Consider the following 144179-nt stretch of genomic DNA (forward strand, 5'->3'; position numbering starts at 1 on the left):
CAGTCAGATTTAGTTATAAGTTGGCACAGTGGATAGGCCTTGAAAAACTGAACACAGATCAATCGAGAAAACAGGAAGAAGTTGTGTGGAACTATGAAAAAATAAGCAAAATATACAAACTGAGTAGTCCATGGGCAAGATACGAAACATCCAGGATACTGAGACCTCAAGAGCGCCGTGGTCCCGTGGTTAGCGTGAGCACCTGCGGAACGAGAGGTCTTCGGTTCAAGTCTTCCCTGCAGTGAAAATTTTACTTTCTTTATTTTCGCAAAGTTATGAACTGTCCGTTCGTTCATTGACGTCTCTGTTCAGTGTAATAAGTTCAGTGTCTGTGTTTTGCGACCGCACCGCAAAACCGTGCGATTAGTAGACGAAAGGACGGCCTCTTCAATGGGAACCGAAAACATTTGATCGCAGTCATAGGTCAACCGATTCCTCCACAGGAAAACACGTCTGATATATTCTATACGACACAGGTGACGGCATGTGCGTCACATGACAGGAATATGTTGTCGAACCACCTAACTTGTACACTTGGCGAATGGGTTAAAAGATTCTTCTACCTTGCCAGATTTAGGTTTTCTTGTGGATGTGATAATCACCCCCCAAAAGAGTGACGAAAACATAAGAGTTTGTGACATAAACTGTAAATAAAAAGTTAAACTTATCACCCAAGAAAAGATTTGAACCAACGACCTCTCGTTCCTCATCTGCTCACGCTAACCACGGGACCACGGCGCTCTTGAGGTCTCAGTATCCTGGATGTTTCCTATCTTGCCCATGGACTACTCAGTTTGTATATTTTGCTTATTCTTTTCATAGTTACACACAACTTCCTGTTTTCTCGATTGATCTGTGTTCAGTTTTCAAGGCCTATCCACTGTGCCAACCTATAATTAAATCTGAGGGGGGTGCGATGGGGAGGTTCCCTTGTCAGTAACATCATCGCCCGTGAGTGCCGTGCTTCCGGGATCCAGTCCAGGCTTGGCAAACAGTATTAATAATCAAGAAAGCTGCAGCTCACTTAGAATTTTTATGAGATGAAAGGACGATTTTCTTGATGATTACAGAGATTGGGTGCTGGTCAGGGTAGAGGAGGATGTGAGCATCTGAAGGGAGCGGTTTTTTTTTAAATAGTTCATTTGAAAATATGTGCTTATACGCAGACTGCAAGTGGGCGCGCCCGAGTCGGAATGCCGGCTGGAGTGGCCGAGCGGTTCTAGGCGCTACAGTCTGGAACCGCGTGGCTGCTACGGTCACAGGTTCGAATCCTGCCTCGGGCATGGATGTGTGTGATGTCCTTAGGTTAGTTAGGTTTAAGTAGTTCAAAGTTCTAGGGGACTGATGACCACAGCAGTTAAGTCCCATAGTGTTCAGAGCCATTTGAACCGAGTCGGAATACGAGACCATTAGCCAGTCAAGGTGGTCATAGGAAGATGGGGTTTAAGTGTCTGAATGAAGTCCGTAAAGAAGAAGCCACTGCTAGCTGAAAGCTGGCGCCGGAGATAACGTCCCGCCTTACAAGACCGACGCTCGAGCAGCGGCCTTCAGCCAACAAGTGTCTTTTTCACCATATTGCTCATTGGCTGTTCGAAGCGGTGCGTAGGGACTCGTTTGTCGGCGCGTTTAGGCGTCGTCCTACGTAAGCGACAGAAGCGACCGACAGCGCGCGACAGCCACAGACGACGAAACCCCACCGCAGTTGCGGTTGTGGAAGTATCCTACGTGGGTGACGCTGCCTGTCCTCTGCTACAACTAGCGACGTTTGAATTCAAATGTGTTTGAATCTTGTCGCTGCAGCATTGGAGCGGACACGACGACTGCTATGAAATACTTATCAGCCGATTTTAAGAAAACTTTTTGGTGAAAATATTTGGTTCGTCTGCATGTTACAGCTTGATATCTTTGCTCGGTAAAAGTCTGAATGTATTTTCGTTATTCTTCATAGTCACTGTGCTACACAAAACTGAGTACATGGCTGCACAAAATGTTTAACATTTTGCAGAGGTAAAATCACATTGAGTAGACTTTTCGTATAGTTCATTTTAGGCCGTACATCAAAGCATATGAAATGTAACCAATATATCTAAATTGTATTTAAAGTTGAGAGCGGAATGATCTATGTTTTCATTCTTGAGATGTTGGTTGTTATATCCGCGGACGGGCCGCTCGCGGAGCGTCAGAATCCTTTACTGCGCTTCGGGAATCAAGTGGTCGTAAAAATCGTTGTATCTTACAAGCGGTTCACGATATCGAAATGACGGTTTTTTTTTTTTTTTTTTTTTTTTTTTTTTTTTTTTTTTAAATGACAGCATGCAGAAAAGACCATTTTATCGTATGATTAACACTCGATACGTTATTGTCAAGCCTGTGAGCAGAGCGAAAACAAGACTACATACAAATTACACCATAAGGATTTGTTCGCTCTTTCATAGCCAAAGAAAGAGAGGGGGAAACAGAGAAACGAGGAATCAAAGTGAGCAGAGGGAGATCTAGTTTTGCATGAAAATGTTTAGTTGCTTGAAAATAATCAGGATAATTAAGGGAAACTGAATTACTGAGTTGGGGAAAATTGAAATATTTCACGAAAAGCATCTGCCAAGCTATGTAAATGAAGTGTCAAAAAGTTAATCTGTTAAAGACCTAGTTATTTTGCACATAAGAAGATTCAGAACTGCGGTATTTAAATGTTCGAAAGGCTTCCTTCGAATCAAGTGCCAAAGTTAGAATTTTAGAGAACAGAAGACGTTAGAAGGCAAATAAGGTGTCAATAAGATCATGTTTTCTGAATAAAATTTGAAAATAAAAAATGAAAGATATCGGTCCAATATTTTGTGAAACGATTTGTGTAAAAGAAATAGATTGATCAGAGAAATAATCTACGTCCCTTTGAATGATTCTGGAAATCATGAACGGAAAACAAGGTGCCTCAGATGTTTCCCTAATATTTTCTATTTCATACTTTTAGACGATTCATTTCAGAAAACGTTTGACTTCCTTTTCAAAAATTTAGTATGCTTTACTTTCACAGGCTATTTAGATTAACTGAAAAGCTTGGTTTTATCGTTTGCTGCTGATGAATTGCGTTCACATCATCAAATATCAGTAAATTTTCATGGTTGTTCTTTGTATTTTATTAGGAATTTAATGTGTGTAATATTCTGTTACAATATTCTGCTATAAGCATGTATATACTTGAAGATCAAGTAATTTGGCAGACCTTGAAAATATACTTAGCGATGCAGTGTAAACAGTATACATAAAACTTAATATACAGAATTGTAGCTGAGTCAGTTACAATACAAGCAGATGGGACAGAAACCATGTCCTTTTACCACTCGTAGTTTCTAATCGAGAACGCTGTTACACCACGGCTATCTCGTCTCGGGTTCAGTGCTCATTTTTATGGTTGTCATTCTTCCGAATTTATCGGCTGTTAAACGTTCTTGATCATGTGGAAAACATTCGTCTTTAATGTATTGATGAGAAAGTCGAATACTCCCCTGTTCATTCACGTGTATTCGAAGAGTTTGTCTGGTGCTCTTCGCAGTTGATGGTATAAGTTATGAAATTCTCCACGAAGATTCCTCCCTTTGTAAATTTCATGGGCAGCATTCCTTTTCGCTTTATTTTCCTACGTAAAGCTAACTTGGTAGCCTTGTTCGCAAGCTGCAGTATTCTATAGTTTAGGGGCGCCGTTTTATAGGAACAGCTGATTGGCTCTAAGTTACCATCTTGTGGCGGGTGATGGTGGCTCTCAGGCAGGACAGCCGGACTTTTCGCCCGATGCTACTGCTTGTTGCTGGTGTGTCGCGTATCGAGACGCCTCCCGCTGTCGGTCGCTTCTGACGCTTACGTGGGACACTGACTTACGGGGAAAATAACCTCTGCTGAAGCGACGATCCCAGACGGCAAGTAGGCTACAGCGAGCTGCACTTGAACAACACAGATGAAAAATTAAGTGAGCATAAATTTAGAAATAACTACACTGGCTAGGCGAGCTGCACATGTACAGTCGGACTTCCATCCATTTTGGGCATTGTCCGTGATGCTGACCCTACATTATTCTACAGATCTACAGGCTTCCTGTGCAAATCTCACTTAAACACTTGGCAGAGGGTTCATAGAACCACTTTTAGACTACTTATCCACCATTCCAATGTCGAACATCACATGGGAAAAAGGAACAGTCAGATCTTTCCGTGCAAGCTCTGATATCGCTTCTTTCATTAAAGATAGTAATTTCTTCGTATGTAGACGAGACCCAACAAAATATTTTCGCTTTCGGAGGAAATGTTGGTCATTGAAATTTTGGGAGTAGATCTCACTGCATCGAAAAACGCTTTTGTTTTAACGACTGCTACTCCATCGCGAATTCCGTATCAGTGTACTCTACATCTACATCCATACGCCGCAAGCCACCTGACGGTGTGTGGCGGAGGGTAGTTTGAGTACCTCTATCGGTTCTCCCTTCTATTCCAGTCTCGTTTTGTTCGTGGAAAGAAAGATTGTCGCTATGCCTCTGTGTGGGGTCTAATCTCTCTGATTTTATCCTCAGGGTCTCTTCGCGAGATATACGTAGGAGGGAGCAATATACTGCTTGACTCCTTGGTGAAGGTATGTTCTTGAAACTTCAACAAAAACCCGTACCGAGCTACTGAGCGTCTCTCCTGCAGAGTCTTCCACTGGAGTTTATGTCATCTCCGTAACGCTTTCGCGATTACTAAATGATCCTGTAACGAAGCGCGCTGCTCTCCGTTGGATCATCTCTCTCTCTTCTATCAACCCTATCTGGTACGGCTCCGACACTGGTAAGAAATATTCAAGCAGTGGGCGAACAAGTGTACTGTAACCTACTTCCTTTGTTTTCGGATTGCATTTCCTTAGGATTCTTTCCAATGAATCTGTCTGGCATCTGCTTTACCGACGATCAACTTTATATGATCATTCCATTTTAAATCATTCCTAATGCCTACTCGCAGATAATTTATGGAATTAACTGCTTCCAATTGCTGACGTGATATATTGTAGCTAAATGATAAAGGATCCTTCTTTCTATGTATTCGCAGCACATTACACTTGTCTACATTGAGATTCAATTGCCATTCCCTGCACTATGCGTCAATTTGTTGTAGAGCCTCCTGCATTTCAGTACAATTTTCCATTGTTACAACGACTCGATATACTACAGCATCATCCGCAAAAAAAGTGTCAGTAAACTTCCCATGTTATCCACAAGGTCATTTATCTATATTGTGAATAGCAATGGTCCCACGAAAAGTGTCCTGCGGTACACCTGAAATCACTTTTACTTCGTAAGACTTCTCTCCATTGATAATGACATGATGCGTTCTGCTACCTAGGAACTCTTCAATCCAATCACACAATTTGTCTGATAGTCCATATGCTCTTACTTTGTTCATTAAACGACTGTGGGGAACTGTATCGAACTCCTTGCGGAAGTCAAGAAACACGTCATCTACCTGGGAACCCGTGTCTGTGGCCCTCTGAGTCTCGTGGACGAATAGCGCGAGCTGGGTTTCACACGATCGTCTTTTTCTAAACACATGCTGATTCCTACAGAGTAGATTTCTAGTCTCCAGAAAATTCCTTATACTCTTTCTTCTTTCACGATAATACAAAACGAGATGCTAAATTTTTTTGGTAACACCCTTTAATGCTATCTGGTAAGGAACCGATACCGCGCAGTAATACTCCCAGAGATTGTAGACAGGTGTAGTGTAGGTAATCTGTTTAGTATCTGCGCTGTAGTGTTCTGCCAATTAAACACACTCTTTGGTTCGCCTTACAAATAACTCTTCGAACGTGGTTGTTTCATTTTAAATTTTTCGTATTTACATCTCTAAAATTTAACGAATTTTATGACCGTATTCTAAATATTGTTTAGGGTCAATTGTCACTTTTCGCACCATACAGAAATAGTGTCTAAATCAATTTTCGATTTGTTTTGATGACTGTACTAAACAGTAAATGACATCATCTGCGAAAATTACTGTCACGGAACTTAATGGCGGCGATGATGAAGGAAACAGACTCATTTACCTCAGGACCAAGACCTGCAGCTCTGGGGGTGCGTTTAAACACATTAAGTTTGTATTATAATTTACTCGAGTCGATGGCGCGGTGCTCTGCCTTGATAGGGGATGGTGCTGGTTGCTGTACTGCGTTTATGCGTTGAAGATCGTAATTGGAATCTCTTTTATGTTCACTCGGAGTATCTTCTAAGAACTTCCAACTACGGTATAGGGGTTGTTAGTGCGCTATTTTCCGGTACGTACCGATGGCAGTTCTATCGCACCACCGGAACTGCAGCTCGTTCGGGCAGCTGAGAAATGTATTTTCGGCTTTTATCGGTCGTGAAAAGGAGACGCCGCCGGCGTGACTATTAAATGACGCGGCAGTTGTGCAGAGGATGCACCGAAGACGGCGAGGCGAGGCAGCGCGCAGGTGGGCGCACCGCTTTACAGGCACTTCGATACGCTTTATCGCTGCCGCCAACTGCTGACTGCCGTCCCAGCATTGTACAGGCTGCAGTCTGCCCGCCGTGTAGCTGATTAATGTGGCGCTCTGGAACAGAGCGATGTACCCGTGTCTGCCGTCTGGTATCTCTCTAGCGGCGCCCATCTAGCCACTCTGCTTCGAGGGCAGAGATCTATCGGACCAGTCTGACAAGTCACGCTCCTAGCCTCATAACTAGTGAAACTGCACGAGGTAGTACACTGAACAGGTACTGAACTATTTCAATTCACGAGATGTAGATGTACCAGAGAAGGAGCCTCGCGGTTTAGGGCGCTATGTCACGGATTGCGCGGCCCTTCCCGTAGTTCGTGTCCTCCCTCGCGCGCGCGCGCGCGCGCGCGCGCGCGCGTGTGTGTGTGTGTGTGTGTGTGTGTGTGTGTGTGTGTGTGTGTGTGTGTGTGTGTTGTTATTAGTATAAGTTAGTTTAGGTAATGTGTAAGTCTAGGGACCGATGACCGCAGCAATTTAGCCCCTTAGGAATTCACACACATTTCATTTCCAGAGAAACAATATGACCTTGGACTTACGAGTCGAGCTAGTACTGAGCGGTCGTTCGACTGTCCACAGCTAATGTGTAAGTCATGCGAGTGATATTACACGTACAGCGTGAGGACAGTAATATCGAAATCTCACAAATACAACCTACCGGGTGATCAAAAAGTCAGTATAAATTTGAAAACTTAATAAGCCACGGAATAATGTAGATAGAGAGGTAAAAATTGACACACATGCTTGGAATGACATGGGATTTTATTAGAATAAAAAAAAAGTATTGCTAGACGCGTGAAAGATCTCTTGCGCGCGTCGTTTGGTGGTGATCGTTTGCTCAGCCGCCACTTTCATCATGCTTGGCCTCCCAGGTCCCCAGACCTCAGTCCGTGCGATTATTGGCTTTGGGGTTACCGGAAGCCGCAAGTGTATCGTGATCCACCGACATCTCTAGAGATGCTGAAAGACAACATCCGACGCCAATGCTCCACCATAACTTCGGACATGCTTTACAGTGCTGTTCACAACATTATTCCTCGACTACAGCTGTTGTTGAGGAATGATGGTGGACATATTGAGCATTTCCTGTAAAGAACATCATCTTTGCTTTGTCTTACTTTGTTATGCTAATTATTGCTATTCTGATCAGATGAAGCGCCATCTGTCGGACATTTTTTGAACGTTTGTATTGTTTTGGTTCTAATAAAACTCCGTCATTCCAAGCAAGAGTGTCAATTTGTACCTCTCTATCTACATTATTCCGTGATTTATTCAGTTTTCAAATTTATACTGAATTTTTGATTTCCCGGTATTACAGAGTGGAGCAGAGGAAACTCATGTTCTTTTAACCCGCTAGTACTCAGCGACGAGTGGGAGTATTTACCTCGAGCAACAATTGGCAGGCAGAATGCAGTTTCAGTCGGTATGGAGCATTGGAGCGTAGACGATAGTGTGTTCATGCTCGAGGAAGTCTTTAGACACAATGATTCTGTGGTCACGATTCACCGTCTTTTTGTCGAAAGTTTAATGCCGGACGTCGAGATACTGTCCCTGACCGAAACACTGTACTGCGATGGGTTGCGGCGTTTAGAAGTACTGGAAATGTGATGAAAAAGAAACCATCCGGTCCTCACCGTTCAGTTCGAATTCTGGAAAAAGTAGACAATGTGAAAATGGCAGTTCTTGCTTGTCCAAAACGATCCGCTAGGTGACAAGTTGTATCGTCTAGTATGCGACATCGTTCGTTTCATCACGTCTTACACGACGATCTCAGATTTCACCCATTTGAAATAATGATTGTCCATCGGCTAAGGGTACGGATTTTGATCAACGCATAGAATTTTGTGGCATAATGGACGCTATTCTGAAGGAAGGTACAGGTGTCCCGGTATTCTTGAGTGACGAAGCCCCTTTTCATCTGGACGGTTCTGTTAATGTACAGAAGTGTCGGTAGTGGGCGTCGGAGCACCCACATGAAAAACCCCAAAACCCTCTCCACATCTCAAAAATAGGACTGTGGTGCTGTATCTCCAAGACGGGGTTGCGGCTTCATACCTTTTTGAATAGGGAGAAACTGCAGTTTCTATGACATCAACGCGCTACGTCGAAATTGTTAAACAACTTCGTTCGTCCAGAGCTTGAAAGGCATCGAGTGAACATGAAAGAAACATCTCTGTTGATCCATTCTGGATACGGGGCCGCGGCCGGTCAAATATTTACCAAGAAAAATCGCCAAATAGCCATACGTTTTGAGATGTTTATTTGGATAATTAGATTTGGCATTTCAGTAACGCCGTCTTCAGACCATTGTGCACTCCACGTCGATACTTGCATAACTTGAGCCACCATTGTCTGGATTCCGAGTATTGGTTTTTGGAGTTTTTCCTTCGAAGGCCTTACAACAACTTCTTCGAAGTAAATACTCCAGATACTAATGGCTCCGGTTATGCAAGCATAGATACTGCTCATTGTCTTTACATGGAGTACACAGAGGCCTGAAGATAGCATCACAGAAATTCCGAAATTGACTGTCTAAATAAAATAACTTCTCAAAACATACAGCTGTTTGGCGGTTTTATTTTATAAAGGACAGAAATGTGGTTCCAAGAGGATGTACCACAGCTCAAATGGCGAAAATATCCACGGAAGTGGTTCGACAAGTGCTCCCAGGACAGGTCATTTCACGATTGGCTCCCACGCTCATCCGATCTATCGATCCGTGACTTCATTTTGTGGGGTTGCTTGAAATCAAGACTGTACGTGAACAAGCTCCGCACAGTCGATAAGATTTCAAATAGTCAGGAAATAGAAGCTGTGCCGAATGAAATGTAGGAGAAAGCCGTGCGTAACTTTCAGAGAGGATCCAAATATGTTTTCGGCATAAGGAACGTCATCCCAACGGCATTATTTGCTGGATCTAATAAAGGTATGTAGATTTAAAACTGCAATGAAAGTACCAGTACTGAATGCAAGATTTCAGTTTCATGTTTCCGTTATTCAATGGTGAAAAACATGCGTTTCCTCTGCTCCACCCTGTATCATGCCTAATACCGTGTAAGAAAAACCGTTGGCATCCAAAACAGTTTCCAGTGGTCTCGAATGGATAAATGCAGATCCTGTAAGATTTTCAGGGGAGTCATATATCATTCTTCCTGCAAAATAGTAGCAAGTTTATCTACGATGGAAGTTTATAGCGATCGTGAATCCTTCTCTGCAAAGTAGACCACAAATGCTCAATGATGTGGAGATCTGGTGAACTTGGTGTCAGGGACAATTCGACAGTTTATCCTCGTGTTCATAAAACGAGTTATGGGTGACTGCGAGATGTGTAAACAAGGGCGTTGTTGTCTTGCAACACAGCATGACCACAGGGGAACAAACATTGTATCATAGGACAGACTAGATCAGCCAAAATGGTCACACAGCACACAGTCCTTGGCAGTAATACGTCCTTGCACGGTAGCCGTGGGGCCCATAGGAAACTGCACCACGTTGCCACAGGTTGGAATCAGTGCGAAACAAGACTCATCCAAACGGTTTATGGCTTCGGCACCATGTTTTCCTGTTACAGGCATTTCCATCACTTATGAGTGAATTTCAACTCGGCCTGCAATTGCCTGGTTCTGGAGCTCTCTTCATTTTGTTTTGGTGGTTGCTTGGGGCATGAGTGCGACATTCAGTTCTGCAATGGCTTTTGCAGCTGTCGTCCTCTTACTTTCGTGACACACTTTCGTCCTCGCTGTGATTTAGCGGATGATTTTTTCCCCACTCCATGTATGCAATGTATCAGGGTGACCAAATGTAGTGGGAAGACACCAAGTGTAGTGGATGGGTGTCAGGAGGTGCCGCATTAAAACTCGTCGAGAACTTTCCAAATGATTTGTTTGTTTCCACCACAGTGCCCCGTACACCTCAGTCCGCGTCACAGGGTCCCGCAATGCTGAGGCCGCTGCCCCCAGCGACCCAGTGCAACACGCTGCTGTGTGCGTCGGCCTTGTAGGCCCGTGTCGTCAGGGCTCCACCTGCAGCTGGCTCAGTGGTCTTCTTCCCTGTTGATTCAGCGTTGCTCTGCCAGGATCCGTAGGCTGGCCCCGCTGCTGCTACTTCCTTGCTGGCGTAGCTGAGAATGCGACGCTCAATTCGTAAGAAAATTAAGAAATTCACAGATGATCAGGAAGCTACTGAAATGAAATATTGTCTTCTTCAGACTTAGTTTATTACAATATAAAACATAAGAATACACAGAAGTAGAACACTTAGTCAAAAGAGGAAAGCAAAGACGAAACAAAATTCACGCTCACGGATGATGTTGACGACTGGTAAAGTTATTAAAGGGGAATGTGGTGGTCACATTAACATGATGCCTCCCTCAAAAATAAAAGCAACAATTTCTGTCTGACTAATGTATGGGAAATTGGCAGAGATCGTGAACTTCTAGCTGGACATTCAGTAATACATACGTTGGAAGAAATAAAAGTTCTGCAGATCAAATGGACTCTCTGTAGTGATCAGCACGCTCCTCAAAGAAAGCTCACTAATATGCACGAGTTGCACATGTGTTCATCGACATACTGCTCAACAAGTGATGTGGAGTCCGCTTGAAGCTGCACAACTGCGAAGCATCCCTGCACCTATTTGAATAGAGAATCACGGCTGCCGCTCACCGAAAAACCGGAACTATATTGTCCGGTGGACCTCCTATCGAAGGACACGAAAAATCCACCCTTCCTTCCCTACTCAACAACCTCACCCCACGTGGAGTATCGCCAAAAATTGTCTCCAATCGATAAGCAGCTCACGCCAATGGCTTAATTACAACACGACTCCATAACTCTCTTGTAGACACGACATAACGTATTCTCCCAATAGGAAAACTTGTCACCAAAAATTACGCACACCTTGACAACGTGTTCTGACGTCAACTGCGATCCTCCAATCGCAACGAGATATGATCGTGCGCCCCGCGTCATAAACGTTGCGGATACCTGGCTCCATGCTACCCTGGTGAAAAAAAAAAAAAAAAAAAACGCGCAATTTCTCCTCTGCGGCAGACAATGCTCTTCGCCAGAGAGCGTTAGTTCAGATAACTGCGAGAATGTCACCCGTAACATTATGCACTCGTAAATGGTACAGAGCCGCCCGAGCCGGATACTGCGTCCCGTAGCAGAATGCAAGGCGCCGGTGAGTGCCGTGCGGCGCTCCGTATCCCGGTCTCCAAGGGCTCTGAAAAGATCAAAGGTGAGGGATGCAGCCAGTCTCCACAATGCGAAGAGAGGCTTCCAACTCACTCAAGATTTATTGTTGCAACATTGGATATGCAGTACATGAAATGATTACGTTTACAGATTAGTAGCGCAATTGGTTCTGAGGTACCAAGCTGAAACACCCATACTAGTTCGTCGTGCAGCCTCAACGGGCCGCAATGCTGGCGCTCACTCGGGCATCCAGTCGATCGTACAGATGGCGAATACTGTCTTGGGATTCGTTATGCTACGCGTACTTGACCTGTTCATGTAGTTCTTTACGAGATGTTAGTTGACGAGTCGCATCAGTCTCTCCTCGTCCCATCATATCCCGTACGTGCTCGATTGGAGACAAGTCCGTAGATCGTGCTGGAAGTTGCAGAGCACGTTGAGTTTCACGGGCAGTGTGCTGGAGCAAGAACGGCAATAGGAAGGATCTAAGAGCATGCTGCACGTATGGAGCGCTGGTTAGTGTCCCCTCCAGAAATACCCAAGGTGAACGAGAGTTGTAGCTTATCTCACCCCAGACCATAAGGCTGCGGTAGGGCCAGTGTCTCTTGGACGAATGCTCTCTCTGAGACAGCGCTCACCAGGTCTACGTCGCACACGCAAACGACCATCACATCCGTGCAGGCAGAATCTGCTTTCATTGCTGAAGACCGTGGCGCGTCATTTCATGTGATCGTCTGGCGTCGATGATATAGCGTCAGTGGAAGACGACTTAGTCCCACTGATAATAACTGGTTCGCATTAGTTCGTCTGTGCTGTGGTAGCTGTACGATCTACCACTCCTGCCCTTACAGTTCGGCGATTCTGACGGGCGCTGTGCTGCGTGGACGTCCAGAACATCGTCTACGTGTGTGAGAATGTTCATGTGACCACTAATACCACAGTGGTTGCACAGTTGAAGCAGCACGTCCAACTTGAGAAGTATTCTCATCCTGCCACTCGGAATGCCACAAACTGACCCCTTTTCGAAGTCGTTCAGAAGCGCGTGGTATCCCTGCATGCTTCCTTCACACGGCTGTACCACACTGAGCCTTGTAGCTGTGAGCATTTCCTATTAAAGGGTTGACATAGATCGCACTATGGTAGCTAACCCACTACTCAATCTGCTGGCGAACGGCGTTACAATCATTGTAGTTTATCTACTACCCTCAGGTGGCATATGCCGTCAATGAATCAAATTCGACGTCTTCTTTTCCGGTGTACTATTTTATTCAGCTGCTTATCAATACGACCGGTAAAAAATTATGTCATTCCATGCTCTACATTAATTTAATTGCCCTGATGGGTCACTATATAACTCAAGTGGCTACAGTGGTTCTTTATTAATTATTTAATAAACAAAAATGAAAGATAGCGAGCCTGAAGGCTTAACTGTCATTCATACAAGCGCACTGTGAGCAACACAGATAACAATATGCAACTTGCACACTGTGTAAATGAACTAACGAATTTACACTGAACACCTGTTTTTCGCTGTATGTCAGTCTGTGGCAGTTCTTGCGTTTCATGATCTTCTTCCCCTGTCCATTTGTTTTCTGTCCCTGGCCCTGAGCCGCCCATATTTTCTTGCTCTGTTTTCGCAAGCTGCTCTGCCCGTGGCTTTTTTTCTTGTCTTGAGATTCTGCTTCAAACTAACTTCATTATGTACTGTATATGTCGCTGACAGCTATTCGAGCGCTAGGAATAGTAACTATAACATTCCATCAGAGACCATATTTGAGGTCTAGCTTTCTTTCGAATTACATTTCCAACTTATCCTATTTTGCTTCGTGTAGAAGGTTAAACATCGTATCTCTGGCTTTGTAACACGCAGCTGTAAGCAGTGCTCACGGTCGGCGACATCTAGCAGCCAAGCCCCTCTGCTCTTTCTGCTGCAGCTGTAAGCTCACTGTGCTAACGACGGTGGTACACAAGTTTTTATACAATGCGCTGATGCCAGTCATGGCCAAAAAATTTTATTTCCCTCTTCTATTAACGTCAAGGAGACAGATCTTCTTCCATAATGTGTATCAGTGCTTCTAGATAAAATATTACTAACTTTTCTTTTGCTCTTACTCATCAATATGCACGTTCTTTTCTAGGTCAATCTGATGATGATCGAAACCGGCAACTGAATGAAAAAAATATAGTTTCGATTTCTGTATTGTCAAACATCGGATCTCTGTCACGTTCAAGGTCAATGTAACTCATAAAATAGCGAAGAAGACTGAAAGAAATGTCGGGTGATATATCTATTATGCTAAACAAAGTTGTTTACTCAGATTTTAAAAGATCTAAGATGGAAGTGATGTAGATTAACAGAATAATAAAAGTATTTGGTGAATATTATAATTTAGTGACAATAGAAGTGAAGGAATTCTATTAAGGAGAAAGTAACATTGCACAAGATGAAGATTCAATAGCTAGTTGCAGGCAGCTTCCCACAGCAAATAACAACTGCCGTTAAAAAAATTCTTGGAGCTCTAATTCCGAAATAAGAAATTGTATGGAAGTGAAACGTGGGCAGCACTTCAACTGGAGCAGAATTTGTATGGTTTGTAATATGGTGTTATAGAAAAAATTAAAAAGAGAAATACATTATAGGCACGAACTGAAGAGCTGCTAGAATGAATTAGTAACTTGGTAATTCAAGATGATATGGCGTGGGGGTACGTTTAAGGGAAAAGGAGGACTTTAACATGTAACACAGACCCTTGGAGATGTTAGGTACAATATGTACAATCGATATGTAGACACAATGAGCCGTAAGATGTCTAGACCTTTACACTGTTTGATGACTCACAGAGCAGGCAAAGGATACACTTTCCTAATCAGACATGTAGTAAGTGATAGTTTACTAATATTCCGAAATGATGTTCGAAATGCCTTCCACGCACAGTAATGCGTGACATAAGCGTATTTCTTACGAAGCCTAAACAGAAATTTTTGACAAATAAGACAAGCAACTTCATCAACAAAACTCATAAGTTCAACAATCTGAAAAAAGGCCGCTCCGGCTACAGATTTGTGCATTATGTAATTCCACGACTGTTTTCGGCCTTAACATTGTCTATTTCCAGGTGGATCAGGGAATTACGGTGAGTGATAATCTGACATTAAAAACCGCCGAAATTGGTCGTCGACTTATGTAAAATTATATGTGAGCAACTGAAGCGACCTTTCAATAGTGGAATATACAACTGCCGAACAACAGAAGTCGCCGATAGAGGAACGAATAAATATCGTCTAGATGGTGCGCAACACGAACGTAACCTGATGTCTGATCCGTGTTTGGTCAAAACAAGAACTATAGCTACCAACGGGGCATTACACAACAGTTCTGCTAGCACTTGCTGCATGAGTACGACAAAATGTCCGCCAACGAGGCTAGCAGCTTGCAAATCATTCTTTGTGTAAGAGATTTATATCCTACATAACTGTTTTCTCTGACAATACTGAATGGTTGTAAAAGAGTGTTTGATATTTTGTTTAAATATTGAGATAACATGTATTTACTAGTTTGTAAGGAAACGTTTGTAATGCACAAATTACAAATATATATTATCTTGACGAAGACCTTCTTTAATATGCAGAGGAATTCGTTAGCGGCTGATATATTTGTAGACACAATATTATTAGCTAATTTTCAAGCTTCATGCAGGTATTGTACCTCTGAGCATGCAGAGACTCACATATGTAAAACTTTTGCTAGTACGTTTTATATTCTGTGTAAATGCGACTCAGATGACCGACATATATAGTAGCGTTAAAATAAATTTTATATACTGATACATTATATTGGTTATGAAATGTAGATTAAAATTGAAGAAATTACAGAAAGATAGGAAATTCATGAGATGGGAACTGGATCAGTTGAAAAAATGGAGTGAGCTTTAGGTAACGACTGAAAGAAACAAAATAAAGGAATACAAAAGCAAGCGTAAAGGCAGCTTTGAGAGATGAAATAATGAACGCAGCAATCAGATTGTCATAAAGACAGAATGGATTAGAATTTCTTGGATGACGCACGAGATATAGAAATTAATACGGATGTTTGAAAATTAGAAGTGCAAAATCGCACATCAGGAATGGCTAGAGGTTGTAGAACCTTGAATGACTTCGGGAAATATAGAGGCCACCTACAAACGAATTAAAGAGACAGAGGTTCCACCTATAGGAAAATTGTAGAAAAGAGAAGCTTGTGTATTGACATGAAGAGGTCCGATAGCACGTCAGTGCCAACAAGAAAGTAAAGAAAGGAAACCTGAAAGACAGTAAAAATATAGAGAAGGGTAACGCGACGTAATGAACTTCAGGATAATATTATAGAAAGGAAGTTAAAGCTGAAAATGATAAGATAATATTATAGAAAGGAAGTTAAAACCGAAGATGAGACGCGAGGTATGATACTGCAAGAAGAATTTGACATTGCCCTGGAAGATCTAAGTCGAAACAACGCCCCTGGGTTAGAGGACATTTCCTCAGAATTACTGAGAACCCTGGGGGGAACCAGCCACGACCGACTTAGAAATCAATAGAAATTTGATAATTCCAATTGCAAAGACGGCAGTTTAAAACTATCACTTTAAAAGTTACAGCCAGCAAAATACGGACACGAATTATTTACAAAATAAGGAAAAAGAATGGTAAAAACTGGTTGATCTTGGGAGAGATTAATTTGAGTTCCGAAGAAATGTAGAAATGGTGAGCAATACTGACCCTACGAATTGTCTTAGAAGATAAATTGATGAACGATAATCTTACATATATACCATTTCATAGGCTTTTGACAGTGTTGACGGACATACACTCTCTGAAATATGGAAGATATCAGGAATAACATATAGTGAGCGAAAATTTCCTTACATCATGCACGGAAACAAGACTACTATTAAGAGTTGAAGGGCATGCAACGGTAGCAGTAACTGAGAAGGAATCGAGACAGGTTATTCAATCTGTACATTAAGCGAGTGGCAAAGGAAACCAAAGAGAAATTTGGAAAGGGAATTAAGGGTGAGGGACGAGAAACGTTTCCTTAACAAAGAAAAAATAATAAAACTGAAACATTTTACGTCTGTAAGAGACGGTGAATGATATGGAAGAACAGTTAAACAGATGGATAATGCCTTGAAAAGAGATTGTAAGTTAAGTATCAACAAAAGTAAAACAAAGGTAATGGAATACAGTCTCCCTCTACAGTATTTACCCTCCACAGTTATATCCGTTACCAACTTCACGATTCCTTGATGCCTCAGGAAATGCCCGATCAACCCACCTCATCTTTCATTCAAGTTGTGCCATAAATGTCTTTTTCCCCATATGAGTCCACTCTTCAGTTTTCTGTAGCTTGACATTTCGGAAGTTTTTATTCTCTTCCTGTCTGACCTGTTTATCGTCCACGCCTCGCTTTCGTAAAAGGCAACGCTCCAGAAAAATAACTCTAGAAAAGACGTCCTATGATTTCAATTTATATTCGACGTTAACAGCTTTCTCTTTTTCTGAAACATCATTCTTGTTCCTTCCAGTCTGCATTTTGTATCCTCTACCTTAGCCATCCTCAGTGACTTTGAGGCCCATATAGCAAAAATCTTCTACTACTTTTAGTTGCTCATTTCCTTATCTAACTCCCTCAGTATCACCTGATTTAATTCAACTACATCCCATTACCATTATTTTAGTTTTTTGGTGTCCATCATATAACCGGTTTCCCAGAGATTATCCATTACGCTTAACTTCTGTTTCGTGTCCCTTGCTTTCTCCGATAGAATTACAAAATCATCAGCAAACGTCGATGCTTTTATTCCATCTCCACGAACTTTAATTACATTTCCAACTTTGTAATTGGTTTCGTATACAGCTTGCTCAGTATACTAATTAATTCCCTTCTAAACTACTGATTACCTTTCATGTCATTAGACACACGTAACTTATTCCATCAATCTTTTCATCTTTAGGTAATTACTACACGCAACAGCCTCTATAATTGGGTTTGTATATTTTAGTATTTGTCTACTCCTACTGTTTTCTTCATATAATGTAGATTACATTGTGAAATTAAATTTCCGGACGTCATAACAGATGTCCCACTAATCCGTAACTGTCCACCGCTTATTAAATGAATAAATGAGAAGACTGGTCAGCAAAAAATTGAAATATAGCCAGAAAATAAGTCAATGATTTAGACAGCAATGTATAGTTACCGGAAAATTTTCGAGTTGTCATGTGAAAATTATGGTATCGTATGAGATACCGATTACTGTGCGCCCAAGGACCCCTGTGGGCTACAGGGCAGCAATTTGCCTGACGATGTTTAGATACGCAGAGATGGGGAGTATTGGTTGCGGTAATTGACAATGGATTTACCGCTAGTGGATCCCAGCGGTCCCAGGCGGCCCAGTCTGGCAGATGGTGGTTGCACTAAGGGCGCGGGTTTCCTGACCGAATTGCAGGAGCCTAGAGATTGTAAAGGTGTCTACAGCAATGACTGGGGCATTTTTCTTGAACAAGATTTTGCTGCAGATATCCACTAATTTCTTATGAAATCAATTAAATGTTGGTTATCATGGTATGGTCGGTACGAGCTGTGTACATATTTCGGAGAACGTTATTTTGCGCAAGCAGGGGCGGAGTCAGTGTTGCTGACCTGTAAATAATTCAGCAGCGATTGGTGGTGAATATTGGTAGTGTATCGATTATGGAGAAGAACTGGCCATCCTTATTCAGAGTTACAGTGAAGTCACAGGAGAGAGGAAGGTAAACCGTTGTTTAGGAACTGGTGGTGACTTACATTTGGATTATAAGAACATGTGTTCCAGAAGACTTGTCATGCGATTGGCGCCAAACAATGGAGTGTAGGTTATACTGTTTGCTATATGCAGTTACAGAGTGGACACCTGGGTATCATCAAGAGATGGCTTGAATGAAAAGAATAATGTTTTACGAAGGAAAGCATGAATGGAAGCGACCAAGATTTAAGAGCGTTATTTATAAGCATTGTTTAAGCAAAAAGTCCGTAGATAAGCTCTTTTCAGCCAGGATGGGAGAGAGCGTGTTCAGGCATAGGTTGCTCTGAAGATGCAACAAAATGTCGATGATGATGAAGAAGAAAATGTAGAGCTTCTGGCGATATGTATGTTCATCAGTGGCAACACTTTCCGGAATTCGAGGGAATTCTCTTAGACTATAAACGTGCGAAACTAGTTTGAGAAGAAATATACTGCACTCTCTCTGTACCTAAAGTATTTATTTGAGGCAATACGTGAAAGCTGGAATTTGGTATGAAGTCTTATAAGAAACTTTGAAATAGTCTAAAGTAAGTGCAAAATTAATTTGTTGGACTCTTGTTAATCCTAACTGTATTGTTTACCAGCCTAGTACGTTGACTTTTATTATGTCTCTTCGACTCTAGAAACTGGTTACTGTTACCTACGGCACATTACTGGTTTTTCATTCTTTCTGAAAACAAAATGTACACTGGAGAAAAGCGTACTTACTTATAAGCACAAAATTAACTAGAGATTTGCACAGAGGTAGTTATGTTCCTGATGTAGATTAGTTCTTAATGCATGGAAAAACTGAACCGTCTTTTGGGTACAGCTGCTGTATGTTGTCCTGAACCAACTGAGTCAACACAAAGTAGAGAGATGGACTACAATATACTCGGAAATACGTCAACGATAAGAAGGCGATTATGAATTACCTGATCTTTTGTGCAAGTCGACCAACAGATTGGGGAATACTTTGATACACACATTTCTGTGGTTTTTTTTAAGATACAATTGTTATTCTGATTTCGCGTCCGTTCAGTTTTCCTAAATCACGACAGTGAGGTACAGACTCTTTCAGCAGTATGGCAAACCATTACTTTTCTCTACAGGGTGTCCCACGAAGAATGATTAATATCAGGGATATTACAGGAACGATCTTTCGAAGCAAAAACGTCCAGTAAACATTGGCTCTGAAATGCATACCTTAAGAGGTTGTATTGTAAGCTCTTTTCTTTTCATGTTTTGTGATGGGGTAGTACAGACCAAAAACACGAAACTGACTTCAGTAAGCACGGTAGTATGAGAACAGCGTAGCTGCCAAAGTTAAGAATTTGTGCTACCTCCGTAGCAAAATGATCCATGATGGACTGAGCAAGGAGGACGTAAAAACGTGATTAACACTGGCAAAAATGGCACTCCTGGCCAAGAGAAGTCTAACATTATCAAACATAGGCGTTAATTTGAGGAAGAAATACAATACTGGGCTCCAAAGCCCGGCGTTGTATGGTAGTGAAACATGGACTGTGGAAAGCCAGAACCGTTAAGATATGGTGCTACAGAAGGATGTTAAATACTGGAGGTAAGAAATGAGGAGGTTCTGCGAAGAATCGGCGAGGGAAGTTATATATGGCAAACACTGACAAGAAGACGGGACAGAATGATAGGACATCTGTCAAGACATTGGGGAATTACTTCCGTGGTACTAGAGGGAGCTGCTGAGGGTAAAACTATGGAAGAAGACAGAGATTGAGATAGATCCAGCAAATAATTGAGGACGTAGTGTGCAAGTACTGTTCTGAGATGAAAAGGTTGACACAGGAGAGGACTTAACAAAACATGCATTGGCTCTGAAGCGCCTACCTTGACAGCTATTAGCAACTATTCACCTTCGCTTTTGTGAAACACCTTTTCTACTGAACAAGTCTTAGCCGTTAAAGTATGTATTTTAGAGCCAATGTTTAGCAGACTTTTTTTGCTTCTAATTACTGTTCCAATCATACCCCAGAATACTGACATTTCTCGGGACATCCCGAATACGAGGGACTTAAAAAAGTAAGGTACACATTACCGTGACAGGACAATATATTTTTATTGATTTCTGCAGTATGCTTCAAAGATTCGCAGATACATGATAATATTTTTGAGCAAAGTCACCAAGTCTCTGTAAACAGGTATCGAAACTTTCTACCGATCCCTCAATTCTTCAACGCTAGAAACCCGCTCATTGGTCACGGAGTCATATAATAACAGCTGTGACAATGTCCTTGGCGTCGGAGAACCTGTTTCCCCTGAGATGTTCTTTCGGCTCGCGGGAAAGATGAAAATCGCATGCTGTAGTACGTAGACCTCCCGATAACACACCACCCACGCCTGTGCGGCCTTGGTCAAATAATTGGCGCCATTCCACTACGGCTGTGCGCTGCATTGCGTTTGATCTGTGTAGTGCTAGAATTTCACAGCGAACCTGTGTGCAATTTAGAATTTTTCAAGCAAGAGGTACTTTTCCAGTTGCCGCTCTTGATGCGCAATGATCTTAGCGACATATAGAACTTCCTTACCGAAGTCCCTACATATACTCTCACTCAACTAATTTGCTGCATTGTTCCTGGTGGTATGGATGATGTAGGAATGTGTATTCATGACGAACAAAGTGTGAGTTTGTAGGATGTGATACAAGGGCAGTGTCTTTTACTTGTAATAAAAACACATTTGGTTCTGCATTTGATCCAACTGATTTTAAATAAGTCGTCAAAAATGGCGGTCGAAGACTTCCGCTATAAGGAGACCCTTATACACACATTGTGTATCAACACACATATTGTGTATCAGCAGAACATGCGTGAGCCGTGCACGGCTCGTGTTTATCCCATTTATTGTTTGTCATCTTCTATTAAGGTACAGCCGGCTCGTTTTCTTATTCCATTTACTGGCGTCGCTAACTACCTTCCTTACTTGCCCGTGAGCGGCAGCAGCAGCGCGTATCGACAAGTGTACTCTCGTACTATCTCTGGAGCGACCGACAATATTTCCGGGTCGTCGTGTGTCTGGAGTGAGTTGGAGACGGACCAGCAGTGCAGTCGGGACGCAGCAGCAGTGAAGTCGGGGACGGAGCGCCGGTGAAGCGCGGACGGCCAGTGCTCGCCGACCGCTGGCGACACACATGAACTGTCCGACGGAGGGAGATTGGAGCGGGACGACCGTTGGTTGGTCATTCGCTTGGTCGTCTCATCGGCCGACGTATATATGGTCCTTCACCGATTCCGGGTCTGGGAGTGGGTCGATTGGCGTGGAGCAGCGAGGAAATCTCAGCGGCACATAGTTTGGTCGGGCTCGCTGGCGGCCTCTATGTGGTGTCGGAGGGTGTGGTGCTGTTCCCATTGCTACGAGGTTCGTGGCTCACCGATCCTGGACATGAAAGTTGCGTTTTGACTTAATCTACCAGCAAGTTACGACTGTTCACATTGTGTCGTTTGGAGTTGGTTGTCGGCTGTTGGGATATTCCCACGAGCAACAACGTGTGTTTTCAAGTTGGCATATTTTAGCCACCCTCCGATGGAGTTTAACTGTACTTGATTATTTGAATTGAAGTGCACCAGCGGAACCTTCTGCCTTGTGGCCATTAACGTTCCGGTTACTGCCCTGGACCGCGAGACCGCTACGGTCGCATGTTCGAATCCTGCCTCGGGCATGGATGTGTGTGATGTCCTTAGGTTAGTTAGGTTTAACTAGTTCTAAGTTTTAGGGGACTAATGACCTCAGATGTCAAGTCCCATAGTGCTCAGAGCCATTTAAACCATTTTTTACTGCCCTGGCCGTTGGCGTACGTTCAGGCAGTGTATTTTCCTCATCATGTTGTCGCTGTACAGCACGGTGTGTAGTTTGACAGCTCAATGTATAATTGGTTGTGGGCACCAATACCTTCTACGTTGTTTCACGGAACTCGTTGTTGTGTGCTGGTCGGGTGAAACGGAGATTAGCTTGTCGGTGGGTTCCTTGACTGTCTGTCGGTTGGGTTAACGTCGGATCGACAATGGTTGGGCCGACAGCCTGTCTCACCTAAGTGAGCGTTAGGGTTTGAATTCCAGGCCGACCCTCGGAACTTCTGAGCCCCCTTTGGTATACTGCCTTTTCTTGTTTCTTCTTGTTGTTTGCACTTGTATGGCGTCGAGCCTATTTTTAGATTAAGGTTGTTTTGCCCTTAAGGCGTCAGATGATTTGCGCCTTCAGCCTAATTTAAAAACTTTGGTATTCTTAAAATTAATCTTATTGAGTCTTAAGCATTGGGCCTTCAGCCGATTCTGAATTCAAGTTGTTTTGCTCGTAATGTGTCCGATTCTTCTGGCCTTCAGCCTAATTAAGGAACTGTTTCAAGGTAAGGCTTTGCATTTCAAATTTTCTGATTTTGGTTGAGCTTTAAGTTATTGGATTTCAGTCGTTTTAAAATTAAAGTGGTCTTGCCCTTAAGGCATGAGATTGTACGGCGCATTCAGCTGCTAATTAAGTTCCAAAACTACAGCTGTTTTTTTTTTTTTTAAATTCTTGTTGGCTCTTGTAATGTTTGATAAAATAAAAGGATGTATGTGCGAGTGTAACTGACAGCCTGCTTATTTTGGCCCTTTTCCACAACCTAAACTTCCTGTCTTGCGGGCTTAGTAGGGCGTCTCAATGTGATCAGTAGCAGAAAAAGTGTCATGATGATCTCTCCATTGGCAAAAGTTTCCAGATTAGTCACCAATTCGGATTTCCGGGATAGGACTGTTAATAAGGAGGTGACCATGGGAAAGAGACCGGATAACCAACGACGTGATAACATTCTACGAGTCGGAGCATGGAATGTGAGAAGTTTTATCGTAATAGGAGAGCTAGAAAATCTGAAAAGGGAAATGCAAAGGCTCAATCTAGATCTAGTGAGGTTCAGTGAAGGGAAATGGAAAGAAGATAAGGATTTTTGATCAGACGAATGTAGAGTAATATCAACGGCAACAGCAGATGGTCTAACAGATGTAGGATCCATTATGAACAGGGAAGTAGGACAGAGAGTGAATTGTTGTGAACAGTCGTTAATATGGTTGTTCCAACAATAGTTCAGCTATACATACCGATGTCACGAGCAGAAGATGATCTGGAGAAAGCATATGAGAATACTGAAAGAGTAGTCCACGTGGCAAAAGGCGTTTACAGTCTAATAATCATGGGCGGTCGGAATGCGGTAGTAGGGGAAGGAATAGAAAGAATAACGGGGGAATAGGTGCTTCGTAGTTGGAATGAACGAACAGAACTACTAAATCAGTTCTTCAATCGATTTCAGCTTGTAATAGGGAATATAGCAGATAGTCGCCTTGAAGAAGACCACTAGATAGGTGATCGAAATGTCATTCCATTATACAGCTGATGCATCTAGGTTTTGTAACTGTGAATACATTTCATGTATTTCATAACGACTGCAGTCACCGCAGTGTCTGTTCCTTCGGACATTCATGAATTTCCGAAAGAACATCGCATCACACTTCCGAAGATCACAGGCACTGGATTATCGTCTCGAACAAAATAACACATGACAGGACAACTGTTTAGACAGAATTGAAGAACTTCCATGGTACTAGAGGGAACTGTAGAGGGAAGACTAATATTTCAAGACATATGGTACAAGTACTGGTTTGAGATTAAGAGGTTGGTACAAAGAAAGAATTCGTGTCCGGCCGCATCAAACCATTGTGATAACTGTTGACTAAAGAAAACAGGTTCATCCATTCATCACTGGGGTGCCAGGTGCACTCAAGTGAATTGGGATGGAAATCAGAAACTGGACGTCCTTCCCGGACGTATTCTGTTTACCCATACAGAATGAATATGTGTGAAAGTATCACTTGAGCAACATACTGGAAGGCAATAATACGAACTTTTCATTTGGTGCTGCTCTGCTCTGATTTGATGTGCATCTAGACGCCTTTCACTGCAAAGCAAATTGCCAAAAAAAAAAAAAAAAAAAAAAAAAAAAGGAGGAGCTACTAAGCAGCCAGAGTTACTTTTTTTTTAAGTCATCAGTCTTCTGACTGGTTTGATGAGGCCCGCTATGAATTTCTCTCCTGTGACAACCTCTTCATCTCAGAGTAGCACTTGAAACCTACATCCTCAATTATCTGTTGGATGTATTGCAATCTCTGTCTTCCACTACAGTTTCGCCCTCTACAGCTGCCTCCAGTACCGTGGAAGTCGGTCCTTGCCCGCATCTCGTGGTCGTGCGGTAGCGTTCTCGCTTCCCACGCCCGGGTTCGATTCCCGGCGGGGTCAGGGATTTTCTCTGCCTCGTGATGGCTGGGTGTTGTGTGCTGTCCTTAGGTTAGTTAGGTTTAAGTAGTTCTAAGTTCTAGGGGACTGATGACCATAGATGTTAAGTCCCATAGTGCTCAGAGCCATTTGAACCATTTTTTTTTTGAAGTCTGTCCTTGACGTCTTAACAGATGTCCTATCATCCTGTCCCTTCTCCTTGGCAGTGTTTTCCACATATTTCGTGCCTCTGATTCTGCGCAGAACCTCCTCATATCTTACCTTATCAGTCCACCTAATTTTCAACATTCATCTGTAGCATCTCATCTCCAGTGTTTCGATTCTCTTCTGTTCCGGTTTTCTCAGTCTTCATGATCCACTACCATACAATGCTGTGCTCTAAAGGTATATTCTGAAAAAATTCTTCCTCAAATTAAGACCTATGTTCGATATTAGTAGACTTCTCTTGGCCAGGAAGGCCCTTTTTGCCACTGCTTGTCTGCTTTTGGTGACCTCCTTGCTCCGTCAGTCACTAGTTATTTTGCTGCTTAAGTAGCAGAATTCCTGAACTTCTGTACTTTGTGACCATCATTTCTGATGTTAAGCTTATCGCTCTTCTCATTTCTGCTATTTCCCATTACTTTCGTCTTCTTTCAGTTTACTCTCAGTCCATATTAGTACTCATTAGACTGTCAATTCCGTTCAGCAGAACGTGTGAATCATCTTCACTTTCACTCAGGATAGCAATGTCACCAGCGAATCGGATCATTGATACCCTTTCACCTTGATTTTTAATTCCACTCCTGAAACGTTCTTTTACCTATAGCAACAAATGCAGCCAATAGTAAGCAAAAAAATGATGAAATTTCACATGTAAAAAATTTTTTTTTGTTATGTTTTTGAACTTCCACTGCTATGAGTGTGAATCCCGAATCCTTCCTGGTCATGCTGACAAAGTTTTATGAATTTATTTGTAAAAGTACAGACAGTGGAAATTAAAATGTCCTGTGGTGCCTCTCCTGCTCCAAGTCGGCCCGTTTGACGTCCTACTCCCCCCTTAAGGACAAATAAGATGAGAGAAAGTAGAGCTGGTACGGAGAAATAGTGACAGTCGTTTCTCTTCTCGCACTATTACGAACTGGATGGAACAGGAAAGGTAACCTCCTTCATGCACCGTACCGTGGCTTGCGAAGAACGTATGTAGATGTAGATAGGATGAAAAGGCCATTCCACTACTTTTATTGTTTATTAAAACTCCAAATCTCTGCCACCATTTCATTTTGAATACTCGTGGAATGATTTTTTCAAGCTTCAGTTGACTGTATCTTTTAACGTAAACTGTTGTACTGCTTTATGTCGAAACAGTGCGATTTTGGGAGTTGATTAATCTGCTCCGAGAGTCAGCTATTAAGTTATTCACTAGTTCGCACAACATACAGCACAACGATCATAATTAGTATCGTAATAATGAAATGTACTCCTGCACTTTGCGAGCTATTCAGGCAATGAAGCGTTAAGCGTTAAATTCATGTAGCCAAATGCCAACGTAATTAGCTGATTGCAGCGTTTATTAGCGACCTGAGAGCTAAGCAATATAGGGAGTCTAATTGAGATCGTAAAAGCGAGAGTTAATGACTTTTTGTGCCAGTGAAGAATCAGAATTAATTTTGAGTGTTTATCTCATTGAGAGATCTAACCTCGAAAGAAGTGTCATTGGCACCTAGTGCAAGACACGTTTTGTCATATCAGATGGGTCATTCAGTAATTTACTACGTAACGTAACACCAAATCGCGGAACGTCGCACATTAATTGCGAATGTTGAAAAGGGCAATCGTAATGAACCTGATGCAAACAGTTGATTAAACGAGACTGGATTATTGACGACCTATTAAAATCCATGACTAGTGATAAAAATATACAAATTCTGCGTGAATGTATGGTGTGTTGATTAAAGGCACAAAGAATAGAAAAAGATTTGAACTCGACATTGCGATTTTATTTTAAAGCTAGCGGGTGTAGACTGTAACGTGCCGATTCGAAAAGACAGGAAGGAGTGAAGGCCTCTGTAAACTGGAATCGTATCAAACAGTATAAGCTTCCTTGAGTAAGAAGTTAAATATTCTACAGTGTTTGATGTTCAACAATAAAAGCGAACTTGTTACTGTGACAAATCACAGTGCATATCGTGTATATGCAGACAGTAACGATTTTTTATTTATTACGCTTGATGGTCTCCACACATCCAATGAGGTCTCTCATCTGCGAGTTATCTAAATGCAAGAACTCTCACACTTCTGTCAGAATTTAAAATTCTTATAACAGTAATTAACTAATGGACGACATAAAATGGTGACCTGACAGGGTAGCCGAGAGCGCTAACGCGCTGCTTCCTGGACTCGGGTAGGCGCGCAGGCACCGGATCGAATCGGCCCAGCGGATTAACGACGGGGGCCGGTGTGCCGGCCAGCCTGGATGTGGTTTTTAGACAGTTTTCCACATCTCACTAGCTGCATACTGGGCTGGTCCCCACATCCCGCCACATTTACACGACTCGCAGACATTTGGAACACATTCGCACTATTTCATGCTTTACACTAGACACAGACAGCTGGGGTACACTGCTTCTGTCCCGGGGGGGGGGGGGGAGGGGGGGCGTATGGGGTGGCGGCAGGAAGGGCACCGGCCTCCCATTTAAGCTGACCATGCCACATCCGACTGTAAAAATGCCGACCCTGCGAAAACTGCAGGACAAAGGCACAAGCAAAAGAAGAAGACGACATAAAAGGGTGAAAAATTTTGAAGGAAGCAGACTGTTGAAGAATGCCGGTGTTCTGTTACATTTAAAGTTGCTATGATCCTTTAGCTAATAGTATCAAAAGCACACCAGCTAAGAAAAATCTAGTAGTTCGAAAATACCTGAAAATAGCAGAGCGATCAGTTGCTGGACACTGAACAGAAATTGTGTGCTAAGATTTTGAATAACAGTATCCTAGATTTTAAGTGAAGAAAAAGTGTGCTTTGGAAATAGATTTATGACAGGTACAGTATTTAATACTCATACACATTGTGAACGTTTTTGATAATGTTAATGGCGAATGTATGTGGAGGAAAATTTTAAAAATACAACTTATCCTCTACATTATACAGACCCTCTGAGAACCTTGTACAAAGGTACAACTATCATTCTGGATTTAAATTATGAATTAACATAGCCTATACAAAAGCAAAGGCTCGGACAAGTGTCTGTTGTATCAATGACACTTTTAAGAAAATACCTGCATCATGCAATGTGAGAATGGAAAGTCTAGTTCGATGCAGATATTCCGATAGATAAAGGCACTGGTTTATCCTGTCTCTTACATGTACAGACGATGGCACACTTCCAGCGGGAACAGATGTTGCTCTACGGAAAGGAATCTGAAACATGGCTACTCAGGGAAAAGAACCCAAAAGATTAAAATCTATTGTTAATAATGAAACAGAACACTGTTCTATGAGGTACACTCCAGTGTGTTGTATAATTTTAAGTAATAAAGGGAGAAAAAGTCAAGGAAAACAGAGAAAAACGGGTATCCCAACACGCAAATGCCTCATGCTTGACGTGCACAAGAACTGGAAAAGAAGAAGTCATTAGAACTAATAGCTAAATGAAAATAAATGATGATTGGAAGATCTGAACACTGTAATAAGCTAGCCAGCGTGTCCTGTTCCTCGCACAGAACATTAGTAAATGAAAAAAAAACGAAAAAAAATAAGAAAAATGCTACAGTACACTCAAATCAGTTGAATAGTGTACTCCCAGAACGAATGTGTGCCTTTCTCGAAACACAAGTAAATAACAGAAGATGGTGGAATTCAAATTAATCTAAGGCAAGTCCATTCACTTAGAAGAAAGGATGTGTGACTTTTCGATGCATGTATTTGACTGTTGCAGCTCAGAGAGTCATTCCAAAAGTGATATACCTAAGTTGTTGTAGAATTTTGAAAATGGTTAAAGAAGATCGCCACAAGCCTAATTAGTATCGCTGAAGAACACTCTGCAATGGACTGCCAGTAGTCTGCATGTTGATGATGTTTGGAAATGGGAAATAGGGTGCAGTGTATTAACTTACTGTGTCCGCGGCTACAGCCGAACTCATACTTCCATTTCTCGACCAATAATAGACATTTATGACCAGTAGGCAGCAGTTATTTAGGAAAGCACCAGAGTAAAGAGTTAAGCTTTTGAAGTCTTCTGAGAATTGTTGCTGGTGGTCGTATTTGTGCTGAGGTATTTGGAGACATATCTCATTAAATTCTATGAACGAGAGACCTCAGTATGGAACATCAGATCTAATCTAGCATATAGTCTTGTGGGAAAATTAAAAAACGTACATTATAAATGCAATGCACATTAACATATCCCAGTGATTACGTGTTTTTTTATGATTTATAACAGCCTGTCGTTACTTTTCTAGTTGTTCACTTTGACCATGCGCCTTTCTCATAATAATTTTAGAGGTTCTATTCGTAGATTCACGTCTAATATAAGCAGTTAGTAACCAAAATTGATACCACATGAATGTATGACAAAAAAAAAAGAATAACCAGTTTGGATACTGACGTTGGAAAAATTTATATTGCCAGTATTTCCGCAGTAGATGAGAGGCAGTGGGTTCGTTGCTGGTCACCGGACTAAGCGCCGATGCCGTTTAAATTCCAAACTTCTCCGCAGTTACTTACGAGGGCGAGCCATGTTGCATCGTTGATGGTGCACCGTCCATAGAACGCAGACATTTAGTCCAACACCCCGTCGGTGCTATTCTACGTGGTGGTACTGAGTGTCACTGCCTTCTTTCTCTCTGTCATCACTACAACCACTGCACTACCCGTACAGGCATTCATCATTTTTACAGTCAAGTAGCCACTTAGCATCCACTAGGACGAACCTTCGTCAGACTAGCCATAGAAAATTACTACTAATAAAAACAATCACTGAATCTTCTTACCAGTTTGTTCCGTGAGTGAAAACTAAATAACGGGACAACATTTGCCTACACTAGCGTATAAAATGGTGAGAATTTCATTGTTATGTGGTTCAGAAACTGATACGTAAGGCATGCAAATTATTTCGGTTGTGGGTTGCCCGCAGATAAACTGCGTAAATATCCGTTTTGGAGAGCCATTTGAGGAGAATATCTTATTTATACCGCAGTATTCTGACCTAGTCGTAATCTGCATTTACTAAAAGACGGTGTGGGAGTCCACAATTAGTGTATGTCCTTGTGTGCTAACGATGTAAGAATTCTTCGCCATAATATTCGTACATATATCCATTTAGTGAAGGGAAATGAATCGTGCTTAACCTACAGATAGTCAGACCAGTTAATGAACTACTGGAAGTTCACTGTGACAAATCAGTTCTTTCACATCGCCACTCCTACCACAGAACTGTTTTCTGCATCAGTATTTATTCATGTCACATTGCTGGTCCCGCAGCTGAGTGGTTTTGTATAAAAGGGGAGTTTTGCTAACAATACACGTTCACAAAAAGTGAATGAATAACACAAATCCATCTCTGTAATTTGTTAACGTCGCATTGAAGGATATTTTACGAAAGAACCCCTCTGAGATTCTTCTAGATGTGATGAAACGTCATGCATAAACCAGCATTGTTAGAAAATATATATTTAAATGGCTTTATACTATATCCGGAAGAAAAGGTTTTTTTAAACATCTTAGTAACGTCATAAAGACTCTATACGCAAAAAAAATATACGAGTAATTATAAGTTCAGGTTCGGAAATGTCGAATGCAATTTTAATAAATGTAGGTGTTTATAAAATGTTAATTTACACGTTGACTATCTAGTCGTGAAGTGCAAAGATGAAATATAATTAAGTTTTAAAATAGAATCTAGCATGCCACAAAATACAGTGTTATATGTTAGAGTAGTAGAGAGATTGTGCCAAAACAGAATATAGTATAACGCAACTATATATACAAATAAGATAAACATAATGGCTTTTAAAGGGGAGAATCAAGTCAGATCGAAAATAATAATAAACGAGAAAATTTTAAAACAAATATCAGACTTCAATTATCTAGGATGCCGTATTAGTTTTAAGTATGACAAAGACATTGGGAAGAAGGTTAATAAATACAAGCTATGTACGGAACAACTGGCAGAGCTCTGGGAAGAAAAGCAAGAAAGAAAACACAAATGAAATTCTATAAAATTAAGTAGGTATGTTCTTTTATATTAAAAAAACTAGAAACCCGCCTCGATTGCGAAAAAAGTACCTAGTGTTAACCTAGGTTTCGGCGTAAATAACTACACCTTCTTCAGAACAATAAAACCCACAAGTGCCTAAGAAGACCTTTGTCAATGATTAAAAAAACACTATAGCTATACATTTATAAACGAAAAAAATGGGAACACAAACAGTACATATGTACAAAGTCTAAACCATTACTTAACTTAATGGTGTAACCTCCACCTCACACCGGCCTATGTTCGATGGGCCATGACCCGCCATAAACTGCAGAAAATTCTGATCCTACGTAAAATCAGGAAGTGGGTCTAAGGCTTCTATACAGTCACTCGCTGCCGGTCAGGTGTGGCAGTAAAAGACAGCAAAAGTAAAGCCGTAGCTTTAATTTTCTCATTTAAAAGCTCGTTTCACGCAGGATAATCGTACAAACATATTGTCGTTTGATCACCGCACAATTTCCCGTACGGAGGACGCGGTAATGTGCATCGCTGGTATAGAGAAACAGCTGAAAGACGATGAAGGACAATTGCTCTCCATGTAGAAAAATGTAAGTTAATGCAGTTGAGCGGGAAAAACAAACTCATAATGGCCGAAAACGGCATCAGCAGTCTGCTGCTTGACACAGTCACTTCCATTAAATATCTAGGTGTAACGTTGCAAAGCAATATGAAATGGAATGAGCATGTTAGGATTTGTAATAGGGAAGGTGAATGGTCGACGTTGGTTTGTTGGAAGAATTTTAGGAAAGTATGGTTCATCTGTAAAGGAGACCATTGTTGAATACCGTTAGTGTGTCTGGGATTAGCACTAGGTCGGATTAAAGGAAGACATCGAAACAATTTGGCGGCGAGCTGCTAGGTTTGTTACCGGTAGGTTCGAACAACACACAAGTATTACGGAGATGCTTCGGGAACTCATATGGGAATCACTACACGGAGTACTATTGAGAAAATTTAGAGTGTCATTTGAGTCTGACTACAGAGTAATTCTACTGCCGCCTACGTACATTTCGCGTAAGGAACATGAAGAGATCAGGGCTCTTACGGAGGCATACAGACACAGGTTTTCCTTCGCTGTACTTGCGAGTGAAACGGGCAAGGAAATGATTAGCAGTTGTACAGGGTACCCTCCGCCACGCACCATATGGTGGTTTGCGGAGTATGTCTTTAGGTGTAAACGCAAAAAAAAGGCTCTTTTATGAGTACAATAAGCACTGCACCATGCACGATCAAACGAGGGTAGGGCAATACAAAGAGTGATAAATAGCGCCTATAAATTTAAGATTACATACACAACTGGAGCACATACACTTGGGTCTCATTATAACGACAAATGTATCGACAATGAGAGAGTTTCTTTCAGTTCTATGCCCTACAACATACAACAACATAACTCCGTTTTATAACACCCCAAATATAGAGCCCCTCATGACATCGCTTTTGACAGCAAAAGATATAAAAGTTACTTATCCTGACATTGACGGTAGCTACTGGCATCAAAATATTAACACTATTGAAAGTTTGACCAACAGAAATACTAGGGAAATAACATCTATTCCACGGAAAGAACTAAATGAAAGATTATCAGATGATCAATTAATCTACGAAGCATGAAACTCTAAATAAAGAATTCAAAATATATGCTTTACGAAGGTTAAAACCCAGACAAGATAAAGTGATCAGAGATAACATTTATCCAAGAAAAGTATTGTAGCCGTATCGAGCTGTAAGTTCGCTGCGACTATAATGAAAAACTTCAATAGAGATATTAATTCGCTCTCTTGTAGACTTCGCGATAGAAGCACGCTTATTGGCCGATATTAGATTGTTTCAGACCGATCTGGAATTTTAAGGTTTTTCAAGTATAGTCTATACGTATTAGTCAAAGTTATGAAGCAAGTTGATAGAACATTTACCGTTTAGCCAGACAACGGAACAGATATTATACGCGAGGGTAAAGTAACTCGTGTGATACCTAATCAATTCTGGAACTTAGTCGTCGTGATCTGTGATTAACATTGAAGGACACAGCAGTGTACCAGACACCGAGATAAACTCTACAAATAGAGCTGAGTAGGAAATGTATACACAATTCACAGGTACGCCTTGTTGTCGGAAGCTGTAGTCAATGTCAGAACTGCTGTTGTAAATCGTAGCTTCAGTTCCCTGAATGACAGATCGGTGTGCTTTCCAGTGCAGTGGTTAGATAATTCAGAAGTTCAATAAACTCAGTTATAACTTTAATACTTTGTGTCGTCTACATCATTTAATTGAACTATATTGTGTAACTGTGAACAATTATTTTCTTGATAGAACGACGAAGCTAAAGGTGGCCGGCCGAAGTGGCAGAGCGGTTCTAGGCGCTACATTCTGGAACCGCGCGACCACTACGGTCGCAGGTTCGAATCCTGCCTCGGGCATGGGTGTGTGTGTGTGATGTCCTTAGGTTAGTTAGGTCTAGGGGTAGCGTCTTTGATTCATAATTAAAACGTCTTCGGTCTCGGGTTCGATGCCCGCCACTGCCTAAATTTTGATAAGTTATCAGCATTGGCGGCCGAAGACTTCCGGCATAAGAAGTCAGCCTCATTCTGCCAACGGCCTTGTCAAAGAGGGCGGAGGAGCGGATAGAGGTTCAGGGCACTCTCTTCTCCTAGGGGTGGGAAATTGCCCCTAAAGGCGGAAGAATCAGCAATGATCAACGACATGAGGATGCAGAAGGCAATGGAAACCACTGCATTAAAGACACGTAACGTATATCCACAGGACATGTGGCCTGTAATTGAAGTGTCATGATGATCTCTCCATTGGCAAAAGATTCCGGAATAGTCCCCCATTCGGATCTCCGGGAAGGGACTGCCAAGGGGGAGGTTACCATGAGAAAAAGATTGAATAATCAACGAAAGGATAACGGTCTACGAGTCGGGGCGTGGAATGTCAGAAGCTTGAAGGTGGTAGGGAAACTAGAAAATCTGAAAAGGGAAATGCAAAGGCTCAATCTAGATATAGTAGGAGTCAGTGAAGTGAAGTGAAGTGAAGTGAAGTGGAAGGAAGACAAGGATTTCTGGTCAGATGAGTATCGGGTAATATCAACAGCAGCAGAAAATGGTATAACAGGTGTAGGATTCGTTATGAATAGGAAGGTAGGGCAGAGGGTGTGTTAGTGTGAACAGTTCAGTGACCGGGTTGTTCTAATCAGAATCGACAGCAGACCAACACCGACAACGATAGTTCAGGTATACATGCCGACGTCGCAAGCTGCAGATGAACCGATAGAGAAAGTGTATGAGGATATTGAAAGGGTAATGCAGTATGTAAAGGGTGACGAAAATCTAATAGTCATGGGCGACTGGAATGCAGTTGTAGGGGAAGGAGTAGAAGAAAAGGTTACAGGAGAATATGAGATTGGGACAAGGAATGAAAGAGGAGAAAGACTAATTGAGTTCTGTAACAAGTTTCAACTAGTAATAGCGAATACCCTGTTCAAGAATCACAAGAGGAGGAGGTATACTTGGAAAAAGCCAGGATATACGGGAAGATTTCAATTAGATTACATCATGGTCAGACAGAGATTCCGAAATCAGATACTGGACTGTAAGGTGTACCCAGGAGCAGATATAGACTCAGATCACAATATAGTAGTGATGAAGAGTAGGCTGAAGTTCAAGACATTAGTCAGGAAGAATCAATACGCAAAGAAGTGGGATACGGAAGTACTAAGGAATGACGAGATACGTTTGAAGTTCTCTAACGCTATAGATACAGCAATAAGGAATAGCGCAGTAGGCAGTATAGTTGAAGAGGATTGGACATGTCTAAAACGGGCCATCACAGAAGTTGTGAAGGAAAACATAGGTACAAAGAACGTAGCTGCGAAGAAACCATGGGTAACAGAAGAAATACTTTAGTTGATTGATGAAAGGAGGAAGTACAAACATGTTCCGGGAAAATCAGGAATACAGAAATACAAGTCGCTGAGGAATGAAATAAATAGGAAGTGCAGGGAAGCTAAGACGAAATGGCAGCAGGAAAAATGTGAAGACATCGGAAAAGATATGATTGTCGGAAGGACAGACTCAGCATACAGGAAAGTCAAAACAACCTTTGGTGACATTAAAAGCAACGGTGGTAACATTAAGAGTGCAACGGGAATTCCACTGTTAAATGCAGAGGAGAGAGCAGATAGGTGGAAAGAATACATTGAAAGGCTCTATGAGGGTGAAGATTTGTCTGATGTGATAGAAGAAGAAACAGGAGTCGATTTAGAAGAGATAGGGGATCCAGTATTAGAATCGGAATTTAAAAGAGCTTTGGAGGACTTACGGTCAAATAAGGCAGAAGGGATAGATAACATTCCATCAGAATTTCTAAAATCATTGGGGGAAGTGTCAACAAAACGACTATTCACGTTGGTGTGTAGAATATATGAGTCTGGCGACATACCATCTGACTTTTGGAAAAGCATCATCCACACAATTCCGAAGACGGCAAGAGCTGACAAGTGCGAGAATTATCGCACAATCAGCTTAACAGCTCATGCATCGAAGCTGCTTACAAGAATAATATACAGAAGAATGGAAAAGAAAATTGAGAATGCGCTAGGTGACGATCAGTTTTGCTTTAGGAAAAGTAAAGGGACGAGAGAGGCAATTCTGACGTTACTGCTAATAATGGAAGCAAGGCTAAAGAAAAATCAAAACACTTTCATAGGATTTGTCGACCTGGAAAAAGCGTTCGACAATATAAAATGGTGCAAGCTGTTCGAGATTCTGCAAAAAGTAGGGGTAAGCTATAGGGAGAGACGGGTCATATACAATATGTACAACTAGCAAGAGGGAATAATAAGAGTGGACGATCAAGAACGAAGTGCTCGTATTAAGAAGGATGTAAGAAAAGGGTGTAGCCTTTCGCCCCTACTCTTCAATCTTACATCGAGGAAGCAATGATGGAAATAAAAGAAAGGTTCAGGAGTGGAATTAAAATACAAGGTGAAAGGATATCAATGATACGATTCGCTGATGACATTGCTATCCTGAGTGAAAGTGAAGAAGAATTAAATGATCTGCTGAACGGAATGAACAGTCTAATGAGTACACAGTATGGTTTGAGAGTAAATCGGAGAAAGACGAAGGTAATGAGAAGTAGTAGAAGTGAGAACAGCGAGAAACTTAACATCAGGATTGATGGTCACGAAGTCAATGAAGTTAAGGAATTCTGCTACCTAGGCAGTAAAATAACCAATGACGGACGGAGCAAGGAGGACATCAAAAGCAGACTCGCTATGGCAAAAAAGGCATTTCTGGCCAAGAGAAGTCTACTAATATCAAATACCGGCCTTAATTTGAGGAAGAAATTTCTGAGGATGTACGTCTGGAATACAGCGTTGTATGGTAGTGAAACGTGGACTGTGGGAAAACCGGAACAGAAGAGAATCGAAGCATTTGAGATGTGGTGCTATAGACGAATGTTGAAAATTAGGTGGACTGATAAGGTAAGGAATGAGAAGGTTCTATGCAGAATCGGAGAGGAAAGGAATATGTGGAAAACACTGATAAGGAGAAGGATCAGGATGATAGGACTTCTGGTCTCTGTAACAAGAAAACTGAGTCAAGGGATGAACAACGAGCTTCAATAGATGTCACGTGATGTCCTCTACGACCAAATACAACCTCCCTACAGTGGGCTCGGGTTCTACTCCCGGCCGGGTTGGAGATTTTTTTCCGCTCATGGACTGTCTGTTGTGTTGTCATCATCATTTCACCCTCATCACCGGCGCGCTAGTCCCCCAGTGTGGCGTTGACTGAAATAAGATTTGCTCTTGGCGGCCGAACGTCCCCGAATGGGGTCTCCCGGTCTCCATGTAATAGGATCATTTAATTTTTTTAAAATCTGTGACACTGTTTAAGAAATTTGGTGTTTACAAGACAGTATCATAAATCTCACAACTTAGAATAGTGATTTGTAAGTAATTTCGTAGTGTGGTGTACGAAATTAAGGAGACAATGTAAATTTCCGAAAACACTGCTGTAGAACATCTTAAGGTCAAATATATACGTTTAGGTAAGCTGCACAGGTCCAGTTCGGTGGCTGTGATCCCACCGTCCTCATTCACGCAATCTAGCTTTACTCAGAAACACCGTTTGAGGTCGGTGCTTTACCTTTTAGATGTGCTACAGTCACTAATCATACTTCGTAAATACATGGGTGATTTAGGGAATGAATTAGACCTGTTTATACTTAAACGCTTTCCGATATCTGGCAAAATGCAACACCAGTGTCTGATACCCCACTGACGCTATCTTTCGTCCACTTAACAGTTTTTATATGGTATTTTTTGTGAACTGGTGCAATCGATTTATGTTTTCACTTCATGTCGGTACAGTGTGGTTTCTTATATAACTGTTAAGTTCATCGATTAAAGTACTAGGATAACCAGCAGAGCTCTTGCTGCACTTGCCGCTAAAACCCATGTAAGCTGCAGCAGTACACCGCTTTGCACTCATGGATAATTTCTACTGAAGCACTTGTAACACAGTTTCGGCGCACTCATGCCGATCGCACAGGCAGGGGCATAATCTCCAGATTAAGTGAGCACTAAATAACACAAGAAATAAATTATTTAACTGTGATACAGAAAAATGATGCGTTGGAGACTAGTGATTAAAATATAGTAAAACCGTTAGCTGTCACGGGAGTAGTGAAGAAATGGTGCACCTTGGCACAGCCTTAATGATCAACAGGAATATTTCAAATTGAGTTACAGACTTCCAGCGAAAGTTTCGCATTTTTAACAATCAAATGGATGAACACAATATACACTATGTGATCAGAAGTATCCGGTCACCCCCAAAAACATACGATTTTCGTATTAGGTGCATTGTGCTGCCGCCTACTCCCAGGTACTCCATGTCAGCGACCTCAGTAGTCATTAGACATCCTGAGAGAGTAGAATGGGGCTCTCATCGGAACTTAAGGACTCGTGATCAGGTAGTCGGGTATCACTTGTGTCATACGTCTGTGTGCGAGATTCCGACACTCCTAAACGTCCCTAGCTCTATTGTTTCCGATGTGATAGTGAAGTGAAAACGTGAAGGGACACGTACAGCACAAAAGCTTATAAGCCGACCTCGTCTGTTGACTGACGGAGACCGCCGACAGTTGAAGAGGGGCGTATTGTGTAATAGGCAGACATCTTCCAGACCATCACACTGGAATTATAAACTGCATCAGGGTCCACTGCAAGTACTACGACAGTTAGGCGGGAGGTGAGAAAACTTGGATTTCATGGTCGAGCGGATGCTCAGAAGCCACATACCACGTCAGTAAATGACAAACGACGCCTCGCTTTGTGTAAAGAGCGTAAACATTGGACGATAGAATAGTCGAAAAACGTTGAGGGGTGTGACGAATCACGGTGCACAATGTGGCGATCCGATGGCAGGGTGTGGGTATGGCGAATGCCCGGTGAGCGCCATCTGCCAGCGTGTGTAGTGCCAACAGTAAAATTCGGAGGCGGTAGTGTTATGGTGTGGTCCTGTTTTCCATGGAGGGGGCTTGCACCCTTTGTTGTTTTGCGTGTCACTATCACAGCACAGACCTACATTGGTGTTTCAAGCACCTTGTTGCTTCCCATTGTTGAAGAGAAATTCGGGGATGGCAATTGCATCTTTCAACACGATCGAGCACCTGTTCATAATGCATGGCTCGTGACAGAGTGGTTACACGACAATAGCATCACTGTAATGGACTAGCCTGCACTGAATCTTGCCTGAATCCTACAGAACACCTTTGGGATGTTTTGGAACGCCGACGTAGTGCCAGGCCTCACAGACCGACATCGATACCTCTCCTCAGTACAGCACTCCGTGAAGAGTGAGCTGCCATTTCCCAAGATGCCTTCCAGCATCTGATTGAACGTTTGCCTGTGAGAGTGGAAGCTGTCATCAAGGCTAAGTGTGGGCCACCACCGTATTGAATTCCAGCATTTTTATAGAGGGCGCCACGAACTTAAAAGTCGTTTTCAGCCAGGTGTCCGGATACTTTTGATCACATAGTGTACACTCTGATCAGGTGACACAGAAGAACCACACAAAAAAAAATAGTAGTCCGCAGGTGGGACAGCAAAGACGATTCATAAGATAGTCGTGCAGTGGTGTAACAAGACAGACGATATAAAAGAATTGTAGCTAGGTATCCACTTCTTGCTCTATATGACCAGAAGCACCGTTATTTAATGCGGAACTGAGCACTAGATGTCACGACAGGCGGAATCGTCATTACAAAAAGAGGCGGGAATCATCGTGTTGTCAGTAGAAAGGATGGGGCCCCTCCACGCCCACATCAACGTGGTGACCAAACCAAAAGTTCTACTGTCACCTCCGTGTAACATGTTAGTTTTTGAATCAGGAGTTACAGGATGCGGGCTGTGATGTTATCCAAGCGTCTGGGTAAGATTACTCATTCACATGGTCCATCAGGAGATAGAAAGTGGACGAAAGCGATCGAAGGGTAGCGGTTGTAAGGGCAGAGGAAAAAAAGTGCCAGGGTAAGCGCCAAGGGAAAAAACATCTGCGACAATAGGACGGGAAGCAGTAGCGGCTTGCTAGCTGCGATAGTGCATGCAAGGTGTGGTTATGTTACTGCGAGGTATCGTGCATCGTTACCTTTGTCGTTGCGGAAGCTCGTTGTGGGCTTGCTGCAGTTGCTGCGTCCCTGTAACAGTTCAAGGTCGTCATACATTAATGGGCGATCGGTCATAGATCGTCTCGCAGTGTAGGGGGTGTGTGTGGCCGGTTTGCGTGGTGTGTGCAGTACGGTTTCCCTGCGATTGCCTGTTTTTCTACGGGTCGATCCTCTGGGCTTACCAGTAGTAGCTATGTTGCAGGGACTCGCCAGTACTGTCGTGTTAGCGTGCTATAGACCATAGAAGTTTAGTTCCTTGCCAATAGTGTCTTTGGTTTATTATGTTTCCATCTATGGTTGTGGTCGTAGTTACCCAGAGAAAGGATAAACGGGTTGCGCGGGTGTCGCTTGTTATTTTACAGTCGTGTGGAGAGTTTTTGGAATACCTGCAAGATGGTATCTAGCCAATATTCCAGGTGAAGGTCCGCGGTGCGTGTGTAGCGCGGAGCGTTGCTTATGATTCTGAGTACTTTGTTCTGTATGAACTGCAGACGGCACAGGCGTGTGGGCGCAGCGTATACCCAGACAGGGGCTGCGTACGTCATCATGGGTCGAATAAGTCTCATGTACATGGACCTACACACCCTCCTATTCAGTGTGCCACGCTTGTTAAGCATAGGGTAGAGTTGTTTGAGCCTCGCTTTTGCTTTGTTGGTCACGATTGAATGTGGTCCCCCCAGAGTAGTTTCCGGTCCAGCCAGACACCGAGGTATTAGACCTTCTCGCGGAAACATATTGGGCGTGCATGTAGTGTTACTGGGTTGCAGTGCTGATGTTTGCGCGGTAGTTTCGGTCTTCTAGTGAACAGAACGGCTTCGCAGTTGTCGACGTTTACTCTAACACACCATTTCACCAGCCAAGGCTCTGCCCCTCTGAGTGCAGTCTGTAGTGAGTTACTGTTCGACGAGTTCCAATCTTGCGCAAGGATGCCACTGTCATCCGCGTAGATTGCCACCGTCGTGTTGTGTGTAGCTGGGAGGTCGTTAATGTAGAGTTTAAACAGTAAAGGCCCTACGATGCTTCCTTGGGGTACTCCTGCCTGGATAACATGTCATGTCGATTGTTTGCCCTGTCCGTGAGATATGAGTGTATGAGACGTACGAGCCCGTCGGGGAACCCTGCGTCGCTGAGTTTGCGTATATGGCCATTGTGCGATAGACGATCGAAAGCCTTTTCGATGTCCAGGAACACCGCCCCAGTTGCTTTGTTTGTGTTGTATCCGTGTGTTATGTATTCAACGACGCGGAGGAGTAGTTGTGTTATCGAGTGGTGATTCCTGAAACTTGCTCCGGTCTCAAAAAAATAGTTCAAATGGCTCTGAGCAGTATGGGACTTAACATCTGAGGTCATCAGGCCCCTAGAACTTAGAACTACTTAATCCTAACTAACCTAAGGACATCACACACATGCATGCCCGAAGCAGGATTCGAACCTGTGACCGTAGCAGTCTCGCGGTTCCGGACTGAAGCGCCTAGAACCGCACGGCCACCGCGGCCGGCTGCTCCGGTCTCAGGGTGTAGTTTGTGATACAGTGCGTGGTGAGTCGTTTTAGTATTAACTTCTCAAAGATCTTGCTGAGCGCGCACAGCAGACTGATGGTTGGTAATTTTGTGGGAGGGAGTGGTCTTTCCCCGGGTTCCTGAACGTCAGGACCTTGGCCGTCTTCCAAAAGGTGGGGAAGTGTTGGTGTTTAAGTATGACATTCGTGATGTGTGTAAGGTAGTCTACTGCTTTGTCCGTGAACTCCTGGAGGACACGGTTTTGAATGTCATCGTGACAAGAGGCCTTCCTAGCGGTGGTATGCATGATTAACCATTTGACCTCAGCTGTGCTAAGATGTCGGATGATGTTGCGCGCTGGTTGGGCCAGGATGCGTGTGATCTCCTGGTCGGTTGCAAGTGTGAACGCTGGGTCTGAGGGATCAGAGTTTTACTGTTGGCACTACACACGCTAGCAGATGAGGTTCACTGGGCATTCGCCATACCCACACTCTGCCATCGGATCGCCACATTGTTCAGTCGCCCAATGTTTACACAAAGCGAGGCGTCGTTTGGCATTTACCGGCGTGATGTGTGGCTTACTAGCAGCCGCTCGACCATGAAATCCAAGTTTTCTCACCTCCCGCCTAACTGTGATAGTACTTGCAGTGGATCCTGATGCAGTTCGGAATTCCTGTGTTATGGTCTGGATAGGTGTCTGCCTGTTACACCCCCTTCAACTGTCGGAATGACCGAGGTGGCGCAGTGGCTAGCTCACTGGACTCGCGTCCGGTCATCATGATCAGGTTTTCCGTGATTTCCCTAAATCGCTTCGGGCAAATGCCGGGATGGTTACTTTGAAAGGACACGGCCGACTTCCTTCCCCGTCCTACCCTAATTCGATGTGACCGATGACCTCGCTGTCTGATCTCACCCGAACAACTCCCCCCTCAACTGTCGGCGGTCTCCGTCAGTCAACAGACGAGGTCGGCCTGTACGCTTTTGTGATGTACGTGCCTCTTCAGTTTTCCACTTCACTATCATATCGGAAACAGTGAACCTAGGTATGATTAGGAGTGCGTAAACCTCGCGTAGAGACGTATGACACAAATGACACCCTGTCACCTAACCACGTTCGAAGTTCGTGAGTTCCACGGAGCACCCCATTCTGCTCTCTCACGATGTCTAATGATTACCGAGGTCGCTGATTTGATGTACCTAGCAGTACGTGGCAGCACAATGCACCTAATATGAAAAACGTATTTTTGGGGGTGTCCGGATACTTTTTCATCACGTAGTGTATCTGAAGCGATTCACGGAAATCATGGAACATATAAAACAGGATGGCCGGACGAGGGTTTGAACCGTCGTCCTCACGAATGCGAGTCATGTGTGCTAACCACTGCGCCACCTTGCTCGGTAAAGCAGGCTTTCTGCAGCACGCACGTAACGGAACCTGGATGCTACAACGACATACAAAGCTGGATTCAAGAGCCAGATTAAGAAAATCAGAATAACAATGCATTAAAGGGAAATTCGGTAACATCTTAACAGCGGATACATTAACATCCACAAATGGTGTACATCCTATTTGTATAAAAAAAACTAGAGAATAGGCATAATCCCCGACGACTGGAAAACTGGAGGGCTACACCTCAACGAGGGACAAACAAGGGAATCGAAATTGTGGTAACAAAAGCAGAGGAATCTCGTTTCTATCAGACACGTACAATGTCCTGTCAATTGTCTTTTGTAGCGATTAAAGGTGCAAGTGAAACAGAAGCTTTATTTCCCTAAGCCAGATCTAGAATTCCGAAACAGTGAAGAGGGATAGACCTGTCATAAACAAAAACACGTAGCAGCAGGGGAAGAGGTATAAATGTGCGTGGAGGTAGTAATATGGAATACTATGGTTTCTCGCCTTGTAACTGCTGTACTTTCGTGAGCTGGTTGAAAACTACGTGTACCAATTGTAGACTGCTTTGGAATGCTTTCGTATTACAGTTGGCAACCATTCCGAGTGAGCGAAGCTGTTTTAACGAATTCACTAGGAGGAATAACTGTAGCAGGTTGGTGGTTTTCAGTTTCATTCTTGTCATAATACATAAATTAATAATATATTTTGTAAACGGTCGTTTAGCGTGTTCATTAAGTCGTAAAATGGTGTGTTTGTTGTCCAGTTCTCAATTTCAAGATAGCTCTGTCACTCAAATGGAATTCTAAAATTCCATATTTGTAACCTGGTATCTCATATTTGTTCTGTACTTTCACAACCTGCTTTACTTATAAGAATTACTTCAGAATTCACTTCACAAGTTCTAAAGCAGTAGGATGAATCTGCTATGCAAACAGCAGTTAAAAATGTCACAGAAAATAAAATGGGCCACTCCAGAAATTTAGATGTTATAAATTTAGCATGCGAAACCATGTCAACATCTTGTCTCCCCCTCCTCACGCATTCTATAAGATGCAACCGCTCGATAGAACTTTCATGGGTCCTTCGGGAGCCTGTTATTCCGAGCAGGTACGTCTATGGATGAGGGAAAATCTACGTCCAGTAAGTAACATGGAGACTGCCGAACTGAGTGGGAAGGCCTACCACAAGTGCCAAATAGAGAAGATAGCAGTCAGTGGGTTTAAGCTGACAGGAATATAACCGTTAAACCCTCATATTTGCACGGATACAGATTTCATGGACAGCAATGAAGGACTTACCCAATGATCCAGTCAATGAACCATCTGCAAGACCTGTGTTTTCCGAAAGTGGAGAGGCCAATGTTGAAGTCGAAGGAGGAACACCTGCCGCCACATCTGAAATTACACCTTGGAAAATCCCACCCGTTGAACAAAAAAGGTAAAGCCTGGGGACGAGAGAAGAAAAGTAGGTCCTTTAGCAGTCGTAACCTTTTCTCTGTACAAGAGATCTCTTGAATATCGACGGCAGCAAAAAGTTAAATGGAGACAAAGAAACAGAGGCCATCAAGAATCATCTGATTCAGAGGATGATGTTTTTAGTGTGAGATATGAATCGTTCACACTCAGTAGCGTTCTGGGCAATTGTCTGTTTCTCTCAGGTAAATTTTAGCAAGACGAGGCAGGGGAAGAGTAGGTAATGTGTCTACTGTGCGAAATATGGGCGCACACTGAATGTGCAGGTTACGATAAAGGACTACATGTATGTTATTTCTGCAAGTGAAATTACTTACACTAAGGAATTTAATAACTGAAAATGTTATATTTCGTGAGTTTTTCTATTGTGTTACAATGTTTCACAGCGTTTTCTTTGGCAGTGAATTATTAAACAAGCTTGAAATGAATGGGCTATTCCGTACTTGTATCCTATAATCGGAATTGTGTTAAGCCCAATTTAGAAATGTTCATAGTGTGGTATGTATTCGAAAATATAGGAAGTATTAAAATACGTCCTGAAGTATGTACTGCAGATGTTTTGTTTGCTTAATGTGAAAAACTGAGAAATATGTGAATCGAAAACAAAATGATATTCCGGATTTGTACCACTTCCTGTATTTGTGAATCTCAGGAGATAGTAGCAATGGTAAGTTCCTATGGGACCAAACTGCTGAGGTCATCAGTCCTTAGGCTTACATTCTACTTACTCTAACTGAAACTAACGTACGGTAAGGAAAACACACACACACACACACACACACACACACACACACACACACACACACACACACACACACACACACACACATGCCCGAGGGAGGACTAGAACCTCCTTCGGGGGGGGGGGGGGGTGAGCCGCGCGAACCGTGGTAAGGCAAAGAATTTTGTGAGATTATTAAAAACATAGAAAATGAAGTAATGAAACAAAAACAAAAAACACTGTTACTGCAACAAGTACTAAAAAAACGACTTCAAAAATCAAATTCATGTATGAGCTACATTCCGACTGCGGCGTGGGTAATGTAATTCAAGGTATTAGTAACCAAATTATAATAAGCTACAAAAATAATAATGTTGCTGTCAGTTGATCAGGATTCGTTGATGCCCCTGAGATGTTACCAGAGGAAGTAGTCATTACAAGTTCTCTTGGCCTACAGATACTACAATATTTGAAAATACAAGCTTCATGACAAGCAATTAGAGCTGTACTGTGTATACCGTCATCATTTCACGATTCTCGCTTATAGTGGTTTACTTGGCTGCGAGAAAGTTACACGCTTACTGTCAGCGTATCAAAGAGACCCGTGTGATGTCTAGTTCATTCAGAGCTATTCCAAGCTGATGTTGCACCCGTGGAAGAACTGCCGAAGCTGAACCCCTCGCCCGTGTAAAATTGCCATTCTGCAGTTTTTTCTACAACTATTTAGGAAATATTATAATTTTTCCAGTAGATTAAATAAAAACGAAGCATTACTGAAAAATGTTACATTAATTTATTGATGAAAAATGTTGCAAACGAAAAAGTGTTTCACTGAAGGAAAGAAATTCGAATGTTTATAATCCTTAAAAAATGTAAGGAAAACAAAATCAATGGCAACTACTGTACACAGGGTTTTAGTATGATATTTAATGACCAACGTATATATCCCGTTTGCATTTGTTTAAATGAGGTTTCAACTCAGGCGAACAGAATATAGCCACCTGTAGACACAAGGACTACGAACTCGCGTAAAGCTTATTAATCTGCCTCAGGAAGTTTATTCCTGAATTCTCTTTTTATTTACACAGTAGACTGTACCTACCGAAACTTGGTAGCAGAAAAAAGCTGGCAGAAGGCGCAATTAAATTACATCTGCCCTCGCCTTTTTTGTTTGCTTCCTCCATCGTCCCGTCGGAAGTCATCAGTCGGCAGAAACCGCCAAAAATCGGAGCCTTCGGTCAAACGGTGTATTTGCTTTAGCAACCGCTCGCAGTTCCGTGGACTTGCCGGCGCTTTTATATGGGTGCTGCAAGTACCGTGGCACTTCCGAACAACCAGTTTTGCATCGTGGTATTTCGTTTCACTCGCAGCAGCTTAGCTGGGCTGTTAGCTCCTGTATAACCGCAAGCTTGGAAATTAGGACATACTCGGAATAGATCAGTCAAATATTTGTGACAAATAAGAATATGAGTCATTTCTGTTCTTTTCATTCGCAGCAATCGAAACTTTGCTCTTACGTTCCTACCAAACTACATCCTCGGCAATTGTGACATGACTGGAACTGAATGTAACAAACAAGAATAGAAGTATACGAATGCGTATACTGATAAAATTCTCTCGAGCTTCCAGCCGCCTTAAGCGGTTTAAAATCCACGAGCTTTTGACCGAGTACCCCTCGGCGATTATCTAGTGGTGACTGCCTTTTGGTTGCCGCTTCCGTCCTTATGTAGATGCGCGCTGCCATATGTGACGTAACTGGTGCTCGCTCCAACGCCATGTAGGAAGAAGGTCTTTGTTGCACTTTTGCCACGCCCCCTTTAATCTTCCAATGGCCGGATCCCAAGCTGTGCTTAGCTGCAGGTCACCATTATTGAGTATACTGTTACAAATTTAAAAAAGAAATCGCTTCTTTCAGGAGGCTATCACAGAAATTATTAGTCAGTGCAATAACAGATGTCTAGTCAACACTGACAAGTAAATGTAGAACACAATGTTCATTTTAAAATCATTCCGTGACTCGTAATCATGTGAACTGTTGTGAACTACACTCCTGGAAATTGAAATAAGAACACCGTGAATTCATTGTCCCAGGAAGGGGAAACTTTATTGACACATTCCTGGGGTCAGATAAATCACATGATCACACTGACAGAACCACAGGCACATAGACACAGGCAACAGAGCATGCACAATGTCGGCACTAGTACAGTGTATATCCACCTTTCGCAGCAATGCAGGCTGCTATTCTGCCATGGAGACGATCGTAGAGATGCTGGATGTAGTCCTGTGGAACGGCTTGCCATGCCATTTCCACCTGGCGCCTCAGTTGGACCAGCGTTCGTGCTGGACGTGCAGACCGCGTGAGACGACGCTTCATCCAGTCCCAAACATGCTCAATGGGGGACAGATCCGGAGATCTTGCTGGCCAGGGTAGTTGACTTACACCTTCTAGAGCACGTTGGGTGGCACGGGATACATGCGGACGTGCATTGTGCTGTTGGAACAGCAAGTTCCCTTGCCGGTCTAGGAATGGTAGAACGATGGGTTCGATGACGGTTTGGATGTACCGTGCACTATTCAGTGTCCCCTCGACGATCACCAGTGGTGTACGGCCAGTGTAGGAGATCGCTCCCCACACCATGATGCCGGGTGTTGGCCCTGTGTGCCTCGGTCGTATGCAGTCCTGATTGTGGCGCTCACCTGCACGGCGCCAAACACGCATACGACCATCATTGGCACCAAGGCAGAAGCGACTCTCATCGCTGAAGACGACACGTCTCCATTCGTCCCTCCATTCACGCCTGTCGCGACACCACTGGAGGCGGGCTGCACGATGTTGGGGCGTGAGCGGAAGACGGCCTAACGGTGTGCGGGACCGTAGCCCAGCTTCATGGAGACGGTTGCGAATGGTCCTCGCCGATACCCCAGGAGCAACAGTGTCCCTAATTTGCTGGGAAGTGGCGGTGCGGTCCCCTACGGCACTGCGTAGGATCCTACGGTCTTGGCGTGCATCCGTGCGTCGCTGCGGTCCGGTCCCAGGTCGACGGGCACGTGCACCTTCCGCCGACCACTGGCGACAACATCGATGTACTGTGGAGACCTCACGCCCCACGTGTTGAGCAATTCGGCGGTACGTCCACCCGGCCTCCCGCATGCCCACTATACGCCCTCGCTCAAAGTCCGTCAGCTGCACATACGGTTCACGTCCACGCTGTCGCGGCATGCTACCAGTGTTAAAGACTGCGATGGAGCTCCGTATGCCACGGCAAACTGGCTGACACTGACGGCGGCGGTGCACAAATGCTGCGCAGCTAGCGCCATTCGATGGCCAACACCGCGGTTCCTGGTGTGTCCGCTGTGCCGTGCGTGTGATCATTGCTTGTAAAGCCCTCTCGCAGTGTCCGGAGCAAGTATGGTGGGTCTGACACACCGGTGTCAATGTGTTCTTTTTTCCATTTCCAGGAGTGTATTTAATAGAACATAAAATAAGCAGTACACAGTTAACTGTTCCATGGCATTATATAATGCCGATTCACCTGGTTAAGACACAGGAAATTGTTTGAAAATGAACATAGTATTCGAAACTAGTCCGCAGTATGTTCGACAGTAAATGAAATGATTGTATGGCATTGCCGGCCGGAAGGCCCCATCCAGTTCGGCCGCCGAGTGCGAGTCTTATTTCGGTCGACGCCACATTGGGGTGAGAGGTGGCATGAGCCCCGTCTCATATTTCTATCTTATGATTTTCCTCTCAAATTGCATGCGGTGAAAAGTCGCTATTCCTTCACACACGGACTTCCCACGCAGCGTCTCTCGTCACCCGGGTGGTCCGGTGACAGGCGGGCACCGCTGATCTTGAAAGGGTTAAGCCAACAGGTGTGAGCGAGTCGAGTGAATGCTTTCCAGACGCCGACATTGTCAAAAGGCACGCCCGCAGGGGCCTGAAGTAGCGGCTGGGCTAGAGGTTCCGTTACTTCGCAGAAACTTGACGAAAACACTTTTTGGCGGGCTACCAGCGAGGCGTGGGAATGACTTGTGTACCCAGGCAGTTGTGGCGGGAAAATTCCCGAGCTTTCTGCAAAATCGTAACTGTGATTGGCTTGCTCAGGGCATAGCTCCGTGACGTAGCAAAATCAGCGCAAAAATTGGCGCCAAGAATCTCCATTGGTGGAATGGTAGTGCTTCGGCAATAGAGTGGAATTTTCCGCCGGTTTTCGAGTTGCTGATTGGAACGTTTAACCACGGCCACTGTCGTGGGGGCGGGAATGTTCTGTGTTCGGCTTGTACGGGTGCTCTTGAAGAAGTCGGCTCTCGCCTTTCGGTCGGGGTAGGTTACAAGACTGAGCTCTCGCTGCTCTGGACAGCCTGCCTTCTGTTGGCTGTCTAACATACTTTTATTTAATTGTAACTGTTTGATGAAGTTGCTGAAGTTTCGACTTCAACGTAACTTCCCGAGTATAGTTGGCAATTGAGCGTTCTGCGTACAAGCGGCCTATGTTGTCTGTCTTGAGCAGTTTTGGCTAAAGTTGACTGTTAGAGTGTTACTTCGCTTGTTAAAATCAATCACCGTACCGTCAGTGATTGTGTGGCGAGCCTTCTTCGTCTCCCTCAGAGGCGCATTTGTATTGCTAGGAAGTCTTTAGTCTGGAACAACCAGACCAGGATAATTAGTTCCGGGCTATACTCGCGACATTATCATCACCACGACGGGACGTCGAAGCAACCAGCCATTGCCTCCGGTACGCCAGATCGTGTTCTTGCAGTTAAGAAGACAGTTTGGTAATGTATGTCCGCAGTACCGGTAGATAGGGATTTTCCTAGGTGATAATCAGAGCTAAGCAGAGCGCGCCTGTTCGTCTTTTTCTAACTTCGTTCTGTCTTGGGTGTTCATTGTCTGAATTCTCACTACTGTAGCAGCAATTAATGTTGGATTGACTGTGTGTTTCTCTTAAGATTTGAGTTGCAAGGAATTGGCTCCACATACCACTTCGTCATAAATGTCACAATCTAGTTTAGGGACAACTTCACCTTCACAGCATTTATTTGAGTATTCAATTTGAGCCAATTTGATGTATTGTAAAATGTTTCATGTGTTTTGTTTATGATTTTGATTTTAGTCATAATAAATCATGTTGTTATTTTGGACAGAACTTTCATTCTGTTAATCGGTAGAGCAACCCTTTCATTTCTCACTACGTTAATGAAACTTTCCTTTATTTAACTTACTTATCAAATTAAATTATTGCAGGTGCCAAACTCTTTTCTACTCCACTTGCAGGGTCGATTACAGTCAGTTCGCGTTTCTTTTTTAATCCATGTGCAACAGCAAAAGTCAGAGTTGGAATAGGGGGGGGGGGGCTTAGGGCATACTTTATGTATGAAGATTCTAGAAGAATTTAGTGTTAAATACACTGCTAGCCCCGGCACCTTGCTGGGGTACTCGCATGCCGGTGATGAGGATGAAATGATGTTGACAACACAACACTCAGTCCATGAGCGGAGAAAATCTCCAACCCGGCCGGGAAGCGAACCCGGGCCCTCTGCATGGCTGGAAAGCACGCAACCGCTCAGCTAAGCAGGTGGACTGTTAGACAGTAAATATGCTACCCTAGAAAATTCAACAAAAAGTGAATTTTAATTGCCGTCCCTCCACAAACGTCGTCTTGGAGGTTTACACGATACTCCAATAAAAATTCGGACTGACATAAGCTACATATTTTTTAAAATATTTATGGTATATAAATCTATATGTGCTATATAAAGAGAAAAGATTTTTAGAAAAATTTTACCCACTTACTTGAAATTTTTACACGATACTCTAACAAACATTGACAGACAAAGGCTACACATTTTAATATAAAAAGGATATACGTCTCATAAAACAGGGACACATTGTTAGTAAAACTCTCCGAAAGTTCTTGACCCATGTACTTCAAATTTGTAAACGATACTCTAATAAACAACTGGACAGACACGAGCTATATATTTTTAAATATGTGTGGTATATAACTACGTACATAATAATATGTAAAGACATTTTATTAGTAAAAATGGTGAAAAGTTCTTGACTGACTTCGAATTTTTACAAGGTAATCTAATAAACGTTCGTACGGACATAAGCTATACGTATTTTGCAAAGAACGTTGTACATTTTTTTCTGTTGAAAACAACTTCGTGAAAGAAAATGCTGTGCTACACTGTGCTGTGAAAATGTGCGGTTTTGTTTTCTTTCTCACAGATAGTTTAGTTACGGTAGCAGGGCATTTAAAGGATTTGACAAATTGATATTCCTTTATATATTCATTCTTCTGACATATATAATTTTAAACAAAAATTGTGCAGATAACTAGGTTTTTTTCTGTAGGTTTTAACAGAGAACAGGAAAGTTACGTTTGTGACTCACCGGGCTGTGATTAGAATACTACTACCACTACTGCTATTACTATCACCAGCTAATCTGGACCGCCAGAACCTTTGTAACCCTATCCATTTGCAGATTAAAACTATGTGAAATGAAGCTATTATCCTTACAGACCACCACCAGCAGGAGAGGTGTCTCGTGCCCCGTATACCTGTGATCCCAACTGATTTAGCCATTTATTTTCAGCAATTTCAATTACCAATCAAGATTTCACTTACATTAACAATAAATAAGGCTCAAGGACCCAGAAAGGGAGAAGAGGAGATGGGCAGAGAGGGAGTGGGGAGGAAATGGACATAGAGCAGAGGGGGAAGGAGAATATAGAACGAAAGAGAGGGGAGGAGGAAGTGAAGAGAGACGTTAGGGGGGGGAGACGGACAAAGAGAGGGGGGAGGAGCTGATTGACACAAAGAGGAAAGCGGAGAGGAAATGAACAAATAGAGCGGAGGGGGAGGACGACATAGACAGAGAGAGGGGAGGGCGAAAGACCATATCCCATTCCGTTACATAATTAGCAATTGTGACGGGTTCGCTAGTTCATTTTAATTTTAATTTTTATTTTTTTTATTTTTTTAGATGGAAAGGTTACGCAGCGGATTACGGATTTAGGAATCGAATTTGAATGTCAGTTGATTGTGAAAAGATGGTATTAAGTCTAAGGTAACAAGAGGAAACATCTTCCAGCACGTGTCGGAATCCTACAGCGGCAGGGTCCTGGCCTGTAGAGACGAGGGTTTATCGGTTTCCCTCTCCATGATATTACTGCTCACATTAGACGGGAACCCAAAACTGTCAATTGGATAAGGAATCTATTGATTCAGGCGGGCTATATTTAAAATGGTGCAGAATCTGCAATGTTCCACGTGGTTGGTGCCCCAATTTGTTTGTTTGGCTGTGGAGCAACGTTAACTCACGTGACATGTCTTGGTCTTGATTAAAGATATGGGCTTGTTTGGAGCAGGACAAGTACGTATCCATAAGGAGCTACAGATGACGTTTGCAGCAGCGCGGTGTGTCCACAACGACCGATGATGCAGCATCTCCACCAAAAAGGGAGACACCGACAGTGGTCTGCCACATGGCAACACTGGACACGTGAGTGCAACCACGACGTCCCTTGTAACGATTCTCGTTTCTGTAGACAGACTCAAGGTGGACTTACCCTTGGAAAATGAACATCTCTATAAAAATCAACATGGATTCCGCAAACAGAGATCCTGCAAAACTCATCTCGCTCTGTTCTTCCAGGAGATTCACAGCGCAGCGGACAACGACGCTCATGCTGATACCGTGTTCCTTGATTCCAGTAAGGCATTGGACGCCGTTCCGCATTGCCGCTTAATGAAAAAAAAAAGAAAAAAAACGAGCTTACGGAGTATCGGAGCAGACTTGCGATTGGATTCAAGACTTTCTTGCAGACAGAACTCAACACATCGCTATTAACGGAACTAAATCGACAGATGTAGAGGAAATATACGGAATACTATAGGGAAGTTTGATAGGACCGTTGTTGTTTACAGTATATATAAATGATATAGTAGAAAGCGTCAGATGCTCTTGATGATGAATGATGCAGTTGTCTATACCAAAGTAGCAACGCGAGAAGATACTACGAATTTGCAGAACGACCTGCAGAGAATTGATGATTGATACAGGCTTTGGCAGTTGACCATGATCGTAAATAAATGCAAATCCACTACTTTACAGCTATACTATTGATGACAAACAGCTGGAGATAGCCTCTGCCGTAAAATATCTAGGTGTAACTATCCAGAGCGACCTTAAGTGGAATGACCACATAAAACAGATACTGGAAAAAGCAGACACCAGACTCAGATTCATCGGAAGAATCTTAAGGAAATGTAACTCATCCATGAAACAAGTGACTTATAAGGTGCTTGTTCGCCCGTTTCTTGAGTACTGTGCATCTATCTGGGATCCCTATCAGGTAGGACTGATAAAGGAGATAGAGAACGTCCAACGAAGAGCGGCACGTTTCGTCACTGGATCTTTTAACTTGCGAGAGAACGTGGCGGAGATGCTAAACAAACTCCACTGGCGGACGTTACAAGAGAAGCGCTGTGCATCACGGAGAGAGATAATATTGAAATATCGGGACACCACTTTTCGGGAGGAGTCGGACAACGTATTACTTCCCCCCACATACATCTCATGTATTGACCACGAGGAGAAAGTTCAAGAAATTTGAGCCAATATAGAGGCATACCGACAGTCATTCTTCCCAAGCACTATTCGCTAGTGAACAGGGTTGGAGAGATCAGATACTGGTACCGAAAGTACCCTCCGCCACGCACCATTAGGTAACTTGCGGGGTATGATGTAATTGTAGATGTATGGATGATCCGAGCCGAACGAACGTTCCCAGACTACAGTCATCACCCTTAAAAGAGCTCAGCGCCTGGCTTGGTGGAATAGGGTGCCACGAGTAGTTCACATCGTCAGTTTATATGGAGAGCGGACGCGCGCGCGCGCGCGCGCGCGCGCGCGCGCGCGCGCGCGCGCGTGTGTGTGTGTGTGTGTTGGGGCTTAAGGGCGCTCAACGTAGAGGTCATCAGCGCCCTGACACACATTAAAGGGAACGAATGTGGGCAGACCTAATAAAAGTGAAGCACACACGCAAAGAAAGCAGAAAAGAAGGAAAATGCTACATAAGGAATTAAAACGTAAGGAAAGGGAAAACGTAGCAACAAGAATGCCACAGGAAATGGTCATTGGCTGGCCACTTACATAAAATATGGGCGAGCTTGTCACACAGTGAGCAAATTAAGATCCTCTCCCTAAAATCTTTGTAAAAACATTTGACATGGCACAGAACTTTAAAACTTTAACCATATTAGTCCGAGTGTTGCCTAAAAGAGATGGCAGGTCCGCTGGCAAGACATCCCTGGCGTATCGAGGCTGGCAAGTGTGATCTATCTTCGAATTTTCCGTGGCGTAATCTTTCAACAACATAACACAAGACTGCATGTTGCGCCTGCGAAGCTGACGTACCTGACACAGGGAGTGTCCGACATTTTCCCTGGCCAAATCTCTCAGAAACTGAGAACATGTGATCACGGGTGCTGATAGACTGGAAGACCACCAGTCACTACGACTGACGAGGTGTGGCAAAGAGCTGAAGAGGCACGGAGTGACGTAGCCGTGTCTCCCATCCAAGCTCAGCTGGACTAGATGCCCTGCCGCGTTAGAGTCGTTACTGCTGCCAGAGATCGCTGGCTTGAGTGCTAACTTTCGCGCCCCGCATGCTCCCAAATCATCTATGAATGTAATCAAGTATTCTTACTACCATACCGTGCGTGTACAATAAGTAATATTTCTTACTTCTTTCCTGACGTCGCAGGTTTAATGGCCAGCGAGCGAGTGGTCTCTTTGTACACTCGTTTAGCTCTGTGCCTGAGAAGTGGAAGAACGCCAAACCGTTCTTTTACCCTTGTAACAGCGCCCGCTGTTAAACGTATGGTTTTACAGGAGACGTCCATTCTACATAAACAAAGGCAGGCAATCATTAACATCAACGAATAGTTACACATCAAACACTTTAAAATTGAGGGAATAAATGGAATAGGAGATTAGGTAATGTAGTCAACACAATGAAGACTTTGATTTAAAAATGGAATACTTCATTGTCAGTCAAAGTCAATCAAATGAGATGAATGCCTTACAAAACGTAATTAAAAGCGTGTCTTTTCCGTCTCATGTTGCATAATAATAATAATCACGACTGCAGTTAACTTGCGCAAACTAGCGGACTATTTGGCAAAGTCACCAATACATTCAGCTAATCCAGTTCTAAGTCCAAGGCCTAAATCTCGCCGAAATAATACAATGAAATTTCGTCAGTTGTAGTCAACTGTACATTTTTTCTCTTCTGACTGGTTTGATGGGGGCCATGACAGATTTCTCTGCCCCGCCACCCTCATCAGTGCAGAGTAGCACTTGCACACTACGTTCTCAATTATGCGCCGAATGTATCCGAGTCTCTGTCTACCTTCACATTTCTTGCCCCTTTACAGTTCCCTCTAGCACCGAGGAGCTTAGTCCCTGATACGGAGAACCTCTTCATTCCTTGTCTTACCGGTCCACCCAATTTTCAACGTTCTTCTGTAGCACCACAACTTCCATACATATTCTGTACTTATGACTGTTCATTCCGTCCAACAGATCATGTAATTACAGCGAATCTTATCACTCACATCCCTTCATCTTGAATTTTAATCCCACTCGTGAACCTTTCCTTTATTTCAGTCATTGCTTTTTCAATGAATACATTGAATAGAAGGGATGAAATACAGCATCCCTGTCTTAAACCCTTTCTAATTCGAGCTCTTCGTTGTTCGTCCTCCATTTTTATTGTTGTCTCTTGGTTCTTGTCCATATTGTGTATTACCCGTCGTTCCCTGTAGCTTACTCCTATTGTCCTCAGAATTTCGAACTTCTTGCACCATTTCACATTATAATACGATTTTTCTTTAGTCTTGCTTCCATTCTCAAACGTAAGTCAGAAGAGCTCTACCGTTCATAGAAGTTCGCCACGGTACACAATCACTTGTAGCAAGCTAACGGCCTACAGTCGTGAGACAAACACATCACTCAAGAGCAATGTGACAACGAGTAAGTCCACGCGGCTGTTCAATTTCTGTCGCCTCAGTAGTCAGGCTATTATCCCACTGCTGTCTGCCGAGTCTCCAGACACGTCTTCGTTGGTCACCGGGGTGAGTTCGAAGCGGGACTCGTCACTGACGAGGACGACGGTTCAATCCCGTCTCCAGCCATCCTGATTTAGGTTTACCGTGATTTCCATAAATCGTTTCAGGCAAATGCTGGGATGGTTCCTTTGAAAGGGCACGGCCGATTTCCTTCCCGATCCTTCCCTAACCCGAGCTTGCGCTCCGTCTCTAATGACCTCGTTGTCGACGGGACGTTAAACACTAACCACCCACCCACCCACCCCACCCCCCTCGTCTCTGAACACAATTCTACTCCAGTCAGTGAGATTCCGTCGCCTGTCACACGGCTCTACAACCAGGTATGATGGTCTAGGGTGAGCCATATGGTTATCATCCACGACTCTATTACAGAACAGTGGTGCGTCAGTTATATTCTACGGCCCGTTTTGTTGCCCTTCATAGCACACGGTGGGAGTTCGTGCTGCTTGTTTTCATGCTTGTCAAATCCTATCTTGACCAGCAAGTCGCTAGATTTCTCCCCAATTGAGAACGTTTGAAGCATTATGGGAAGCCCCTCCGACCATTTCGGGATTTTGACGACTTAATATGGCAGTTGGAGAGAATTTCGCAGGATGTTGGTCAAGATGACATCCAACAACTCTCTCAATCAATGGCAAGCAAAATAGCTGCTTGCATGAAAGTCAATTTGATTCGGATAGTTCATTTATGGTCCGTTGTTTTTTTTTTTTTTTCAGCTTAGACTGCTTCTATCACGAATATTAAGCATTTATCAATAAAAGCTTTAAGATGAATAGAACGTCAAGATATATGACTATGCCATACCGAGAACGTACACAGATTCTATTCTTCCTTGTGATACTATTAGTTCACTGTTAAAACATTCCAGATTTAATTTGTGGTTCAAATGGCTCTGAGCACTATGGGACTTAACTTCTGAGGTCATCAGTCCCCTAGAACTTAAAACCACTTAAACCTAACTAATCTAAGGACATCACACACATCCATGCCCGAAGCAGGATTCGAACCTGCGGCCGTAGCAGAAGTGCGGTTCCGGACTGAAGCGCCTAGGACCGCTCGGCCACAGCGGCCGGCTTCAATTTGTGATTGATTTACATAACAAATTGATATAATCCACCAACATAATACATAATTTTGCAGGTAAGTTATTTGGAGATAATATTAACCGTATTTAGGAAAAGATTAAAGATACTGTTACAAACTCCCCTCCACCGAGCTCATGGATTGTAATACGTCGGAACGATAGAGGTACGGTTTGGGAGAGAGGGATGACTCAGGCCGAGGCGTGCAGAGAAACACAGGCAAATGTGTCATTGCCTTCATTACGTCGTAGATGCTGAACTCAGCGGTGGCGCCACGCAGCGTCCATGGGTCAGCGCCAACGCGAAATGCCGGAATCTGGGGCGTCGGTGTCCGGTTGTTCAGCCTTGCTCCTACTCGAGCCAAAGCTAAGTGGCCGCCGCTTGTGTTAACTGTGCTCGTGGCCCGGAACAGGGCTGACTGCTGCTTCAAGCGCGACTCGTGGACCCCCACGTAGAGCGCCGAAGGGAAACAGCCGACCGTCGTCGTTGTAGTGAGTCCTTAGCAGCTCCGGCCGTGCGCCCAGGGCAGCTCGTTCAGTGCCCGCAGACAGCTCTGTTCCCGGGAGGCCGTGAGTTCTCGCCCCGGCCCCGCCCCTGCGGACGGCAGCTCGCAGTCCGCCGGACGATGCCACCCAGAGAGCGGAGGCTAGCAGCCCTCTCGCTCCTTGCACCGGCGTACCTCCAAGTTGCGACGCGCCGCGTCATAGCAATGACGAGTCCGTGCAGCGGAGGTTGGAGGTAGCTTCAGCAGGCCGGTTGGCCGCCAATATCCATCACCAAAAGGTCGTCGTGGTTGGCCTGCAACTTATACAATCCTCATTCTCTTTGGTACTAGACGCGGACAAAATGGCGACATGACTGCTTCCTTTGACCCTCCGGGCTCGTCTTTTCCCTACGCCTGTGACGTAGTTCCTCTGTAGGGGCCAAGTGAGTGCTCTTCGTTAATTACAACGTCAGATTTTCTTAGCCCGCGTCGGCCCCTACAGACAAATCACTAGCCGCTGTTCTAACTGCAACGTATAGTTTCTTCACAGCACATCGGTGCCCTCTGCTGCCCTGACTACTTCACATTTCTATACAGTACCTGCTGGGCCGTGCCTTCTAGCCTGCAACAGGTGTCGTAAACTTGCCTCGCAGAATCGTTTGCAAAATATGAACATCGGCACGCCTGTCATCCGATATGCCAATCGGTCCCTTAGCTACTGCGGCAGGTCCCGGCGGAGGTTCGAGTCCTCCCTCGGACATGGGTGTGTGTGTTTGCCCTTAGGATAATTTAGGTTACGTAGTGTGTAAGTTCAGGGACTGATGACTTTAGCAGTTAAGTCCCATAAGATTTCGCACACATATGAACATATATGAACTACTGCCTTCCTGCCATAGCTGCGCGAAATTCACAAGAATTCCCCAAACCCACTCCTGTACTTATTCAAGGTGCAGCAGTATAACTGAAGACATGCTGACGCTATACAAGGAGTTTCTGTGGATGACATTGTTTTCTGATTTATTTGATCGAATCGTATACGTTTGAGGTAAATCAAGCTATTGTGTGTTTACTGTGTACATAGAATTCAGTTTGAAAAATCATTAAGGGGTTAGTTGCGTTGGGTTGCCAGTAATTTACTTTTAAATATTTGTTAAATAAATCATAGTTTATAAAAAGCTGTGTTATTCGTGAATTAACGGTCCTACAAGGAAGTTCGATATCAACTCGTGAACTCAATACACACAATCTCTGTGACTGCATTAGATTTAATGTTAGTATTTCTCATGTATTTCCCACTTTTACTCAGTAGCTGGAAATGTCATTTGGCCACAGGCATGAAGTCTCTCCTAGCTCTGAGGAGCTTCCTATCGACTAAGCCCTTTGTGCAGCGAGCTGGGCCACCTTGCTGCCGCGCGTCTTGCGCGTATTCCATCTGACATAATGCCAAGTTTGTAAACTCACAAGCATTGTAGTTTAGAATTGTACAGGTGCTGACAGATTGAATGCGGGAGTCCTTTATTTTCAATAAAAGGAAAGGGATTTTTTTCTTAAATGCGTGAGCTATGGATGGCAATGGATGTTCACAAAGCCGTGCACGGTCCCTGGGTTGGCGACACACCAGATTTTTCCAGCATGTGCCGCTATCCCACGGCTTGTTCACGTGCTCGACGAACAAACAACCTTTCTGCTGACGGGGTGACGCTTAGGGAAGCGTCGCCTGCCTAGGCAGAGCTCCTACGGCAGCCAATCAGAAAGGTGATCACGTGTGAGCGCCCACCGCGCCGAGCTGCGCGGACGAGGCGAGTGGATCGCCCTCTTTTACTGACAGGCCCCCGACGAGATCTGACGCATTGGCCGGTTGCCTCCGTGCACTTTTCGAGCCCCGGCTCATTCTGTTTGCGCCTTAGGGCCGCTAAACTCACATAATGTACCCCGACTAGGTCATCAGTAAATGTTTTCTCAATAAAGGGGAGGCAGTTTGCCGACCGGAGTTGAAAAATTAACATTTGTTCTTTTTTAGACCCCACTTCCACCTCAGCCACATCCTGACTTGCACAGAATCAAAGACGTTTCTACTATATGACTTTATTACTTCTTTCTGGCTGTAATGGTACATAAGTTAAAGAACAAAAATCCTGATTTGTAGGTAATGAAGCAAAGTAGGCGAATAATTCGTGTGGTCAATACAGCCTGCAGGCGACCTTCGTTAGAACGGTTACACCGGACTCGGGCTGCGAAAGCCCGACGCTTTAACGATCGGCTCCGAAGAGGCCAGGTGCGATGCTGACGCCTGCCGAAGTTGCTGCACACGGCGTTTGGCCGCAGTTTGGGCCGCCCCCCCCCCCCCCCCCCCTGCTGCCGACCGGCCGGCCGGCCGGCGTTTTTGTGTCGCTGGCTTCCTTTATAAATTACCCGGCGCGGCGTCATCGAGATAGCGGCCTCCCATCACGCTGAGCCCGTCTTTTATGGGGCCCGAAGTGGCTATCGCTGCGCGCCGCCGCGCCGGGCAGTAAAAGCCGCGCTGCACGCCGCGCCGCGCCGCTCCTGCCTCCACAATTGCCCCTGCACCTGCTCGCCTCCCTCTCCACGGTAGTCCGTACCAGCACTGGGTTAACTGCTGCCGTCCCGTGTGCCTCATAACTCTTTCCACAGTCACGAAAGGACTGTGCGTAATGCACGCTAATTGATACGAATACTTCATTCGTAGTTGTACCTATGTAAACAACTGCTAAATAGCATTTCACTGTCACTATTGCATTTACGTCTTGTTCATCTGAGGCGCTGAGAACCATAAGGGCCTAAAGCACACCGTCATGGATTTTGAAACAGAATGTATACATTCTGCTAACGTCTATCTATCTTACGGTGAATCAACTTTATACGTAATGTACCGCGTGATAAAAAAATTAGTATAAATTTGAAAACTGAATAAATCACGGAATAATGTAGATAGAGAGGTACAAATTGACAAACATGCTTGGAATGACATGGGGTTTTATTAGAACCAAAAAAATACAAAAGTTCAAAAAATGTCCGGCAGATGGCGCTTCATCTGATCAGAATAGTAATAATTAGCATAACAAAGTAAGACAAAGCAAAGATGATGTTCTATACAGGAAATGCTCAATATGTCCACCATCATTCCTCAACAATAGCTGGAGTCTAGGAATAACGTTGTGAACAGCACTGTAAAGCAATTCCGGAGTTATGGTGTCGCATTGGCGTCGGATGTCTTTCAGCATCCCTAGAGATGTCGGTCGATCACGATACACTTGCGACTTCAGGTAACCCCAAAGCCAGTAATCGTACGGACTGAGGTCTGGGAACCTGGGAGGCCAAGCATGACGAAAGTGGCGGCTGAGCACACGATCATCACCAAACGAAGCACTCAAGAGATCTTTCACGCGTCTAGCAATATGGGGTGGAGCGCCATCCTGCATAAACATTATACGTTCCAGCAGGTGTTTATCAGCCAGGCTGGGGATGATGCGATGCGTACCTCTCACCCGTCACGGTAGCAGCTACAAAACTAGAATCACGCATTTCCTCGAAGAAAAAAGGCCCGATAACGGTAGATGTGGTAAATCCAACCCATACCGTAACTTTCCCGTCGTGCAGTGGAGTTTCCACGACAGTTCTAGGACTTTCGGTAGCCCAAATTCTGCAGTTGTGGGCGTTGACAGACCCTCGGAGCATGAAATGAGCTTCGTCGGTCCACATCTTCCACAATCTTTTGAAACGCCCTTACCGCAAATGACCTCCGCTTCACTAAACCGCCAGGTAACAGTTCATGATGCCGATGGATTTGGTACGGATAGCATCGGAGAGTACGGCTAAGTGCCAACCAAACAGTAGTGTATGGAATGCCGGTGCGACGTGCGACTGCACGAGCGCTGCTGGCTTCCCCGTGCACAGACGAACCCGCTACAGTCTCCCTTTCTTCCTGAACTGTCTCAGCAGTATTACGCCTTGTGCTCGCTCGGCCACTACGTCGTCTACCGTCTAAACAACCCGTGGCTTCGAACTTCGAAATCATTCTCGCCACAGCTGCATTTGCCAACGAGCCTTTACCCGTTCGAATCCCCTTCCTATGGCGATAGGATCGTAACGCTGAACTAGCATTTTCTCCATTCTGATAATACAGCTTCACTAAAAGCACCTTTTCAGGTAACGTGAGCATGCTGCGACTGCTGGCGCATCTGATTCTCTCTCTCATTACTGCTCCTTTTATACGCGATTGTCATGCGCAGTCACTGACGTTTTGCTGTCCAGCGCCATCTGTCGGACATATTGTGAACTTTGTTTTTTGTTGTTGTAATAAAACCCCATGTCATTCCAATGCATGTGTGTCAATTTTTACCTCTCTATCTACATTATTCCGTGGTTTATTAAGTTTTCAAATTTATACTGACTTTTTGATCACCCGGTATTATTCACGAAAAGCTCTCTCACCGATTTCCCGGTTATTCATTTCCATAAGGGTCCAAACCACAAAGAACATTTTGTTGCTCTGTGCGGGTCAATTTTTGCAGTGTAGACGTAAAGAGACGAGCAGAGAACAATATACACTCCTGGAAATTGAAATAAGAACACCGTGAATTCATTGTCCCAGGAAGGGGAAACTTTATTGACACATTCCTGGGGTCAGATACATCACATGATCACACTGACAGAACCACAGGCACATAGACACAGGCAACAGAGCATGCACAATGTCGGCACTAGTACAGTGTATATCCACCTTTCGCAGCAATGCAGGCTGCTATTCTCCCATGGAGACGATCGTAGAGATGCTGGATGTAGTCCTGTGGAACGGCTTGCCATGCCATTTCCACCTGGCACCTCAGTTGGACCAGCGTTCGTGCTGGACGTGCAGACCGCGTGAGACGACGCTTCATCCAGTCCCAAACATGCTCAATGGGGGACAGATCCGGAGATCTTGCTGGCCAGGGTAGTTGACTTACACCTTCTAGAGCACGTTGGGTGGCACGGGATACATGCGGACGTGCATTGTGCTGTTGGAACAGCAAGTTCCCTTGCCGGTCTAGGAATGGTAGAACGATGGGTTCGATGACGGTTTGGATGTACCGTGCACTATTCAGTGTCCCCTCGACGATCACCAGTGGTGTACGGCCAGTGTAGGAGATCGCTCCCCACACCATGATGCCGGGTGTTGGCCCTGTGTGCCTCGGTCGTATGCAGTCCTGATTGTGGCGCTCACCTGCACGGCGCCAAACACGCATACGACCATCATTGGCACCAAGGCAGAAGCGACTCTCATCGCTGAAGACGACACGTCTCCATTCGTCCCTCCATTCACGCCTGTCGCGACACCACTGGAGGCGGGCTGCACGATGTTGGGGCGTGAGCGGAAGACGGCCTAACGGTGTGCGGGACCGTAGCCCAGCTTCATGGAGACGGTTGCGAATGGTCCTCGCCGATACCCCAGGAGCAACAGTGTCCCTAATTTGCTGGGAAGTGGCGGTGCGGTCCCCTACGGCACTGCGTAGGATCCTACGGTCTTGGCGTGCATCCGTGCGTCGCTGCGGTCCGGTCCCAGGTCGACGGGCACGTGCACCTTCCGCCGACCACTGGCGACAACATCGATGTACTGTGGAGACCTCACGCCCCACGTGTTGAGCAATTCGGCGGTACGTCCACCCGGCCTCCCGCATGCCCACTATACGCCCTCGCTCAAAGTCCGTCAACTGCACATACGGTTCACGTCCACGCTGTCGCGGCATGCTACCAGTGTTAAAGACTGCGATGGAGCTCCGTATGCCACGGCAAACTGGCTGACACTGACGGCGGCGGTGCACAAATGCTGCGCAGCTAGCGCCATTCGACGGCCAACACCGCGGTTCCTGGTGTGTCCGCTGTGCCGTGCGTGTGATCATTGCTTGTACAGCCCTCTAGCAGTGTCCGGAGCAAGTATGGTGGGTCTGACACACCGGTGTCAATGTGTTCTTTTTTCCATTTCCAGGAGTGTAGCTTTGAATGTTGTTTAATTTTTAAACAGAAGAGAATTACATACGGCAAAACCAAGCGATACGCTTCTTAGGTGATCGGACGAAAAATATAACATGCTCTCGATCTTCGCTAACACAGTACGGTAATTAAAAACAAGAGTGATGAACATTCCTGATTTTAACAAGGGAACTTTTCTGCATGGACCATGTGCGGCTAAAAACGCGCCGCTGGGATTTCACCATGTGTTTAAATATTGAAGCCATTGAAGTTATTACAGTCAATCGTCTGGTAATCTCTGAACTCCTTCCATAGCGGACTGGGGAATACATTTCAGTACTGCTACGTTGATAACGAGGCAACCAGCAACAGAATCCCAAGCCACCAAAAAGAAGTCCTTATTTCCTCCTCCTCTTTTATGAGTTGCTGTTCTGCATTTCGCCATCGTTCCGCAGTGACGTGTCACAAAGCTTCGTGCATTAGTTCCAGTACGTTTGGCATCTTAAATGACCAGTTATTTCTCGCGACAAATTCCTTAACTTGGCTCCAGATCTATTCAACTAGATTCAGATTGCAGTGTTAATGTGACAGGTGTACAAATGAAGCATTTGGGTACAGTGTGCTCGACGCCCTGAAAATTACTGTTTCCATGTTGCTACTTTGCTTATCACTCTGGCTCTTATGAGACAAATCAGTGGGAATATCCAAACAAAGAGTAACTGATTTTTCATTTTTCTCCAAAAAATCTAATTCTGTAATGTTTTCTTAACGTCAACAATCTTTTACAAAATATCAATAACTGAGAACATGCATTTGCAATGAAAACCAGAATTTTGCGTCCGATACGTAATTAGAAACTAGATGAGGTGCGTTTTTCTTGGAAAATGATGGTGAAGTATATGAATTTCATATCTGAAAGATTTAGGTGTTCAAACTGAACAAAAAAATTGTAGATCACAACGGGTTTCGAACCGCTCCCACCAGCACACTGGATTATTTATCTGTGACTCTATACAGTTACACACCGCATATAATAGAAACATTAGTTATTATTTGTCAAAAAACGTCAAAGCTGATTTTTCTCTGTAAGCTTGTGTTAGTTTGTTTCGGGGAGGGGACCAAACAGCGAGGTCATCGCTCCCATCGATTTAGGGAACGAACCATCTCGGCATTGGCCCGAAGCGAATGAGGGAAATCACGGAAAATCTAAATCAGGATTTGACGCAGGTTTGAACCGTCGCCCTCAGGAATGCGAGTCCAGTGTGATAACCACTGCACCACTTCCATCGGTTGTAAACCTTGTGAAAAGCATTAGGAACAACTTCTTTCTAGCCATTGACGGTGTTCCACTCGCGTGTTTCACAACGATGCAGGAAGCAATGTAATCCATTTTCACGGTACGTACAAATAGCCACCAAGTCAGAGCACAAGTGACGTTTACGGAGACTGTGACTGTACACAAGTTTTGAAATAAAAGTTACGTAGCTAAAGTATGATTAAGAAAAACGTTGCTGGCTGTTAATACATCGGAATGTCTTAAAGTTTCCTTTACAGACAAATAGTAATAAGACATATAATACGTAAGTTGGACCTACTTCCAAGAGTGGAACAACACCAGTGTACGAGAGCTTCGGCTGCTGACAAATTATTGCCTTTGTGTTTGTTTACGTCAGGTTTATTCTTATGATGAACAAGGTATAGTCGCCGTGCGGCTGTTGATTGCGCAACATAGAAGTAGAGGCACGCACGTGATGAGTAAGATGCACGCAATCTACAGTCGTGCCTATTCTTGCATATGGTGCAAGCACAGTCCCACGGCGACTTGGCGCAAGGCGCAAAGGGGTAACCGCGCCTTAACACAGTCTGACATAACAGTCCCGACACTGTGTTAGCCACATAGTAGAACCGCTCAAAGCGGTCGGCAAGCGACACTTCCGAATACGATGTCGGATGAGTGCATATGCTAACTTTCACATTATTTTGTGGCATTGTTTTTACAAGATGTAGTGCCACAAATTCCACCACATTTGTCATTCTTCCATTCCCTAGGCATCCTGGGAGGTACTAAACGGTGCATTATAGGACAATTTATATACGAGTTCCTTGTAACGTACAGATACTTACTGAATAATGTTTTTCTTTAATAACGAAAAACTGCTAGTAAAGACGAGAAGACCTGTCCTTTTCCAGAAAGACGTCGTGTATCTACCCAACAAAGTGGAATTTTGTCCGCTACATTCACAGCTCTGTCAGCAAAGGTAAGAAATCTGTGTGGAATATAATACATACCAAATAAACCATCATACCTGTAACTCAAAGTAAAACCACATGGACATGATAAATCGTCAAAAGCGATAAGACAGTTTCCCAACACATGAAAACCAATTCCACAGTTGTTGCTAAATCTGGGTCACAACAGCAAGAATCTTCAACATACGAGTATTCCGTTTTGAAGCAAAAATAATTACATTTATAAAAATATTAGCGAATTAGGAAGTCCAGTGAAGTGTTATCATTATACTGTACAAGAAAATTATGAGTGTAAAGGATAGTGCCTATGATAATAGCAACAGATAACATTAAGTACATCCTTCTCATGCACGAAATATGAGTTTATATTCTCTTGCTTTCAGCAGAGTAAGCTGCAAATATACATATATTCGAAAGTATTTCTTTAGAAATAAATTGTAGCTTTTGCATATATTTCACGGTAATTTATGTATGTTGGTAATATACTAACGCACGGAACGCAAAAATATAACAACTGTTTCGTTAATGAAGTAGAAAATAATTGGAAACAAACATTATGATTACGACGCATTTGACTATCTGCTTTCTCACCTCTGTTCATTTTTGGAACACAACCTACGACCAGCTTAGAGAGAGAGAAGTGATGACACTTTCCGCAGGAGCTGACCATCATTTTGTAGGACGATGCTCAAGCACGTACAGTGCAAGCTGCATCACACACGTCCATGCCCGAGGCAGGATTCGAACCTGCGACCGGAGCGGTCGCTCGGTCCCAGACTGTAGCGCCTAGAACGGCACGGCCACTCCGGCCGGCTATACACAATTCTGGTGACTAATTTGAAGGTCAGTAAAACTTTGAAACAAGTATCTATTTCGTAGGAGATGAAAATAAATAGTTGCCACTATTAAAGTTCCAACTCTCGTACAAATGTGTGTATTTGAAGATGAAGTAATTCTTCATGCATACATGTTTCTAAATGCTCTGACCACATCATGAGGCATAACATGAACATCCTCCTATAGAGGTAGAGAATCAAAATAATAATAATAATAATAATAATATAATAATAATAATAATAATAATTACAGCAAGCATATTATTAAAGATCCCAATACCACAACAGATAAATGCAGACTTTGTAAACAACAAATAGAAACAGTAGATCACATCACAAGCGGATGTACAATACTAGCAAATACAGAATACCCCAGAAGACATGACAATGTCGCAAAAATAATACATCAACAGCTTGCCTTTCAACATAAACTTTTAAAACAACAAGTTCCTACATACAAGTATGCACCACAAAATGTACTGGAGAATGATGAATACAAATTATACTGGAACAGAACCATTATAACAGATAAAACAACGCCACATAACAAACCTGACATCATACTCACCAATAAAAAGAAGAAATTAACACAACTAATCGAAATATCCATACCCAATACAACAAATATACAAAAGAAAACAGGAGAAAAAATTGAAAAATACATCCAACTGGCTGAGGAAGTGAGGGACATGTGGCATCAGGATAAAGTTGACATCATACCAATTATACTATCAACTACAGGAGTCATACCACACAATATCCACCAGTACATCAATGCAATACAGCTACATCCAAACATATATATACAACTACAGAAATCCGTAATTATTGATACATGTTCAATTACCCGAAAGTTCCTAAATGCAATATAACACATACCGTACAGTTAATAGGAAGTGACGCTTGATCAAGGTCCGCGTCACTTTCCGTTCTCAACCAGACTTAACGTCTGAGAAAGTAAAGAAATAATAATAATAATAATTAGAAGATACAAAAAGTGAAAATAGAAGGAAACAAAACCAAACATTCAACACAAACCAAAAGAAATTTTACCAGACAATAGATAACACACGCATTAAAATAGACAATCCACCAAACATAACAGACATGGAACACTTCTGGAGCAACATGTGGTCAAACCCGGTACAACATAACAGGCATGCACGGTGGATACAAGCAGAAACAGACACATACAAGATGATACCACAAATGCCTGAAGTGATAATTTTGCAACATGAAGTCACCCAAGCAATTAATTCTACTCACAATTGGAAAGCCCCTGGAAAAGATAAAATAGCAAATTTCTGGCTAAAGAAGTTCACCTCAACACATTCACATCTAACTAAATTATTTAACAGTTACATTGCAGACCCATACACATTCCCTGATACACTTACACATGGAATAACTTATCTGAAACCCAAAGATCAAGCAGACACAGCAAACCCAGCAAAATATCGCCCCATAACATGCCTACCAACAATATACAAAATATTAACTTCAGTCATTACACAGAAATTAATGACACATACAACACAGAACAAAATTATAAATGAAGAACAAAAAGGCTGCTGCAAAGGAGCATGAGGATGTAAAGAGCAACTGATAATAGATGCAGAGGTGACATATCAAGCTAAAACTAAACAAAGGTCACTACACTATGCATACGTTGATTACCAAAAAGCCTTTGATAGTGTACCCCACTCATGGTTACTACAAATATTGGAAATATACAAAGTAGATCCTAAATTGATACAGTTCCTAAACATAGTAATGAAAAATTGGAAAACCACACTTAATATCCAAACAAATTCAAATAATATCACATCACAGCCAATACAGATTAAGCGTGGAATATACCAAGGAGACTCATTAAGTCCTTTCTGGTTCTGCATTACTCTGAACCCACTATCCAACATGCTAAATAATACAAATTATGGATACAATATTACTAGAACATACCCACACAAAATCACACATTTGCTCTACATGGATGATCTAAACCTACTGGGAGCAACAAATCAACAACTCAACCAATTACTAAAGATAACAGAAGCATTCAGCAGTGATACAAATATGGCTTTTGGAACAGACAAGTGTAAGAAAAATAGCATAGTCAAGGGAAAACACACTAAACAAGAAGATTACATACTTGATAACCACAGCGACTGCATAGAAGCGATGGAAAAAACAGATGCCTATAAATATCTAGGATACAGACAAAAAATAGGAATAGATAATACAAATATTAAAGAAGAACTAAAAGAAAAATATAGACAAAGACTAACAAAAATACTGAAAACAGAATTGACAGCAAGAAACAAGACAAAAGCTATAAATACTTATGCTATACCAATATTGACCTACTCATTTGGAGTAGTGAAATGGAGTAACACAGACCTAGAAGCACTCAGTACTCTTACACGATCACAATGCCCCAAACAGAATACATCCAAGGAAACAAGGAAAACGAGCCTGATTTCTAGAAACTAACGATGTTCAAAATGGTTCAAATGGCTCTGAGCACTATGGGACTTAACATCTCAGGTCTGCAGTCCCCTAGAACTTAAAACTTGAAACTTCCCCTTTAAACAATTTTACATGACTGTGCTTAAACTGACACACAATATTTTTTAGCGCAACGCAATCTGACTTTCAACACACAATATTTTGTTAGCGCAACGCAATCTGACTTTCAAAATTCTCTACAAGAGAATGGCCCTGACTAACATTAAACTATCTCTTTCACAAATCACTTACCTCACAAAAATCTTCGCTGCTCAAGCTACTGCAATACAGCGAGCGCCACTACTGCCAGCTAAATAAAAGATTCGAACTATGGAAGGCACTAACTACTCATAGGGATAGTTAGCAAATAAAAGATATTAATAGAGAACCAACAATGTATTTACCTTGATATCATGACAAATTACAAAACTCCGCCATCTCTCTCCCCACATCCACCACTGCTGGCGGCTCACCTCCAACTGCCCAGCGCTACGCGCTGTTCACAGCCAGCTGCCTAACACTACAATGGTTGAGTATTACAACAATGCAAAGCAGCCACAGACTGCACACGGCACAGCCGGTGATTTTCATACTGAGGTGGCGTTACCAATAAAAAAACCTAAACAGCCTACTTACATAGCCCCCATGCTCCCCACAAAAAATTTTACAAATTTTGTTGGGCGGTGGGCAACACATATTTGTCAAAAATTTTTCATAATCGTAATTACAATAACAAAGAAATCAAATGCACACACTTATTGATACAATGTTGGTCAAAATCTAAAATTTTTTCTCACAGTCCATAAAGACAGTCTTGATCATTCATCACATTGCAGTGTTTTTCTCAAAGTCTGAGCAGTAAAAGACAATGCACACAGACGTAGTGGATTTCCATGCAGTCTTGAAGAAGTAGTGTTGTCCTTCCAACGGAAAGACAGTGCTGACTCTTGACATGCTGACAGGTAATGGGCCACAACAGAGCAAACCCACAACAGAGTCAGTCGAAGTTTTGAAGAGTATTGGTGTGTAGGTCATCACAGAGCAGACCCACTGTAGTCCTGGTAGAGATTACGGTATTGGTGGGCCACCAGAGGTGCAGACCCACTGTAGTCCTTGTAGAGATGGCTAGCAGCCATCTGTTATGACTGTGCAGGTACACAATCACCATTGAAGAGTCTTGCGGATAATATAGCAAGTCCATAACCACCACTTGTGCACTCACAAAGTTTTTGGAATTGTCCTTAGAACCAGCAATGCTGTTATCCAGTCCCTTGCTGAATTATTAACACACGTGCAAACACTAACAGTCCCTACTTGTCACATATTGTCCATATATTATGACCAACAAAAACGTGTGCAGTGAAATGTAACTTACAAGTTACTTAATTTGATGACCTGGTGTCAATTACAATGTTATAACATAAGAATACAATTACAAAGATACAAAATACATCATTAAAGAAAATAACAATACAGATAACATTTGTAGTACAGGCTTTACAAAAGAATCAAAATAACATATACAACAGTGTTACAGGAATTATGACATAAGTAGATACATAAAAGTTCTGAATAGCTTTCGAAACATCAACTTCACACATGAGCATTAAAACAGAACATAATAAATAATATCTAAGCATATTTACAAGTTAAATAACATATTATTAATATCAATTCTATTTGAGGATAGATTCCTCATCATAGTGAATGCAGCTTAGTATTAGAAAAATTCCACAACTTAAGTCTTATCAGATAAACACATAAATACAGGAAAAACATAAATACACAAGGGAACACAAACACATAGTGGGGTAACACAATGGAAAGGACAGGGTTCGTTATCAGTGTAACTTTTGGTACTGCAGTATTGTGCGAACAAAACCTTTTTTGTTCTTGGAGATCTCCCTGTGTTCATCATTATTCCCAAAAAGTCCTATCTGTACCTCTTTTCTGTATTCCAACCATAAGTCTTTCAAAATAAATATGGCTCATTGTACAATACTCATTTTGGCCCTATCTGTTTCTTGCGGCTTCTCAATGCATTTCTTCCAATTCATCATAGTTAGTTTCTTATATAGTCTACCCCCTCTTAAGCTAACTTAAATCTACTGAGCTCAGATATATATACCAAGGGACGAGGCAATGCAGCATCACATAAAACAATAAACATCAATGACAAATATTTCAAACTGGCAAAGCAAGCTACAGTAAATCTAAATTACCAAGCAATTCAACATTACAACTAATATGAGGCAATGCGCAGCAAACAATAAAATAATCATTAGTAAAACTGGCTTAACAGCGTAATACAAAATCAAATTCAGTAACATTATGCCTGGCAAACAGCAGAAGCAAAAGCAATAAATTATATCTAAACATGACAACGCTCAAGCAGAAAAATATTACAGTAAAGACAACAATGCAGATAAGGGAAATGTATAATCACATCTTAATGTCTATGTAATTAAAGTGGTGCACCACAACAACTTATTGTAAAAAAAATATTACCATGTACTTGAAAAGAAAATTATGTGTGCAGTAACTGTTACTAGTCCCTTCTTATTGTTCTTTCCATTCCAAGAGCTCCTTTTTCGAAGAATGTGGGTCATAAAGTAATTATTTAATAGATCTTGACAGAAAGTGTTCACATTAGCAAATGAATTTTTTTTTTTTTTTTTATGAAACCAATGCTGCAACACAGCTGGAAACTAGATATCAAATGAAATAAGCAACTATGTACAAAGTAAAGCATAAAATAATCATTCAGTAGTCATGTGACATTTCATAAGTTAGAAATTCTCTCAACTCTCGTAGAAAGACGCTTGTCGTAATCAGGTGTGCAGATGTAAAAATATTTCTCGTCATTTCATTAGGCATTTCTGTCGCCATATGGCATTTCTCTCAACTAGCACGACAATAGCCGTGAAATGTTGCGATGCTTTCTACAAAGGAACATCAAGCGAGGATAATGCCCCCCCCTTTTTTTTTTTTTTTTTTTTTTTTTTTTTTTTTTTTTTTTTTTTTTTCCTCCACCTAATGGCTGTTTCTCCAGGTGGCTGGCACAGGTGGCCGTTCACAACGAATTACGTCTCGGTCACTTACCTCTCATCCCGGAATATTTACGACAGCAGTTTTCGCTACAGTGACTCATATAAAAATATTTCACAGGTCAAGAATTTGGATTACAAATCTGTAGAAACAAAATCCTATAAATATAACAGCGTCCAAAAAAAATTTTCGTCGGCATTGTGATACATTCACGCATTTACACACATTTCATAATTCTAAAATACGATTCTTGGTTTCCAACATCCTTTTCCACAAAGCAGAGTCCCTAAATCACTATTCATTACTCCTTACCTTATTACACATATATATATCGTCGACACATAATCAAATTCCTCATATAGCATCAGCTTCTTGACCATAAACATACCTCAGCAGCATAATACACATCGTCGTCGTAATAATAACATCATAAAACCTCAGTCAAATCTCAAAAACGTCGTAGCTTCCTCCAATAATTTCAAAACCTAGAAAAATTCTCTGCTCATTTCAATAGTGTCATCTACCTCAAACGTACCTTAAAAATCATGATCTCATACCAAATACATCATTCAAAGCTCTCATAGTATCACAATGGTTCCGAAAAAATATGAACAGTTTACAAAGTACAGACAAAATGCAATTTCATAAGTGTGAAGTTATTCAACTGTGTAATTACGTAAACATCTGTCACTGACGTAGTAAAAAGAATGTTTGTTTCTCTGTCAAATAATCAGATAGATGTGTGATTTATGTGTTAGAGAAATACGGTACCGATGTGTAAAGTTGTATAAGCAAATACCATATTAGCTAGGGCTCCTTGTGCTTGCCAAACACATGGTACACAAAGTAAGCGTGTACCCCCCTGAGGATAAATGTAATTATACCCTCAGGTGTTACAGATTACAGCAATGGAATGAAATGTATCACGGAAAACTTTCTTTGCAATATAAAAATCTTTAAAAATAAATGTTTTAAGTACAAAATTAATCAGTCAAATACGTGTCCTGTAGCGCTAAACTGTGCGTCATGTTGTAAGATAGTCTCTGTGGAAGTCTCGTAGTTATCGTCTTCCGAAAGCTAAGTTCTGCAGAAGTCAATGTACTTACCTCATGATAAACAAAAGTGAAATACTTTGCGTATAGATATCTCAGTTATTACGCTTATTGCCGTGATGAGGAAAGTACTGTACTGTAACGTATTGTTGTGCTACGAAAAAGGCTGTCTCATTGTTGCTATACCACAAAAGTTACTACTAAAACATGTTTTAATTTCTTGAATAATGCCGAAAAACTGTGCAGATATAAAACAGATACACCGCAAAAGCAACATTGTAAATTGTCACTCATTAGTAACGTCGTGATAAAATCCTGTAGCTGTCACATAAACTAACCACTGTGTCATCTAGTATCTCTCAGAAAGCACTTTAAATCCAGAATGTATTTTCAAATAAACCAAAATGTTGCATTAAAATCTCAAGTTAAAAAAGCACATTATCTCTCAATAAAAGGTGTTACATGTGAAATGTGGTGTAAACCTTTGCTCTTCCTAGTACGCAGAGTTTCAACTTTAACGCAATTATCAAGTGGTATACGTCGGTAAAGAATACTGGAATTTTTCTCAAGGTTAGCGTCTGTGTTATTTTTCTCGGAGCCAGAGGGCGCACGTGGCTGCCTGTGGTGCGAGTCATTGTCTGCTATCTCTTTGTTGCCGCGCGTCGTTATTGCGGTTAGGAGACCTAACTTCTACAAATTCACTTTGACGAGAAGGCCCTGCCCTGTTTGAAGCTCGCCAGTTCCGATGGAATTCAGGTCTGTCGTTACGATCACATCGTCTGTCGTCATGTCGGTAGTTCCTGTAGTTTCTTGTTTGTCGGTCATGTGGTGGAGAATTTCTCCCTGAATCGTAACTGCGCGCTGAACTGTTGCGTCTGAAAGTATTCTGTCTCCCTTGATAATAATAGTTCTGGTTACCATATTGTCTGTTTCTCTGATTGTCTCTGTAATAGTCATTACCGCGGAGAGGTGATCTTTCCCTGTAATTATTACTACTCTGCCAACGGTTGTTATACGGGTGGTGTCTGTTTCGGTCTCGATTTACGTTGAAAGAATAGCCTTGTCGTGTCCAGTTATTACTTCTTTCATCGCGGAATTGCGACGGATGTGACCTGTAATTGTTGTGTTCCTGGTTTCGCGTTCCGCTATTGTGAGTGTCAATTTCTAATTCTTGTAAGAGTCCCTGAAATGCTTCAATGTCGTCTTTGCAACGTCCTGCTAAAATAATATGTCTTAAATGTTCAGGCAGTTTGATTAAGCAAATGCGGATGAGTTCTGAGGGGCTGTATGGGTTTGACAGGTACTGATTCTTGTGCAACATGTCTTCAAAATATTTCACAAGACTGGAGAATTCAGATTGTTCGAAATGTTTCATCATTATGATGCCATGTTTTACTCGGTCTTGTGTGGCTTGAGACCAGTATGCGGAGAGGAAGGCATGGTAAAATTCTCCTTCACTGTGGCAATCGTGAATGACCGATCGCATTCTTACAGCTGGTTCATTCTCTAAGTAGCCACACATAAATTCTAATCTGTGTTCTAACGACCAGTTGGGAGGAAAACAATGAGAGAATTGATGGAGCCATGCTTGTGGATGAATGTCGTTGGCAGAATTCTTAAATGTTTTAAATTTACGTGTAGTAATGAACAGCTTATAGTCAAAATCATCGTGTCGGCGAGTAGCATACCGGTCATTGTTACGTCGTGTCGGCGGTTCCATCTCAAAATTCGGTGTGCCTTGCCAATTTCTTTCATAATTTCCGAAGTGTCTTGTGTTATTATTTTGTGGTTGTTCCGTATTTCTATGTCCCTCTTCCCGTGTTGGGGCGCGAGTGTCCTCTGAAATACGTAATTCTTGTATTACCTGTGTCAGCTGATCTTGTACTTTGCGGATTTCTCTTTGGTGTTGCGTATTAATTTGATTTTGATTTTGTTTGAATTTTCTAATTTGTTCATACTCTTCTGTGTCAGTGAAGGCTACAGGTGTTGTGTCATTCAGATCATCATCTACCCTCGTAGATAAGTTAGTGAACTGATCTGAAAGTTCGGCTACTTTATCCGATAATGTACTTATTTCCTCAGTGTGTTTTTCTGCTGTGTCTTTTAAGTTTTCCTGGGTTTTTGCAAGTTGCGTAACCGAATCGGTAGATGCAACTGAGTCAAATTTAGCTTGCAAGGTCTCATGATTTTCATGAACAGTAGTTTGCAGTTCTTTTATGGCTGCTTCGTGATTCTGTAGTGCATTTTCATGCCGCGAAAAAATAGGTTGGAAATGTTCACAAATTTGTGTTTTTACGTCATTACAGACTTTTTGACATTTCGATTCAATGTGATGTAACTCATTAGTTAAATCCTCACGTGTTTGTTAAAGTGTGGTATCTAACTTTTTAAGATTTTGTTCCACTGTGTCTAACTTTTGAAGATTTTGTTCCATTGTGTCTAACTTTTGAAGATTTTGTCCCATTTGTTTCATTTCTCTCTGATTTTGTTCCATTTGTTGCACTAATTGCAATAATAATGTATTAGTGTCTGGAATCTGTTTCTCTATACTTTTTGGCAGTGCATTTTCACCGGCAACATTCACATTTTGACAAGCAGAAAATGTGTCTTGACTTATTTGAGAAAACGGTGAGGATCCAAAACCTGAATCTACAGTATTTGTGAGATCGTCTCGTGTCATTTCGGATTCCTGAGCCGAGCTATTGCCGACCGATCGATCGATAATGCTTCCCTGTTCTCTAATTGTTTCGCTGTCTACACCATTGTTTGCAACCCGCTCCATCTCCCTATGCGCAATTACCAAATTACTACTTTTAACATTAGTTAATTCATTACTCTGCGGCGCTAACATACTGCTTTCGTCTTCGCTGTCGTTTCTCAATTTACTTTGGAGCCTAGTGTTACGCTTTTCACACGCCATTATTGTCACAGTATTTCACACGACAACACAGAAAAAACACAATTTGAAGAGCAAAAATAAGAGAACACATTAACATAACACTGAAAATAATATCTAGTTAATTGCAAGCGCAGCTGCGAAATACTTGCTGCAAATCTACATGCATGCCACAACTGTTTTACTGTACAACAATGAAAAACTACAACTACAAAGGAAATTCTCTCTATAATTACGCGCTAGCAATAAACAAAATCTACACTAATTACACAAACTACAAGGAAAAAATCAGAAGATTCCATTGAGGTATCCTCGGCTAAGGGTCGACATATGAAACTTCCCCTTGATTCAATTTTACATGACTGTGCTTAAACTGACACACAATATTTTTTAGCGCAACGCAATCTGACTTTCAACACACAATATTTTGTTAGCGCAACGCAATCTGACTTTCAAAATTCTCTACAAGAGAATGGCCCTGACTAACATTAAACTATCTCTTTCACAAATCACTTACCTCACAAAAATCTTCGCTGCTCAAGCTACTGCAATACAGCGAGCGCCACTACTGCCAGCTAAATAAAAGATTCGAACTATGGAAGGCACTAACTACTCATAGGGATAGTTAGCAAATGAAAGATATTAATAGAGAACAAACAATGTATTTACCTTGATATCATGACAAATTACAAAACTCCGCCATCTCTCTCCCCACATCCACCACTGCTGGCGGCTCACCTCCAACTGCCCAGCGCTACGCGCTGTTCACAGCCAGCTGCCTAACACTACAATGGTTGAGTATTACAACAATGCAAAGCAGCCACAGACTGCACACGGCACAGCCGGTGATTTTCATACTGAGGTGGCGTTACCAATAAAAAAACCTAAACAGCCTACTTACAAACTACTTAAACCTAACTAACCTAAGGACATCACACACATTCATGCCCGAGGCAGAATTCCAACCTTCGACCGTAGTGGTCGCGCGGTTCCAGACTGAAGCGCCCAGAAACGCTCGGCCACCAGCGGCCGGCAAACTCATGATGTGTGTTTTGTTTACTTTACCCTAGGGGTAGACCCTTGTTTAGGGGTAGCGTCTTTGATGATTAACAAAAACATTATCGGTATTGGGTTCGAAACGGCCACCGCTTAAATTCTGATTAATAATCGGTATTGACGGCCGAAGACTTCAGGCCTTGTCAAAGAGGGCGGAGGACAGAGGTTCAGGACATTCTTATCCTAGGGGTGGGAAACTGCCGCTAAAGGCGGAAGAATCAGCAATGATCAACCGCATGAGGATACCGAAGGCGATGGAAACCACTGTATTAAAGACACATAACGTGTATCTACTGGACGTATGGCTGGTATTGAAAAAGTGTCATAATGATCTCTCCATTGGCAAAAGATTCCAGAATAGTCCCCCATTTTGATCTCCGGGAAGCTACTGCCAAGGGACAGGTAAATGGAAATAAGCATATGGCGCCATTGGCCGGGAGGCCCATTCGGTGAAGTTCGGGCACCAAGTGAAAGTCTTATTAGATTCGACGCCACATTAGGAAACTCGCACGCCGTTGCTGAGGATGAAATGATGATAACTCAACACCCAGTCCACGAGCAGATAGAAGCGCCAACTCGGCCGGGAATCGAACCCGGGCCCACTTGCATGGGAGGCAAGCACTTTACCACCCAGCTAAGCAGGCGGACAAGGGGCAGGTGACCCTGAGAAAAAGACTGAATAAACGACAGGATAGCGTTCTACGTGTCGGGGCTTGAAGTGTCAGAAGCTTGAACGTGGTAGGGGAGCTAGAAAACCTGAAAAGGGAAATACAAAGACTCAATCTAGATATAGTCCAGATCAGTGAAGTGAAGACAAGGATTTCTAATCAGATGAGTATAGGGTAATGGGATAGTTATGAATAGGATGGTAGGGCAGAGAGTGTATTACTGTGAACAGTTCAGTGATAGGGCTGTTTTTATCAGAAACGACAGCTAACCAACAGCGATGACGATAGTTTAGGGATACATGCCGACACCGCAAGCTGAAGATGAAGAGAGAGAGAAAGTGTACGAGGATACTGAAAGGATAACATAGTACGTTAAGGGAGATGAAATTCTAATATTCATGGGGGCCTGGAATACAGTTTAGGGGATGGAGTAGAAGAAAAGGTTACAGGAGCATTTGTGCTTGGGACAAGGAATGAGAGAGGAGAAAGACTAATTGAGTTATGCAATAAATTTGAACCCGTGATAGCGATCACCCTCTTCAAGAATCACAGTAGGATAAGGTATACTTGCAAAAGGCCGGGCGATAGAGATTCCGAAATCAGATATTGGATTGCAAGACGTATCCAGGAGCAGATATAGACTCAGATCACAATGTAGTAATGAGGGAGAGTAGGTCGAATTTTAAGAGATTAATCAGGAAGAATCAATACGCAAAAAAGGGGCTTAGGGAAGTACTATGTAATGACGAGATACTCCTGAAGTTCTCTAAGGCAATGGATACAGCAATAAGGAATAGCTAACTGGCAAAAACAGTTGAAGAGGAATGGATATCTCTAAAAAGGGCAATAATAAAAGTTGGAAAGGAAAACATAGGTACCTAGAAGGTAACTGCGAAGAAAATGGCTCTGAGCACTATGCGACTTAACTTCTGAGGTCATCAGTCGCCTAGAACTTAGAACTAATTAAACCTAACTAACCTAAGGACATCGCACACATCCATTCCCGAGGCAGGATTAGAACCTGCGACCGTAGCGGTCGCTCGGCTCCAGACTGTAGCGCCTAGAACCGCACGGCCACTCCGGCCGGCTAACTGCGAAGAAATCACGGGTAAAAGAATAAGTACTTCAACATATCCAGTCTTACAATCAGAATTTAAGAGAGCTTTGGAGGACTTAAGATCAGATAAAGCAGATGAGATAGACAACATTCCATCAGAATATCTAAAATTATTGGGGGGGAAGCGGCAACAAAACGTCTGTTCAAGTTGGTGTGCATAATGTACGAGTCTGGCGAAATACCATCTGACTTTCGGAAAAATATCATCCACACATTTTCGAAGACTGTAAGAGCCGACAAGTGCGAGAGTTATCGCACAATCAGTTTAACAGCTCATGCATCCAAGTTGCTGACAAGAATAATATACAGAAGAATGGAGAGGAAAAGTGAGGAGATGTTAGATGACGACCAGTTTGGCTTTAGGAAAGGTAAAGACGCCAGATAGGCAATTCTGACGCTGCGGTTGATAATGGAAGCAAGAGTAAAGAAAAATAAAGTTACGTTCATAGGGTTTCTCGACCTATAAAAGTCATTCGACAATGTAAAATTTTGCAAGGTGTTCGAAATATTGAGAAAAATAGGGATAAGCTTTAGAGAGAGAGGGGTAATCTACAATATGTACAAGTGACATAAACCGCCATTCGTGTCAATTGCATTGACGTAGAAGCTTCTATTTTGTACACAACGAAGGGGCCGGATACCTTAGTACACGGAGAATGTATTAGCAAGAACGAAGTGCTCGGATTAAAAAGAGTGTAAGACAGGAATGTAGTCTTTCGCACCTACTGTTCAATCTTTACATCGAAGAAGCAATGATGAAAATAAAAGAAGGGTTCAGGAGTGGAATTTAAACTGTAGGTGAAAAGATGTAAATGATACGATTCGCTGATGACATTGCTATCCTGAATGAAAGTCAAGAAGAATTACATGATCTGTTGAACGGAATGGACAGCCTAATGAGTACGAATGTACGAAAGTAATGAGAAGTAGCAGAAATCAGAGCGATGAACGTAACATCAGGACTGATGGTCACAAAGTTGATGAAGTCATGGAATCCTGCTACCTAGGGACCAAAATAACTAGTGACGGGCGGAGCACGGAGGACATCAAAAGCAGACTAGCAGTGGCAAAAAGGGCATTTCTGGCCAAGAAAAGAATCCTAGTTGCAAACATACGCCCTAATTTGAGGAAGAAATTTATAATAATGTACGTCTGGAGTACAGTATTGTATGGTAGTGAAACATGGACTGTGGGAAAACCGGAACAGAAGAGAATCGAAGCATTTGAGATGTTGTGTCACAGGCAAATGTTGAAAATTAGATGGACTGATAAGGTAAGGAATGAGGAGGTTCTGCACAGAATCTGAGAGGAGAGGAATATGTGGGAATCACTGACAAGGAGAAGGATGATGGGCATCTGTTAAGACATGAGGGAATGACTTCCATGGTACTAGAGGGAGCTGTAGAAGCAAAAGCTGTAGAGGAAGACAGAGATTGGAATACATCCAGAAAATAATTGAAAATAATTGCCGCATAATATCCGCAGTGTAATCAGTAGATGAGATGTATCATCAACTATTGCGACTAGCCTCGTTTGCCAATCTGTTTAAGGTGTCTGCCTGAAGTTACCGCTGCTTGTAGTTGGAGCCGCTACACCTGCGATGTCCATGGGCTGTGCCATTGATTTGTTTTCGTCAATAGATGGCAAAAATGTAACACTGAAAGAAAAAATCAATAGCTAATGTTACAGAATACAAGCAATGTATTACTTTCCATAATGTAAACAATAGTCTCTACCGTAAACTCCACTTAACGTAATCGTTCTACAACCATGATTTGCAAGGAGAATCACACTAAAATGGAGCGATATGCTTGTCAACATTATTTAAAACCTATGACGCTTCTGTGTCACCAATGGAAATAATAATAAAAAAAAAAAACCGCACCAATTTTAAGGTTTGCTGAATATCCTTTCTGATAAGTCAGCACACCTACTTAGAAACACATGACGAGATAAGTGTTCTGTACTTTTTTTCGTGTTATTCTTTGCCTTTAATGATGCCCGAAGTAGTTATTTCATCCTGGCGGCTCACACTTTCCAGCTCTGTCTGTTCGCGAGTAGACGAATAGACGAGTAGAGTGCTGCAGGACACAGCAAGCGAGACCTCCTATTTTACCGCGGCCCGACTATAGCGTTAAACTATACAGGATCCGTCTTTGGCAACGTATAGAGGTTTTTGACTTGCTAATGAACCTAGAGAACCCCCAGTGTATGCTCCGCATGTGAGTAGCTTTTACCAGAGACAAAGGGAGCCTCGACAGTCTCTCGTATTACACACAACCGCCGGTCGCCGCAGCTTTCTTTCACCACTCGCTGTTGGTCGTGCTGGCACACCCGACTCCTTGCTTAGCTGAGATGTTGTGGTATAGCTCTGCCAATAGGTTTCTAACCTACGTCTGAATAACTGTGAAGTAAAGAGTTTTTCAGAGTTTCGGACGGATTTCTAGATGATAAAACGCCCAATAAACAGAAAAATACTTGACTGAAACGATGAAACTACTACAGTGCTTTAGAAGAGAAGGATAAAGGCAACAATGTATTAATAAGAAAATTCTTCTCGGGTATGTGCTCAGATATTCACGACCGGCGTCAGCAATAGTTAATGTTCATCTCTGAGACATCTACCGTTTTGAAACTCAGTCCGCTGTCACGTGTACGATTTTCTGCGTAGTATTTCGTATCCTATTGGTGGAGACATCGTGAAAGGCTATGAAGACAGTAATACTTTGAACACATTCAGAAATAATAAAAAGTGGTGAACTAGTTTAATTCCTTCAACATTTATAGTAACTTTTGAAGATTCCGTTTATCGAGATAATGAACGTCATATAGGTTAAAGACATATTTCCATATTGTCTGACGATACTTTCCGTACGTAGTGAGGAGGCATTACAGAAAAAGTTACGCAAAACCCCCAAAAACCACATGTCACTAAGGAAATATGTAACGTCTCTACCAGGCTTGTAGACCATGATGCGGCGTGTCATCGTTTCCTTCCTGACATTAGATTAGATTAATAAATGTTCCATAGGTTATGAATACGACACTTCCTAATGATGTAGAACGGGTCAGTTTAACAAAAGGTTTCCTCAGAGGCCTTAATTCATCACTTTGTTGTTTTTGTTTTTTGTAAGGTTACTAATTTATAACTAAAATTCGTCTATGGAAAAGAATGAGTTGTCACTCAGAAAGGCTTTCAATTTGTTTTTAAATGATGTTGGCGAACTATCTGTTAGACTTTTGACGGTATTAAGAGCCAAAGACTTTTGTGGCAGCATAATTCACCAATTTTCGGGTAAAAATTAGATTTAACTCAAAGTAGTAAAGATCAGACTTTTTCCAAGTGTTGTAGCTATGCACATTGCTATAGCTTTGAATTGGGATGGGTTATTAATATCAAATTTCGTAAGTGAAATTATATATATATATACAATCTCCTTAGTTGCTTAAATAAATGTTTGTAAGATGATGTTGGCTGGGCTCTAACTGTTATTCTGATTACATGCATTTTTGCAATGAATAATTTTTCTGTTAACGACGAATTACCCCAAAATATGATGCCACACCAAAGCATCGAATGAAAATAGGCATAGTGAGCTAATTTATCATATGTTTACCGCCAAAATTTGCAGTAACTCCAATAGCACAAGTAGCTGAACTCATGTGTTTCTTCCAATTCAGTCTGTCATCAATGCACACACCAAAATATTTGGAATATTCGACTAAATTACAGACTTCTGTTCAAACTCTATATTTATTAATGGTGTTGTGTCATTTACTGTACAGATCTACATACACTGTGCTGTATTAAAGTTTAATGGTAGTCCAGCTGCAGAGAATAACTTAATTTTTCAAAGACATTATTTAAAATTGCCTCAGCTAATTCTTGTTTATTGAGAGTGATTACTATAGTCCAATCATCAGCAAAAAGAACTAGCTTCGCATCTTCATGAATACAGAGTGGCAAGTCAGTAACATATATTAAGAACAATAATACACCCCCACATTATAACCTGCAGTGTAGGAGTAGCGTATTCGATCAGTAATCAAAACGTCTTCGGTCCCAGGCTCGAAACCTGTCACCGCTTAAATTTTGATTAATAATCAGCATTGGCAGCCGAAGACTTCCGGCATAGAAAGTCACCCTTATTCTGCCGACGGCATTTTCGAAGAGTGCGGAGGAGCGGACAGAGATTCAGGGCACTCTTTTCCTTGGGGTGGGAAACTGCCCCTAAAGGCGGAGGAATCAGCAATGATCAACGGCATGAGGATGCAGAAGGCAATGAAAACCACTGCATTACAGACACATAACGTGTATCCACAGGGCACGTGGACTCTAATTGAAAAAAAATTTATGATCATCTCCCCACTGGCAAGAGAAATTGGAATAGTCTCTCATTCGGATCTCTGGGAAGGGACTACCTCGGGGGTGGTGACCATGAGAAAAAGATTAAATAACCAACACCCCATGATACCGTCACGAGTTGGGACGTGGAATGTCAGAAGCTTGATCATGGTAAGAAAGTTAGAGGATCTGAAAAGGGAAATGGCATGGTTCAGTCCAGATGCAGTAGGGGTCAGTGAAGTGAAATGGAAAGAAGACAAGGATTTCTGAGTATAACGTAATCTGAATAGCAGAGGAAATTGCATAACGAGAGTAGGTTCCGTTATAAATGGGAAGGTAGGTAGTTAGTTGACGATCAGTTCGGCTTTAGGAAAGGTAAAGGCACCATAGAGGCAATTCTGACGTTGCGGTTGATAGCGGAAGCAAGATTAAGGACAAATCAAGACACCTTCATAGGGTTTGTCGACCTGAAACAAGCGTTCGACAATGTGAAGTGGTGCAAGATGTTCGAAATTCTGAGAGAAATGTGGGTAAGCTTTAGGGAGAGAAGGGTAATCTGCAATACGTACAAGAGCCAAGAGGGAATAACAAAAAGTGCTTGGATTACAGAGGGTGTAAGACAGGGATGTAGTCTTTCGCCCCTACCATTCAATCTGTATATCGAAAAACTAATGATGGAATTGAAAGTAAGCTTCAGGAGAAGAATTAAAATTCAAGGTGAAAGGATATCATGAAACGATTCGCTGATCACATTGACATCCGGAGTGTAAGTGAAACACAATTTTTTTGGAAATTGGTGGTAAGTTCAAAATGGTTCAAATGGCTCTGAGCACTATGGGACTCAACTGCTGTGGTCATAAGTCCCCTAGAACTTAGAACTACTTAAACCTAACTAACCTAAGGACATCACACACATCCATGCCCGAGGCAGGATTCGAACCTGCGACCGTAGCAGTCGCACGGTTCCGGACTGCGCGCCTAGAACCGCGAGACCACCGCGGCCGGCGGTGGTAAGTTCCTTTGGGACCAAACTGCAAAGGTCATTGGTCCCTACGCTTACACATTACTTAATCTAACTTAAAGTAACTTATGCTATGGACTCGAACCTCCGACGGGGGGAGCTGAGCGAACCGTGACAAGGCGTATAGACCGCGCGGCTACCCATCTCGGCAGATTGAAGAAGAAATGCATGATCTAGTGAATGGAATGGTCTAATGAGTACAGAATATGGATTGAGAGTAAATCGAAGAAAGACGAAAATGATGAGAAGTAGCATAAATGAGAACAGCAAGAAACTTCTCTGGAATGATGGTCACGAAATAGATGAAGAAAGGATTCTACTACCTAGGCAGCAAAATAACCAATGACGGACAGAGCAAGGAGGACATCAAAAGCAGACTTGCACTGGCGAAAAGGGCGTTCCTAGCGAAGAAGAGTCTTAATTTGAGGAAGAAATTTCTGAGAATGTACGTTTGCAGCACTGCATCGTTTGGTAGTGAGACATGGGCTGTGGGAAAAGAAGAACAGGAGAGAATAGAAGCATTTAACGCAGTTGGAGGAATCTGTTGATTTTTGCGGTTTATGTGAACCGTTTATTCAATCTTCTGTGCTTTGCCAGTTAAATATGAATGAAACCATTTGTGAAATGTTTCAAATGGCTCTGAGCACTATGGGACTTAACATACGAGGTCATCATTCCCCTAGAACTTAGAACTACATAAACCTAACTAACCTAATGACATGACACACATCCATGCCCGAGGCAGGATCCGAACCTGCGACCGTAGCGGTCGCGTCGTTCCAGACTGAAGCGCCTAGAACCACTCGGCCACAGCGGCCGGCATTTGTGCAATGTCCCTCTCATATTTCAGTACTTGTAATTCCATAGTATTCCTCTTGTTAAGTTTATCTGAAACTTCTCTGGCCCGTCTTCAGAAGTAATAACATTATTTGTTTATGGTTCATTTAAATTTTTATCATTTTTTTGCTTTAAAATTTTCGCATATTAGTACTATATTTTCTGTAGATGTAAAGTAAAGTGTGGTTTACTGGAGTCTAAAGTTCTTTGCATTGTATGTGAGTAGTGTATGTAAAATACTATGTAAATCTTTTATTCCGTTAATTAATTTTCTGATGACATTTTGTATTTAAAATAATTTTGAGTACTAATTTTTCATGTTGATATAAATTTGACAATTGGTCACGCTTAGGAAAAATGTAAGAAATAGGTGTTACCCAAAAGCCAATGTGATTTGTTTCAAACGAAAGTGGCTCTGGGGAGTGGAAAAGGTGGCAAGGGCGAATTGGCGCGCTATCTAGAGCAAGCACGGGAAGTAAGTCACAGAGTCTGTATACAACAGTGATTGCGGTAACACCTTTGTGGAGCAGGAGAATCTTTGCCTGTAGATTTGCACAAAAATGCCTCGGATGGAGACTGCAAATGGCTTATGGCATAGCTGCGAGTTGGTGGGCTACTGTATGTGAAATTGAATGACGCCAAGAAGAGAAATTGAGCCCATATGGGTAGAGACTTGCAGGCCGTACGGTGGGTAGTGAAGTCGTCATAATTGTTCGCCACACCCAAATCTACAGCCACTACATAAGATTTTTTTGTATTTTTGCTTTTGTAGAGCGTGAACCATTAATTTAAACAGTGTTTTAATGATCATTCTTGAACTTTAAAGAAACTGGTTCACTCTGGTATTTCATCCTAATCATAAACCTAATAGCGTTCCTTTCTGGTGTTTGATTAATCCAAGTATCCTATTATACAGACTTCTTAAGTAGCAAATTAGTGAAAAGAGACTCCATTCAAATTATTTTTGTGTTTTCTTAACTATTGCAAAGTGGTATAGTAAAAGCCTGCTTACGCAAAATTCAGTCAGAGCGTAGCCAAGTTTCCAGAATCTGTTAAATGTCTATACGGAGTTATTTCACAGAATAACAGCTTTTGAAAGTAAATTGCAGTAAGAAAGAGGTTTTCTTGAAGTGATATGTTCAGTATAAAAAGTGTGTGCTCTAGTATCTAAGTATTTTAGTATTTAAGTTTGTTGGTTACGAAAGTGCTTTTCTAAAGGTCCCTCCAGGCCAATTATTTTTAGCTTCCTTGAAGTTACCTACTGGGCTTTTTCACTTTTGAAAACGTAATGTATAAGGGTGTACTACAACATTGTTTAAGTGCATTATTGTTTAATTTGAAGAACCAAATCAAACAGTAGCAAGAAAGTAGGCAAAATTCATACTTCTGCTTTTCCAATGATTCACTGTTTCATTGCCTGGATAGGTTGGCGATCGTTAGAACATGTTCTAAACCACTAAATGAACTTGGAACCGAGTTGTCTTAGCTTCAATATAATGCTATTTATACTGTGTTTCTTTCTAATCGCTGGGTAAGATCTTAGGAAAAGAATTGAATAGTCTGATTTACTTTTGCATTAGACACAACACGCGGTGAAATCCTGTAAAAAGGGTGACTCTGTTGATTAGCTTTTCCTATTAACTGGACTATCCTCCCACTGTATTGTACTGTATTGATCAGGGGACCTACAGGGTGTTTCAAAAATGACCGGTATATTTGAAACGGCAATAAAAACTAAACGAGCAGCGATAGAAATACACCGTTTGTTGCAATATGCTTGGGACAACAGTACATTTTCAGGCAGACAAACTTTCGAAATTACAGTAGTTACAATTTTCAACAACAGATGGCGCTGCGGTCTGGGAAACTCTATAGTACGATATTTTCCACATATCCACCATGCGTAGCAATAATATGGCGTAGTCTCTGAATGAAATTACCCGAAACCTTTGACAACGTGTCTGGCGGAATGGCTTCACATGCAGATGAGATGTACTGCTTCAGCTGTTCAATTGTTTCTGGATTCTGGCGGTACACCTGGTCTTTCAAGTGTCCCCACAGAAAGAAGTCACAGGGGTTCATGTCTGGCGAATAGGGAGGCCAATCCACGCCGCCTCCTGTATGTTTCGGATAGCCCAAAGCAATCACACGATCATCGAAATATTCATTCAGGAAATTAAAGACGTCGGCCGTGCGATGTGGCCGGGCACCATCTTGCATAAACCACGAGGTGTTCGCAGTGTCGTCTAAGGCAGTTTGTACCGCCACAAATTCACGAAGAATGTCCAGATAGCGTGATGCAGTAATCGTTTCGGATCTGAAAAATGGGCCAATGATTCCTTTGGAAGAAATGGCGGCCCAGACCAATACTTTTTGAGGATGCAGGGACGATGGGACTGCAACATGGGGTTTTTCGGTTCCCCATATGCGCCAGTTCTGTTTATTGACGAAGCCGTCCAGGTAAAAATAAGCCTCGTCAGTAAACCAAATGCTGCCCACATGCATATCGCCGTCATCAATCCTGTGCACTATATCGTTAGCGAATGTCTCTCGTGCAGCAATGGTAGCGGCGCTGAGGGGTTGCCGCGATTGAATTTTGTATGGATAGAGGTGTAAACTCTGCCGCATGAGACGATACGTGGACGTTGGCGTCATTTGGACCGCAGCTGCAACACGGCGAACGGAAACCCGAGGCCGCTGTTGGATCACCTGCTGCACTAGCTGCGCGTTGCCCTCTGTGGTTGCCGTACGCGGTCGCTCTACCTTTCCAGCACGTTCATCCGTCACGTTCCCAGTCCGTTGAAATTTTTCAAACAGATCCTTTATTGTATCGCTTTTCGGTCCTTTGGTTACATTAAACCTCCGCTGAAAACTTCGTCTTGTTGCAACAACACTGTGTTCTAGGCGGTGGAATCCCAACACCAGAAAAATCCTCTGTTCTAAGGAATAAACCATGTTGTCTACAGCACACTTGCACGTTGTGAACAGCACACGCTTACAGCAGAAAGACGACGTACAGAATGGCGCACCCACAGACTGCGTTGTCTTCTATATCTTTCACATCACTTGCAGTGCCATCTGTTGTTGAAAATTGTAACTACTGTAATTTCGAAAGTTTGTCGGCCTGAAAATGTACTGTTGTCCCAAGCATATTGCAACAAACGGTGTATTTCTATCGCTGCTCGTTTAGTTTTTATTGCCGTTTCAAATATACCGGTCATTTTTGAAACACCCTGTAGAAACGACGGGCTACAGCAGACCACTCGCCCTACCGCCGCCCCACACCGAACCCAGGACTAATGTGCGGTTCCGCCCCCAGTGCGTACGTGGAGAAAGTGTTTGCCCAGCAATCGCGAACATAGTGTAACTGAGGTGGAATAAGGTGAACCTGGCCGCATTCGCCGAGGCAGATGGAAAACCGCCTTAAAAAACATCCACAGAGTGGTCGGCACACCGGATCTCGACACTAATCCGCCGGGCGGATTCGAGTCGGGGACCGGCACACCTTCCCGCCCTATCCTCACACAGTGTACTTTATTTGGAAACTAAACTAAATTTTAGTAAGATGGTTATACGTGGCTTTTCCCGTGACAAGACTATTTGTTCTGTTGGTGTATAGTATACGTGGCAACATAGACAGGGTTTTCTGTTGTTTAGGTAAAAAAAAAAAAAAAAAAAAGCTCCGTCTTTAGGCCACAAGTGGCCCTTCCGGGACCGTCCGGCCGCCGTGTCATCTTCCGAGGAGGATGCGGATAAGGAGGGGCGTGTGGTCAGCACACCGCACTCCCGACCGTTAGGACGGTATTCTTTGACCGAAGCCGCTACTAATCGGTCGAGTAGCTCCTCAATTGGCATCACGAGGCTGAGTGCACACTAAATTACAATTGTAGTGGTAGGATTATAAAGCGTGTATCGAACTACTGGTCGATGGCGTTGGATGCCCTTCAGCTACTACGTCTGTGGCCCTTCTAAACGTTGGACGTACGGTTAAAATGTTCTGGGTAATTTTTGTATGACATATTCTCTCACAGTAGTGCTAGGTGCATTTTTTCATCGTATTTCGGGTGGTGACATCTTATGTAGTAATATTTAAACTTGTAAGCGGTCAAGCAGAGAACTCTAAGGACTCCAAAATATGCTCCATTCGAAGACGACATGAAAAATTCCTGGCTTTGATCACTTGTTGCTGTAATTCAAAAATGAATTTGATACTAGATGAAAGATTGCTATCTTTTATTAACAGAAAAAAAACGCGTTTCCTATTTCTGAAAATAATTACAATTGAAGTAGAAAGTGGAACGGTAGAAACACAAGGAATTTGTATCTGTGGGGTTATGGGACCTCATGAGGTTTCTTCTGCAGGAGAAGTCCGCAAACAATAGTCACATTGATATGTCACAAGCACCAGGGAATAAGAGTTCTTTCCACAGCACTGTCTAAATGTAGGTGTCTCATTTCAAGATTGTATTTCGCCGTTGAAGGTGAACTTAGCATTAGGCGGTCCTCAACATTAAGAGGCCCTGCTACAAGTGATGCTGATTTTTTGAAGACCAGCGAATATTCTCCAGGAAGACAACCGATATACTGTCCATTAACCCGGTAGTGTTCGTTACAAACAATAATATAGAAACTTACTGATAGATTAAAACAGTATTCCCGTCCAAGACTCGAGCTCTGGACTTTTTATTTTCGTGGGCCTGTGAAAGACAAAGGTCCGGCACACAGTTTTAATCTGCAAGGAAGTATCATATCAGCGCACACTCCTTTGCAGTGTGAAAATTTCATTCTGAAAACATCCTACAGGCTGTGGCTAAGCCACATCTCCGCAGTATCCTCTCTTCCAGCAGTGCTAGTCCTGAAAGTTTCAATGGAATGAAGTGTGGAAGTTGGGAGGTGAGGTACGGCGGAAGTAAAGCTGTGAGGCGGGGTCGTGAGTCGTGCTTGGTAAGCTCAGTTGGTAGAGTACTTGCCCGACCGTAGAGAATATCGCCGTTGAGAGCCCGTAAATTCCTCCCAGCACTTGCCCGCCAAAGGCTACGGTAACAAGCTGAGTCTCGGTGTGGCACACTGTTTCAATCTGTCAGGAATTTTCATACCAGTGCTCACTTCGCTGTAGAGTGAAAGTTTCGTTCTGAATAAGCTGGACATGAGGAAATTCTCAGGAAAGGAGGTGCTGGGTATCTATCAGTGGAAAGCACGATATGCGACATCCACAGCTGTTTAGGCCCGTTTTGATGCTACAAAGTAGTTTTTGTTTAGCTTAGCGACTTAGCGGCTCAGTATTTATGATCCTGAAATCAAAGAACAATCAAAAGAATTTCTCCACAGTGAGTCTCACCACCTAGACATCGTCCAAAAAGGACATGGTTTCCATTTTCTGTAAAAAAGATGCTATTCTATAAAAGGAGTGTTGGAGTCCTCGACCAGTTCAAGGTAGGAATTAAGACGAAACTTCTTGCAAATTTTACCAAAACAATGCTTACGATGTCAATGTACCTTCGCTCATTTGTCACGTTGTGATGCCCAAATTGAAGGGTCTAGTCACCTCACCTATGCCCTTGTGTCTTCCATCTGTTTGCTTATTTGAAAAAACACATGAACGGTCGCGATTTTGATGACACTGAAGATGTCAAACGTGCTGCTGAGAGGTAGTTTGACTATCAAATTATTTGTTAGTGGATTAGAAACGGTGCTACAATGATATAGTAAGTGCACCAGAATTGGGAGTGGGGGATATGTTGAATAAATGTGTATTGTCAAAACTATTCATCCTGCTTAAATTTAGGAATTTTGCAGACCCTACTTGTAAGTCTGTAGCGCAAGGATGAATAACTGAACAGAATGGCTTGTAGTCCCTTCGGACATTATCTGGTTTGCTAACAACGGCAGTAGCCGCTGATCTTTTTCCGTACAAACCATGTTCGCCTCGTCGACAATGGAGACTGAAGGTTTGCAACAGCGTCCGGGCGCGCCGTATACATTCGCTTAATGCTGTAACGGTGTTCCGCTGATAGCCACCAGCGCTAAGCTGGCGGAACGGCTGCGCGCTGTGTGCAAACAGGACCGACCAGTAAGCGCTGCTGTACAACAAAAGTGCCGCTGCACTGCACAGTTCTGTCAGTTGGAGGTCGGTCACGGCGGTAACGGCGTCCATGAGACGCAATATCTGAGAGATACAACACGTATGTGTTATTGCTAATTTTTTTACCACGACGGTTGACAGCAGTGCTTTGTTTTAAATTTGTAGTTCATTATCCAACTGTGTTTTCTTTCTAATTTGACCCAGCTGACGTGTAAATAAACAACAAAATTACCAGTAACGTATATGAATAAAAGTAGTCTAAACTACATTGAACTGCAGCAAAAAATAAGCAAAGTGAGTGACACATCTTCACTGTACACTATTTCCTTTTATGTCAGTTCGTTATCCTGTCAAGAAAGAGTGAACGACTACGTATAATTGGATGAGCTTCTAATGTGCGCAGAACAGACTGCCAAAGAATGTTGTCAATATGCAGTTTAACATGTAAAAAAAGTTTCCATCTGAATTAAGACAAAAACTCGCACAGTCTTCATTTCTGCCAGTTTATTACTTCTGCGATGTCAATATACATAAATTTGGGGAACTACAGCCAACGGGAACTACCCATGTTGCTTATGTAACATTCGGTCTGTCTTACGCTCACTTGTCAGGGCGAATGTGACCTGATAAAAATGTGATTTTGAAAGTAATTTTCTTTGTTTTTTAATTATCTATCGTTATGTCATAACTGATCACAAATTTTATACACGCATCATATTGATTGTGACAGTGCATTTTCCTCCATTTCTTTTCATGTCAGTAGAACAAACCGCTCGTTACCTTCATCTGACTCAAAACATAGTGCGTTTAAGACAGTATCAAGACTTTCTCTGTTGTCATCACTGTTGCTTCCCTATTGGCATAATTAGAGTTGCGCTCTACCAAAATTACGGCTCGGTGGTTTTGCTGCGCTACATAAATAACGTAGTAAATAGTAGGATTAGCTGGCCGGTGTGGTCGAGCGGTTCTAGGCGCTTCAGTCTCGAACCGCGCGACCGCTACGGTCGCAGATTCGAATCCAGCCTCGGGCATGGATGTGTGTGGCGTCCTTAGGTTAGTTAGGTTCAAGTGGTTCTAAGGGGACTGATGACCTCAGATGTTAAGTCCCATAGAGCTCATAACCATTTGAACCATTTTTTTATTAGACTTACCGACAATATAACATAAATGAATGTGTATGTGTGAAATTGGGAGACAAAGATTTCTCATCTCTTTTTTGTTTGTTTGTTTGGTTGTTTGCTTGTTTTGCTCGTAATTAGAACAGTACATCATTCAGTGTTACTCCATTGTGTATTTTATGTCCCTATAGAATATAAACCGCATTTTATAAGTTATAAAAGTGAGTGGATTGAGTAACGTCTGCGCTTTTATGCAACCAGCAACTGCTTTTGATGCAGGTACAGTGTACATGTACAAACATAATATAATTATTGTTGTTACCTTGTACTTAATAAAACTATCTTCATCATGATCAAAGGCAATAGTTTCTTGTTATTATTTATAAATGCGACAGTTGCTTATCAATAACAGAAACACGTTTTACTTCAGGTCGACGAATTTTGAGGCAATGTTTGATGTATTTTTATTTTGCGGTTATTTTAACCTTTTTGTTGAGGAAATGGGTTTTCAAACGCTATATTATAAATTTGTATTGATTTCTATATTTTTATCACAACATCCTTGTGTATCACGCTATAGATCAACAATTTTCGAATAAAACCTGAATTAAACATTGAAAAGTTCGATTTTGCTATAAGTGCTGTTTATGTTTAAGTAACAGATGGGAGAATAACTGAAGAAGAAAAATGTTCGGGCCGCGCGTTATTAGCCGAGCGGTCTCAGGCGCTACAGTCATGGACTATGCGGCTGGTCCCGGCGGAGGTTCGAAACCTCCCTCGGACATGGGTGTGTGTGTTTGTCCTTAGGATAATTTAGGTTAAGTAGTGTGTAAGCCTAGGGACTGATGACCTTAGCAGTTAAGTCCCATAAGATTTAACAAAAATGTTCGGTAGATTATGAGACCCTTTATATATATATCCTCACTCAGTTTGTAGACGGCTTACCACTTAGTTTCTCATGGAATCTAGTATGACATTGATCTTATATGTAAAGAAAGCGGTGTTATGAGGTAATGCGCGATATTTATGCAACACACGTGACATACAGGTAACATGGGTACGACGAGAATTGACGAAAGTTACTAGGGAAAGCACCGTTGTCTATAGTAGTTTTACAACGTTACGCATAATCGATTTATCTTCCTGCTGTTGAACAAAGAACCAGGAAGTCTCTCACGAAGTCGACACTCACTCTGCTCTGTTTATCTGCTATTGTTTCTTTTCTCCTCCCATCTATTTTTATAACTTTACCCCATTAGCTCTCGTTTTTCCGCCAAGTTACTTCCAGATTTGATTCGGTCCTTCTGTAAACATATAACTACTCCCATCTAACTGCCAGATGTCACAGAGTGAGGTGGCACAGTTATAAGGCACTGAATTCTCATTTAGGAGCACAGCATTTCAAATCCCGGTTCGGCCATCCAGATTTAGTTTTATCTTGATTTTCCTAAATTGCTTCAAGATGAAATAAACTGAAATACTCCAGACCGAAGACACGCCTGCAGACGCCACGGACAGTGGTGGGATACCAAGCCTATTGTTGCCGTCCATACCGCCCAGCAACGAGAAGCGATGGTATGAGGTGCCCTTTGGTTGTCATCCGCGGCACTCTTACAGCACAGCGGAAAATCGACGATTTTCTACGCCGCGTTTTGTTAGTCTTAATGGCAAGCCACGCTGGGATTACATTTCAGCAAGTTAATGCCCTCCCGCACACGGCGAGAATTTCTACTGCTTGCCTTGGTGCTTGCCACTCCTGCCAGCAAGGTTGTCCGATCTCTCCCCCGCTGAGAGCGTTTGCAGTGTTATGGGCGATGCCCTCCTGCTCGGATTTCGACAATGTTATGCGCCAATTGGACTGCATTTGCCACAATATCTCATAGGAAGACATCCAACAATTCTATCAATGCCAAACCGAAGAACTGCTTGCATAACGGCCAGAGGTGGACGAACGCGTTACTGACTTGTTCAGTTTCTGAAGCGCTCTCTCTCTCTCTCTCTCTCTCTCTCTCTCATTCAGTTCGTAATATTTAGGCCCAAATAAATATTCTCAATTATAACATCATTCACGTCTGCTTATAAATGAATTGATTTACTCTCGAAAATCGTGTTCGCAAATTTTATGTCTTTTAAATCAACTTTGCCTGTGGGTCGCAGTATGACTTCCGTTCACGTATCATTCGATGTACCGGTAACTTAAACACTGTGCAACATTTCACCATTGCAATAAAGAAACCTTTATCTTAATTGTAGTATTTTCAGTAAATTGGACAATATTCCAGAAGTCGGCAGCAAATGGATGTCGCCATTAGCTAGCTGCCGGCCGGTGTGGCCGTGCGGTTCTAGGCGCTTCAGTCTGGAACCGCGTGACCGCTACGGTCGCAGGTTCGAATCCTGCCTCGGGAATGGATGTGTGTGATGTCCTTAGGTTAGTTAGGTTTAATTAGTTCTAAGTTCTAGGCGACTGATGACTTCAGAAGTTAAGTCCCATAGTGCTCAGCGCCATTTGAACCATTAGCTAGCTGATCTGGATGCTGGTTACAGTATAGCCTATTAACGTCATGCGTGATGTGTATTACCTGTGGCCTAACGATGACTAGGTAATCGGGCGGCCGTTAGAGTTTGAGTGGGCTTGAGAGCTACGGCGAAGGCAACACATGGCAAGGCCGTGAATGGCGCGTAAATGGGTTCAAAAATGGTTCAAATGGCTCTGAGCACTATGGGACTTAACATCTATGGTCATCAGTCCCTTAGAACTTAGAACTACTTAAACCTAACTAACCTAAGGACATCACACAACACCCAGCCATGAAGAGGCAGAGAAAATCCCTGACGCCGCCGGGAATCGAACCCGGGAACCCGGGCGTGGGAAGCGAGAACGCTACCGCACGACTACGAGATGCGGGCGCGTAAATGGGCAAGGCTTAATCTGCTTTACGCCTGTCACGCAGATAGAATCCGAAGAAGAGGACAAAGGCGAGAACACCAACAGAAAGAGCGAAGCCAGGCGAAGAATCGCACATATTTACCCGCTGTGTAGGTTATTTATTATGTACATTAGAGATGAAGCAGTATGGTTGGTTACACAAATGCTTTACAAATCTAATAAATCTTGGAAAACATTTTATTGTACAAAAATACACATTTTAATCCTTAATAATTAACTACAGAACACATAAGGTGATTCTGCGAGACTCTTTACGTTACATTTCCTTTTTTATTCAAATCGTTTAAATGGCTTTGAGCACTATGGGACTTAACATCTGAGGTCATCAGTCCCCCCAGAACTTAGAACTACTTAAACCCAACTAACCTAAGGACATCATACACACCCATGCCCGAGGCAGGATTCGACCCTGCTACCGTAGCGGTCGCGCGGTGCCGGACTGAACCGCCTAGAACCGCTAGGCCACAACGGCCCTTTTTTATTAACCGTAAATATTTGTACCGTAATTTCATCATTTAGTTATTCTCCCAGCATTACATTTTGCTCATATAAATAATAAGTACTAAGATTATATACTGATTATAATACCTAAATTGATTTTTAAAGATATTCAAGATTAGTACCTGGGCCGAGTCCCTCAGACTCATTTCATGTATCTTTTGCTGTACATATGTGCAGTGTAATGCTTCATTGTTGATCGATATCTGGCACCCACATAACGTATTAGCTGCTAGTCATACAACGTGTCTAGGAGCAAATTGACACATGAAGACGTTCCTCAAGTACTGGAAGAAACTGATGATACCAGCGCTTTCAGTGATGAAGATTCGGACTACATAACAAGTGATGAAAGTTAAGATGGGGAAAACTGTTATGTAAGCGTTGTCAGTGACGTAACTGAGGTACTTGACATAGCAGCTATTTCGAGCTTAGAAGATGATATCCAAAATACTGAATGTACTAAGGTGTATTTCTTGAAAAAAAAATGGATTTGTATGGAATAAAATTCCACCGAGGAGACAAAACTAAGGAATGATGCAATATAAAATAAAACAGTCAAGCTTCCTCCCTTGAAACCTATTGTAACTCTGACAGATGCGTTTGAATTATGCATGTCTTCAGATATTTTAGAGAAAATCATACAGTTTACTGACAACGAAACTGAAAGGGTGTACCAGGAAAAGAATTTTGAGAATAGTTAGAGAAAATGTGATAGCGTAGAGACAGGGGCTCTGATAGTTCTATTGCTAGCTGGTGATCTAGAAAGCAATTTGTCCATTGTAACGATGCTGTGGAGCAAGAAGTACTGACCTCTATTATTTGCAGCCACAAAAGGTCGTCCGAGATTTGTAGACTTGTTATTGTTTCTGCGATTCGATGCTAAAGCTACAAGAAGTATTCAAAGAGAGAAAGATAAATTTGCTGAGTTAAGAGACTTTTGGGAGAACATAAATTATAATCTTGGCAACTGTTATCTACCAAATGGAGATCTGACCATCGATGAACAGTTAGTTCCATTCCGTGGACGGTGTGCATTTAAGCAGTGTATGAGTTCAGAACCTGGTAAGTATGGAATAAAAATTTTCTCAATATGTGACTCTAAAAATCTCTGTCCACTGAAAGGGCTACCATATCTCGGAAAATACGGAAAAGAAAGAGGTGAAAATGTTGGTTTCAGTGTTGTCACTCATCTTGCAACAGACTATTTCGTTAGCTGACAAAATATCACAGTGGATCATCTCCTTACATCCATGGATCTAGCATATTTCTTACTACAGCGTTGGCTGACACCTATAGGAATAGGAACACTTCAATAAAATAAAACATTTGTACATAGAAATTATTTGCCAAAGAAAGGCGGGAGGAACATATTACAAAATGGTTCAAATCGCTCTGAGCACTATGCGACTTAACTTCTGAGGTCATCAACGCCTAGAACTTAGAACTAATTAAACCTAACTAACCTAAGACATCACATACATCCATGCCCGAGGCAGGATTCGAACCTGCGACCGTCGCGGTCGCTCGGTTCCAGACTGCAGCGCGTAGAAACGCACTGCCACGCCGGCCGGCGAACATATTACAGCGTTAGTTTCCACTCGAAACCATGCTTTACTGTCATAAGTTCCAAAAAGGTAGTAAAAGTGTAATGCTACTTTCTACAGTGCATCGTATATCAAATGGTATTGCTGAAGTTGCTTCGAAGTCTGAAGTAATAATGTACTATGATGAGTCTAGTGGTAGCGTCTTCGAATAGTATTAAAAAAAAGTTCTCGGTCTCGGATTGAAACCAGCCACAGCTTAAATTTTGATTAATAATCAGCATTGGCGGCCGAAGACTTCCAGCAACCGAAGCTACCCTCATTCAGCAAACGGCCTTGTCAAAGACGGCGGACGAGCGGACAGATATTCAGGGCACTCTCTTTTCCTTGGGGTGGGAAACTGCCCGTAAAGGCGGAAGAATCAGCAATGATCAACGGCATGAGGATGAAGGAGGCAAGGGAAACACTGCATTAAAGACACATAACGTGCATCCACAGGACATGTGGCCTGTAATTGAAAAGGTGTCGTGATGATATCTCCATTGGCAAAAGATTCCGGAATAGTTCACGATTGAGATCTCCCGGCAAATGGGAGGTGACCGTGAGAAAAAACTTGAATAACCAACGAAAGGATAACGTTCTACGACTCGGGACGTGGAATGTCAGAAGCTTGAATGTAGTAGGGAAGCTAGAAAATCTTAGGCTCAATCTTGATACAATAGGGGGCAGTGAAATGCAAAGAAGACAAGGAATTCTTGTGAGATGAGCATAGGAAAATATCAATAGCAGCAGCAAATTGTATAACGAAAGTACGATTCGTTATAAATAGGAAGGTTGTGCGGAGTGAGGGTTTCTGTGAACAGTACAGTGATAGGGTTGTTGTCATCAGAATCGGCAACTAAACGACATCGCCAACGATAGTTCAGGTACGCACGCGACGTTCCAAGCTGAAGATGAGGAGATAAGGAAACTATATGAGGAAGGGTAATACAGTACGTAAAGAGAGATAAAACCCAAATTGTAATGAGGAACTGGAATGTGATTGTAGGGGAAGGAGTAGAAGAAAAGGTTACAGGAGAACATAGACTTTGGACAAAGAGTGACAGAGGAGAAAGACTAATGGAGTTCTGTAACAAATTTCATCTAGTAATAGCGACTACTGTGTTCGGAAATCACAAGAAGAAGAAGAAGTATGTATGGGACAGGCCGGGTGATAAGGGAAGATTTCAGTTAGGTTACGTCATGGTCAGACAGAGATTCCGAAATCAAATACTGATTTGTAAGGCGTGTCCATGAACAGATATAGACTCAGATCACAATGTAGTAATGACGAAGAGTAGGCTGAAGTTTAAGACATTAGTCAGGATAAATCAATACGCAGAGAAGTGGGATACGAAAATACTAAGGACTGACGAGATACGCTTGAAGATCTCTAAGGCTGTACATACAACAATAAGGAATAGCTTAGTAGGTAGTATCGTCGAAGAGGAATAGAATCTCTAAAAAGAGTAATCTCAAAGTTTGGAAAGAAGACATAGGTACAAAGAAGGTAGCTGCGAAGAAGCCATGGGTAACAGAAGAAATACTTAGTTGATCGACGAGAGAAGGAAATACAAAAGTTTTCAGGGAAATTACGGAATACAGAAATAAGTCACTGAAAAAAGAAACAAATAGGAAATGTAGGTAAGCTAAGACGAAATGTCTGCAGGAAAACTGTGAAGAAATAAAAAATAAATGATTGCCGGAAGGAATGACTCAGCATATAGGAGAATCAAAATAACCTTCAGTGAAATTAAGAGAAAGGGTGGTAACACTAATAGTGCAACGGCATTTCCACTGTTAAATGCATGGGAGAGAGCGGACAGGTGGAAAAACTACACTGAGGGTATGAGCGAGAAGATTGGTCTGATGTGATAGAAGAAGTAAGGGTCGATTTAGAAGAGATAAGGGATTCAGTATTGGAATCAGAATGTAAGAGAGCTTTGGGGGACTTAAGATCAAATAAGGCAGAAGGGATAAACAGTATTCCATCAGAATCCCTAAAACCATTGGGCGAAGTGGCAACAAAACGACTGTTCATGTTGGTGTGTAGAAGCATGAGACTGGCGACATACCATCTGACTTTCGGAATAATATCATCCACACAATTACGAAGACTGCAAGAGCTGACAAGTGAGAGAATTATCACACAATCAGCTTAACAGCTCATGCATCCAAGTTGCTTAAAATAAATACGTACAAAAGCATGGAAAAGAAAACTGAGGATGTTTCATTATACTCAGTTTGGCGTTATGAAAGGTAAAGGCAGCAGAGAGGCAATTCTGACGTTGCGGTTGATAATGGAAGCAAGACTAAAAAAAATCAAGACACGTTCATAAGATTTGTTGACCTGGAATAAGCGTTAGAAAATGTAAAATGGTGCAAGATGTTCGAAATTCTGAGAAAAATAGGGGTAAGCTGTAGGGCGAGACGGTTAATATACAACCCAAGAGGGGATAATAAGAGCGGACGACCAAGAACGAAGTGCTCTGATTAAAAAGGGTGCAAGGCAGGGATGTAGTCTTTCATCCCTACTGTTCAATCTGTACATCGAAGAAACAGTGATGGAAAGAAAAGGAACGTGCAGGAGTGGAATTAAAATTTAGCGATAAGATTCGCTGATGACATTGCTGTGCTGCTTGAAAGTAAAGGAGAATTACCTGATGTGCTGAATGGAATGAACCGTCTAATGTGTACAGAACACTGATTCAGAGAAAATCGAAGAAAATGAAAGTAATGAGAAGTAGCAGGAATGAGAACAGCGAGAAACTTAACGGCGATATAGATGGTTACGAAGTAGACGAAATTAAGGAATTCTGCTACCTAGGCAGCAAAATAACCAATGACGGACAGAGCAAGGTGGTCATCAAAAGCAGACTAGCAGTGGCAAAGAGGTTCAAATGGCTCTGAGCACTATGGGACTTAACATCTATGGTCATCAGTCCCCTAGAACTTAGAACTACTTAAACCTAACTAACCTAAGGACAGCACACAACACCCAGCCATCACGAGGCAGAGAAAATCCCTGACCCCGCCGGGAATCGAACCCGGGAACCCGGGCGTGGGAAGCGAGAACGCTACCGCACGACCACGAGATGCGGGCTGGCAAAGAGGGCATTCCTGGCCATGAGAAGTCTGCTAGTATCAAAAATTGGCCTTAATTTAAGGAAGGAACACAGCAACGTGTGGTGGTGAAACATGGACTGTGGTAAAACCGGAACAGAAGAGAATCGTAGCATTTGCGATGTGATGCTATAGACGAATGTTGAAAATTAGGTGGACTGATAAGGTGACGAATGAGGAGGTTCTGCGTAGAATCGAAGAGGAAAGGAATATGTGGAAATCACTGACAAGAAGGGAGAGGATGATAGGACATGTGTTAAGACATCAGGGGATGACTTCCATGGTAGGAAGACAGAGACTGGAATACATCCAGCAGGTAATTGACGACGTAGGTTGCAAGTGCTATTATGAGATGACGAGGTTGACACAGGAGAGGCTGCATCAAACCAGCCAGAAGTCTGATGACTAAAAAAAATGAGACGAAAGGTGGAGTGGATTCATGAGGTCAGGTGGATACTTATTCATGTTTCTCGCAGAACTCGTTAAAGATTTGGTTGAATCGTATATTATAAGAAGGTGAAAACTAAGACTTCACAGTACGGAAGGTATTGTGCATAAAGTGCAAGACTCCAGTGCAATAATAAAAGAAAACCTTCAGCAAAGAAGAAGCGTTGTAACATGTGCGACTTTAATAAAGAAAGAATGTAGATATTCATTGGCTGTAACTGCAGAAGAAACAAATGTTGTGAGCATTAAAACTCTGTAATGAAGTGCAATAACTGCTGTCTGCGAAAACAAGACACAAAACAGGAGTTTTTCAGGAATACAATCGATCAATATAATATAAAATTTATAAAATATATACAGGATCTTTTTTTCCAAGGTTTATCATTCAGAATAAGTTTAGAAAATTAATGAAAAATACTTAACCACATTTAATATTTGTATTGATACTAATAAAACCTTGCTGACACCATATTTATTCATATTTTCATTGTTGTCCTAGTGAAAAAGTAACATTACGATGATACAAACACCTATGCGTCTCGCAGACTCACCTCCGGTGTCTACCATGACTAAACAGCTTGAGTATTCTAGGGTCAAGGAAACCAAAAATCGACGGCAGTATGGGAGCAGAATTCTTTATTCAGTCTGTAATTTAGTTAGTATGGTCAATTTTACTTATCAATTTTGAATAGTTTGTATTTTTTGTCATTTTCCCCACAGAAACGCAAATATCTCTTAAACTGTCCCTCAAAATTCTAGACACACGACGAGAAGCTATAGAAATTTTGCCACAGTGTCACAGTTAATAAGTGTTACAGGATTAAGAATTAGTACAGGTTCGTTCTGAAGATCCGCCCACGTAGCGCGCGTTGTCAAAACACTGTGTTTAGCAACAAGCAGTGAAAGACTTGAACATTCCTGCATGACAAGTATTCGCGCTCAAGAAAGGTGATATGTTTGCATGTCTAGATTAAGCATTATAATATAAATCAAGTGCATTTTAATGATTTTTGGGCTGCAGACTGGGGGTCTCTTCAAGCGAACCGCTATCTTTGCTGTTGGTCACTTAATGAAATCATCTAATATGTTTAGGAGAAGCCTTGATAGTACATTAACATACATGGAAGCAATCATGGACGTTATAGGAAGGTCTGAGACCATGTCTCCCGAAACTCGTCAGAAGAAAACTGAACGGCTCGAATGTTCCGACATTCATTTACACGTAGAACAGATTTAATCAGAGTTGCATTGGTGGATTCAGATACAGTCTTACTAATGGCAGAAGCACACACACCAAATATTTAACACCGAAAGAAGAATATTACGCACACTGGACAAAACCAACTCCTTTATAAGCAAGTTGTCATTGAACCAATAGAGAAAAGATCAATAAGAAATCAGCTAATTATTTAACGAATATAGACTGAAGAGGCGACTGAAAGTTTGTGCCAAGACGGGGAATCGAACTAGGGTCTACTGTTCACTAGGCAGGTGTTTTAGCCATTAAACTACCTTTTCACAGCGGTTCACACAACTACGCGGATTACCCTGGCACGCCTCCTTCCTAGGGCCAAATTCTCACTGCCGCCCCTGTCGTCTTTAAATTCCTCCTTACGCACAAACATAATTGCCTAGGCTTTCCATTTTCTGGAATACGCCTCAGCATCGAACGTAAATGGGGGATCCAGCCTGAAACCTAAGTGCAGGTGCTTATAAAAATGGAATGACACAATGTCTGAGACTTTACTTTTCCCTCACAGATATTATTTAATGTGTACAGAGTGAAGTGGCGAATGAAAATTTTTACCAAGTCTGGGAGCCGAACCAGGGTCTCGATGCTGAGGTACTATTTCAGAACATGGATAGGATCGGCAATTCTGTTCGTGGGTATGGGGAAATTAACAGTGGAGTGGGGCGGCAGTGACGCTTTGGACTGAAGAGGAAGGCGTGCCAGGGTATCCCGCGCAGAGCTGTAAACTGCTGTGCCAAGAGGGCTTAGTGGCTAAAACACTTGCCTAGTAAGCACGAGACTCTGGTACAAATTTTCATTCGCCGCTTCAGTCTATATACATTAAATAAATCTGTGTGAGACCAGTAAAGTCTCTTTAATTAGCTGATACACCTGAAATTAGACAATTTCAGAGTCTGCAGGTTCGCACTGACTCTCTCACAGACCGAACATCTCCAGCTTCAAATATTCATACCAATATAAACCCATAGCGAAAGCATTAGATACAATATTTAGCGCATACAGTATCGAGGGAATTGTAGGTGTCGACAATTACCTAAAAGAGGCCAATGATGAAATTGATTCAGCCCTTATTGAGGTTTTCAGCCAGGTTTTCCCTCAGCTCTACGATCAATGCCAGAGTTGTTGACACACCTCCCAGCCAATATGAGATGTATATTTTAAAACTGTAAAAATACAGAAATAGAATAAATAAATAGTGCCACTACGTTGCAGAAGAAACAACTATCCATGGTCCAAGCCAACCGCCTCCGTTCGAAAAAATACCCACCATCCTCTTCAGGGATTGAAGGATAATTTTAAAAAGAACTTGATACGAATAGATGGGCGAAGTAAGTTCTTTGTATGAGTGATGCAAGCAGCCGCGAGACACGAACGATCACAGTGAATTTTTTCCGAGTGAGAAGTCTGTGAACATAGAACAATTTCAGGTAATAGGTGTACGGATTTGGACGTTTCGATTTTAACTAGCGGACTCTAAGTTTGAACAGCAGAGCAGTTAGCGATCTTACAATTTTCGTAGTACCAGTACTCGATCTTAGAAAAAATGGAATGAAAATTGGAGACCCGGGCCCTGAACTTTAACAACATTATTGGCACTTATATGATTACGAAGTCTTTCACGACGGAGTCCTTGCATAAAAAGTTCTCGGTTTACTTGCCGTGTCAAATTTGGATAACATCCCAAGCTTTCGATGACTACCTCCGTCATCTTCGTCAGGGGTCAGTTTTACCACTGACGAAGATGACGGAGGTAGTCATCGAAAGCTTGGGATGTTATCCAAATTTGACGCGGTAAGTAAATCGAGAACTTTTTATACATTGTTGGCACTTGGTTGATATTAACTTCAGGTTCAGGATTTACGGGTACAGCTTACGTTATTTCGCAAAAGGCTGCATTTATGGGTGATGTAAAGTTTAGTGAGTTTTTGATACGAAATCCAACAACTCGTAAATAAGTGTTAAAAGGCGTGTTGTGACAAATCACTAACACTTAGGGACTAAAGGACGTTAAATAATTTTGATCACTGAACCTTTACTCTTCGTAACTACATTCTGCTTCCGCTTTAACAGACATTTATAAACATCGGTAATCTGGTTTGAACTTTGTAATAGGGCAATCCACACATGTGTGAGGCGGGACTCCTAGACACAGTGCGTAGCCAAGAAAATTTAAGTCAGCTCCCATTGTTATTAGACAGCATTCTTTAGACGATTCTGTTATGAACAGTGAGTTTCCGGCGTAGTTCAAGCCTTTTGTAAACGAAGAGTGTAGTAACAAAGTTCCTTTAATAACAAACTCAGGTAGAACATGTGCGAAATTTTCAAAACCATGAAGGAGCACTGCAAGAGTGTGAAATGATAACCCTTTCAATATACGCACATGGCAATAGAACTGATTCACTCTAACATAGTACACATCGTAATTTTTTAGTTTGTGTTTCTGTGCAAGTAAATTTTTCATGATTTTGCTTTACTGGAAACTGATACGAGAATTGTTGTATATTGTATCAAATCGCAATAGGATGCGATATAAACGTATCTACCATAATACACTCATTTTACAACCCCCCCAGGGGATCCACAACTCTTTTGTGGATACGTGCGTAGCGAGCACGGGACCCCGAGCTGATGTGGCCTTCCTTCCTTTCCGGGCTGCATACCTTCCCTTTCCGCATCCTTCCCCATCCCCCATCTTCGCCCCCCCCCCCCCTCACCTCTGGCTCTTTCCTTCCTTTTCTCCCCCTCTGGGGGAATGGTTTGTGCCTACGTCCGGAGACGGACGCTTGTAAATGTATCACATTCTTCGCCTTCCTTACTTGTAAGTCTTCGTCCTTCCTTTGTCCTTCTCTTTTCCTTACCTCTTCTCTCTACCCTTTTCTCCGCTGCGGCGTTTGAGACCTCTTCTTTCCTTTCCCTTTCCCTTTCTCTTTCTTCCTCCCTGTGCGTGTCTGAAGGCCGACCCACGCACTTCCATGCGTAGCCGGTGACGGGGTAACGCGTAATTCCCCGCCCCGGGTAGACAGGTAGGACACGTACGTACCCCCTGGTAACGGCCAGGCCCAGGGAGGGGTGATTACCCGAGCTGATACCTTCCGAAAGTGCCGATTGGTCCCTCCGTCCGTTTGTCGGGAGGTGTGACCTGAGGTGTGAACAATCACCTAAGGCGGGAGTGCCCTCAGAAAGGGCCCCCACAAGGGAGGAGCGCGCCATCGGAGACGCCGGTAATCATGGGGGATTCTACCGCAATGGTTTCCTCACCTTCCACTATGTCTGCTCACAAACGTAAGTTCACTGAGTCTCAACCACAGTCAGTTCTTTCATCGTTGCCACAGTTCCTTGTTGTTTCTCGGTCTGACGAAGGTCACGACTTCTCCACAGTCAACCCTTTCATTATTCAGAAAGGTGTCGACGCAATTGCAGGTCCTGTAAAGTCTTGTTCCAGATTACGGAATGGCACCCTGTTGTTAGAGACACACAGTGCCCTCCAGGCACAAAAATTGCTGCGTACCTCACTACTACACACTTTCCCTGTCCGGGTGTAACCGCACCGTACCTTAAATTCCTCGCGTGGAGTTGTTTATACACGCTCCCTCGATGGACTGTCTGACGAAGAAATTCAGCACTACCTGTCAGACCAGGGCGTAACGGCTGTTCATAGGGTTATGAAAAGGGTTGACACGAAGATCATTCCAACCCGCACTGTCTTTTTGACATTTGACAAAGTGCAACTCCCATCGAAAATCAAAGCAGGCTATGAGATAATTTCCGTTCGTCCTTACGTCCCAAACCCTACGCGTTGCTATAGGTGCCAGCGATTCAATCACACCAGCCAGTCCTGTTCTAATCCGGCCAAATGTGTTACGTGTGGCAGGGATGCCCATGAGGGTGATTGTCCACCTCCATCCCCTCGCTGCATCAACTGTATGGGTGACCACGCTGCTTCCTCTAGAGATTGCCCAGTTTTTAAGGACGAAAAGCTCATCCAGGAAATAAGAGTGAAGGAAAAGGTGTCGACCTTTGCTGCTCGGAAATTATTCGCCAGTCGGCAGCCCACCGTGCCTCAGACAGGCAAATACAGCACTGTCCTTGCTTCTCCTCGGCCAACAAAGGAGGCGGCCACGCAGACTTGCGACCTCACCTTTAGTGCCACGGTCGTCCGATCGGCCATCGCAAAGATCACCCGTTCAACTTCACCACTTTCGCCTGCCCACTCTTTGGCTCACCCTTCGTCGGGTTCTGCTAAATCTCGAGCCCAAAAGTCAGACACCAAGTCTTCGAAGAAAGAGCATACTCGTGAAGAGTTTTTACGTACGGCAACTTCACCACCATCGGTTCCTCCGTCCTCTAAACCTCATACTTCCAAGAAGGCTACAAAGAAACGCAGTTCCTCTCCTTCTCCGCCAAGGCGTGTCCAATCCACAGCGCCACCTGGCGGAAATCACCCTCGGCCGTCTTCTGTGTCGCCGAGGCGCACTGCTGGTGGCCGGTCAACCGGCCGATCGCTGGTGGCAGGAGCTGCTCCTGACCAACCTATGGATCAGGATCTTCTGCCTTCGGCTGAATGCCATTCCATGCTGTCGGTCGCAAGCTCTGAGCAGTCGTTGAGTTGACAGCACCCTTGGTCCCATTCCTCCATTTTCTGTTCACCCTATGTCCATTATCCACTGGAATATCCGCGGCATTCGCGCCAATCGGGATGAATTGTCGATCCTCTTACGATCCTACTCGCCGGTCATCTTCTGTCTTCAGGAAACAAAGCTGCGTCCTAATGACCGCTTTGTTCTCCCTCATTTTCAGTCCGTCCGATATGACCTCCCCTCTGTGGAAGGCACTCCAGCCCATGGAGGACTCATGATTCTTCTCCATGATACTCTCCATTATCATCCAATCCCCTTAGACAGTTCCTTCCAAGCTGTCGCCGTCCGTCTTTCCCTTTCTGGATACACGTTCTCTCTTTATACTGTATACATTCCATCGTCCACACCAATGGCACGAGCTGATCTCCTTCATCTTCTTGGTCAGCTTCCACCCCCCCTATTTGCTGGTTGGGGACTTCAATGCCCACCACCCGCTTTGGGGATCTCCACATCCTTGTCCACGTGGCTCCCTATTGCTAGACGTCTTCCACCAAGCGGATCTAGTTTGCCTCAACACTGGGGTCCCCACGTTTTTGTCTGCCTCCACGACAAATTTATCTCATTTGGACCTTGCGATCGGTACTGTTCCGCTTGCTCGGCGCTTCGAATGGTTCGCCCTTGATGATACACACTCGAGTGACCACTTTCCATGTGTCCTTAGGCTGCAGCCTCAACTGCCATATATGCGCCCGCGACGCTGGAAGTTTGCCCAAGCCGATTGGACACTTTTTTCGTCTCTAGCGACATTCGATGACCGTCGCTTTCCCAGCGTCGACGATGAGGTCACACATGTTACCGACGTTATTCTTACAGCTGCGGAACGTTCAATACCACGCACCTCCGAATTGCCCCGGCGCCCCCCAGTTCCTTGGTGGAACGAGGCATGCCGTGACGCAATCCGTGAGCGGCGACGTGCTCTTCGCATTTTCCGTCACCATCCTACTCTGGCAAACTGTATCCGCTATAAGCAACTCCGTGCGCGATGCCGTCGCGTTCTCCGCGATAGCAAGAAGGCAAGCTGGCAATTCTTTATTAGCTCATTTAACACCTTCACTCCCTCCTCGGAAGTTTGGAGTCGGCTTCGACGGTTCTCAGGCGCGCCTAGTTTCTCCCCGGTCTCTGGGCTCACTGTCGCGCATGATACCTTAGTGGACCCCGTCGCAATTTCTAACTCATTGGGTCAGCACTTTGCTGAGATTTCGAGCTCTTCAAATTACCCGCCAGCGTTTCTCCCGAAGAAACGTGCAGCGGAAGTGCGACCTCTTGCTTTCTCCTCTCAAAATCGCGAAAGCTACAATACTGTTTTCTCCATGCGGGAACTCCAACATGCCCTCTCTTCTTCTCGCTCCTCCGCCCCTGGATCGGATGGTATCCATGTCCAAATGTTGCTGCATTTATCAACCCATAGTCTGCGTTACCTCCTTCGCCTTTATAATCGAATTTGGACCGACAGTACCTTTCCCAGACGATGGCGGGAAGCTATCGTCGTTCCCATTCCGAAACCTGGAAAGGACAAACATCTCCCCTCTAGCTATCGCCCCATTTCTCTCACGAGTAGTGTCTGTAAGATTTTGGAGCGTATGGTGAATTACCGTTTAGCTTGGTGGCTGGAATCACGCAGTCTTTTAACACCTGCCCAATGCGGATTCCGAAAGCATCGCTCTGCAGTTGACCATCTTGTTGCTCTCTCCACTTATATCATGAACAATTTTCTCCGGAAACGCCAAACGGTAGCAATATTTTTTGATCTGGAGAGAGCATACGATACCTGTTGGAGGACAGGCATCCTCCGCACACTGTTCTCTTGGGGCTTTCGAGGACGGCTGCCCCTTTTTCTTCGCGAATTTATGGCAGAGCGAACATTTAGGGTGCGGGTGAACACTACTCTCTCCCGTACTTTCTCTCAAGAAAACGGGGTACCCCAGGGCTCCGTGCTGAGTGTTGTACTGTTTGCCATCGCTATAAATCCAATTATGGATTGTCTCCTTCCTGACGTCTCGGGCTCCCTCTTTGTGGACGATTTTGCGATCTACTACAGCTCTCAACGGACCAGCCTTCTTGAACGACGTCTTCAAGGATGTCTCGATCGCCTCCACTCTTGGAGCCTCGAAACCGGCTTCCGTTTTTCTCCCAGTAAGACCGTTTGTATTAATTTTTGGCGACGTAAGGAGTTTCTTCCGCCCTCCTTACATCTAGGTCCTGTCAACCTTCCGTTTTCAGACGTCACTAAATTCTTGGGTCTTATGTTTGACAGAAAACTGTGCTGGTCCTCCCACGTTTCCTATCTTTCGGCTCGCTGTCTGCGAACGCTCAACACCCTCCGTGTCCTGAATGGTACCTCCTGGGGAGCGGACCGAGTGGTCCTTCTCCGCCTCTATCGCGCCTTAGTGCGCTCGAAATTGGACTATGGAAGCATAGTCTACTCCTCTGCTCGGCCGTCTATTCTTCGGCGTCTCGACTCTATCCACCACCGTGGATTACGTTTAGCGTCTGGAGCTTTTTACACTAGCCCTGTGGAAAGCCTTTATGCTGAGACTGCTGAACCTCCGCTGTCCAATCGGCGAGCGGTCCTTCTGAGCCGTTATGCTAGCCATTTGTCTTCCATGCCTGCTAATCCAGCACATGACCCTTTTTTCGACGCCTCCTTTGATGTAGGGTATGAAGGCCGCTCCTCCTCCCTACTACCCCCGGGAGTCCGCTTCCGTCAACTGCTCCATTCTCTTTCCTTCCGCTTTCCTACAACCTTCTTGACAACTTGGGGTACAGCACCGCCTTGGCTCCGTCCCCGGATCTGTCTGCTCCGTGATCTCTGTCAATTTCCCAAGGATGGTACACCTTCACTTGTTTATCGTCGGGCATTTGCTGCTCTATGTGCACAAATGACGGACGCCACCTTTATTTACACCGACGGCTCGAAAACATCGTTGGGTGTAGGGAGTGCCTATATTGTTGGCGACGCCCCAAATCACTTTCGGCTTCCCGACCAGTGTTCGGTTTATACTGCGGAGCTTTTCGCCGTTCTCCAGGCTGTCCACTACATCCGCCGCCATCAGCGGATACAGTACGTAATCTGCTCAGATTCTCTCAGCTCTCTCCTCAGTCTCCAAGCTCTTTACCCTGTGCACCCTCTGGTCCACCGGATTCAGGACTGTCTGCGCTTGCTCCACCTGGGGGGCGTCTCGGTGGCGTTCCTCTGGCTCCCGGGACACGCTGGTATCTGTGGGAATGAGGCGGCTGATATAGCAGCCAAGGCTGCAGTTTCTCTTCCTCGGCCAGCTATTCAGTCGCTTCCCTTCACCGATCTACGGAGCGGTTTATGTCGCAAAGTTGCTCATTTATGGCATGCGCATTGGTCAACACTTCCCCGCAATAAATTGCGGGAAGTGAAAGCCTTTCCTTGCGCTTGGACCTCTTCCTCCCGAACGCGTCGTCGGGAGGAGGTAATTTTAGCTAGACTCCGGATAGGGCACTGTCTTTTTAGCCATCGACATCTTTTAAGCGGCGATCCTCCTCCACTCTGTCCCCACTGCTCTCAGCTGTGGACGGTAAGACACCTTTTAATTGAATGCCCCTATTTTAATCCGTTACGCTCCCGTCTACAGCTATCGCCTGATCTATCGTCGATTTTAGCAGATGACACGCGCTCAGCCGACCGCGTTCTCCAGTTTATTAGTGACAGTGAAATGACGTCAGTCATTTGAAGTTTTATCGGGGACCATCAACCCCTCTCTGTAGTGGACTTTTAAGCCTTGTTTCTGTAGTGTCCAATTTTTTGAGTTTCGTTCCCATTTTTGCTGTTTTCCATTTTCAGTTTTTATTCTTTCCTCAGTCACGGGCCGGGCGCTAATGACCATAGCAGTTTTGCGCCCTAAAACCAAAATCAAACACTCATTTTACAACAGGTGTGATAAATTCCAGCTTGGAAACTAAGTGATACATAAGAAGCCGCCACTAATGAAAATTTATAATCACCTTTGATTCACAAATAAAATGTGAAATGCTGAGTGAGGGTCATAAATTCAGCATTAATTGTATTCTGCCAAATATTTTCTCTTGGTGTCTGCATTCCACAGGAATTCTGGAAAATATTGGCCGACAAAATAGCAGTTTCTCAGTCCCCTGAAAATAAGGATTGCGAGAACATTTTCGGTAGTGAATAAGAGCGTAATTACTGTTATTGTCAACACAACCAACATTAATAGATAAAACTGAAAATTTCATCTGGAACTGTTACTAAGACTCCAGACATGTATTTAGCGTTAATTAGCTGTTGAATTGAGAAATTAAATGGGTAAAATATAACCCCATTATTCCGCTATCATATCTGCCATGTTTGTCTCTTTCTTGCAAATGCAAACACACTAACTCTTGTGTGTGTGTGTGTGTGTGTGTGTGTGTGTGTGTGTGTGTGTGTGTGTGTGTGTGTGTTACAGGTTACAAAGGATCCTAAACAACATAAGTTGGGCTAACACATCTCCTTCAATAGCAAGCTCCATTTCGCAAATACACTACATATAAGCATTGTTTTTAATTCCTTAAATTTTTTGTTCCTTTTAAAGTTCTTTCCTTCGATATGTCACACTGACAGTGAAACATACTAATGAGTCTTCGTAGAAGACACTGTGAACTACAAGTGTTGTTCTTGTCTCTCCAGTGTTTGAAGTGTTCTTCAGTACTGGTTCATGGAACCAAGCCATACCAACTGTAAGACGCTGTGCCATTTGTATCTGACCTTTCGCCTGATTTGATGTGTACTAGCCGAGGATGCCACATAATCCTAGACAAACTGCTATGGCTGCAAATCCTTAATGAAAACAAATAACTCAGTACCCAGGTTCCATAATCATAAATAAGAAATGCCCTCTTTACTGGATATAATAAAGATTTAGCTCGCTCATTAGCGACTTATCTCGGGTTTATTATTGGTCAATAACGTCGGCGCGACGGAGCCTTAATTATAACAACGTTTGCTGCTAGTAAAAATTATGAATACCCGGTAGTACTAATAATGCGCCGCGGAGATACTGCATGGAAGCCGTAGTGAGCTTCAGGAAGGGCAGTCTCAGTTTTATATCTGTAAATTCTTTGTAAGTTACAAAGCTACATATTTCTCGCCCTTCAAATCATGTGGCCTTTCTTATATGACAACTATTTTTTATCATTTAGTTATTCCAGTTTGCTAATGTTGGACTTAGTTATTAGATTTATGCATAAGCTGTAGCGTTTTTGTTTTGCATTTTGGAATTCCGGTTGCTATTGGTTTATTTATCGACTGTCATTTCTTATTTGTACTTCGTTATTTCTATTTGAGTTTACATATTTTCATTTTGTCATTTGGAGATAGTGAGTGGAACTGTGGCCGCTAGAAAATGGAGTGGAGAAATCGGAACATTTCCGACATATTTTTCTGTTTGAGTTTAATAGAGGCGAGGGAACCAAAAACATTTGCGCCTTGTATGGAGATAAAACCATTGGAGACAGACTACAATAATATAGTTTTTTCGTTTCAAGGGGAATCGTTTTGACATTAGTGAGCCTCCACGTTCGGGGTGTGACAACGGTCGTTTAAACGCATTAATCCACAATGATCCACGTCTAAGAATGAATAGACAGTTTTGGTTGCAAAATGGTTTTCTATTTATTTAATTTGTGATGCGTCACTACTTTGCTACCGAGAATGACTGCTCTTTCTTGAACGTCTCAAGAGGTTACTGTACCATTAGCCAAAGGATGGAGTGCTGTGATTTTCACGATCCACGTCAGCGTACCCGAGAACTGGCAAATGTGATGAAGTGTCATCGTTCCACCATCATGTGACATCTTCTTGTAATAGGAAGGTTCGAAAATTGGGTGTATGGGTATCGCATGTTCTGAGTCAAAAATCACAAAAAATCTGCGGGTGGCCAAACATGAATCTCTGCTTGTTCGTCATCAATTAGCTCGTGAACACCGCTGACCATTCCTATCTTTTATCGTTTCTAGTGACGAGGAATGGTGTCTTTATGCTAACAGAAGGAGAAGAAGGGAATTGTTGGGCCCAAACAAAGCAGAAATTCTCTGTACTAAGACCTGCGCGCTTCCATAAAAGATAATGTGATGCATCTGGTGGAAAAGCGACGGTGTGTTGTACTATGAATTGCTTCCGCGAGGTGTAACAGTCACTGCTGACATTTATTGTCAACAATTGAGATGTCTTGCAGACGCAGCCCAGTAACAACAACAACAACAACAACGAAGACTGCCTGAGGTGATGCTACTGCCCCATTCTGCTAGACTGACAGAAAACACTATAGAAGGGCTGGAGTGTGAAGTCATTGCGCTCACACCTTATTCACCTGATCTTGCGACTCAGATTTTCAACTTTTCCTCCCTCTGTCGAACAACCTTCAAGGAACTTCCTTTGCAGATGAGAACGCGCTCCGAACAGGGCTCGGCGAGTTCTTCGCCTCAGAACCACGTGATTCCAAGTCGCGGAATCGAAAGGTTACCCCAGCCTTGTTAGACTTGTAAATGGTGAAGGAGACTATATTAATGACTGAAGTCCCTGTCGTGTGTATCTATTGTGTTTCTTGAACGTATGAAAAATCGCTACGAACTGATGCACCAGCCCAATATTTTATTTAAAATACTAACCTATATATATGTCATCAGTCGTGGAATAAATTTTATAATTTAACACAGAATCGTACTAGGGTAAAGAGAACACTGAGTGGAAGTCGGAGAAACACTAACTGAAGGTTAAAACTGGCAAATAACTTAAGTCAGCCATAGTACTATTGTGTAATAACTCCCTATTGGAATAGTGCAGCTGAGCTATGTAAACTGTTATGAGGATAACATGAATAAGAAAACAGCATGATAGCGAAATATAAAACGATGCGATAATTATTGTCCTTAGTTTGAAATATTTTGGCTTATATTAATCATTACAGTGATGTTTTGTGTTTACAATGGTGTTTTTTGTATAGGCTTTTAAGGCTTTTGGATGAGCTGTGCGTTAGAAGAAAATGAATTCCTGATGTCAAGAAAAATCAGCACATGGTACAGTTGACTGGCAGCTGCTACTGAAACCACCTAAATGAATTTAAATGGAAATACCAATCATCTAATTAAAGAAACACTCTTGTATCAATGAAACTTTAAAAGGCCAAATGCACTATTTGCAATTAAAAAAAATTGCAGTCTGGAACGAAAGCAAAATACAAAAAAATATGCTTTGTAGCTGGAAGAATGTAAGACTTGAAACACAGGTAGCATAGAGTCGTCTGTGGGAATGAGAAGTCTTACTAGAAGCAAATTTTCTCACGAATGCCACAGGCTCACACCTAGGCCCATGAGCCGTGCTGCGGCTCGCGTTGGTGCTGTTTGTAGGTTTCCATCCTCTGTTGGAGGTTAGACCGTATCGTTTAGCTGACATGGTTGCGGTTGTTTGTCTTCTTCTCGTGTTGACTGGCGACACTTGGTTTCGCAAGCATTACCTGTCCACTAGTGGCAGCAGCGGCGGTTATCGATATGTAGTAACTGTGGCTCTATCTTTGGGGCGAGGTCGTTGTTCTTCTGGGTCGTGTCTGTGGGCAGTTCGGTTGGGAACTCAGGAGGAGATAGGTCCACGCAGTGCTAGAACACGCCAGGACTGCTGGCGGCGCGCATGGACTGCCGGATGGAAGGCCTGTGGTCACTAGGGTGCACGACATCGTCGTAAACCAGATCCTGCAAGCTTTAAGTTGAGTGCATTTGGATTAAAGTAGAGAAACCTCCACCATTGCGAGATGTTGGGATTCTCCAGTGTCTTGGGTTCGTGTTGCTGCTCGTAGTGTTGTCGAGGCGAAGAGCAGCGAGTGGAGTGCTAGGGGAAGGCGGATCTGATTAGCTTTCCTGGACTCCTAATTACTATTTATTGCGTTCAGTTTGTTACCATCTGTTAAGTCCTACCAGCGATATTTTTCCTTACTCATGGCCACTAACGCCCCAATTACCTGCCCTGGGGGTTAGGGTATGTAATGGCAGCGTACGTTTCCTTGACTTGCCGCTGCTGTTTGGTGAGGCGTGTAGTTTTGGCAGCTTTCTTGATTGAAGATTAATTGGCGATTCTTCTACTCTGGTGGTAGTGATTCCTTTCTCGTTCCAGGAGCTCTAGACACAGTATTCTGGGGATGTAGTGCAGACTGCCGGTTCCAGCTTCGGCGTATTTTTACATCTTTGCATTGGGTTTATTGGACGTCAGGTAGCCTCAGCAAGATTATCATTAGTCATACGTTAGACTGCCACTAGTCTGAGTTACCATCTTGAAAGTGAATGCAACCCTTGGCTGCCTATCTCATTGCTCGTGAAAGTGTTTTTTGCCGGACCTACTCAGAGGTCGGTTGCTGGTGGACCGTCTGTGACTGGCCCTTGTGGTTCATTATTGTATTTGCTATTTTACTGCATGTTTAAATAGTTGTGCTATCAAGTTTATCATCATTTTGTCTCGCCCGTTTGGTGATCAGTTGCCTGTCTTTTTAAATTAACCTTTGTTATTGCATTGATGTTTTACTGTAGGTTTATTAAATTTTTTATAATTGTCATTCTTGGCGTTAAAGGCCTTCAGCTGTGACCGTGGTTACTTGCCTGAGAATGCTTATTGGGATCACACTGGCTTGTTTTTAAAACGTTATTTGCTGTGTCTGTATTTTATGCTCATTTGGTAAATTATAACGCACTGAAAAAACTATTAATTACACAGTTGTTTATTCCTTCATTAATAACATGTGATATTTTGATTTATAGCTGAGTTGGGAATTACCGTGTTAAAATAAATGTGTGTAATTGCAAAAGGGAACCAATAGTAAGTGATTACGGCCCCGTCCACAATCGCAACCGAATCCTGCCTTCCTTGACTACCACGTTTCGGGCCCACTTCTGCTTTCCCTGAATGCCGATGATATTTTGTCGCCGGCCGTTGTGGCCGTGCGCTTCTAGGCGCTTCAGTCTGGAACGGCGCGACCGCTACGGTCGCAGGTTCGAATCCTGCCTCGGGCATGGGTCTGTGTGATGTCCTTAGGTTAGTTAGGTTTAAGTAGTTCTAAGTTCTAGGGGACTGATGACCTCAGATGTTAAGTCCCATAGTGCTCAGAGCAATTTGAACCATTTGTAATGCCGCCTCCGGTCATGCGACATTTTTTTCCAAAACTGTCCCGTAACTAATATGAAATCAGAAAGTAAAGACCTATTAGATTGGTATAATTAATCAAAAATGAGAATTAAAAGGGATAATAGTATCAGTGATTTTCAGTAACCAATTATACTAATTTGCAATTTTTATCGGATTTGCATGGGGTATGTAAGTAAATAGCCATCACGAAGCACACTTGGATGAGGTGCCAGCACTCAAGCGAGTAGTGCGGCAACGTAACCACATAGACGGACCACTCCCGGTTAATTCTCAGAAGGGTGTCCCATACGGGATGCAGGTCAATGCCACTCACTTTACCAGACTTCCATTTTCAGCTGTGGCAACTGAATGCAGGACACCCCACAGACAACATACTCATAGACACCGTCTCCCATGGTGTAAAACCTTCTGCAGCAACTGTTCTACGACTCGAAGAAGGAAAGAGGCGAAATGCTGTTTTTAACAAGGTCTAGGAAACACAGTACTGTGAACAAAACGTAGAAGGCTGTGTTTCTTTGCGGTGCACCAGACGCCCGATAATGGAGTAAGAGCCTAGGGTTTCGGACCTCTTTGTACCTGTGGGATGCCGCCGGAAGTTATGCCCACAAAAACGAGATACTCTGAAGTGCCAGAGAAACTGGTATAGGCATGCGTATTCAAATACAGAGATATGTAAACAGGCAGAATACTTGATGCGGTCGGCAACGCCTATATAAGACATGTATCTGGCGCAGTTTTTAGATCGGTTACTGCTGCTAAAATGGCGGCTTATCAAGATTTAAGTGAGTTTGGATGCCGTGTTACAGCTGGCGCACGAGCGATGGGACACAGCATCTTCCAGGCAGCGGTGAAGTGGGGGTTTTCCCTTACGACCATTTCAAGAGTATGCCGTGAATATCAGAAAGCCGGCGAAACATCAAGTCTCCGACATCGCTGCGGCCGGATAAATATCCTGCTAGAACGGACCAACGACAACTGAAGAGAATCTTTCCACGTGCAGATATGCTGCAGATTTCAATGCTGGGCCATCAAGCAAGTGTCAGCGTGCGAACCATTCAACGGAAAATCATCGATATAGGCTTTCGGAGCAGAAGGCCCATTCACGTACCCTTGATGACTGCACGACACACAGCTTTACGCATCGCCTGGGCGCGTTAACACCGACATTGGTCTGTTGATTGGAAACATCTTGCCTGGTCGGACGAGTCTCGTTTCAAATTGAATCGAGCGGATGGAAGTGTACGCGTGTGGAGACAATCTCATGAATCCATGGGCCCTGTGTGTCAGCAGGGGTCTGTTCAAACTGGTAGAGGCTCTGTAATGGTGTGGGGCGTGTGCAGTTGGAGTGATATGGGACCGCTGATATGTTTAGATACGACTCTAACAGGTGACACGTACGTGAGAATCCTGTTTGATGACCTGCATCCATTCATCTCCATTGCGCATCTCGACGGACTTGGGAAATTCCAGCAGGACAATACGACACCCCACAATCCGTAATTGCTGCAGAGTGGCTGCAGGTACACTCTTCTGACTTTAAACACTTCCTCTGGCCACCAAACTCCCCAGACATAAACGTATCTGGGATGACTTGCAACGTGCTGTTTAGAAGAGATCTCCACCCCCTCGTACTCTCACGGATTTATGGACAGCTCTGCAGCTTTCGTGGAGTGAATTCCCTCCAGCACTACTTCAGAAATTACTGCAGTCCATTCCACGTCGTGTTGCGGCACTTCTGAGTGCTCGCGGGAGCCCTACACGATATTAGGGAGGTATTCCAGTTTCTTTAGCTGTTTAGTGTATTACGCATTATAAGAACTGCCACATTTGGCTAATGCAAAATTAATGAACTGGAAGTTAGAGAGAGAAACTCGATTGTGCTGCCGAGGTCCAGCTTCATCGGCCACAGATAGAGATATGGAGAGCAAGATGCCTTTCTCAGCACTAAATAGTACGAAGCGCATTACTGGTTAACTGCCTGAAGAAAACTCACATGAGGGAACCGATACATTGTAGGGAATCTTTTTTCGGTTCAGCATTCGGAATATCTGTAGCTCAGCCAGTCCAAACAGAGTAAGGTACCCAGAACTCAGAGGAACGAGTTTCGCTTTTAAGAATCAGTCGGTAGAAATTCACTTCGATTTTTGGTATTTGGTATTTGGGTCTTCTTCATCTCTGAGAGCCTCAACCGTCGGAATTCTCCTCCACTAGCCTGTGACGCTGCTATGGTCTGAATAGGTGAGCTGAAGGTCCTAGTACGATTTTTAGCTGAATCGAACTTAGCCAGTGACTAAGCTTGTAAGTGCTTCAGTCTCCACCTAAAGGTTGATGTGATGAGATCGAACAGCGGCAGCGAGATGATCTGTAGGGTCAATAAAGTCACTTTTATAGAGTTGCAATAACGTCAAGCTTTAATCTGAAGAAATCATCATCATCATTTAAGACTGATTATGCCTTTCAGCGTTCAGTCTGGAGCAGTCCCCCTTATAAAATTCCTCCATTATCCCCTATTCAGTGCTAACATTGGTGACTCTTCTGATGTTAAACCCATTACTTCAAAATCATTCTTAACCGAATCCAGGTACCTTCTCCTTGGTATACCCCGACTCCTCCTACCCTCTACTGCTGAACCCATGAGTCTCTTGGGTAACCTTGCTTCTCCCATGCGTGTAACATGACCCCACCATCTAAGCCTGTTCGCCCTGACTGCTACATCTATACAGTTCATTCCCAGTTTTTCTTTGATTTCCTCATTGTGGACACCCTCCTGCCATTGTTCCCATCTACCAGTACCTGCAATCATCCTAGCTACTTTCATATCCGTAATCTCAACCTTATTGATAAGGTAACCTGAATCCACCCAGCTTTCGCTCCCACACAACAAAGTTGGTCGAAATATTGAACGGTGCACAGGTAACGTAGTCTTGGTACTGACTTCCTTCTTGCAGAAGAGAGTAGATCGTAGCTGAGCGCTCACTGCATTAGCTGTGCTACACCTCGCTTCCAGTTCTTTCACTATGTTGCCATCCTGTGAGAATATGCATCCTAAGTACTTGCAACCGTCCACCTGTTCTAACTTTGTTCCTCCTATTTGGCACTCAATCCGTTTATATCTCTTCCCCACTGACATTACTTTCGTTTTGGAGATGCTAATCTTCATACCATAGTCCTTACATTTCTCATCTAGCTCTGAAATATTACTTTGCAAACTTTCAATCGAATCTGCCATCACAACTAAGTCATCCGCATATGCGGGACTGTTTATTTTGTGTTCACATATCTTAATCTCACCCAGCTAGTCTATTGTTTTCAACATATGATCCATAAATAACATGAACAACAGTGGAGACAGGTTGCAGCCTTGTCTTACCCCTGACACTACTCTGAACCATGAACTCAATTTACCGTCTAACTGCTGCCTGACTATCTATGTAAAGACCTTTAATTGCTTGCAAAAGTTTGCCTCCTATTCCATAATCTCGTAGAACAGACAATAACTTCCTCCTAGGAACCCGGTCATATGCCTTTTCTAGATCTATAAAGCATAGATACAATTCCCTGTTCCACTCGTAACACTTCTCCATTATTTGCCGTAAGCTAAAGATCTGGTCCTGACAACCTCTAAGAGGCCTAAACCCACACTGATTTTCATCCAATTTGTCCTCAACTAATACTCGCACTTACCTTTCAACAATACCTGAGAAGATTTTACCCATAACGCTGATTAAAGAGATACCTCTGTAGTTGTTACAATCTTTTCTGTTTCCATGTTTAAAGATTGGTGTGACGTGATTTGAAATTCGAATAACCAATTTGTTTCTAACTCCAGTTCAGATGCAACGCCCTGCCTTCTCTGCCACTATCTATTTTTTTTGTACTAACACCATTACAATCACTGTCCAACTTCGAGAACACAATAGGTTCATTTTATACGCGATTATTAGAATCTTAGCGCAGACGGTTTGACAGATGTGTCAAGGTTTTACTTAAGTCATTACTGCCTGTCAGATGATTTATGAGCAACTCCATAGTAATAAACCGAATGAATTCTGATTCTTGTTTCAGTTAGTAGTCATTGAATTCCATATTCATTATTTTGGAGGATACTTAGTTAATTAATGTCAGATAATTGGGTTAGTTAGCATACTTTCCTTCCAAGTTCCTCGAGTCGAAATGACCGAAGGGTCGAAGAGTTCAGATTGAAGCTGTTGTGCCATGCTAATAGCGAGACGCTGTTTTTACAGAAATTCGCAGAAGCACGAAGAACTTCTATAAGTAATTTAATTTCATGGGAATTGGAGCAATAGCAGTCTCGGAGACGCTGGCTAACGAAGTTTTAACAGCATTGCTACGTGGTACTGAAGGAAAATAGTCCGGACTGGCCGTATTACGACCTGTAGGTGGATGAGGCTCATTTTCCAATTTATGGCTAACAAAACGAGCACACGCCAACCTGATTTTCGTATTTTTATGTGTTGTAGGTGAGGCTCAGTTTCCAAATGCCAGTTTCATAAAGCAGTGAGATACAAATAAAAAATCTCGAGAAAATCGACTGTTTCGAAGTTTTCACCGTGCTTTCAGTACCTTAATGGAAGATTTTTCGACAGGTATTGGGGCTGTGTGGTAGAGTGCTCGACTGCCAAGAGGACGGTTTGGATACGATTTCTGACTTATACAAATTTTTAACAAAGTTTACTTTGTGCGAACTTTTCCGTGAAGCGTAAAATGCGTAAAGACGGAAAAAAATTGCCAGTGCTCGAGACTGGTAATCGCTGGTTAGAGTCTCATTTCAGTAATTATTTTATTCTTCTTTAAAATTCAGTTCACATAAAATTCATCAAAAAATGTGTTAAGACCTACCTAATTGCTATTTGTATGAAAATGTACGTCTTCTTCTTGCTAGTTACAAAACACACACAAAAACAAAAAAGTTTTCATTGCTAATATAAATTATTAATCACAGGTCTTTTATAAAAGATTGTTAATAAGGTTTGTTTGAATTAAATGAAAACTTCACAATCTTTTTTCCACCTCTCTGTATTTTACTGCTTACGGAAATGCACTTAGAAAATGCACCGTTGTTTAAAAACTTACCACAGCTGGGTCTGGGTCGCCTAAGGGGCGGCCAGATATGCTACGACAGTGCCAGACTGTCTGTCAAAAAAGTCATCTTACCCTAAGATTTAAGACGCTCTGAAAAACTTCAGGGTCGATTTTTTCGAGAATTTTCGAGGGTTGCATCTTGTTGCTTTTTGGGACTGATACTTGTGTTATGTACTTCAATACCACAAATATACAAAATTGCAAAAATTCGGTTGCCGTGTGTTCTCCTCGTAAGTGGCACATGCACATCCTCGAGATATTGAACGGGATGGCAAACTAGTCGAAACCCTTGTGTATAGATTCGGGAGTATGACGATTCTGACACCGAGATGGCCTCAACATAATGACTGGAAAACGGAGAATATTGCCACAGGCAGAGAGATACTGCATGTAACGTATTGATGAAGACTTCGATGTCTATCATAATAGAGTATCGAAATTTGGTCATATATGAAGGCTGCCAGTATCACCAAAGTTTTTGTCCACACAGAAAGAGGAACTGGCATCGAGTGTAGTAAAGGAAACATCAGAAAAACTCAACTCCAGTTTTCCAGTGTTCATTAGTTAGATAGGGAACTACTGCCGCAGTTTATTCCTGATACCCCTTACGAGTTGAGTAATATAGATATTAATGTCAGCAACGTTCAGAAAATGCCTTTTGTTCTTTTTATGAGTCATCAGTCTTCAGACTGGGTCGATGCGGCACGTCACGAATTCCTCTCCTGTGCCAACCTTTTCATCTCAGGGTAGCATTTACAACTTACGTCCTTATTATTTGTTGGAAGTATTCAAAGCACTTCCTCTACAATTTATATGCTCTACAACTCCCTCTAGTACCATGGAAGTTATTCTGTGGTGTCTTAGCAGATATCTTACCATGCCGTCCTTGTAATTGTCATTGTTTTCCATATATTCCTTTCTTCTGCGATTCCTTGGAGAACCTCGTCTTTCCTTACGTTATCAATCTACCTAATTTTCAACATTCCTCTGTAGCACCACGTCTCAAATGTTTCGATTCTCTTCTTTTCCGATTTTCCCAGATTTTCCCACAGTCCTTGCTTCACGACCCCACAATGCTGTGTTCCACACGTGCATTCTCAGAAATTTCTTCTTCAAACGAAGGCCTATATTTGAACCAGTAGATTTCCCGTGGCCAGGTATAATCTTCCTGCCTGTGATACTCTGCTTCTAATGTCCTCCTTGATCAGAGCGTCATTGGCTATTTAGCTACCTAAGCAGCACAATTCCTTAACTTCGTCTGCTTTGTGATCACCAATCATGATATTAAGTTCCTCGCTGTTCTCATTTCTGCTAATTCCCATTACTTTCGTTTTTCTTCTATGTACCCTCAATCCATAAGGTGTACTCATTAGACTGTTCGTTCCATTCAGTGAATCCAAAAGCTGTCATTCTTCTTGATTTTCATCGAGAACAAGAATGTCAGCAGCGAATCTTATCACTGACATCCTTTTACCTTGAATTTTCATTCCACTCTTCAACTTTTATTTCAGTCATTGTTTCTTTGATGTACAGATTGATCAGTAGAGGCGAAAGACTGTCTTACACCCTTTTTACTCGAGCATATAGTTCTTGGCCTTCTAGTCTTAGTTGTTAGCTCTTGGCTCTTATTACTTTGTCGAACGTTTTTCCAGGTCGACAAGTCCTATGAATGTGTCTTGACTTTTCTTTATTCTTGCTTCCATTATCAACCGCAACGTCGAAACTGCCTCTCTGGTGCCTTTACCTTTCCTAAAGCCAAACTGATCGTCATCTAACACATCCTCACTGTCCCTTTCCATTCTTCTGCATATTATTCTTGTCAGCAACTTGGATGCATGAGCCGTTAAGCTGATTATGCGGTACTTCACGTAGTTGTCGACTCTTACAGTCTTCGGAGTTGTCTGGGTGAAGTTTTCCCGATAAGTCAGATGCTATATCGCCAGACTCGTACATTATACACACCAATGTAAATAGTCACTTTTCTTGCCACTACGCCCAATGGTTTTAGAAGTTATGACAGTATGTTATCTATCATTTCTGCCTTATTCGATCTTAAGTCGTCCAAAGCTCTTGTAAATTCTGAATATAATGCTGCATCCCCTATATCTTCTATGTCGACTCCTGTTTCTTCTTCTATCATGTCATCAGACAAGTATTCCCCCTCATACAGGCCTATCCGCTCTTCCCTCTGCATTTAACACTGGAATTCCGTTGCACTCTTAATGTTATCACTCTTGCTTTTAGTTTCACCAAAGACTGTTTTTACTTTTCGACATGCTGAGTCTGTCCTTCCGACAGTCATTTCTCTTTAGATTTCTTCACTGCAGTTAATCTTATATTATGCTCAATGACTGATGGAATTCCTATCAGAATCTGTACAGAATTAACAGCTGTGATATCTTATATTTTAACCACAATACTTCGTACGTGACTTGTACAAGTAACTGTGCCCATTGGTTTGAAGAGAGTGCGGCTCGCACATGTCTACTTCACAAGTAATAGAATTGATCCACAAAGCTACCATCCAGTATCATTGAGATACGTCTGTTTAATATTCTCAGGACATTTTGTGAGGCCAACGTAATGAGGTAACTAGGGCAGAATGACCTCCACTGTGCCAAGCAGCTTGGATTCCAAAATCATAGATCATGCGAAGCCGAACTTGCGCTTTCCTCATATGAAATCCTGGAAAGCGGTGGATCGTGTCACTCAGATGGATACAATTTTTTCTAATTCGCAAAAATGTGAGTTTGAGCAAAAACATTATGACCGCCTGCTTAATACCATGTTTGTCCGTCTTCGGAACGAAATACGTCACTGAGTCTGCGTAGCAGCGATCCGACTGTTTGTTGGTAGGTTTGCGGAGGTATGTAGCATTAGATTTCTACGCACCGGCATGTAATTCGCGTAAATAACGGGCCGCTTATTTGCGTACGCGGTGATGGCGCCCGATAGCGACCCACATAGCTTTCATAGGATTTACATACGGCGAATTTGGTGGCAGAGACATCAGCGCGAGTTCACTATAAAACTCCTTCGCGATTATAAAGTATCTATGCACAGACACTTGATATTATTATCTTTTTCGAGATCACTGGAATCTACCACATAGTCAAAAGTTGTTTTATTTAGAAATGAGTTAACTTTCCCGCATCTTAACGTAAGTTATGTGGCAAATCACGGGTGGTGGAAATTTTCGTTGAAAGTCGTACCTAATAGTGTGTGCAATTTTCTGCTGTTAGAGACTTAAGTTTCTGTGGAAGGATTTGCCTTTCTTTCTATGTAGTAAAAACGTAGTTTTTCATTTTTTGGAAAACATAATGAGTAACTGATATTAACTGTTCAAGTGAATGCACGTGGCTTACAGCCGACTAATAATATGACACTGTCAAGCTGTAGCACTTGATATATTTCGAAAAATACTTTTTTATTCGTTTAATCTTGATTAAATTTCATGTTTCATTACTTACTTCAATTTTATGTTACTGTTAACTATTTTTTGTGTAAAAACTTGGTATCTAATAGTGCATCATTAACTTAAGAAAAAACTGTGTACTACTCGTCTTATGTTAAGAACTGTCAGTTTACTGAAAGTATTGTACGACGTGCTTGAGACACACAGGAGGCCTGGTTATGATGGCCACAATAAATAAATAAATATAAGTAAAACTCATTTCATGAACTTTCATTTTATCGGGTCTCATTCACATGAGTCACTATCAGAACCAATATCTTGTCAGAAAAATAATACGTCGCACAGTCATCTAACGTCCATCTTGGTCACGGTACGAGATACACTTGTGTGACAAGGTGCTGATTCTGATGATGAGTCTAAGAGTGGAAACCGATGAAATGTTATACGTCCATACAATAGTCTTAAGGCAATTGTGAATAAAAAAGTGCAAATGAGTTTCTGATTCATCCCAAATATGTTTGATGGGGTTCCGGCAGATCACTCGAGTGTCCATTTTAACAAATTCACCCAGACTACGACGCACTGGTCTTTCGTTTATGGACAGGCACAACATAAATACGATATTGCAGTGCCTGAGGTATAAAGACATACATTATACACTGTAATCATGATTGTACTGCATAATGTTACATTGTATCGTCTTTAGCCAGTGCTTCCAAAATATGTCCATGACTAAACGACAGTGCACTACACAGAGTGGCACAGTGGTCGATGTATGCACATGATCTGAAGATGGCAATTTAACTATATATATATATATATATATATATATATATATATATATATATATATATATATATATATATATATAATCTGGGCAAGTAAGCTTCCCAGGTAAGAAAATTATTGTATTCGCTTCCAGTTATCGCTATCCTGCTGATAATGCCAGGTAACTAAAGTAGTTCTTTTAACACTCCATTTTGGTATCAATAAAACATTCAATGTCTGCAAAAAAAGCCTCAGACAATGACATCACAGTTCAGCATCACCACAACATTATAAGGTAAATATAGTCCGGTAGATATCCCCTAAATCTACAATCAACCTTGTGAGAGACGTCACGTACAGTGATTCTGCAGTTTAGAAATGATGCTGAGACGTTCTGTCTATATATTATGTTATGTTGTATAGCATTCCAGTCCCTATCCCAGCTCTTCAAACTTCGGCATGATCTCTGAGGGTTATACATAATTAATTATGGGGTTTGAGAAGATGACTCTACGAGCACTACAAGACGTGCAGAACATTAACAAAAATGGTTCAAATGGCTCTGAGCACTATGGGACTTAACTGCAGAGGTCATCATCCCCTAGAACTTAGAACTACTTAAACCTAACTAACCTAAGGACATCACAGACATACATGCCCGAGGCAGGATTCGAACCTGCGACCGTAGCGGTCGCGCGGTTCCAGACTGTAGCGCCTAGAACCTCTCGGCCACTCCGGCCGGCGAACATTAACATACAGGGCCTTACGAGTGTAAGTGAAAATATTTTTAATAGTCAGTGAGAACAGCATACTGAACAACATTAAATAAATATATAGTTCATCTGCAGACTAAGACTTATAGCCTCTAGGAGTAACATGTTTTTAGGCTGGTCAGTACCTTCTAGTGTAAGCGACAACAGCAACCCATTATTGTTTATTTTCCTCTGGACAGCAGCTCATGTGTGCACACGTGGATGTAAAATAGTTCGTCTACACTGACAGGCGTAGTCCACTTAGTAGTGGAACTACGACTTTGCAGAAAACATCAGTTAGTAAATTACAGAACATGTTTGTGAGAAGACTGTTAGATGCACTGAAGTGGGCATTAAGGTGCCAGTGATCACAATATCTGCACTTGAACATCCTAACACCCTGTACATCAGTCAATAGGGCCTCTCTCAAACTTCTTAACTCAAACTGAAATTGCTCAAAACTGGCACTATTTGTGATGTGGCAAATGTCAATACCGTTGGAAGAGCACAGGGTTACAGTTCAATGAAGTCGCTGCTGCCGTTACCAAAGAAGACTAAACTACAGCACCCCGCTTAGGAAATCTGTTGACTGGCTGCCGGTATTCTGGTGTGCACTATTTCGATGCAACAGTAGGGAGCGTATGATTTGTCTACGTGCCCCTAGCGGAGCGTTCTACCCCATGGATCGAGTTTACGAATCAAAACTCGGAGAGGTGCTCTGTCCACTGATATGTGGCGTTTTTGTGTTCATCTTGAAGTTTTCACGCAGTCGTGTTCTGACTCACCGAACTAAATCAGCTGCTGTGATTGCAGGTACGTGGCTGCCGCTGGCATCGGCCGCATTCGATACGCCGCAGAGGGCGGCGGGCTGCCTGTGGAGCGGTTAGGCTGTTACTCGGGCGCGCCCGCACTCGAGTGTCTTCCCCAGGCGGCGGTGGAGGGCCAGTAGAAGGCCGTTAGGCGGGCCGCCGCGGTGCTCGAGCGCTGCCACGGGCTTCAAGGGCCGCCTCTCCCTGGCGTCGGCCCTGGCCGAGGTAATGAGCTGGCTGGCTCCCCGGCACTGTGGCGGCTGGGCGGCGGGGCGGCGCGCCCTCTGCTGCTCCTGACAGCCGCGCAGCCCGCCCGCCACCGCCGCCGCTCTGCTGACGCTGCAAACGCTCATCCTTCACCTTTACACGGTAGCGCCCACGACGTACGCCACATCTCTTTTGGGCTTAGGAAGAATCATTAAAATCTTTGTTTTTTAACGGAATTGTTGACAGTGTTGACTGGAATACCCCCTTTCAAATTCTGAAGGTGGCAGGGGTAAAATACAGGGAGCGAAAGGCCATTTACAATTTGTACATAAACTAGATGGCAGTTTTAAGAGTCGAGGGTCATGAAAGGGAAGCAGTGGTTGGGAAGGGAGTGAGACAGGGTTGTAGCCTCTCCCCAATGTTATTCAATCTGTATATTGAGCAAGCAGTAAAGGAAACAAAAGAAAAATTCCGAGTAGGAATTAAAATCCATGGAGAAGAAATTTAAACTTTCAGGTTCGCCGATGACATTGTAATTCTGTCACAGACAGCAAAGGACCTGGAAGAGCAGCTGAACGGAATGGACAGTGTCTTGAAAGGAGGATATAAATGAACATCAACAAAAGCAAAACGACGATAATGGAATGTAGTCTAATTAAATCGGGTGATGCTGAGGGTATTAGATTAGGAAATGAGACACTTAAAGTAGTAAATGAGTTTGCTATTTGGGGAGCAAAATAATTGATGATGGTTGAAGTAGAGAGGATATAAAATGTAGACTGGCAATGGCAAAGAAGGCGTTTCTGATGAAAAGAAATTTGTTAACATCGAGTATAGAGTTGAGTATCAGGAAGTCGTTTCTGAAAGTATTTGTGTGGAGTGTAGCCATGTATGGAAGTGTAACGTGGACGATAAATAGTTTAGACAAAAAGAGAATAGAAGGTTTCGAAATGTGGTGCTACAGAAGGATGCTGAAGTTTAGATGAGTAACCACATAACTAATGAGGTACTGAATAGAATTGGGGAGAAGTGAAATTTGTGGCACAACTGGACTAGAAGAAAGGATCGATTGGTAGGACATATTCTGAGGCATCAAGGGATCACCAATTTAGTATTGGAGGGCAGCGTGGAGGGTAAAAATTGTAGAGGGAGACCAAGAGATGAATACACTAAACAGATTCAAAGGATGTAGGTTGCAGGAAGTACTGGGAAATGAAGAAGCTTGCACAGGATACAGTAGCATGGAGAGCTGCATCAAACCAGTCTCTGGACTGAGGACCACAACAACAACAACGGAGGAAAATCGATATGAATAGAAGTAACCTCAGGAGTAATCTGAAAGGAGTGCTTGATCCAGACGCCAAGTACGGCTATTCGTGGTGTGTGTAGGAAGTATGTGACGTCAGAACACTGCACTGAAATGAAGGGAGACCTGCAGAGGATCGACAATTGGTGCATGGTCCTCCATTCAATAGCTTTACAGTCTTTCATATGAATCAATTGCATAACGATTCGAATTCACAGTGCTAGTTTCATGGCACCTTACGATAAGCTTGTTAATACGAAAAAAGCGTATGGGGCCTAAAGATAGTAATAATGAATTGCCGAAACTGGTAGCATTCGATATAACATAAAATAACCCAAAGTATACGGCTGTTGGTAAAGTTACTGAATTGAGAAGTGTGTATCAGCCGATGTCCCCTGGCCATAATGAACCGACAGATATTGGTGCATAGGGTCGCTGCTAACACTGAATTTAAACGAACGTAACTTGTTGCATCCAAACAGGCGAAGGGGCGCACTGTTTCTTTCTTTGAGGCAGGTAGGGGGTCATCAGTCTTGTAACAAGTCTACAAAACTGGCAACAGAAGTGATCAACCAAGCTACTATACTACATTCTCGACATCGCATTGTTGTCGAATCATAAACGTATTCTGAGCACAAATTTAGTGTGGTAATTTTAAACAGAAGGACGTACCCTCCACCGAGCGAGGTGGCGCAGTGGTTAGCACACTGGACTCGCATTCGGGAGGACGACGGTTCAATCCCGTCTCCAGCCATCCTGATTTAGGTTTTCCGTGATTACCCTAAATCGTTTCAGGCAAATGCCGGGAGGGTTCCTTTGAAAGGACACGGCCGATTTCCTTCCCAATCCTTCCCTAACCCGAGCTTGCGCTCCGTCTCTAATGACCCCGTTGTCGACGGGACGTTAAACACTACCCACCACCACCACCACGTACCCTCCATGCCCCCCCCCCCCCTTCCCTGCCATTCAGCATGAATTCTGGGCTCATGTGGAACCCATCTCGCACTTTCCCATGTGACATCTTGAATACCATGAATCAAGGCAATCAAGTAGGTGCAGTATATTCTGACTTCCAAAAAGCATTTGACATAGTTTCAGAAATACTCTCATTATCAAAAGTATAACTGTATGAGTTATAAGGCAAAATATCTGACTACACTGTGGATTTCTTGTTAGACAGACGCGGCATTGACTCTTGAATAGCACTCCGTCTTCAGGCCACAAGTGGCCCATCGGGACCATCCGACCGCCGTGTCATCCTCAGTGAGGATGCGGATAGGAGGGGCGTGTGGTCAGCACACCGCTCTCCCGGTCGTTTTGATGGGTTTCTTTGACCGGAGCCGCTACTGTTGACTCTTGAATGGCGAGTCATAAATAGTGATACATTCAGTTACACCCCAGAGAAGTGGGTTAGCACTCTTTGTGTTCATGTAAATTAATAGTCTTTAAGATAATATTAATAGTAACCTTAGATTTTTCGTAGGTGACGCAGTTGTCTTCAACGAAGTGCCGTCCGAAGAATTCAGCACGATTGTTCGGCCAAATCTTGATTGGATTTCAAAGCGATGCAATTATTGGGGACTTACTTTCAATGTTCACTAACGTAAAATAGTAAACTTTGGTAAGCGTAATAACATGCTATCCTATGACGATATTATCAATGAATCCCATTTGCAATCGATCAAATCAGACAAATATCTAGGTGTCACAGTTTGTAGGGATACGAAATGGAACAATCGATTAGGCTCGGTCGTAGGTGTGGCAGGTGGCGTACTTCGGTTTATTAGTGGAATCCTCGGGCGATACAGTCGGTCTACAAAGCAGACTGCTTACAAAACATTCGTGCGGCCCACAATGAGGTGTTGTTCAGGTGTGTGTGAACCATACCAACAGGATTAACAGGGGCCACTGAATTTACAAAAAGTACAACACAAATGCTGAGGGAGCTGACCTGGCAAACGCTTGTAGAGAGACACAAACTATAACATTCAAGCATAGGAACTAACATTGGGTGATTAATCTGAGAATGCGCTCCAGCCTGCTGCACTATGTTCCAGTGGGGATAGAGCAGACGGGAATGGACTGTCTATAGCATGCACAGAGGTGTTCATGCAGTCCTTCATCTCGCAGTCCGCGAGTGCGTGGTGCGGGAATAAGCCTTGATGACTTTTGCAATGGGAAGTACCTTCTGGCTTGCACTTCACACTGATTTGCAGAGTATGATTGTATACGTAAATCATGCGACCCACCACGACTGCCCCTCCATTGTCTGTTTTTTCGACCCAGAGTAGCACGTTCTCAATTGCGTGTTGGGTTTTTGCACTCTGCCGTTTCCTCACGTTCCATGGGAGTTATTCCTTTGGCGTTCTAACACGTGTCGAATCATTCTATCCCTTCATCTTATGATTCCAAGTGTTCCTTTCCGCGCCGATTCTATGCAGACGATGCTCACTTATTATCTGTATCCTTTTACAGCACCACATTTCGATCATATCATTCCCTTCTTTTTGGTTTCTCCGAAGTCAGTGATTCACTTCCGCACTCTGGCGCGTTGCAAGCGTACGTTTTCGGAAATTTCTTCTTCAAGTTAATGACTAGAGATAGGACTTTCATACTCACAGGACATCTACACTAATATGTTCTGCGGAAATCATTAGCATTTGAACCACGTTGACCATAGAATTCGAGGTCAACATTGATACCGCGGTGCAACACCGTCTACCGGTAAATTGTGCCTTCGGATCTCGTCGCTATAAACTGAGTGTAATGGATCAGTGTGACTTGAGCAGCTGTGTAGAATTCCTCGCAGACATATACGCGAACCATACCGTCAAATCAGTGAGTTTGAAAGAGGGCTTATTACTGGCATTAGACAATATGATGCATCCATCCGGGAAATTGCTGCTCTTGTGGGACGACGAGTTTAGACATTGCAACAGGTGTGTGCCGAATGGTTCACGGGAGGCCGTAGAACACGACGAGATGGGTCAAGTCACAAAACCTAGACAACCCCTGAGAAGATAGACACCTCATACGAATTGCATTGCAGGACATATTTACTCCCTCCTCGACTCAGGCGAAACAGTGTAACACATCGAACACTATCGGGGGTGACAGTTATTACGGCATGGGTCACTTCCATGTCGCCCACTTGTCTGTCTGCCTTTGACGAATATGCGGAAACATGCTAGACGGCAATGGTGTATATAACGAAGTCACTGTGAACAGAAATGTCATCAGATAATGTTTTTTCTGACGAATACAGATTATGTTTGTTTGAAAATGATGTCCGCTGCTTTGTTCGTCGCAGACAGGGGGCGCTGCATCACAGTGAATGCTTTCGTACAAGACATACAGCGCTAACTCAAGGTCTTACTGTGTGGGGTGTTATTGGATACAACCCCAAATCACAGTAGTTGCGTGTACAGGGCACTGTGGCTAGTGTGACCGATGTGGATGACGCCATACCTTTTCTGCAAAACACCCCAGACTCCATTTTTCAACAAGACAATGCACGACGACATGCTGCTGCATGGACACGTGCCTTCATGGTGTCACAGGATGTAAGCCTTTTGCCCTGGTCCGACAGATCATCAGACTTGTCACCAGTCGAAAATGTGTGCTATATGGTGAAACGATGGGTGTACCGCTGTGACCCAATGCCACCCACCACAGATGAACTTTGAAGCCAGGTGAAAGGAGTATGGATGACTGTACGCAAGACGCCATTCGCGCCTTATACTCGTCGTTGCCATCATGCGTGGAACAAGGTATGAGAGCCAATGGCTGACCGTGCGCCTACTAGGTAAGAGAACATCCTGAATCGAGGTGAATGAAATGCTTATCATTGCTGCAGAATAGACTAATGTACATGTCCTGTGAATGTGAACGTCCTATCTCTAGTCACTCAACGTGTCCTGCCTTTTAGTCAGGTATGCCCTCCTTTCCTGCGCTACTCGCCTTTTTTTTGTCCTCTTTGCTTCGCCTGTCATTTTGCTTGCCAGGTAGCAGAATTCTTTCACTTCGCCTACTTCGTGGTCCTTAGTTCTGATGTTTAGCTTGTCCTATCTCATTTCTGTTACTCATTACTTTCACCTTATTGGCTTTATGTTTACATTCTGCTCCCATTGGACTGTTTATTAAGTTCAGCAAATCCTCAGGGACGATTTACGCGAAGGATTGCTCCGCAGATCTACTCGGAAATTTTTTGGGCGGACCTAATTTTATTTCTCTAAACTTCTATATTATTAAATGATCATCAATCTCGCTTTGACCTACGGTACTGCGTTAAGCTTCTCCTTAATCAAAATTCAACGTTAAAACCTTACAACTGTCTAATTTCCGAAAAATTCCTAAATCAAACTACTGGAATAAGGAAGGCAATAGATAACACTTCATACACAGACCCCAGTTCCCTCTTAATACCAACCGCCGATAATATCCACAACAAAACAGGGAATGGTTGGAACTCGATCAGTAAAAGTCACAATAAAGCACCACCATCTTTCCATGAAAACAAATGATATTTATTGGCATCAATTAAACCTTGCAGAATCAGTTATTTTTATTGAACACCGCCTGTCAGTTAATAACTGGCTCCGAGACCTGATATAAGGACTCTACCTACCGAACATATGCACGCTCACAAAACCACAACACGCGCCTAGAAAACCGGAAATTATCTAAGCAGAAATCCACGTCCATGCATGAGAGTACACTTAAGAATTTTCAGGTTTTCCATACTGGAAAAGTAATATCGTTGATCACAAAAGATCACTGACTTCTGACTTCCTAAACGGTAACTATACTAAAAAGGCAGTCTCGGCCCTGCCGTGTAAGGTGCCCGTGTAGCAACACAGAGTTCTGCTAACAAAAACCACGGGTGTTTTCGACCGCTATTCAGTTACGTCACTTTACATTAAAATGTATAATCAGTTCCGATCATATTCTGCCTTTACATCTTCTCCTCTCCACAGCCACTTCAAGTGTCAATTAAAAGTAACTGGACGTTCTAGGTGATGACTTTGTAAAATGTTCTCTACGAAATTCTTTAAGGTTGTACTTTGTCTTCATTTAGTGCACACATAATTTCCAAAATAGTTCTTTGCAGCACAAAACTGTAAAGCTTTCCAGTTTATTCTGCTCTTGTATACTCCTAACCTACGATTCAAAATCCTGCAATACTGTGATCCAAATGTCCACTTTCAGGACTTTCATTCACCTGAGTCTATCAGGCAGCGATATTTGCGGAGGTCATCGCAAGCTTCAGTGAACTTCTGATATGATCGTGTTTCAACTATATTAATTATACTTCCTTCTTAGTCTGAAGAATACTTCGTCAATTTTTACTGTGTATTCGCGAATTTCAATGTTACGTAAGTCACTACCGTAGTTTTTTCTAATCTTCATCACGTTCATTTTTGCTGTATTTTTTCTTAAGGCAAGTTGTGAACTACATTGAGTGTCGACACCGAACAAAAGTCGTTTAAATATAATGTCTGCACATGTTGCCACCTTCTATGAGACTCAGATGTTTCTCATATACATTCATTTTTGTAGCGCAGTCTCGCTCACTTCCTTTAATGTTTATTTAATGTGCAAGCTGAACAACAGTTACGTAAAGTACTGTAGGATAGCAGCAATTCAAGAAGCAGTCGATGTTCTGTATAGCTGAATAATTCCAAATAGATCCACAGATCATTCATTTCTATCATTTACAAGGTTTGATGAACTTAAGATCAACAAGTGAACATAGAAAACTGTGGAAAGTGTAAGTTGGCACGGCAGTGTCAGTCGACAGAAAATGTTAATTATCGTACTTCAACGTTTCAGTATACTCAGTCCAACCATACTACCGAATTTGAATACGTTTCACTTACAATTTATTCAATACGTTAGTGCTTCGTAGTTCTACGAGAATCTTGTTCTGATCATTAGCTAACATAAAACCAAGCATTACATGTCTATACGTTTTAAAAAGAGGGTTCACTGAAATGAACATGCGTAAAATTCAATCGTTGCTCTTTCATTCATGTTGGGTTATCAGAACTACCCGACATCAACGAAAGCAACAGTTAGTTTTTGTTTGTTTTTGGAGATAAAATTTCGGGGTGGAACTTAACAGGCATGGTGAATGATCATAAGATATATATCGATCCCACATGAATATCTCTGTAACTGGTGGTATGCTAATTTTAATTTCAAAACCTAAATGTAAATTTGTTTGAATCGTGTCTGTTAGATTCCAGTGACCAGTTATTTGAATGAACAGGTATCACTCTCCATTTACCAGGGCGAGCAGCATGCGGACACAGTTTTCCGTCAATGAAATACATTGAGCCCTTCAAACCCTTGTATTTCACCATCTATACAAAAAGACTCTCGATGATAGTCCTGGTAATTCGCTCTCGTAGGTACACTCTGAAATTATCAAAATGGTTCAAATGGCTCTGAGCACTATGGGACTCAACTGCTGTGGTTATCAGTCCCCTAGAACTTAGAACTACTTAAACCTAACTAACCTAAGGACATCACACACATCCATGCCCGAGGCAGGATTCGAACCTGCGACCGTAGCAGTCCCACGGTTCCGGACTGCGCGCCTAGAACCGCGAGACCACCGCGGCCGGCCAAATTATCCAATCCATAATTACTTTAAGGTGGCCTCGGAAGTAAGATTGGTCAGCCACGAATAAAAATAACAGTGCTGCAATGACCTCCAAAATATGTAGCTGAGAGGTGCTTTGTTAGCTAGTAAAAAAAAAAAGATAGAGAAGCAAGAGATTGAAAGTTACTGTTTGTGTTTGGCACTTACTGTTTAAGACAAGAGCATACGAAAGACAGCGGTACGACCCGAACGTCATCCTTACGTGCCATATACTTCCATCAGTTTTGTTAAACATTATTCTTCTCTCAGATCACGTACTCGCTACGAAGAGAATCTTTGCTCACGTAAGGCATTTCTGTAACTTCAGAAATCTATCCCAATCACTTTGTACTTTAACGCAGTTACAACACGGAAAAATAATATGTAAAGAAACTCTCACTTGCATTAATCACTTTTGTACTGCCACGCAGGTCTTTCAATAATGATTCTAAACTACTTTCTTTCTCGTCGGCGCATAAGAGACAGAATAAAGGATCGGTATGCAACATTTCCATCACGCGACCAGTGGGTCATCTGCGTATTTTACCTTTCGAAGACACAACCATCAGAAATCTCGCAAGCGCCAAGTGCACGTTCCTGTGCGTAATATTTACGGAGTAACATGTGGCTAGTTAGGTGCTGTTTCGAACACTCGGAGCAGTCTCTGAAAAGCGGTAGTTCTCCGAAAGTACTATATTACATCCGAAAATGAACATTTTAGCCGAGCCTTCATATGAATGACCTGTCTCTCAGACAGCCCACTACCCACATGAACGTCCGAGCGCGCCAGCACCTTAGCTGGTGGCCCCTCCACTGAAGATATGCTTCCACATCTATGAGTTACAGTAGATGAATACACCTGATGAATCCACGTTAGAACATAAATGAAAACATGTGAAGTGAGACAGAGAATTCTGAACCTTCCTTACGTGACAATTAAAATAAATAGTTCTTACCCTGAAGGGATAAAAACTCTTGGGCGTATTGTATGTCTTTGTACGATATCTGGATTTGTTGCATAGCAGACCAGTATGGGAACTCCCATTCGGCATAGCCGTTCAGCGCGCCTTTAAATACATGGAAAGGTCTACCTACGTTAAGATCCTTCTACGACAATCGAGGCGGTTCCTCCCCGGGCAAACGCCGCGTCTATACAACTTCTACTTTACTCTCGCCTTCCTGCTCTAAGCAACTCACCGTCTTCAATACGTAACATTCAGTCGTCCGACTGCCTAGTGTTGTTTCAGGTGCTCCCTCTTACTTTAATTGGAGTACAAAGGAAAGTTTATTTCACGTGGCCTTATGGTGAAGCTTTTAATTATTACGCTACTGGCCATTAAAATTGCTACACCAAGGTGAAATGCAGATGATAAACGGGTATTCATTGGACAAATATATTATACTAGAACCGACATGTGATTACATTTTCACGCAATTTGGGTGCATGGATCCTGAGAAATCAGTACCCGAAACAACAACCTCTGGCCGTAATAACGGCCTTGATACGCCTGGGCATTGAGTCAAACAGAGCTTGGATGGCGTGTACATGTACAGCTGCCCATGCAGCTTGAACACGATACCACAGTTTATCAACAGTAGTGACTGGCGTATTGTGTCGAGCCAGTTGATCGGCCACCATTGACCAGACGTTTTCAATTGATGAAAGATCTGAAGAATGTGCTGGCCAGGGCAGCAGTCGAACATTTTCTGTATCCAGAAAGGCCCGTACAGGACCTGTAACATGCGGTCGTGCATTATCCTGCTGAAATGTAGGGTTTCGCAGGGATCGAATGAAGGGTAGTGCAACGGGTCGTAACACATCTGAAATGTAACGTCCACTTTTCAAAGTGTCGCCAATGCGAACAAGAGGTGACCGAGACGTGTAACCAATGGCACCCCATACCATCACGCCGGGTGATACGCCAGTATGGCGACGACGAATACACGTTTTCATTGTGCGTTCACCGCGATGTCGCCAAACACGGATGCGACCATCATGATGCTGTAAACAGAACCTGGATTCATCCGAAAGAATGACGTTTTGCCATTCGTGCACGCAGGTTCGTCGTTGAATACACCATCGCAGGCGCTCCTGTGTGTGATGCAGCGTTAAGGGTAACCGCTGCCATGGTCTCCGAGCTGATAGTCCCTTGCTGCTACAAACGTCGTCGAACTGTTCGTGCAGATGGTTGTTGTCTTGGGAACGTCCCCATCTGTTGACTCAGGGATCTAGACGTGGCTGCACGATCCGTTACAGCCATGCGGATAAGATGCCTGTCATCTCGACTGCTAGTGATACGAGGCCGTTGGGATCCAGCACGTCGTTCCGTATTAACCCTCCTGAACACACCGATTTCATATTCTGCTAACAGTCATTGGATCTCGACCAACGCGAGCAGCAATGTCGCGATACGATAAACCGCAATCGCGATAGGCTACAATCCGACCTTTATTAAAGTCGGAAACGTGATGGTAGGCATTTCTCCTCTTTACACGAGGCATCACAACAACGTTTCACCAGGCAACGCCGGTCAACTGCTGTTCGTGTATGAGAAATCGGTTGGAGACTTTCCTCATGTCAGCACGTTGTAGGTGTCGCCACCGGCGCCAACCTTGTGTGAATTCTCTTAAAAGCTAATCATTTGCATATTACAGCGTCTTCTTCCTGCCGGTTAAATTTCGCGTCTTTAGCACGTCATATTCGTGGTGTAGCAATTTTAATAGCCAGTAGTGTATTATCAAATCTAAGTTAAAGAAAAATGGACGAAGGTATGTTACTACGAAACGTAGGTACTAATTTACAGACAGTTAGTAGTTTAGGTTTTTGTCATATTTCATTCAGTACAACTAGTTTCGGGGGTCGCCGTCCGTTTATCTTGTAATAAGACAAGCTGTCAAACTGGAACCTGGCACAGACTATGGCCAATGATGATAGCATATTTCACCTGGTTTCCATCTTTCTAAGTGAGATTGGTACTCTTCATCGAGTTCCAGTAACATATTGTTCAATGCAAACACACATAAAGACGCGGTTGCTCACCTGCCGAAGATATATCCAACAGCGTGCAAGAGCCCAATTAATGGAGAGAGAATGGGCGGAGAGTATCACAGGGAAACTTCCTGACCGATCTTTCCGCACGGAGGCGCTATACAACGAAGTTTCCGTACTGTTCCTTGAAGGCCAAACTGAAAAAGAATCTGGAGCGCCAACTTCGCTGCTACAATTTCAATAAGCAGTAAAGCAAGCGCAGTAACTTTCTGAAGTTCGCAGTCTTTGCTTCAGTAAACAAAATTTGCTCCCCGTCGGAAGGAGATTGGGAGAAAACGAAAGTTACGAAAAGTTAACCTCAGTTTGCATCGGTTCCCGCAGCTCTCCGCCCTGGGTAACTGTGCCGCGGAAACGTGTTTCACTTACACTGAACCCTGAAACTTGGCGGAACAAATGCCACGTGGTGTAGATCACTCAGAGAACATAGTGACTAGTTTTTTTTTTATGCTGGGCAGTTACTATTTCTCTCATATCGCACAGTTTTTATGTGATACCTAGTACGCCAAGTCCTATTTTGTTATTTGTCATGGATTCCTAGCGCAAATTGCCATTGTTTGTAGAAATCTCGAAGCTTGTAGATGTTGTTGTTTTGAGTTAGAAATGGTTCAAATGGCTCTGAGCACTATGGGACTTAACTGCTAAGGTCATCAGTCCCCTAGAACTTAGAACTACTTAAACCTAACTAACCTAAGGACATCACACACATCCATGCCCGAGGCAGGATTCGAACCTGCGACCGTAGCGGTCGCGCGGTTCCAGACTGTAGCGCCTTTAACCGCTTGGCCACCACGGCCGGCAATCTTTGAGTTAGAAGACTATTTAAAGTTTTCTTGTAGGACATATGCTGACAAGAACAATAAATGACATCGACACCTTAGGAATGCTAGCGGCTTTGATGTACGCATACAGTAATTGCACCATTTTGAAAGAGCAAGAAGAACTCCACACATTTGGCTTTATTTTTCTATTCTTCACTGATATAACTGACTCCCCGACAAATCGTGTGCTGTTATGAACAATAAAAGTCTACCTGGCCAACGGCGTCAATGGTAGTTGAATCTACAATATAAAATGTACAACACGGCTGTTATTTGATTTTTACCACTTCAAGTTTAATGAAAGCACTTAAACTGTCAGTGGGAAAGACAAAATACCTCACCAACATCACTGATAGTCCCAGTTAACTGCAATAGGAACAAGGTCAAATTGAGGAAGTTGACAGATTCAAATATCTAGGAGAAAGGATGGAACCTAATCTATCAGAAGGAACAGTATTTACAACTCGGATTAATAAGTTACAATAAGCATATCGATCAACCAAGAACATCTATAAGAAGAAATGCCTATCTCGCAATTCCAAACTAAAACAGTACCAAACAGTTATCCTCCCTGAAGCCCTATATTTCTCAGAATGCTAGAATCTGAACAGGAAAGGCTTGACAGATAAACTAGAGATTCAGGAAAGGAAGATCCTGAGGAAAATTCTGGGGCCGGTCGAAACAGATGATGAATACAGAAGACAATCAAACAGGGAGTAATACAATCATACCTAGAAAACCACAGATGTAGCCAGGAAGAGACGTCTCGCCTTATACGGACATATCACAAGGATGGACCAAACAAGACTAACCAACCGGCTTTCCAGTTATTGGAAGAGCAGGAAGAACGTGACACCATGGCTGATAGAAGTCAAGAAAGACATCTAGGAGCTAAATGTAACTGAAAGTGATATTAGAAACCGAGCAGTTCTCAGAAGGAAACTAAATGAAAAGAGGTTTCAGGACAGATCACCCCGTAAAAAGACCGGCGTCCTGTGGACAAAGGAGAGAAAAGAGAGATATAGCCAGAGAATGTGGGATTACTGGGCAAACATAAAGTCCCTCGCCAGGCTGAAAAGTTGAATATCGTGGTCCTTAGCTGGCCCATTCGAAAGAAGAAGAAGAAGAAGAAGAAGAAGAAAGCACAGTTCCTGTACGACATCGCATTACACTTCATGTCCAACAAGTGTAATGACACCTAACGTTGCTGGTGATAATCCAGAATGTCTATTTGATAAATAATGAGAACAATTTTTAAAATAGCGGAGACAGCTCAGGTGACGTAGGAAAATGACACGAAACACTACTTACTACGCGTCAGTTACATGACCCTTACAGTTTTACTTCAAACTCAGAAACAGTCGACATTTAACTACAAATGTTACATGCTTTCTACAGAAACATAATTTTATGTAGTACAGTTTTAACCCTTGTACTTGACTGATCTTTATCTTTTGCTTGCTCTCTGGCATGTGACGAATAAGCTTGTTTATTCCATGAAAAGGCTGTGTGATGGTGTTAAAGGTTTGTTCTATATGTACAAATGAACTTTTACTGGCAGGCAATTCAACGATTACAGTTTGGTTCCAGTACAATAGAAAATTTAACTTGGTCTAACAATTGTTTTCCTGGTATGTTCTTCTGTCATTCTTGTTAAAGATACCTCAAAATATCTGTCTTAATATTGTCTCCTCTCTCCACATATATTGTACCTGAATTTTTGCCTTATCCAGGGTGTTACAAAAAGGTACGGCCAAACTTTCAGGAAACATTCCTCACACACAAATAAAGAAAAGATGTTATGTGGACATATGTCCGGAAACGCTTAATTTCCATGTTAGAGCTCATTTTCGTTTCGTCAGTATGTACTGTACTTCCTCGATTCCCCGCCAGTTGGCCCAATTGAAGGAAGGTAATGTTGACTTCGGTGCTCGTGTTGACATGCGACTCATTGCTCTACAGTACTAGCATCAAGCACATCAGTACGTAGCATCAACAGGTTAGTGTTCATCACGAACGTGGTTTTGCAGTGAGTGCAATGTTTTCAAATGCGGAGTTGGCAGATGCCCATTTGATGTATGGATTAGCACGGGGCAATAGCCGTGGCGCGGTACGTTTGTATCGAGACAGATTTCCAGAACGAAGGTGTCCCGACAGGAAGACGTTCGAACAAATTGATCGGAACATTGCAGCCTATGACTCGCGACTGGGGAAGACCTAGAACGACGAGGACACCTGCAATGGACGAGGCAATTCTTCGTGCAGTTGACGATAACCCTAATGTTAGCGTCAGATATGTTGCTGCTGTACAAGGTAACGTTGACCACGTCACTGTATGGAGAGTGCTACGGAAGAACCAGTTGTTTCCGTACCATGTACAGCGTGTGCAGACACTATCAGCAGCTGATTGGCCTCCACGGGTACACTTCTGCGAATGGTTCATCCACCAATGTGTCAATCCTCATCTCAGTGCAAATGTTGTCTTTACGGATGAGGCTTCATTCCAACGTGATCAAATTGTAAATTTTCACAATCAACATGTGTGGGCTGACGAGAATCCGCACGCAATTGTGCAATCACGTCATCAACACAGATTTTCTGTGAACGTTTGGGTACGCATTGTTGGTGATGTCTTGATTGGGCCCCATGTTCTTCCACCTACGCTCAATTGAGCACGTTATGATGATTTCATATGGGATACTCTACCTGTGCTGCTAGAACATGTGCCTTTACAAGTACGACACAACATGTGGTTCATGCACGATGGCGCTCCTGCACATTTCAGCCATAGTGTTCGTACGCTTCTCAACAACAGATTCGGTGACCGATGGATTGGTAGAGGCGGACCAATTCCATGGCCTCCACGCTCTCCTGACCTCAACCCTCTTGACTTTCATTTATGGGGGCATTTGAAAGCTCTTGTCTAAGCAACCCCGGTACCAAATGTAGAGACTCTTCGTGCTCGTATTGTGGACGGCTCTGAACAATACGCTATTCTCCAGGGCTGAATCAGCGCATCAGGGATTCCATGCGACGGAGGGTGGATGCATGTATCCTCGCTAACGGAGGAAATTTTGAACATTTCCTGTAACAAAGTGTTTGAAGTCACGCTGGTACGTTCTGTTGCCGTGTGTTTCCATTCCATGATTAATGTGATTTGAAGAGAAGTAACAAAATGAGCTCTAACATGGAAAGTAAGCGTTTCCGGACACATGTCCACATAACATATTTTCTTTCTTTGTGTGTGAGAAATGTTTCCTGAAAGTTTGGCCGTACCTTTTTGTAACATCCTGTATGTGCTGGGTTTAAACTTCGTTGTGCAGCAAGAATGTTGAAATGAACATCGTGGTTCATCTCCACGATACCCGCAAACCATCACTAGAGATAGCTAGATGTAGCCCCCTTCGTTGAATTTAGTAGAATTATAAAAATTCTAAAAACCGCAAGTTCATGTGGTGTTGATGCAATTTGTAACAGAATTCTGAAAAGTTGCTCCTGCTTAATAAGTAATGCGGATAGTGATATATGAAATGCATCTCTGGCACAGGTTATTTGCCAGACGGGTTAAAATATGTAATTGTTAAATCACTTTACAAAAGAGGTAACAAAACAGATCCAAACAATTATCGTCAAACTTCCTTACTGATCTCATTCTCCAGGATATTGGAAAAAGTAAAGTAGATCTCTCAAGAATAATCTCACACTTAAGTGGAAGAAATGTACTTAGCACATCATCGTTTGGATTCCACAAGGGGTTTGACTGTGTAGGTCATGTTACTTTCTCAGAAAACTCAAATCTTATGGGACTGATAACTTTGCACACAGCTGGTTTGAATCATACTTGACAAACAAAACGCAGAAGCATGTGCTGAATAATTTAAACAATGTTGGAAGGATAGAAAATGAAAGCGATTAGGGAGAAATCACAACGAGACTCCCACAGGGTTCAGTTTTGCCTCCCCTCCGATTACTTATTTATGTGTATGACCTTTCACTCAATATTCAACAAAAAGAATTGATACTTTTTGTAGACGATACTGGTGTTATAATAAATCACATTAGAGAGAAAGCAACAAACGAGATGGTAAATGATTTTTTCCAAAGAATTATAAAGTGGCTCTTAGAAAATAGACTTCCTCTAAATATTGATAAAACACACTATATTCAGTTCTGTTGAAAAAACAGACGCATCAGAATCTGATGTAGCACATGAGCAGCAGTCTGTCAACAGGGTAGAATGCTCCAAATGTTTGGTTGTATATATTAATTAAAACTTTATTTGGAAGAAGTATATTACTGAGCTTCTCAAACAGTTAAGTTCAGCTACTTTTACTCTTAGTATAATCGCTAATCTCTAAAACAAACGAATGAACCTGAGAGGTGGCATGAGCGCCCTCTCATATTTCTATCTTACGACTCTCCTCTCTATTTGCATGCGGTGGAGGGCTGCTATTCCTTCACACGCGGACTTCCCACGCAGCGTCTCTCGTCACCCGGGTGGTCCGGTGATAGGCGGGTTAAGCCGACGTGTGTGAGGCAGTCGAGTGAATGCTTTGCAGACGCCGACATTGTCAAGAGACACGCCCGCTGGGGTGTGAAGTAGCGGCTGGGCTAGAGGTTCCGTTACTTCGGAGAAACTTAGCTCATGCCACCTCTCATAGCCCCTACGCCATTTTAGATTGTAATTGGTGAGCGGTTGGCTCACTTAGGAGCAAGGTAGTGAGTCAATCGCCCAAGAACAATCTCGCAACTGGCTCCACATGCCGCACTCTATAAAGAAAATCACTGCAACTGAAAAATGCAGCTCATAGAGGGAGGATTATTTATGATGTAGCCAACTTCACCTTCTTAATATGGAACACTAACACTCACATCACACATCCATACCCAGGGAGCCCCTTCCAAACACCGATTCACGCAGACATTCACGCTCTAAATATGGCCCGGGCATCTGAGCCAAATATGGAGCAGTTTATTCTTTACAATCAGAGTTGGAGTGCTCCGCAATTAAATGCCCAAGATGTTACAACAATTTTAATCATTAAACTAACCTGAACTCACTCACACATGATACTATTTAAGTTAACAATCTCTTTGTGAGCTTTCAGAATCTAATTACAACCTCCGATTCATTCTGTCTCCCTGCAGCAAGAATAACCTTTACAAAATGTTCCCTGAACTGATGGTCCATTCACAATGACAGTGGTGGTATCTGCTTCAGTTTATGGGGACTTCAGGCACACTGTTCGCATACACACAACAATAAATACAAAAAAAAACATGGTGTGGAGAACAATACAGTAATTTGTAATAAGAATTACAGTGTAAAACACAAACAC

At 42.9% G+C, this 144179-nt stretch overlaps 1 non-coding gene across 1 annotated transcript; it reads right to left on the minus strand.

The window, feature by feature from the left end:
- Positions 1-77710: 77710 nt before the first annotated feature.
- Trnag-ccc (transfer RNA glycine (anticodon CCC)) lies at positions 77711-77785 on the minus strand. Its single transcript has one exon. It is a non-coding gene; the product is annotated as a tRNA-Gly (tRNA).
- Positions 77786-144179: the final 66394 nt, after the last annotated feature.

Source organism: Schistocerca nitens, chromosome 1, assembly GCF_023898315.1.
Source record: "Schistocerca nitens isolate TAMUIC-IGC-003100 chromosome 1, iqSchNite1.1, whole genome shotgun sequence".
NCBI lineage: Eukaryota > Metazoa > Arthropoda > Insecta > Orthoptera > Acrididae > Schistocerca > Schistocerca nitens.